The 120,205-nt window shown below is 35.5% G+C and overlaps 6 protein-coding genes and 1 pseudogene across 14 annotated transcripts; 3 read left to right on the forward strand and 4 right to left on the reverse strand.

Moving 5' to 3' along the window:
- The first annotated feature begins 1,842 nt into the window (after positions 1 to 1,842).
- LOC128206469 (protein flp-like) lies at positions 1,843 to 8,124 on the forward strand. Its single transcript, XM_052908897.1, has 6 exons — positions 1,843 to 2,182; positions 2,733 to 2,858; positions 4,155 to 4,325; positions 4,708 to 4,968; positions 5,204 to 5,463; positions 6,657 to 8,124. The coding sequence occupies exons 1-6, from the start codon at positions 1,992 to 1,994 to the stop codon at positions 7,307 to 7,309; spliced, it is 1,662 nt and encodes a 553-aa protein (XP_052764857.1). The 5' UTR covers positions 1,843 to 1,991; the 3' UTR covers positions 7,310 to 8,124.
- Positions 8,125 to 12,001: 3,877 nt separating this feature from the next.
- LOC128204518 (gigasin-6-like) lies at positions 12,002 to 21,875 on the forward strand (annotated as a pseudogene).
- Positions 21,876 to 25,237: 3,362 nt separating this feature from the next.
- LOC128206456 (protein usf-like) lies at positions 25,238 to 30,667 on the reverse strand. Of its 4 annotated transcripts, XM_052908886.1 has the most exons (6): positions 30,184 to 30,200; positions 29,571 to 29,660; positions 28,979 to 29,099; positions 28,318 to 28,399; positions 27,699 to 27,829; positions 25,238 to 27,096 (listed from the first exon to the last, which is right to left on the reverse strand). In XM_052908886.1, exons 3-6 carry the CDS (start codon positions 29,078 to 29,080, stop codon positions 26,731 to 26,733), a joined length of 681 nt encoding a protein of 226 aa, XP_052764846.1. In that variant the 5' UTR covers positions 29,081 to 29,099; positions 29,571 to 29,660; positions 30,184 to 30,200; the 3' UTR covers positions 25,238 to 26,730. The 4 variants fall into 4 exon arrangements, with proteins under 4 accessions (XP_052764846.1, XP_052764845.1, XP_052764843.1 ...); XM_052908885.1 differs by lacking the exons at positions 29,571 to 29,660; positions 30,184 to 30,200 and adding an exon at positions 30,603 to 30,667; XM_052908883.1 differs by lacking the exons at positions 29,571 to 29,660; positions 30,184 to 30,200 and adding an exon at positions 30,474 to 30,609.
- Positions 30,623 to 38,390, forward strand: LOC128206455 (uncharacterized). Its single transcript, XM_052908882.1, has 5 exons — positions 30,623 to 30,751; positions 32,212 to 32,339; positions 33,036 to 33,206; positions 34,315 to 34,439; positions 34,961 to 38,390. Exons 2-5 carry the CDS (start codon positions 32,220 to 32,222, stop codon positions 36,240 to 36,242), a joined length of 1,698 nt encoding a protein of 565 aa, XP_052764842.1. The 5' UTR covers positions 30,623 to 30,751; positions 32,212 to 32,219; the 3' UTR covers positions 36,243 to 38,390.
- A 6,500-nt stretch (positions 38,391 to 44,890) lies between these two features.
- LOC128205772 (phosphatidate phosphatase LPIN3-like) lies at positions 44,891 to 80,585 on the reverse strand. Of its 5 annotated transcripts, none has more exons than XM_052907707.1 (15): positions 80,448 to 80,585; positions 70,084 to 70,440; positions 68,373 to 68,471; positions 65,449 to 66,125; positions 64,943 to 65,130; positions 64,342 to 64,492; positions 63,394 to 63,772; positions 62,585 to 62,767; positions 55,648 to 55,748; positions 55,235 to 55,376; positions 53,706 to 53,854; positions 52,814 to 53,053; positions 52,202 to 52,316; positions 50,770 to 50,873; positions 44,891 to 49,505 (listed from the first exon to the last, which is right to left on the reverse strand). In XM_052907707.1, the coding sequence occupies exons 2-15, from the start codon at positions 70,270 to 70,272 to the stop codon at positions 49,307 to 49,309; spliced, it is 2,916 nt and encodes a 971-aa protein (XP_052763667.1). In that variant the 5' UTR covers positions 70,273 to 70,440; positions 80,448 to 80,585; the 3' UTR covers positions 44,891 to 49,306. The 5 variants fall into 5 exon arrangements, with proteins under 5 accessions (XP_052763667.1, XP_052763663.1, XP_052763666.1 ...); XM_052907703.1 differs by having other exon boundaries at positions 64,928 to 65,130; XM_052907706.1 differs by having other exon boundaries at positions 64,928 to 65,130; positions 80,444 to 80,571.
- Positions 80,586 to 83,753: 3,168 nt separating this feature from the next.
- Positions 83,754 to 90,971, reverse strand: LOC128206730 (uncharacterized). The gene is made up of 5 exons (XM_052909378.1): positions 90,761 to 90,971; positions 88,989 to 89,043; positions 87,201 to 88,239; positions 86,639 to 86,754; positions 83,754 to 84,765 (listed from the first exon to the last, which is right to left on the reverse strand). The coding sequence occupies exons 1-5, from the start codon at positions 90,831 to 90,833 to the stop codon at positions 84,090 to 84,092; spliced, it is 1,959 nt and encodes a 652-aa protein (XP_052765338.1). The 5' UTR covers positions 90,834 to 90,971; the 3' UTR covers positions 83,754 to 84,089.
- Positions 90,972 to 92,085: 1,114 nt separating this feature from the next.
- On the reverse strand, positions 92,086 to 118,133 carry LOC128205680 (uncharacterized). 2 transcript variants are annotated; one of them, XM_052907527.1, is made up of 14 exons: positions 118,030 to 118,133; positions 114,518 to 114,849; positions 113,767 to 113,946; positions 112,984 to 113,196; positions 107,504 to 107,676; positions 106,453 to 106,564; positions 103,733 to 103,840; positions 102,873 to 102,996; positions 102,033 to 102,125; positions 99,852 to 99,960; positions 99,088 to 99,276; positions 98,534 to 98,670; positions 96,255 to 96,392; positions 92,086 to 95,805 (listed from the first exon to the last, which is right to left on the reverse strand). In XM_052907527.1, the coding sequence occupies exons 2-14, from the start codon at positions 114,839 to 114,841 to the stop codon at positions 92,708 to 92,710; spliced, it is 4,998 nt and encodes a 1,665-aa protein (XP_052763487.1). In that variant the 5' UTR covers positions 114,842 to 114,849; positions 118,030 to 118,133; the 3' UTR covers positions 92,086 to 92,707. The 2 variants fall into 2 exon arrangements, with proteins under 2 accessions (XP_052763487.1, XP_052763488.1); XM_052907528.1 differs by lacking the exons at positions 112,984 to 113,196; positions 113,767 to 113,946; positions 114,518 to 114,849; positions 118,030 to 118,133 and adding an exon at positions 110,233 to 110,237.
- Positions 118,134 to 120,205: the final 2,072 nt, after the last annotated feature.

Consider the following 120,205-nt stretch of genomic DNA (forward strand, 5'->3'; position numbering starts at 1 on the left):
ACAGTGAAAATATCAATTTGATATTTTCACTGCAAAATAAGGAGTGAAAATATCAACTTTCAGAACTACTTTTAAATTCCTTTGTTGTAACATGTACTTGCCTTGATCAAAACAGAACACTGGACTTCAGTAAATTATGTCAACAAATGTTAAAAAAATAAAGAAATGTTTTATAAATTTAAATAAATATATAATTGGAAATTAGCAACTTACCGTTTATTACCGGTTATCCCGTTTATCAAACATTTTACTGATCTTTGAGACTGAATGTTCGAACATTTGCTTTCATACCAAACAAATTTCAGACAAAAACAACTGTTCGAACATAAATAAAATTTTATATCATCGTTCAAATGTATTTTGAACTGTTAACCGTTGTAGTACGTAAATGAGCTTCCTGGAGAATTCACACAACAATTTACAGATAGATCCGATATGTTTTACCCCACCCACACCTCAAAATGTGTCAACAAACTAGCGTGGCATTTACTCTTTATCTGGAAAACAAACATTTTAAAGCGAAACAGACTGGTCTCTGACAGTAAGATGACTGAATATTAACTTACTATAAAACACGCGTACATGCAGTCTTAAACTAAGAAGAATGGTTAAAATCCAATGAGTATCCACATTTGTTTTGCTAGCACATTTGACCTTCCAAATTTTCATTCTTTAAATAGCGGCGTAGTAATTTGGTTATGTATTCATGCCCATCTTAAAATAAAAAGTGTTTTCATTATTTTTTGGAACATATGTGCGCTAATAATACTTCATTGTTTACTGTTCATAAAGCTTTGCAATAAAAAAACGAGCGAATATTAAGCTATAAGAATGAATAGCAGAGAACTATTTCTCAGCAAACCGAAAGTAGAAAAGTTGACAGCTATAATTATGCCCCACGGGTAGCGGCGTAAAGCCCACCCTTTTCAAAAAAGTGGGTTATTCAGAAATAAATACAAAACAAATAAAACTCCGAAAAAAAGCATAAAAGAAACAGAACATTTGTTTATTTCTGTGTTAGATCGTATTTTATTTCACTCGTGATCATAAAAAAACTACATTTTCACGAGTGGCTTCGCCACTCGTGAAAATATGTTTTTCTATGACACTCGTGAAATAAAATACTATCTTACACTGAAATAAACAAATATCCTCTATGTATTTAACAGATATCCTATATTAATACCTAATAGGTACCCTATTCTCAAATATGCGAACTGTTGATATCTGGTGATTCAACATTTTGTTTTCATAATTGAAGGGCTTTATGTATAGAATGTACGAGTAGATCCTTTAATTAATACTTTTGGGGTATTATATACATTAAAAAATACCATAATAGTATCACAAATACACATTTTTGGGCCAATAAAGTAGTCAAAATAGGTCATTTTATATCCACTTTATGTTGTTAAATAAAAACAAAAAATAAAAACTGTGATGTAAATAATGATTCTATGATATGTTTTAGGTCATTCATTTTATACTTTTGGGAACAGGTTATGGATAAAAAAAACACCATTATTATTCATAAGATGCTGGTGCTAATCCTTCCACCATCGATGACTATATAATATGTTACTAGGGAAGCAGATAGAGCCTATCTTAGTAAGCCCCACTCTGAGATAAACATGCATATTTATTAAGCAATTTAAGAATGCCCGATAATTTCAACAAAATCTGGATCTATTGCATCATCAGTTGTGGGAATAAGCCCATTTTGAATGATGAACGGTAAAATAATAATGAAATGGTGCGCAAAGGCTAAGAATTTAAGAGTGAGAGAATAATGACGGGCATAGACTACCGTATAGTTTAGCAGTTAGGGAATGATGGCGCGTAGTGGCTACTGTAGAGTCTAGCAGTGGGGAAAATTCCTCGATATCACTGAACTTTGCGGTATGTCAGTGTTTCGGTCGGAGTAAACGATTCAAGCGAGCACATACATGTGGAGTTACTGATCGTGTGAGTGTTGATAAACTGCAAGAATAATGAATCGCCGTGGTTCGGATTTGCTGACAATTATTTGTTTAGTAATTAGTATTAGCTCTAATGCAGAATCCTTTGATGTAGATGAGTTCTCTCGACGGATTTCAGAGTTTGTTGAGTCTGGATTACGTTGTCATGACAATCCGGGTCTGGCAATATCTGTAGTAAGAAATGGGGAAACTATTTTTTCAAGGTAAATATATGTTTTAAGTTTTCAACACACATGACATATGTTATAGCTACATAGGTTTTAATTAGGTCGATACTTCTGTTTGTTGAAACATTTTGGTGAAATAATTTATTAAATTTATAAAGACGGCTGACATACGCAGATGAAAATACTACCTTTTAATGACTTGCTCATTAATAAGTGTTATAGCAAAACGTAATGTTTTTATAAAATTGTATATAAAAGATCAAATATTTTACATTTGTATTGAAGATATTCCTTAAATCACTGGACATAAACAGCTCAAGATGTGCATTAACACAAGAAATGTGAAACGAATCATGAATAACCAATTTATCACGTACATTTATCACGTACATGGGGGTCATAGTTTATATAAACAATTCAATATTTACAATCAATTAAATTATTTGCCTTAAAGACAAAAAAATCAATGACAAAGGTTTAACTTTGAATGACCAACATAAGAAAGCTATGCTTAATTTAAATATCTTTACAAACTTCTGTGTGACAATGCAACTAAAGTATGTATTTAAATATATTTTTCCCTCAGGGGTTTTGGAGTGAAAAGCTTGACCGATCCTGGAGCGGTCACGAACCAGACGCTGTTCGGTATTGCCTCTCTGTCAAAGGCCTTTGCTGCAACTCTGCTCCTGGCCCAGATACAAGAAGATGAAAAGTGAGTTATTTGAGTCTTTGCCTTGGTCAGTATTTTCGACCAATCTATCACCAAAATATGGTCCATTTTAGGACTAATAAATATGGACAGCTCTGTAGAACCTTTTTTAAATTAATAGACCTATCTTCTCTCAGCTAATCTTCTAAATAGCGCGGCATGTGGTCGTTGCAGTTGGGCCATACGTGCTTTTGTTTCATACATGTTACATTCCCGTCTAAAATATTGCCTGATTTTATTGTGGCATATGTAAACCAGATTTTTTTCCATATTACACAGCATGTTTTCTGATTCCGTATCACACAGCAGCCTAGTGCGCATGCGCACATCAACTTGCGCGATACTATTCGAAATAAAGCTGACATTTGCCATTGGATTTAAACGCTTTTGTAAAGAAAAATATTGCCAGCTTTATTTTAAACATATTTTATGGTATATAACAACAGGAAATACTATGTTTGTTGCTAGATCTGTCGGATTTTATCACTTTTCGTTGCTTGCGTCAAGACACATCGCCCTCGGTTTCGTGCGATATGGACTTTACGCAGGCAGTTCGAAGTTGTACAATCCCCGCGGATCAACCGACCAACATATTATTCCTTCTTTCGAAGTTATACATGTACAACCATTGTTACTAATGTTCTTATATATCGTAATATTTAACTAAATTCGCATCCGCTATGAAGAATTTTATTGATTGTAGACAATATTTACTAGACCTACGGAATACAATCTCCGTTTCAAAGGTGTATTGTTATATTCAAATGGTTTCCTCGGTGCTTTTGATCGGGGTTTGTGGAAAGAGCATAGCTCAAACAATAACTTAATAAAACAGTGGAAACTGCAGGACAAATTCAGTGCCTAGGTACCTAACGATAAGCCTATTTATAGGAACTTTATACATGTACTTGTTTATGTAATAGTCAGATGACATGAAGTAATATTTTCATGATTAAGAATTGGCGGACCTAGTGGACCGAACGAGCCTTCTTAATCATAAAAATATTACTTCCGGTCATCTAACTTAGAATACTAACTCATTGGCTGTCACATTGCCAACGCTAACAGCGACACAGGGAATGTGTATTGAATGTGCGGCAGTAGGTTGACCTATAAACACCCGCGAAAGTTAAAATTCTTAATGCTTAAGCACTTAATGATTGCCGTTCTGCATTTTCATTGGCTGAAGATGTAGGTTGTATTCTAAGTGCACTTAACCCCTTTGTATTGTATGCAGATTACAAAATACAATAATGACTTCATCCACAAAAAAACAACACTTTGTTCCACTTCAAACAGTCTAAGCCTGTCGACTCAAGTGAGGTCCGTTCTAAATGACACAGAGGTGTTTGCGGACTATCTGCGGTCCCACTATGCCACGTTGGAAGACTTATTGGCCCACAGAATTGGAGTTCCCTCAAACAACAACATTCGCTTTAATACCAACGTCACCAGGAAGAATCTGTACAAGTATGTTTCACCATTTATAGTTTACAAATAGTTTGACTGAACTTGTTCTAAAACATTTGATATATGGTACAAGTATGTTAACATTTTTAGTTTACAAATAAGTTGAATCAATTTTATAACATTCGACTAGTGTTGGCATTTCGTTTGCGAAAAAGTTCATGTGATCAAAAATCTGGAGGCGAACGTTTCATACAAAGTTTTGGTGTCCGCTTAATTTGCTCATATGTTCTTTTGTCCGATTCGTGTAGTAAATTGATTAAACCTTAAAATCAAGAAAATAATTTCGATACATTTCATTTATATTTGCACAGCATCGGTTTCAATACCATGTGGAAGTGATGCACTTAAGAGTATACATTTGAAACATACGATTAACTTTCAGACGCCTTAAGTACCTTTCACCAAAGAGCGGCTTTAGAACGTCCTTCACCTACAGCAACCTTATGTATGGTCTCGTGACCTACATATCAGAGGTCATTGGCGGAAAATCCTGGGAGGAACTCGTTACCGAGAAATTGCTCCGCCCGCTTGATATGACGTCAACAACTTTTATGACAACAGCTGATTTCGATGACCTCGACCTTGCGCAGGGATATGTGGACTACTTTGGAAAGCTGTATCCGGTGCCAGTTGACTTTACCAAGTAGGATGTGTTCTATACTTATTTTACATAAATCAACAGAGCCAAACGCGTTACCCAAACATTTAACGAACACCCTGTTTTAAGGCACACGTCTAAGGCCTAACAGTTATCATGCTCGGTGCATGATGAAACATGGAAATATGTATGTATAATTAATGTGATTTCAGAAATCTATCATAATTTCGGATGAAAAATGTCCTCGTCACTAACTTACATGTTATTTGCCAATTCACAGGCGCTGGGCGGAGCTTTGTGGCTCTGGGTGTATCATTAGCAACGCCAATGATATGGCAGAATGGATGAAATTTCACCTTCGTGGTGGAAGAAACGCCCAGAGCAAGCCCGTGATTGACACAGATATCCTGGAGCATGCGCACGAGCCACAAAACAGCATATCTTACTCGTCAACAGATAAATACTACAAGAAACCTATATTGCCTGTGACCCTGTCGACTCCGAATTATGGGTTTGGTTGGAAAGTCGGTCACTACAGAGGTAAGATAAGTTGTACATGAGGACTGTACACGACGCCTCTCTTCTGTTTGTTTCGTAAAGAGTCAATATTGCATATAAATTATTTTACTAGTTTTTTAATGATGATTAATTTATTAATGAAAAATTTCCTTCAGTGTGGTGTAAATTTCTTTCAGCTTAAAGTACATCATACATTAAAACTTTAGGCCCATTTGTGTGTGTGTTTTATGTCCGCTTTCAGAAGGTTAAAGTTCCAGTATGGTTAAGTTATGTAAACTTGTCGAAATGCATGTATATCCAAATGACTTCATTTTCCTTTCTGCGATGTTTTAAACCCCTGTATGATAAAAAAAATGCATTTATCGCGATAACACACATGCAACAAACCTGAGAGATTAAATCGGAGATTTTTCGCTAACTGCAGTGATAAAATTTTCATTTGAAAATGCTTGCGTCAAATTTATTTTCTATAAAGAAGCTTCATTCTCTTCATTTATTTCTCCAGTCTGAAACCTCAAAAATAGTCCGCAATTAAGCAACTGTCCAGTTCTACCCAACTGATCTACCGCATTAGCATTTAGAATACAACCATAATTTTTTAATAAATACAAATGCAAATAGGCAATCATTAAGTACCCGACTTAATCATTAAGAATGTCACCTTTCGCGGAAGTTAAAAGGTACACCGACTGCCACTCATCCATACACAGTCCCTGCGCCAAATTTTGCGTTATCAGTGTATCAGCCAATGAGGTTGTATCTTAAGTCAGTTAGATGACCTGATGTAATTTCTTAATGAATAAGAAAGGCTCGTTCGATACGCTCCCTTCGCCCATTCTTATTCATTAAGAATTTACTTCTTATCATCAACTATTACATGATGAGAGTATAGTCGAATTAGTGATTCCATTGGTATTTCCCATACACTTCTGTTTAATTAAGCATCGTGTGGACCTCGAGGTTTCATCAAACTTTATCTGAGACTCTGTCGTGGTTATACACGCACTTTTTTGCTTTCATGATTAAATCTAAAATATACTAGGCTTTCAATATGTAAGGTAAAAGGCTTACTGGAACTCGTTATGTGTGCCTTTAATCGTAAATATGATTATACACACTGGCCAAAATAGAGTCACTATTTTTGGCATTTTTGGCATCCAAAGCATTAAATTAATAAGGATATGCTTGGTAAGGATATGCTTGGTATATTTCAGGATGGAAAACCTCGTTGCATACGGGATCTACTTTTGGTTACCGATCAATGACGTCATTATTCCCAGATCAGGACTTTGGTGTGTTTACTGTATTCACTGGAGATGATCCGAGCTATCTATTCAGGACTAATCTGAATCTATACACCGCTGATTTATTGTTAGGGGTCGACCCCTGGCTAAATGCAAGCACCATTTGCACGTTTCCTGAGCCTTGGAAAAGTAGTTCCAAAAGTAGTTCTTCTCCACCGCGCAAGGATATAAAGCCTAACCGAGATTTGGACCTTTACTGTGGGGTTTACAGTAACGAGGCGTATGGAAATGTTGAGATCTACAAAAATGAGACTGAAAATGTTCTCATGGGTCGTTATGGATTCGCAGTTGTTGCCCTGTACCCGAAAAGTAGTGCGGACTACTTCTACGCCGAGGGACGAGAGCTCATAAAGCACGTTAAAGACTTCAGTACTTTCAAATTTCAATCAACATCGAGTAAAATTACTCAGCTCATTATTCCAAGCTTCGAGACTAAAGACCCACCTGTGTTTAAACTCGTTCCCAATTCAAGAAGGAAACGAAACAGTTTAACAAATAGCTCTATAAAAGTAACATTCAGCGGAGTGCTGTTCATTGTTTTACTTACTGCTGCTTTGTTGTAGAATGTGTATATATTAATCTGTTTTTACAAAAGTATTATCTAAAAATACCGATGGGTTTATGTAAAACTAAGTAAAAGTTCCAAAAAGAATTTATAAATGTCGAAAACAATTAATTTGAAAGAAATTTAGTTTAGTTTAACCATATTTTTTTACGATTGTGAAACAAGTTATTACAACATTATATTAATCACTCTCGTTGGCACGATTTTACGCGAGAGTGTGGTCTTGTGTTGTGGGGGAAACCGGAGAACCCGGAGAAAACCCACTTGTCCGGCTTGGTGACCACAAACCAAACATTTGAAAGAAATGAGCGAAAAACATGGTATTTCTACCATATGAGACTGTAGATATAGAAGAACACATTAAATATGTTAGCATTCACAAATCATTTAATATGTTTGTGATTTCTCATGTTCATGCTTTTAAATACAGGGTAACAATCTTGTTTGCAATAATTAACATTTCCATAAATGCATTGTTTAGTGAGTAGTTAAAGGTTTATCACTCAAAATTTATGTTTGTTATACATGTGTATGTATTGATTTAGAATAAGAGTGTCACATTATTAACAACGTTCAATAACTGGCTTTGGATATAAGTAAAAATCGTTGTTATGTATCATGTTCTAATCTTCTCATGAAGAAATATTCTTATTATTTGTTGGAGTGTATAAACGCTTAGCATAGAGTAACAGGGATACCAAGAGAGAAGATTTATTTTATTTGTTTTCCAAAACAATGACCCATGACCATGTATCCCACATTTAAGACCTGCTGTAGTGGCATGAAATGACCTTGAATTGTATTTATATTGAAGTTTGCATGTATCACCCTATATAGTTCAATCTATATAATACTATTAAGTGGTTAACTCTGTCTTATAGCTTTTTTTTCTAATGGTAATGACAATGATTCCACTTCGATATTAATTCAACATCATTCCGCAGAAATATCACAAGTTATTAAATGTTACCTCTGGGGCATTAACAAGTGTTTTTGAGTTGTAAAAGTGGTTTGCGAATAATGGCGCACAGAGGCTACCGTAGAAAACAGAAATGAGAGAATAATGGCGCGCAGAGGCTACCGTATAATCTAGAAGTCAGGGAGAAATGACGCACAGAGGATACCGTACATTCCAGTAGTGAGGGAATAATGGCACGCAGAGGTTACCATACAATCCAGTAGTGAAGGAATAATGGCACGCAGAGGCTACCGTACAATCTAGAAGTCAGGGAATAATGGCGCGTAGAGGCTACCGTACAATCTAGAAGTCAGAGAATAATGGCGCGCAGAGGCTACCGTACAATCTAGAAGTCAGGGGATAATTGCGCGCAGAGGCTACCGTACAATCTAGAAGTCAGGGGATAATTGCGCGCAGAGGCTACCGTACAATCTAGAAGTAAGGGGATTTTGGCACGCAGAGGATACCGTACAATCTAGAAGTCAGGGAATAATGGCGCGCAGAGGCTACCGTACAATCTAGAAGTCAGGGAATAATGGCGCGCAGAGGCTACCGTACAATCTAGAAGTCGGGGAATAATGGCGCGCAGAGACTACCGTTCAATCTAGAAGTCAGGGAATAATGGCGCGCAGAGGATACCGTACAATCTAGAAGTCAGGGAATAGTGGCGCGCAGAGGCTACCGTAGAATCCACTAGTTAAATATAATGGCGCACAGGGGCTATCGTACAATCCAGTAGTTAGATATAATGGCGCGCAGGGGCTTCCGTACAATCTAGTAGTGAGATATAATGATCCGCAGAGGCTACGGCACTACGCTGGCGGATCCATGGTCTAGTGGTTAACACTTTTGACTATCAATCCAGGGGTCGCAGGTTCGATTCCCCGTCGCATCACTAAAAATACTAATCGTCTTCCGGGAAGGACGTTCAATTGGGGTCCCGTGTGACATCGCTATACACTGGTGCACGTTAAAGAACCAGGTTAGCTCTAACAAGGATAACATTCTGTCTGTGCACTATGCTCCAAAAACCTAAAATGGCTAACAATCTCAACGGAGCACTCGCCGAATGGGCATGATCCGAGCTGGTGTATAAATAAGCTTACACAACCACCGTCCTATGTAGCTGTGGTTGAATAATGGTGCGCAGAGGCTACCGTACAATCCAGTAGCGAAATATAATGGCGCGCAGAGGCTACCGTACAATCCAGTCATGAGATATAATGGCGCGCAGAGGCTACCGTACAATCCAGTAGTGAGATATAATGGCGCGCAGAGGCTACCGTACAATCCAGTCATGAGATATAATGGCGCGCAGAGGCTACCGTACAATCCAGTCGTGAGATATAATGGCGCGCAGAGGCTACCGTACAATCCAGTAGTGAGATATAATGGCGCGCAGAGGCTACCGTACAATCCAGTCATGAGATATAATGGCGCGCAGAGGCCACCGTACAATCCAGTCATGAGATATAATGGCGCGCAGAGGCTACCGTACAATCCAGTAGTGAGATATAATGGCGCGCAGAGGCTACCGTACAATCCAGTCATGAGATATAATGGCGCGCAGAGGCTACCGTACAATCCAGTAATGAGATATAATGGCGCGCAGGGGCTACCGTGCAATCCAGTCGTGAGATATAATGGAGCCCAGGGGCTACTGTACAATCCAGTCGTGAGATATAATGGCGCGCAGGGGCTACCGTACAATCCAGTCGTGAGATATAATGGCGCGCAGGGGCTACCGTACAATCCAGTCGTGAGATATAATGGCGCGCAGAGGCTACCGTACAATCCAGTAGTGAGATATAATGGCGCGCAGGGGCTACCGTACAATCCAGTCATGAGATATAATGGCGCGCAGGGGCCACCGTACAATCCAGTCGTGAGATATAATGGCGCACAGAGGCCACCGTACAATCCAGTAGTGAGATATAATGGCGCGCAAGGGCCACCGTACAATCCAGTAGTGAGATATAATGGCGCGCAGGGACCACCGTACAATCCAGTAGTGATGGCGCAGGGGCCACCGTACAATCAAGTAGTGAGATATAATGGCGCGCAGAGGCTACCGTACAATCCAGTAGTGAGATATAATGGCGCGCAGAGGCTACCGTACAATCCAGTAGTGAGATATAATGGCGCGCAGAGGCTACCGTACAATCCAGTCATGAGATATAATGGCGCGCAGGGGCCACCGTACAATCCAGTAGTGAGATATAATGGCGCGCTGGGACCACCGTACAATCCAGTAGCGAGATATAATGGCGCGCAAGGGCCACCGTACAATCCAGTCATGAGATATAATGGCGCGCCGAGGTTACCGTACAATCCACTAGTGAGATATAATGGCGCGCAGAGGCCACCGTACAATCCAGTCATGAGATATAATGGCTCGCAGGGGCTACCGTACAATCCAGTAGTGAGATATAATGGCGCGCAGAGGCTACCGTACAATCCAGTCGTGAGATATAATGGCGCGTAGGGGCTACCGTACAATCCAGTAATGAGATAAAATGGCGCGCAGGGGCGACCGTACAATCCAGTAGTGAGATATAATGGCGCGCAGGGGCCACCGTACAATCCAGTCGTGAGATATAATGGCGCGCAGAACTACCGTACAATCCAGTAGTGAGATATAATGGCGCGCAGGGGCCACCGTACAATCCAGTCGTAAGATATAATGGCGCGCAGAACTACCGTACAATCCAGTCATGAGATATAATGGCGCGCAGGGGCCACCGTACAATCCAGTAGTGAGATATAATGGCGCGCAGAGGCTACCGTACAATCCAGTCGTGGGATATAATGGCGCGCAGAGGCTACCGTACAATCCAGTAGTGAGATATAATGGCGCGCAGAGGCTACCGTACAATCCAGTCATGAGATATAATGGCGCGCAGAACTACCGTACAATCCAGTAGTGAGATATAATGGCGCGCAGGGGCCACCGTACAATCCAGTAGTGAGATATAATGGCGCGCAGAGGCTACCGTACAATCCAGTAGTGAGATATAATGGCGCGCAGAGGCTACCGTACAATCCAGTAATGAGATATAATGGGGCACAGAGGCCACCGTACAATCCAGTCATGAGATATAATGGCGCGCAGGGGCCACCGTACAATCCAGTAGTGAGATATAATGGCGCGCAGAGGCTACCGTACAATCCAGTCGTGAGATTTAAATGGCGCACAGGGGCTACCGTACAATCCAGTCGTGAGATATAATGGCGTGCAGGGGCTACCGTACAATCCAGTCGTGAGATATAATGGCGCGCAGAGGCTACCGTACAATCCAGTCGTGAGATTTAAATGGCGCACAGGGGCTACCGTACAATCCAGTCGTGAGATATAATGGCGCGCAGAGGCTACCGTACAATCCAGAAGTGAGATATAATGGCGCGCAGAGGCTACCGTACAATCCAGTCACGATATATAATGGTGCGCAGAGGTTACCGTACTATCCGGTAGTGAGATATAATGGCGCGCAGAGGCTACCGTACAATCCAGAAGTGCGATATAATGGCGCGCAGGGGCTACCGTACAATCCAGTCATGAGATATAATGGCGCGCAGAGGCTACCGTACAAAGTAGTTATTAAGGAATAATGGCGCGCAGAGGCTACCGTAGATATTTCTAAGTTTCTCTGAACTGTAAGGTAAGTTTTCGAGCTACTTGTTTGTTTTATAACGTCTCAAGCGAATACGTAATAGATGTGTTTTGGGTGACTGTTGATAAACTACAAGAACTATGAATCTTAGTGGGTCAGTTTTGCTGATAATAGTGTGTTTAAGCTTTAATTCGGAATGCTTTGATGCAAATGATTTCTCTAGACGGATTTCAGAATTTGTTGAGACTGGATTACGTTGTCATGACAACCCGGGTCTGGCGAATCTGTTGTAAGGAATGGGAGAACTATATTTTCAAGGTAAAGTTAAGTTAAGCTAAGATAAATGATACATGCTATAGCTACGTAGGTACTAAATAGAAACTATCTTAATTGAATCATTTTGGTTTAATCATTTATTGAATGTACAACTGTTGAAGTCGTTTACCGATTATGTTTTTGTCTTGTTGAATATTGCTGTGGTAATCGCTCTGCATTTGTAGTGGGCAATAACCCGTTTAATGACTAAAATTGCCATTCGGAACTCCTCGGCCATTTTATCGAAAACAACCTCGGATGTATGCCGGTACATCTGTTGAAGAAGTTCGTAAAATTTTGAATTATATCATTAGTTAAATGCAGTGTTTTAGAGTTGTATTTATTGATCTAAGTTTAAATTTATTGTCATTGAATTGTATTATAGCAAACATAGTGAAGAATCCCAAGAGTTAAGTCACAAAGTTTAACTGCTAAATAAAATTACTACGCGATCTACTTGCAGCGGACTTAAACGTACCACTTTTTGAGTGTGTAAACCATCCATATACATCCGAGGTTGTTTTCGATAAAATGGCCGAGGAGCTCCGAATGTAAAATTGCTTTAAATATGTTATAATAACATGAAATATGTTTTGTTACGTAGATGTGTGTTTTTTTCTTATAAATGACAAGTTTATATAACATGCGAGTGCGAGAAGAGTTTATTGAAATGATGTTCTTATTCGTATAAATGTCATATAAATACAGTCGAATCCTGTTTGCTCGAAATCGCTTGGCTCGAATTCCTCGTTGGCTCGAACTGGATGTTAAGGACCGATTTTTTTATACTATATGTTAGCATTCCCACTTGGCTCGAATTTTCCGATGCTCGAGTTATTTTCGCCGATCCCTGGGAGTTCGAGCCAACGGGGTTCGACTTTAAATCAGTTTCAATTTGCCAAATACGAAACTTTCAACGTCAAATGTTTGACCTTGAATGTCAGATTTTTGTTTATATTTTTACAATTCTTCTGAAATGTGTCAACACAATTCAAGTATACATATACATGCATGCATTTTAATCCTCAGGGGTTTTGGAGTGAAAAGCTTGACCGATCCTGGAGCGGTCACGAACCAGACGCTGTTCGGTATTGCCTCTCTATCAAAGGCCTTTGCTGCAACACTGCTTCTGGCTCAGATACAAGAAGATAAAAAGTGAGTTTGCCAGCAGATAAAAGTTTTTTTACCTTCGAGTTGTTGCTTTGGCCAGTATTTTCGACCAATCTATCACTAAAATATGGTCCTTTTCAGGACTGATAAATACAGGCAACATTATCGAGCGTTCTTCAAATGATCTTCTTTCAGCTGATCCCCCACTCGTTCTTGTAATGGACCCATTAATATCCTATACATCACGTGTTGGCCCATCTAGTTGCATGGGGTCGTATCTTAAACAGCCAATCATTAGCTTGGCTTCTGGTATACTACTTTCTAAATAATACATATATGGAAATTATTTAATACTGATAACAAGATTGTAACCGTGTATTTGATAGCAGAAAGAGGAAAAATTGTTAGATGATTTGCTGTGGTCTACTATAGTCTCATACGGTAGACATACCATGTTTTATTCTCATTTCCATCAAATTAAACTCGGTATCCTTCATAAGAACCATTGTTTTCGATATTTGTTCATCCTTTTGGGCATATTAAAACAATTGTATTAAATGTGTTAAATCTTAGTTGGGAGTCATAGTGCGTCTTTAATCTTTATTAGGAAACGCTATACATACGGAATTAACAAAATTGGTTGGGGAAGTCAATCGTGTAAATATTAATAACAGCCTCAACATATTGTAACACAATAGTATGTTAATCTTAATCCAGATAGTATACACCAACACCACTGGATAGTTTACACTTTATTCAGACTTCACAATAAGTAGTCACGCAGATATATTTCACACTGATGTAGCTTAGCATGTTCATGACGTCACAATGACGTCACCTAATGTTGTTTCTAAAGGAAGAGTATTCTAACTTAAAACAGAGTTGTAGAACATGAAATTAACATAGTAAAGTTCAACGTAAGAATAATGTGTCTTTCATTTAATATAAAAATGTTATTATTAGTAATGGCTTTGAACAAATATTACATGAAAATATTGTTACTGCTCCGCAAACCTATTGTTTAAAACTCGTTCAATTCAAGAGTTGGCTGTTTTTTTGTAAATATTTCATAATATCCTCTTTATTTCTCTAAGCGACCGATGTTTTATCAGCTCGTGCGATCATACTCGTACGTTAATTTGTACCATTTACATAACTGTTGTTCAATTAGTGATTAATGGCATAAGACAATTACGCGTTTGTTTAATCAAAAATATTAGCAAAGCAAGTGCATTAAACCACAGTTACTTGGTATCTGAGCTGCATTTTTGGCCAGTCGAGCTACCTGATTCGAGCGATTGGTCCCTAGGGTGATCTCTTGGACTGAGAATCATAAAAAATGTGTTGTAGTACTTCATGGTACACATAATAAACAAATAATCCACGTTTATTCGTATATTTATAAATATTTTAAAATTTCGTACAATCTTTATCATTCACAAGTTATGAAGGTTAGCTGATTTCGGATTGAGACAGATGTATGGAAACAAGCTCAGATCTACAAGCTTGTTTTGATAAAACAACTGCATACTTGCATAAGTTAAAGTCACATTCTATGCAACATGTTATCAATTGAAAACAAAAATGCCATGTGCTATACATATGGGGCATTCACAATCAGTGCCGTAGCTACACTGAGGCACACCGAGGCACCTGCCTCGGTGTTTTTTGGGGCATATAACAATTTCTATAGCTCTTAAAATAACTTTTTTCGACTTACTTCATTTGCCTTAATGTACAAAAACCATCGAACAAGGATACTCCAGAATGCAGGAAATCGCTTCTTGCAAAATTCCGGGGTGGGGGCATGCATCCGGACCCCCATAGACCGTTCTGCCTCGGTGTTTGTTTTTTTGTAAGTCTGGCTACGGCACTGACAATATACAAGTTTCCAATCAGACGGCCCTGTACTTTGGATTGCATATTTTAGTATTGCAGCTCATAGGTGTATAAATACAATTGGCCAGTATACAGTTTGTGAATTCGGAAACGCTATACAGTTAGCCTATACTTAACCTTTATTCTTAAACTCTATATATATTTCCTGAATTGGTAAGGAACCTTTATTCTTAAACTCTATATATATTTCCTGAATTGGTAAGGAACCTTAATTCTTAAACTCTATATATATTTCCTGAATTGGTAAGGAACCTTTATTCTTAAACTCTATATATATTCCTGAATTGGTAAGGAACCTTTATTCTTAAACTCTATATATATTTCCTGAATTGGTAAGGAACCTTTATTCTTAAACTCTATATATATTTCCTGAATTGGTAAGGAACCTTAATTCTTAAACTCTATATATATTTCCTGAATTGGTAAGGAACCTTTATTCTTAAACTCTATATATATTTCCTGAATTGGTAAGGAACCTTTATTCTTAAACTCTATATATATTTCCTGAATTGGTAAGGAACCTTTACTTTAAACTCTATATATATTTCCTGAATTGGTAAGGAACCTTTATTCTTAAACTCTATATATATTTCCTGAATTAGTAAGGAACCTTAATTCTTAAACTCTATATATATTTCCTGAATTGGTAAGGAACCTTAATTCTTAAACTCTATATATATTTCCTGAATTAGTAAGGAACCTTAATTCTTAAACTCTATATATATTTCCTGAATTAGTAAGGAACCTTTATTCTTAAACTCTATATATATTTCCTGAATTGGTAAGGAAACTTTATTCTTAAACTCTATATATATTTCCTGATTTAGTAAGGAACCTTTATTCTTAAACTCTATATATATTTCCTGAATTGGTAATGAACCTTTATTCTTAAACTCTATATATATTTCCTGAATTGGTAAGGAAACTTTATTCTTAAACTCTATATATATTTCCTGAATTGGTAAGGAAACTTTATTCTTAAACTCTATATATATTTCCTGAATTGGTAAGGAAACTTTAAGTCAGACATGTAAATATCAACATCAGCCTCAACATATTGCTACAAACTTGTAAAGTTCGACTTAGGAATAATTTATCTTTCATGTAATAAAACAAATATTATTTTTAGTAATGGTTTTGAACAATTATTACACCAAGTAACTGTATGTAGCCTTCATTCTCTTGTCACATAAACCAGGCTAAATTTAAAAGTTAACTGCTGTTGTTTTTGTAAATATTTTATAAAATCCACTATCTCTAAACGACCGATCTGACATTAGCTCGTGCAGTTTAACGAAAACAAAATGATCTATAGTATAAACAGCGGCATGTGAGCCTGAGATAACTTATTTGAACGACGTCACATACCTTTTACGACAATATGCGTCGTTGTTGTGCCATCAGAAGTATTCTGAAGGTATTGCCTAAATTATGCACTAGCGGATTAAAAAGGGGTGGGGCTCACCCGGCGCGCAACCGTTCTAAAATCATCTAAGTTTACTTTTTATTTCAATATGAAAGAAAAAAGTAATAATATACACTTAAAGGCACCATTTCTGACTACAGATTGTTAAAAATTGCTTGAAGGAGTAACCCAAAACTCTCATGCAAACATTTAATGCCATATAGATTTGGTTCTGAGGGAGGGGCGCATGTCAAAAGGTTGCGTCCCTAAGTAACGCCCCCTCTAAAGTCAATTCCTAGACCGCCCCTGTTATGTACATCTTGAGTTTTAAAATCGTATACATAATATCCCTATATAGCGGGAAAATATTCCATATTTATTTAGAATATTATAATAATAATAATAATAATAATAATAATAATAATAATAATAATAATAATAATAATGTATTGTATGCAAGTCCACAAGAACTAAATAATCGGTTTTCAACTTTTTATACCCAAGCCTGTCAACTGATGATACTTTGTTCCTTTTAAAATAGCCTAAGTCTGTCAACTCAAGTGAGGACCGTTCTAAATGACACAGAGGTGTTCGCGGACTATCTGCGGTCCCACTATGCCACGTTGGAAGACCTGTTGGCCCACATAATTGGAGTTCCATCAAACAACAACATTCGCTTTAATACGAACGTCACCAGAAAGAACCTGTTCAAGTATGTTTCACCATTTATAGTTAAAAATAGTTTAACTGACACGGGTTTAAATCAGGATAATTTTAAATGGTGCTAAGTTTATGTGATCCAAATTCGCGTTTAAACATGAGTGTATGGTGGAAAAAATGGTATCAATAAGTTATTGTTTGCTAAGAAACTTGCTTACAGTCTAATTGGTTTCATACGTAGTGACATGTTTTGCTCCCTGCATTATATATAACAAATAGTAACGGTTACCCATAACGTAGGGACAGGCGAAGGAACTCCAGACTATCGCATATAAAAATCGTTTTGGTATTGTAGTTTTGTCAGCACAACCTTGATTTTACTAACATTGAGGAGAAATGTGGTTTACATTGTCTTATTTATGTTCTATATGAAATAGTTCACGTCATATTTTGTTTCGTATATAATGCCGTTGTCAAGTTATTGGAATTGGCCACCATTTCTGTACATCACATTTTACATGTTTTTAATCATGGTTTCAGGCATATGTACTGCCAATACTCACTAGCGAATCCAAGGTGTGGGTGGGCGCACCCGATGCCACCTCCCCCTAAAATCGCCCAAGTTAACTTTTATTTCAATATATAGGAGAAAAAAATGTAATAACATACGCCCAAAATGCACCATTTCGGACTAGACAATTGTTAAATATGTCGCGGGGGAGTACCATCTCCCAAGAATTTAAACCAACTAAATTTCGGTTCTGTGAGAAAGGGGCAATTTAAAAAGTTATTTACGCCCCTCTAACATCGAATCCTGGATATGCCCCTGAAACAGCTGCAAATTGAACTTGAAAGCTAGAAACTTTAATACCAACATTGGACACGTTAAATCAATTTTCAGACGCCTTAAGTACCTTTCACCAAAAAGCGGCTTTAGAACGTCCTTCACCTACAGCAACCTTATGTATGGTCTCGTGACCTACATATCAGAGGTCATTGGCGGTAAATCCTGGGAGAAACTCGTTACCGAGAAATTGCTCCGCCCACTCGACATGACGTCAACAACCTTTAGTACTACAGCTGATTTTGGTGACCTCGACCTTGCGCAGGGATATGTGGACTACTTTGGCAAGCTTTATCCGGTGCCAGTTGAGTTTAACAAGTGTGTTATATTGAGTACTTAAACTACGATTTACTAATATGTTGTGTTGCAAAAAAAAAATTGAAACATTTATAAGTAGTAAAAAAATATGTTTGTTTCCAGTTTCCCGACCTACCCTATGTTTTGCCCCGACCCATAATCTGTTTTATTGCCCTAAGATTATTTTTAAATTGTGCATATTTAAAAAAAAAAAAATCAATATTTTTTCACCTATTCGGTATTATAATTTTTAGTAAGGAATTATAAGATTTTTTTTTTATTTAAAAATAAAAATGATTAAGTTTGAAAATCCGGTGCCAGTGGTTTTCCAATATTCAACTGAAAACACAAATGTCAGCATGTATACCAAACAGCCTAGCATATGTCGCAATACGTCATAATTATCTGATATCATTACACCAGGTGGCGCTACGCTTACAATGTCAGTAATTTCCGTCCTAAAAAAGGTTTAAGCAATAGGTTTGTAACAACTCCGGCAAGCTTCGGGATAGATATTTGTCGTATAAAGGCCGAGGTGTTCTGTTTGTCGTATTATGTCGATAGTTTCCATCTATTTCCGTAAAACTTTCCGAACGTTTAAAAAACGGAGCTGTTTTGAGTGCTGCTTCTTGGCTTGATACATAGTGCTTGCTTAATTAATTCTACCTTTCGGAATGATTAATCGATTGAATTATTTTACGCGAATATAAACACACAAACTTAAGAATAAACTGAATTGAACAACGATACAATAAAGCGAGCTGTACATGAACGAAAGTCAGATGCACAATTCGGAATGCAAGATAAACAAATCAGAATGGAATATGTACAAGTCAGAAAGCATGATATAATTTTTGCATCAATGCCCTTCAATATTAAACAGTTATCTCCAATCGTATTAGGATCATAAGCGTATTCTTGAAACTTCCAGAACAAAACAGATTGAAAAGTTACCAATGATGACGTAAAATAACGTTTGTTACCTTGACAAAGTTCTGAACAATTGGCCCAATATCGCCATTTCAGAAACAAAAGCAAAATGACTAATCTATGCAACGATCACATAACATGTATATTTTTTTTAATTATTAAAAATAATCGAGAAAATTTCGAGCAATTTAATTGGTTATTCTGCAGACACTGGGGAGAACTTTGTGGAGCAGGGTGTATCCTTAGCAACGCCAACGATATGGCAGAATGGATGAAGTTCCATCTTCGTGGTGGGAGAAACGCTCAGGGCAAGCGCATTATTGTCACAGATATCTTGGAGCATGCGCACGAGCCACAACACAGCATGTTAAATTCGTCGTACTCGTCAACAGGTCCGCCCGGTTAGCTCAGTCGGTAGAGCGTTGGACTGTTAATCGGACAACCCGGGTTCGATAACCGGGCGGACCAGGTCACTTCTGTTGTGATTGGTTATGAAATCCTTTCTACGACCATTCGCACTGTACCACTGCCCCTGGCATGTACAGAAGTTGTCAGTTCCTTGCAGAAGTGAAGGCACCTAGTACTGGTTCACCGCCCAGGATAGGTGTGCGGTGGTTGAACTGTCACTCTGGGACCCTTCAATGTGCTCACGCCGGGATCCGGAGTATAAACTACTAACACCACCACTCGTCAACAGATGAATACTACAGAAAACCTATGCTGCCTGTGACCCTGTCGACACCAAATTATGGACTTGGTTGGAAAGTTGGCCACTATAGGGGTATCCATAATTGCTTATCAAAAGTCGCATCCCTTCTGTGCAGGTTTTGTTTTATAATCTCTATAGTATTCCTTCTATTACATCAGGACAGGCAATGCATTTACAACAGGTGGGGGCAAGATTCATAAGGGATGGGAGGAACCCATTCCTCAGTAAAGTCTTGGCTCTGTTGGTGGCTTCGTCCTATGGCGGGTTACAAAGAAACCATTCTCCCGTCCCAGTATGTTCCGGTGATGTCACTTTATATCAAAGCACACAGCTAATAGAGGGTCATCACATCCCGTTTATTCTTGCTGTTTATAATGGTTTAGATGCATATGTGTATATGGGCTAGAGGCCTTCATACAATAAATGTTAGAATTTGAAATTGTTAATGATAACTCAGAGCAAGACGACGGAAAATATATATGAACCAAGTTAATTACTTTGTGTTGAACAGAATTAGTATTACGTGTATGCGCATGCAGTGTGTTATACCAAGTGATAAATAACGTCATAAATGCTACTTCGGAAGGCAATATTTTGCTTCGAATGTTGACTTAAAACAGAGACAACTTTTCTTTTTCTTAACCAATTAAAATGGAACAAATGGCTGTCTATACCGCTTAAAGAGCCCCGCCTTCGTTTTATTACCGAAGTTTGATTAGGTGATTAGTTTCCTCAAACAATTCGACAAACCTGTTACCAAAATAATGTTTAAACGGTGCTCCATCAGTCACGCAGCAGTTTTGTAAAAGGTTAGTCGAAGTGTTTTAAGAAACTAGACCCGCAAACTATGTAAGCGGCGATGACTGCACTATATTTAATTTACAATAGTAAATCAATAGTCCGAGTGGCTATTATGACGAGGTGTCACGTGGTATAATCACACTTTTATGGCTTTAGTTGTTCTCTAGTTTATTGATGGAAGTGAAAGAAACGGTCGTAAATTAATTTCAGCTTAAAGCAAGACGTATATCTAACTAGAAATCCATTTTTTTTCACACCAAAAATATTGATTTGAATATGATTGGTATATTTCAGGATGGAAAACTTTATGGCATACGGGAACTACATATGGTTACCGAGCAATATTGTCACTATTCCCAGATCAGGACTTTGGTGTGTTTACTGCTTTCACTGGAGATGATCCAAGTTTTAAGTTTCGGACAAATTTGAATATATGTACACCGCCGATTTAATGCTAGGAGTCGACCCCTGGCTAAACGCTAAAACTATTTGCACGTTTCCTGAGCCTTGGACAAGTAGTGTCAAAAGTAGTTCTTCTCCACCGCGGAAGGATATCAAGCCAAACAGAGATATAGACCTTTACTGTGGAGTTTACAGTAACGAAGCGTATGGAAATATTGAGATCTACAAAAATAAGTCTGAAAATGTTCTTATGGGTCGCTATGGATTCGCACTTGTTGCCTTGTACCCGAAAAGTATTGCGGACTATTTCTACGCTGAAGGCAGAGAGTTTATAAAGCGTTCTAAAGACTTCAGTGTTTTCAAATTTGTATCCAAATCGGATGAAATAACTGAGCTTATTATTCCAAGCTTCGAAACAAAAGACCCACCTGTGTTTAAACGAAACAGTTTAACAAATAGCTGCATAACAGTAACAACAAACAAATTCTTTGAATTGATATCCCCCGCCTGATTGGGCTAAGTCAAGGAAAGGAAATCAATTGTTGATGAAATATAAATATATATATATGAGTTTGAGTTTGATTGCAACTGTTTGAAATAAAAAAAATATTGTATATATATAACATTTAGAATTGACCAAGAAACCTAGTTTATGACTCCATGCTACCCAGTTCCAAACTAATCTAAGATTTCATCAAGGCAAACATTCTGATCAAGTTTCATGAAGATTGGTCCAGATATATGCAAAAAACAGCCTCTATAGTGTCCAAAAGGTTTTTTTAAGATTTGACTCAGTGACCTCATTTTTGACCTCACATGACCTACTAGTTTCAAACTATTCCAAGATTTCATCGAGGCATTCTGATTAAGTTTCATGGAAAATAGAGCAGATGTATTGCCTCTAGAGTGTTCCAAAGATTTCTGTAAGATATGACCTAGTGACCTAGTTTTTGACCCATTAACCCACTTTTAAAACGCAGTCGAAATTCAACCTAAGAGAACATTCTGACAATGTTTGAACTTAATCAGACCAATCACCACCATAAAATAGTTTCGGACAAGATTTTTAAAAGATTTCACCTAGTGACCTAATTTCTAATCACATGTGACCCAGTTTAAAACATGTCCAAGAGTTCATCAAGGAAAACAGTCTGATCAAGTTTCATGAATATAAGACCTACATACTACGCCTGTGTTTCAAAGATTTTTCTAAAATTTGACCTAGTGACCTAATTTTTGACCCCATATGCCCCACTTTTACAAGCGGACCATATTTCATCAAGGGGTACATCATGACCAAGTTCGAACATAATCTGACCAATCATTTCCATTCCGGACAAAAAAATAAATAAGATTTGACCTTGTGACCTAATTTTCAATATATGTGACCCAGTTTTAAATAAGTCCAAGATTTCATCAAGGAAAACATTCTGATTAAGTTTAATAAATATTTGACCATGTGTATTGCCTCTAGTATGTTCCAAAGATTTTTCTAAGATTTGACCTAGTGACCTAGTTTTTGACCCCATGTGACCCACTTTTAAAATAGGTCGAGTTATGATCAAGGGAAACATTCTGACCAAGTTTGAACATTTTCTGATCAATGCCACCCAAGATATGGTACCGGACGGACGGACGGACGGACGGAAGGACGGACAACGCCAAAACAATATCCCCCTCCCGAAATCTTCGACTTGCTCAAGGTGGTGATATTCATATCACAGTTGACTCATTGTATAGTTTTTACACGTTCATAAATAAATATGAAAGCACATTAATCAAATTAAAGAGGTATTTAAAGCTACACTCTCACAAATTGAACGTTCTGACAACTTTTTTTATTTTTTGTCTTGGAACGAGCTAGTTTATTCGAAAAGGCATGTAAACCATTCATATAAGACTGCTCACAAAATATTAGTAACAGATATTTCTATTAAAAATTTATGCATTTTTCTTCAACCATTTGTAACGCTCTACGCCTTAAAAGATTACTTTTCGAACTGAAATATGTAAATCTGCGATCTAATATTTTTCAGCAAACTTTTATCACTGGTTTGCAGATATTTACCCAAAAATTTGCTCATTCCAAGACATTTAATAAAAAAAGTGTAAAAACGATAAATCTGTGAGAGTTCAGCTTTAAACAGTAACTAAACCAAGGACTGCATGCAAAACGAAGCTCATTAATTTATGCACAAAATACGGTGTAGCAAACCTGCTATAATTAAAAGGAAATAAAAGTGTAGCTAACACGTTATTAACGACTTTTCGAAGGAAACACTCTCATATTGTCTGCGCCTTTTATAAACGACGGAATTAAACAAGAGATGTTTGTCAAACATTATGCCCCCTGAGCGCCCTGTTGTCAGGAATATTTGAATAATTGAATGAAATATGCATGGACCGAAATAACAGCCGATTTGTCATTGCCATTGGATGCCTTTGAGGTAGTTTTAAGATTATGACCATTCATAGTTTGACGATAAACATGTATCCTCTTAGCAGCAGGGAATAAGTAAATATGACGTAAATTGACCAATATGAGTTGTGACCTTGACCTTTGACTCTTTGAACTCAAAAATCAGGGTCCATATACTGCCAACCCCCGAACCTAATTGTCAAGTTTGAGGGCCATGAGTGCAGGCATTGTCGAGATATCAGACAGACAAGCTTTTTGCGTTCAAGGTCACTGTGACCTTGACCTTTGACCCTAAAATCAAATAGGGGTTATCTACTGGTCAGGCCCAGCCTCCATGTCAATTTTGATCCCCATACATGTAGGTCGGACCTGGTCCAGGCATTCTTCAGTTATCACTCGGACAAGCTTTGACAACCGTTTTCGCGCTGTTGTTCACTGTGACCATACCAACATGTGCAAAGCAATATGAAGAAGAAGCGGGGGCGGGGGCCATAAGTATCACCTTGACCTCCACACGAGGGTCCACAGCCCATGTATTGCACAGTATTGTGTCACCTTGACATCAAAGATCCATGTAATGCATACACATAGCTGTATCAGTCACTCTGACCTCCACGACCATGCCATGCACAATTTTATTAAGCACCTCGACCATCATGACCAATGTCATGTACAGTTTTATCAAGCACCTCGACCATCATGGCCAATGTCATGTACAGTTTTATCAAGCACCTCGACCATTATGACCAATGTCATGTACAGTTTTATCAAGCACCTCGACCATCATGACCAATGTCATGTACAGTTTTATCAAGCACCTCGACCATCATGATAAATGTCATGTACAGTTTTACCAAGCACCTTGACCATCATTACCAATGCCATGTACAGTTTTATCAAGCACCTTGACCATCATGATAAATGTCATGTACAGTTTTACCAAGCACCTTGACCATCATTACCAATGCCATGTACAGTTTTATCAAGCACCGCGACCATCATGACCAATGCCATGTACAGTTTTATCAAGCACCGCGACCATCATGACCAATGCCATGTACAGTTTTATCAAGCACCTCGACCATCATGACCAATGTCATGTACAGTTTTATCAAGCACCGCGACCATCATGACCAATGTCATGTACAGTTTTATTAAGCACCTTGACCATCATGACCAATGCCATATACAGTTTTATCAAGCACCTCGACCATCATGACCAATGCCATGTACAGTTTTATCAAGCACCTCGACCATCATGACCAATGCCATGTACAGTTTTATCAAGCACCTCGACCAACATGACCAATGCCATGTACAGTTTTATCAAGCACCTCGACCAACATGACCAATATTAATTAAGTTATAATGGAGTATGGTCATAATTTCTGTAAATCACTATTTTTGTGTTTAACATACTTAATTGGTCAGCCCCTTTTTACCTTTAAGTCTATCCCTTGTCTTACCTTAGTACAAAGTGCACTTCTGGTGAACTAGGAGTGCACAAGAAGTGCACTTACTGTCTTAACAGTAGTGTTAATGACAACATGTTACAATCAGATAAGATCAGATCAGTTAAGATTTATTAAGCCCAAAAGGCAGGATACAATAAACAGGAGATCTAGTGACAGAAATATTCTAACTGACGAATTTCAACATAATACATAATAACAACAGGCCAAAATTTCCTCAAAATATGGAACATTTAAGTCTGCTTCAAGTATATCGCGTAGTAATTTTAATAAGAGGTTAAACTTTATGACTTAACTCTCGGAAATCTTAATTATGTTGGAAATAATACACTTCACTGGCAATCAGTTTAAACTTAGATCAATAAATACTACTCTAAAACACTACATTTAATTAATGATATAATTCAAATATTTACGAACAATTTCTTCAGATGTACTGGTAAACTTCCGAGGTTGTTTTCGATAAAAATGTCTGAGAAGCTCCGATTGCATTGGAAGATGCTATGGAGTATTTTCAACGCAGAACAAAATGTTGTGTTCCAATGATTGCCTTGGGTGGTGAAATATTGTCATATTAAAATACTAAAACGTGTTAAGACTTTAACAAAAAAAATTCTTCTATTTTGAAAAATCAAGTTTTGTTAGTAATTTACCTAACTGAAATAAGATAATTAATAGGCGTTTTAAGGCTTTAAAAGAAATCTACCTTCTATTCTGTAAAATCAAGTTTTGGTTATACTAATTTAGCTAACTGAAAAAAGATACTTATGCTTGTCAGCATAAGAAATTACGTCACATTTTAATGGTATCACATTGATTTTTTTTTTTCATTACTTACATTTTGTGCTCATTTTAAAAGCTGCACTCTCACAGATATACAGTTTTTACAACTTTTTTGTCTTGGAAAGAGCAATATTTTGCGTAAATATCTGCAAACCAATTAGTTTGCTGATAAAAGATCAGATTTCAGATTTCCCTGCCAAAATTAATGTTTTATGACATAAACCATACTAGCGGTTTAAGAAAAATAAAACATCAATTTTTGAACTTAAATATAAAAAAACTGTGATTTTGTTTTTTGGCAGCAGTCTTGTACAACTGGTTTCCATGGATTTTCGCAAAAACTGACTTGTTCCAAGACAAAAACTAAAAAAAGTTGTCAAAACGTTAAATCTGTGAGAGTGCAGCTTTAATACTAGTTCAAGTTCAATTCACTCAAATTTGTAGAAAAATTATGAAACAATGGCACTGAGACAATTTTTAAGGACTTAAATTGACTAGTAAGATCTTTATAGAAATGGCCATTAGATATATAACAGATACTCTAACTGTTAGTAAATGGTCTACAATAAAGAGTACTCAAAATTTGCATAATCATGAAAGTCAATCACTCTGAATGACTGACTAGTATTTCTAAACAGTGTAACAATCTATCAAAAATCAAAAGCATTGTCTGAGACATGCAGCACGTCAACTTAATTAACAGTTCAGTCCAAAAATCAAAAATGGCACACTTGTAAACACCAAGGAAGAAAAAGCTTGGCTTTCAGCAAAGTTTTAAAAGGGAGAGGGTGCTGCAGAAATGTCCTAAGCAAGATATTTGTTCATAAATTCCTGCATCCGTCCAAGCGCGATCTTACACTGCTCTTCATTATAGTTCCCCATGGGCCCCGTGGGATTGGTAAAAGCGTGGCCACAACCGGGATACATGAACAACTCAAATCTTTCATCTTTCATTCGCCCTTTCAGTGCCTCAGCATCAGCGGGGGATGAAAACCCTTCCAGGTCGTCTTTGTCACCGAAATGAGCCTGTACGGGAATGGTTATGGTACTGACGTCATACTTTGTACTGTCTGGGATTCCGTAAAAAGGGGCAGCTGCCGAGATTTCTGACACTTTGACCGCGGTTGCCAGACTTAGGGCTCCGCCCATACAGAACCCTGTCACGCCCACCTGGAAAATGATTGCTGTTCTATATAGTGGCATGTACAGTTGGTTTATACCACAGGTGGCAGTTACGTTGGCAGGACCAACCCTATTTGCCACCTCTACCCCCTCCTTAATATGGTCATTAATTACAAAAACCTTAATAACAACTAAAAATGCAACAAATTCCTTTCAACGTAACTGCCACCTGTGGTTTATCCTAGAAATATATCACCTCAATTGTTAAGACAGCTGAATGCTTGTACGGATCACACTAGATTCTATTTCCTGGGGGAAAAAAACAATTATTCTAGTGGAGTAGTGTCCATTTTGGAGGCCCAGAGGCTGGTCAAGCCAATCATCTTTTGGTTGAGAGGCGGACACACATATATATACCACTTAAACATTTATTAACTAATGTCATTAAACCTTAAAAAAATCTTAAATAGTTTTAAGTTATGGCCATGGTTTATGTTTTTACAAGTCAACCAAGATGACTTCATCAACGTCAAAGCTTTGGTTACATTAAGCAACCATTTTTGCCATTATGGTCAGAGGATGCATAGACTCTGCTCAGTTACATTTAATTTATATTATATATAATTATATATCAACAATCTGGGGATTACCTTCTTACATCCTTTGCTCATTAGAAACTTTGCAGCTCCAGCGATATCAGCCAGCGCACCGTCCCAATCCAGGTTATCCATCAGGTGACCTGCAGTCTCGGAGTCAGTCGCCACCTTACCTCGGTAAAGGTCTGATAAACATGTGAGGTCATTGTTATAGTATTACAACAATTATTTATTATAGTTCACTACACAGTCAGATCAATTATCTAAGACAGAAATAAGTTCAACTCATTGTTGTTGTTTTTAAATTCAGCCCCATTCCACTCCTGAACAAGTATGTATTTTTCCCCTACCTAGATAAAAAAAAATCCCCTTTAAAAGGAGGAGGACCATTCAACCCTCAACATTTAGAAAAATCCCCTTTAAAATATTTAAACAAATTTTGGAGAAACATTGAATTCAAAACATTTAGCAATTGGAGCAATAAAGTGCCATTTATGAATATGTCAATAGGTTTGACGAATGCAAGGTTTGAAAACAAGTTGAGCATTATATCAATATGCTTTTTCCCCCATATCAAAGGGCCCCGCCACCATTTCCTTGAAAGTGGAAAAACCCCACTGTAACTATGATTTTTTTCTCAGCAAAGTTTTCTAACATAGATAGACTTTGATACCTGGCACAATTGTTTTGAACTTTCCATTTTCACCGATCATTTTTGCCTCTGCAACGATTTGGTCATTCATTCCCCACCATTCCTATAATACAGGACAGAACATATTTTATTTTGTTTTAAACAGTTCACACATTATAAGTAAAAAAAATACATGATCATTATTAGATTGTTTCTTACAAATATATACATGGTGATTGGTCAAAGAGTATGGCTTATAAAAAGAAAATCAAATATAACTTAATGAATACCTGAAATAAAATGAAATAGCATTTCAAGTATGTATGTAATTTTCATCACACATTGAAGAACCAAGGTTTTTCTAAAATTTCTTTACTGTTTACTCAAAAATATTCTTGAAATTTGGACGGAATATGTATTTATGGACTTAATAATGTTTAAACATAAAAAAAATGAAATTTGGATTTTAAGGACAATTTTATTTTGTATACCCTAAAAGTTACAAGCCACATCTATTTTGACGAAATCTTCCTATTCATTTTTAATGTAACAACTGAGCCTGGCTTTTCAAAGGGAAAGACTCATTTAAAAGACTAGAGCAATTACTCAATTTTGATAACAATTGAACGAGTCCTGGCATTACTTTTGGAGACAAAGAGAAAGTCTCAATGACTCCTTCTTTTTACTACAGTATACAACTTACCTGCAGAACAATAAGGCCTTTTGTGGTGTCCAAACCCTCACCTTGGAGCACTCCAGGGCAAGGCCCTTTTGAATTGGCAGAATCAAATTCAACTTTAGACATATTGGCAGTTTTAAGGCTTCTGAAAGATGAAAAGGAAAAAAAATAATGACTTTAAATAGTATGCACCTTATTTATTTCCATATATGTCTTTTAATTGTTTAAAGTAAACCTGGGAGGAAAAGTGTGCAAGGAGTCGGGCTCAAACCCACTACCGCTGGAACACTAGCACCGCACTCTTACTGACTGAGCTTATCTGAGTAGCTGGTTTTTAGCCACACACACGCTACATTTTCCCCCCTAAATCACCCTTCAGACCGATCCATGCTCTCTTGCATTTTATATATGACACAAAAGTAAACCTGGGAGGAAAAGTGCACCGCGTACAGCCACACACAACCATACAGTGCCCTAACCAATATCTGAGCTAGCCCACCTAAATGTCTTCAGACGATGTTTTGACTACTGTATAGCAGTAGTACAGACATACGGTACCTAAGAAATGTCAAAATAATAAAATGAAGTATCTCTGATAGCTCATTATTGTACCTACCATCTGAGCTAACCCAGCGGCTGTTTCTTACCCACACAAACACACACTACACCGTTCGATAGCTAAGTTGTAGAGAATCCACAATAATTCCTGTTAAGGGAACAATTTTTACATTTGGACATTCATTATGTTCCCTAAATGATGCATAGAGTCACCAAAACTAAAAATGTCAAAGACTCTAAAGCTGCTGTTTGTATAGCCCATATAAACAGCCACTTCAGTCTTTGATGATTTTTGTTTTGGCGTCTCTGCACGTCCCACTTGTTGTTTTCCTAGCCTAAAATGACAGGTCGCAGAGCTAAGTATAATGAGCGTCAGTTTAATGAGCGTTAATGCACACCTGCTAGATATTTCCAAGATGGCAATGCTTTGTTGACAGAAGCCGATCATGAAACACTAGTGTAATAAGAGAAAGGTATTGGCTAAAAATAATTTATGTGTAACTTTTTTGTTTTTATTTAACATTGCATATGGAGGTCAGTTTCGTAGACTGTGATCATTCTATACTGCTCACAGTCGCAGAAACGCTTTTTAAACGATTTTCGAATATTTAGGCAAATCCAGAATTAGGCAACTGCCCAGTATGGTGTTACAGTCGAAGAATATATTTTACATTGGTATAAATCAGTCGACTTGTGGCATTAAGGGAACAAAATGAATATCCAAATGTTAAAAAAGTAAATTTGCATTATTGTGGCTGCTGTTTATATATCCCAAGTTGTAGAGGACCATCTTCTGAAGTGAGGTGTCTCAGGTTCATTCCAGTACTGGTTTATATCAAAGACATTATCTTTAACTTGATGTTAACAAATTCAACTAAGTGACTTTGAAGAAAAAAGCAAAACAGAATACTAATACTTAGTGACAGTGTTAACAAAATAATAAAAATTGGTGGAATGTAACCTGTTGTTTATTAATGGAAGTAAAACACTGCCTCGTGTTCCACATGACAGTAAAACACATTGTTTCAACTGGGTTAACAAACATGTCCTCATTCTTAGGAAATGGTTAAGAAACTCTATAAACAATTACTTTGAACCAAACCGCTAATCCAAAAATGTATTTTGCGACTTTCACAACGTGAAAAATATTGTGCCATGTAAACAACCGGGAATTTCAGTTGAAGGTTTTTACGTACCAGTAATTGTTTTATTTATATGAAGTTTGGCCGCGTTTTTCAGGTAAAGTTGATAGGCTTAGCTTTTTTTTTAAATACTTTCGACAATTAAAAGAATAAAACTCGTACTGTTACTGCAATACTGGTTCCAAATCTGTAAAGTAAACATAGGATTGGGATGAAAAAGTAGTTCAGTCTTCCCATTAATTTATTGAAGATATTATTTCTTTAATGCTTTTCACTTATAAGGTAATATATAAGATGTTCTTTGGCGAGAGGAACGTGTGCAAAATGTAGGGTTCAAACCCACAGCTGCCGGAAAATACTTGCAAGGGGCTGGTGGAATTATCGAAAACCCAGAAAGGTTTGAAACCAGGCCCCCCACTCCTCCCCTAAGGGGCTGGTGGAATTATCGAAACCCCAAAAACGTTTGAAACCAGGCCCCCCACTCCTCCCCTGGCACTCTAACCAACTTAGTTTACCAGGCGGGTGGTTCTTAGACACACACACTACACTCCTTCCCCATGAGCCTTTCACTGGAACAAACAGACCGATGCCTGGTTCTTACACACACACACCCACACTATAGTCTAAAATAATAGACATGTTATACAGGATTCTCCCGATCCCTAACGTCTAAATGGGTTTTTGACAAAATATTGAAATTTTAGACAAAGTATTTTATGTTTGAAATAGATAATACAGGTTTATATTCATATTTACCATGTAAGTGCAAAGATATTCTGATCAGAATAACTATACCCGCTTTTGAGACAAAACAATTTGTACGTGAAGGATTTGCCATATCAAAATTCGTAAAAAATCTGTCAACAGACAATTATTTGGACTAACCCACTACATGTACATCTGAGAAGTTGAAAGCCAATGTCAATTAAGCCAAAGAAAAAGCAATCAAAATTCAAGAGAAGTCGTAAAATATATAAATCATCATATTATTTATATAAGAACAAAAATAACACTTACTGTATCACAGTCATCGGAATTAGTCTTTTGGATAAACAAGCCTGGAATCGTATACTAATGCTTGGCATTAATACATTTTTGAACAAGCCTTGCTATATAAAATCCAGGAATGAACTTTTAGCATTTACCAGTTCAGAGCTTGTTCTACTTTCGACCACTGATATTAGAAACAAATGATATTGTTTCAAAATAAATGCATATCAAAAGTGTCATACATAGACAACAGTGAAAGGTTACATAATTTATTGTATTGAATGTATCTTAGGTGATAAGGGTAATTAAGTCATTTAGTGTTTTGTTAACTGTTTGTAGTGCATTCATATTATTCTTCAACTGTGCCTCCTACATTAGCTACAATAATGAGCGATCAGGGATACGTTTTTATTATTTTGACATTTCTTATGTAGTCTGCCATAATAAAAAAAAATTGTCAAAATATTTGTTGACGGCCATTCAGGTGGACTACCTCCTTCATGAGGTAAAGAAAACTGTGTCTAATTATCTTCCACAATGCATTTTTCATACCAATTTAACATTCAGCTTTCAGAATGCCACAAGAGTTTCAAGTTGTGCAGTGTTACAGTTGCAGTACTTTCCAAGTTCATCAGGTGAAGAAAGCCCTGAAATGGGCGTGCAAGATGTGCGGCGAGAAACAATCCATTAAAAAGGTTGGTAATGTCCCTTATTTGGACTTTACCCTGTTTTTAATACAGCATGATATTACAGATGTTAAATACTAGGAGAATGTGATGAACCGACATTGTACATATGGATACAAAGCCTTTTGACAGGAATAACTTTTGAACAAGAAATTAAATTTCTTGCTTATCTCAACAGATGTTCAGTTACGCCAGGTCATAAAATCAATATCTGTCAAAATTATATTTCCAAAGCCTACATTCATATTACATGTATCACCACATGATGGTAAACAAGCAACTTAGAGGATTTGGGGATTATAGTGAGGGAAACAGTTTTTCCCTCGGAGGAAAACTGCACACATTGGGTTTATCCCTCGGGAGTGAGCGAAGCAAGTGGGTCTGTACAAACAGACTTACTGACTTATAACACTGTTATGTTATCATCTGGGAGAAAAAGAATAGCATGACGATCACTGAACAGATTTAAATGTTCAGAGGTATTTTGCCGACGTACGGGAGCTGAATGTCGACAGCATGTGCAGAGGTTAAACACTCTGCACAGTAACTTAATCTTGAAAGCTACTACTAGTCTATACAGAGGTTAAATACTCAGAGTGGGGTACTGGACATAAACAAACGGACTCACTGAATCATAATAAGGTTAGATTATACTTCAAAATGAAACATTCATGTTACATGACCAACTTTTTTAAATGTTCACAGGTATTTGGCAGAGGCACGGGAGCTGAATGTCGACAGCATGTGCAGAAGTTAAACACTCGGAGAGGGGATCTGGACACCATAAAACAGACTGTTACACTAGCATCTGATGTAGATCTTTTAGATGATAATACAGCGGAGACAGCTACAGAGATGCAATATGTTCCAACTGAGGTTTGTTTTAATAGCACTTTCTCACATTTTGTAGGCTCAGACATTGAAAAAAATAATTTCTAATGCTTGTTTAAAAGGTAAATTGTCATCAGAAGCCATTGAATATTAAAGGGACTGTACTCCGTATGATGAAATAGCGAAAAAAAAAATGTCGAAAACTGACATTAACTTTGTATCGATGTGTACAATGCATTGAAACTTACAAACTGAAGTACCACATAGATTACAATTAATTTGTTTTTCGCAGTTTTTTCGTATTTTTTCATTAAATTTTTTTACTGGTTATGTCAACCTAGTAGAATTCATTCCTTATGCGTGATTGGCTAGTTGATGTAATCACGTGATATTACCAAGTTAGGTATATAGCTTAGATATCCCAGCTGTTTAGAGTAAGCCTTCGTAGCTCAGTGGATACAACATTGGACTGCAATTTTGGCGACACCGGTTCAAACCTGGTCTCCGACTCGATTTTTTTTTAACATTTTGGTATTTCTTTTTACAATTATGAAATCAAAGAGTAAAACATTTTATTAAATAAATGTCATGAGATTCGTTACAGAAAAAAACTTTTTTTGGTGCCAATCTGGTGTACAGTCCCTTTAAATGATTTGGGGAGTCAGTTTAAATGACTTTGTTCATAAGAGTATCTAGGGTTTGATACAAGTGTAAAAGAATTTCACACCTCCATCAGTATCTGTACATTGTATATCTTAACAAAATCAAAAGTTAGTCCTACCACTGTGGCATAAATATTTCTTGAGAATTTTGTTTGAAACCATAGAGATTTATCAGTGAAAACGTTTAGTCACTGTTTTGATCTTTTAGCCTGCTCTCACTTTCAAAAAACATGCCAGCGAACACAGAGCTCGAACACAGTTTCAACGACATCACTTTCAAAATGACGTTAGGTTCACATACAATTTGACGCGCTTTTTGAAGATACTAAAACTAACAGTGATTGTTTATACTATTTAGGGAAATAATAACGAAATAAGTGTGTGTATCAGTCTAAGACGGCAATATATTACACCCTTGAAATATAGCGAATGATTGAGCGCTCAATCTGTGAAACATATTTTTATATACCATATTTTCTTTATTTTGATAGATCGGAAAATGGTCCCAGTTTGTTGATGCGCAGCAAGATGGTGACAACAACAGCAGCAGTGATGATGATGATGAAGGTTTAACAACAAGTTCATTGGCCAATGCAAGAGGGCGAAAACGTAAAGGGTAGGCTGCTGGTCATTTTTAAGCTTTTCTGTGCAGAAACTATGCACAGGGCAAGAAATGTATATTGTGTTCAAATTTTGTCTTGAAGCAGGGGTTCTAAAGTTCTGGATAAATCCTGTAAATATGACTGAGAGCTGTTTTAACTTTAGGCAATTGTAGCAGCTGACAATGCTATGACACTTTGAGAACTATGAAGTGACAACACTGCTGGTACTCCAACTAAATATGAAACCTGTTTCCGAATCAGCACTGTTTATGGTTAACCAATATTAGTATTTTTCTTAAGAAAACAATGAAATGTTAAAATTACCAGAGTTTCAATGTATATTTAATGGATAGTGCTTATTGATGCATATTTTTATCGGCTTTTGAAGGTATTTAACTGTCAAATTAAAAGTAATGTCTTCAGCTTATTTTTGTACTAATTTCAGTATGAAACTAATTTCTTAGTTTCATTTTGCTCTGATATAATGTAGAAGTATTTTATATTAAATTGATTAAAGCATTTTTTTCTCTTTTAGATGGGCAAAAACAGAGGAAAGGCAGTTTACAAAATATGGTAAAAACGGAGCTGGCTCAAAGGAAAATGATTCTAAATATCCAATATTCTCCACCAATCAAGATGCTAGTAAGCCCCGTTCTGTTATCGGACAGCCAGCGTCAGACTGTGACAGTTCCCAGTTAGTCAGGGTTCCAGATTCTAAACCTTACTTCAGTAAACCAGGCTCATCTAATAGTTATAACTTGATGAAGGGTCAAAACTCGAAATGGTCTTCATTTTCTACAGGAAATACATGTACAAATGTGGAACACAAGAGAAACAACTGCACAACACCCGACTTGCCTTCTGAGGAATCAGAGTCTAGGAATGATTCACTCATTCAAATGAATGAATCTTCAAAAAGGAGGTCAATATGGCCTGTAAATGATGCAACATACGAATCTTCATCTCAGGAGAGCTCTTCAAGTTCTTCAAAAGGAGATAATAATTTCATAAATTCAAAGGGAAGTAACTTTATCAATCCAAATGCCCCATTCCCTGATCCAAGACCATATGTGTCATTTGATGATCTGGAACAGTGTGATAAGGATATTGAAACATGTGTTTCACTGGGTGACGCTGGGACTATATTTGATGAACCCAAGAAGCATTTAAGAGGAGCAACTAATGTCAGCAAATGGAACGCCTTTACCAGTACATCAATGGCTACTAGGAGTTACAATATGATCACAGAAAACAACATATCTGGTACTAATTCTAACAGTTCCCATTCAAATAAAAAGCTCGGTCATATAAGTGATAATGAAGAAAACGAGGAAAAAGTTGATTGTGGATTTGGTAGGACCACCTCCGATTCTGTGCCTTGTTCTTCAAAGTGGGGTGGGTTTATTGGAGGTAGGGGTAACACGTCTGGATTCAAAGCTATTGGTGATAAAGAAGATTCTGAAAGAAGCCTTCAGGACATGAACTCGAAACATACTAACAATAAGCACACAGTTTCCTCCAAATGCGTAGCATATTCAAACGAAAGTCGAGCACAAACGCTTCAAACATCAGTCAGCGAAAAGGAAGTATATGATGGACTAAACCGATGTATGAAACAGTCTGTCCATGGTGACGATAATGAATCAGGTACTTCTAATGGAGAATATCTTGTGAACAAACAAACAACTGAAAAGGGAGATGCCGACTCTAATATTGGTGATAAAAAAATGTCTGGAAAAAATCACTATAGAAGTCCTCCAAAAAGAACAAGTCTGTTTGATGCTGGGGAATTGAATGATGAAGACTTAAGTTTGTGACAAGTGCAATTTCAATGCAGATATTATTTTAACAATATTTGACGTAAATTGTTATATTTGATTTTAAAATTGTGTAGTGGATTGTGAATTGTTGACATTGTGATTACTGTAGACCGTAAAGCATCTCAAGTAGATGTACATGTATGTACATGCAGTGCCAGCTCGATTTGTTACATTGAAAGATTATTTTCAGTATTAAATAAGGGCTATTCCAGTTAAACATATGTCCCACCCCAGGACGGCAAAATAAAGAAATTCTGTAGGGGGTAGGTCTTTTTCTTAATTTGCTACTGTAGGGGGTGGTGATAAGTCCAATTTCGCTTCTATAGGGGGGCGTCATTTTCTTTTTTGCTTCTGACCGTATCTGCTCATTTATATTCACTGCCCGATGGTGAAATACCGGTTTTTTTTATCCATATATTTTACCGAACGTCGTGTACAGAATTGGTTTGGATACAAATTTTCGCGATATTACGAGTCGGTTCCGCGGTACCGGAAATCAGAAGAAGTTGCGTCCCTTGACAACAAGATGGCGGAGGCGCCAGAATTTATAAAGTCGTGGTCGAAGACCAACCTACAAAATTGGCTAGAAACCAATAGTTGCGCCGCATGTGTGGATACGTTTCGTGGTAAGTATACCAAATTGCAGTGTTCGACACTAACGGGGTCCCGGGATCCCGAGGACACCAGTTTTTCAGGAGGGACACCTGAACTTCGAAGTCCGGTATTCCGTCGGGACACTTAAATTTCTGACTGATAAACGCTAAATATCAATAAATAAGTAGCATTTAATTAATTTATTACCTAAATTCGGGCTCCCTAAATTTCTTGACAGCACATGTCAAAACAATATTATTAATTATCATTATCGGACTCATCAAAGCGAAAGTATAGCTGACTATTTGACTATAGTTACGTCATGAATCTATAAATAAACAGGTCATTTCACAGGCGCATGCAGGTTAACGCTTCCGTTTTGTTGTTTACATTTTAAACAAGGTCAGAGCTGACAGAGATTTATTATCGGTAAAATACTTATGTGGAATTGTTTTGCTTATGTGTCAGAACCGCCCAAAAAGATGCCAACTCTGATGATACCTTTTATATAATATGATGCGACCTTTGAGTATTTACAGTAACATTTACGACAGAAAAGAACTGCATCCTACATTCAGCATTCTTTGTTAATTGGCATTCAACTTATCAATATTCTTTGTTAATTTTAAAGACATATATTTTATGCCTTGATAAAAAATAATAGAAATAAAATTTGCAGGGTTTTATTCATTAATTCAATAAATTTATAAAATTTTATGACTTTTTGGCGCTAAAATTAACATGTATACACAATTTTTGGTCGTCTGCTCTTCCAGTATGCACTACGACTGTTGGGCAGTCTGATTGATTTATCAACAGCTCTACTAAATATTGATTGGAGTTTTCACAAGCCAGATGTAATATTCCTACAGTTTCTTAATGAAAAGCACCGACATTTGACAAGACCCTGAACCATGATGTATTTTATGCGTATTTTCCAAAAATCTAAAAATAGTAACAACATCAAGTTTTTGTTTACATTGTATCCATCTCTGTTTTTGACTGAAAACAAAAGGGACTTAGACATTCTCCCGCTTTTGAACCCAATCTACCAACTTAGAGACCAAAATATACCTCACTGCCATTCAGTGTTACTAACCTGTCATTACATGCTGCTGAAAACATGTATAATAATTATGGTGGTTTATACTTGCATTACAAATTGAAAAGTAAAAGGATGTTGAATTTAATATTAAAACAGGCTCAACAATGAAAAAATGTAAAAAGTGGAAGGGACTCCTAATTTCAGGAAGGGACACCTGATTTCAAATGTTGGTGTCCCTTCGGGATCCCTTGGAAAAATGGTTAGTGTCGACCCCTGAAATTGACAACAGTTGTCTAGAATTTTATTAGAAATCATAATTTGTACGTATTGCGTAAATGTTATAAATCCGAATGTTTCGTCCCCTTAACATTTCGACCACAAGTTATTTTTAGGTTGTATATAATTACATGGGTGAAAGTTTCAGCCTCATGTGGCTTAATATGCACTTATAGCAACATATGAAGAAACAAGAGAACCGTGGTGTGTAGGTTATAGTCCATATAATGGAAAATAACCAAATCTATTAATGGAAAATAACAAAATTTATTACAAGCAAAGCCCAGTATAAGTTTTGTTATTTTCCATTACATGAGCTGTAACCGACTTATAGTTCACCCTAGTTTCTAAGCCAATCATCGAACAAGGCCGTATACAGCGTGCCCATTGGCTGCTCGAAGTTCATTTGGCGCGCACCATGTCTGTTGACCTAGTTATAATAATTAACTTATTGGGTGCAGATGTGATCTTATATGAAACCTATTCGAGCAAAGATTTGAAAATCTCTGGGTGATGATTGGCTTAGAAACTAGGGTGAGCTATAAGGTCCTATATAGCTCACCTGATCAAAGAGTTACAAAAGAGTAATTGCAAATAATCTTTGCATATAGACGTATAAAAAAATAAACTTCTCAAGGGGGTACAAATTTGCTCAGAAAATATTCTAAAGGGGGTTCTTTTCTCATCAAATAAACTTCTGAAGGGGGATGGTCCATTTTGAAAGTGCCTTCCTGGGGTGGGACATATGTTTTACTGGAATAGCCCTAACAAACTTTATCATTGAATGATGTACATTTATTTCATTTGATCATCTGAATAAATCTACAAATAAGACAATGTCTTTTATGGAAACTTATCATGTAATAACGTGTAAATCTGATTTGGTTGTGATTGTGTTCTTGACTGTTCACATTGATATATATCCATGGCCTCACTTCTAAATGTCGAGGCTACAAATTCCATGTTTTCAGTTGTAAAGATTTTAGTATTTAATCTTTGTAATTTGATAACACATTTTTAGCTCTACTGGCCAAAGGCCAGAAGAGCTTATGCGATGGTAATGTGTACGTAGTATGTGCATCCGTGTGTCCGTGCGGTCGTGCATTCGTGCGTCTGTAAACAATTGCTTGTGAACACGATACAGTCTTCAGTTTTGATTGTATCTCGATGAAACTTGTACAGTATATAGATATCCATTAGAGCTCGCTTCCTTTCGAAAACCAGCCAGATCTGTCCATAAATGCCTAGATTATGGGCCATGAAAGTTTTAAAGAAATGCTTTCTATTTTTAGCCAGGTCTGCATGAGCGAATTCTATTTTTAGCCAAGTTTACATGTACATGTAAATTCAAGTCTAATTAAGGGAGACAATTTGCAAGTCTAGGATTTTGAGAGACAATTTGCCTTTTGCTTCTGCAGTTGATTTTGTGAATTACTCTGCCTTGTTCTTGTTGAAAGCCCAAAGGCCATTTTTTAGCTTTAAGTTCTGTTGTACATTCATCTTAACAAAATTGGTTGTGAATGTTTAAGTTATGCACCTGGTGTCATTACTGGCCACACCCAGGGTTCACAGGTTTGGTAAACATAAATCTGAAAAGGTTTGAAAATCTTTTTGTGTGTTCGTGCATCCATCTCAGCACAATGGATTGTGAATGTTTGTTCAAATTGATCAATGTTGTCCTAGGATGCCCTTGACTTTGACCTTTTGACCAACTTTTTTTAACTTTTAAAACTTCAGAAATTTTTACTATGAGTACAGTTTTGAAAGCATTTTATTTTTGTCAAATGACTTTTACTTGGCACATATTAAAATAGTTCATGCAACTAATCTGCTTACAATACTTTCTGGGCTCAGATGTTGAACGTGCTACGTTTTCAGGTAACCCAAACACAAAACATAAAGTATATGTCTGTTGCCTTTTACCCCATACATACATGCTCTGGATTGATATGACCACAAAAGCCATGCCAGTAGAGCATAGGCCCTTTTGGGCCTCTTGTTTTAAAATGCTGAAGTTACAATTTTTGTAGTTACAATTTCTGAAGGTATTGAATTTTTGCTTCTCTGTGAGATGTCCAATCATTGCTCGACTTTTGATCACATGCTACAACACCATTTTCTCATCAGACTATTTACTGGGCATTTTGCAGTTAAATGCAGCTCGCCTTTATGATTTAAGTATATGTAAAAATTTGAAAACATAAAAAACGCAGCTTCGGCATTTTGAAGCGAGGCCATTAATATTAGATGAAGTTTGGGTTATTCCATTTAAACATATAACGCATCCCAGGACTGTCCCCCTTAAGACATTTGTGAGAGCAAACAAGGAACAGAAATCTCCCCGTATTTTTTCCTTCTTTAGGTTGGGTGTAGTGGAAATGTAGCCTAACTAAGATGCAAGGAATACATTAAGCGGCCAGCTTATCAACGAACATGTTGTACAAACATATTTTTTCATCATTAAAATCAATATCTGACACTCATATTCAACTGAATTTCCTGTTCTTATGAAAATTATTTGAACATTTATTGGTAAAATTTCTCCTTTTTTGTACATCATTATTGAAATGCAATGCAGCAGTGCATAGAATTTTGGTTGTAATGTTGATATATTACAATTGAGAACTCGTCAAATAACACTACCAGGTAAATTCTGGAATAATTTATTACAAATCTCACAGATTGAACAAGTAAATTGAGAAACAACAAAAGCAATGAGTCACCTTATCAAACATGAACTTGATCGTATGGAGGTTGTTTAAGCTGAAATGTGTTGACTTTTGACATTTAAAGCCTTTATTGGCATTTTTAAACTTGTAAACAGTTGTTAATAAATTCCCGAGTCACCTTATCAAACATGAACTTGATCGTATGGAGGTTGTTTAAGCTGAAATGTGTTGACTTTTGACATTTAAAGCCTTTATTGGCATTTTTAAACTTGTAAACAGTTGTTAATAAATTCCCGAGTCACCTTATCAAACATGAACTTGATCGTATGGAGGTTGTTTAAGCTGAAATGTTTTGACTTTTGACATTTAAAGCCTGTATTGGCATTTTTAAACTTGTAAACAGTTGTTAATAAATTCCCGACAAAGTTTTCCAGAGAAAATATGTGCAATGACCTTGACCTACTAAACAAAAAACTAAAGGTTTCATTTACACAGAAAGGGCAACCTTCCTACAAAGTTCCATAAACTGTTGTACATGTAGCATTCTTTTGTTATTGATTCAGATCATTCTTTGGTTATTGGGTGGATAATTAAAAAAATATATATTTATGATCTTGACCCTTAGACACAAGAACTAATAGGGGTCATCCACTTGCCACCTACTTGAAGAGTTTCATGATTCAATGTTATTGTGAGGACAACTTTTTTACAAATAATATATTATGACAACTGAGACCTTGGCCTTTGACCTACAAATAATATATTATGACAGTTGAGACCTTGGCCTTTGACCTACAAATAATATATTATGACAACTGAGACCTTGGCCTTTGACCTACAAATAATATATTATGACAGTTGAGACCTTGGCCTTTGACCTACAAATAATATATTATGACAACTGAGACCTTGGCCTTTGACCTACAAATAATATATTATGACAACTGAGACCTTGGCCTTTGACCTACAAATAATATATTATGACAACTGAGACCTTGGCCTTTGACCTACAAATAATATATTATGACAACTGAGACCTTGGCCTTTGACCTACAAATAATATACTATGACAACTGAGACCTTGGCTTTTGACCTGCTAACACAAATATATCAGGCTCATTTGCTGTTAATGACGAACCAATGACATTTCAAGGAGTGTTGACCATGACATAGAACTACCTGAACACTTTGTGGTCATCTTCTGGTCAATGGCAAGTTGTTCGGTTAGCGCACTAGTTTCTTACCAATTGTCCAAAGCAACTCGGGTTCGATTCCTGGCCTGGACTCCTGAGTTTGGTTTGAGGTCAACGGTACTCCAGTTTCCCCCATAACACAAGACCACAAGAACATCGAGCCAACGAAAGTGATTAATAATGTTGTAATAACTTGTTTCACAGTCATTGTAAAAAGAATAAGTTTAAATTAAGGGCAATCTACCAGATATCAAAGTTTTATAGATCTCAGACGAATCATTCTGAATTTTTTGCGCATTTGATACATGTGCATGTTGCCAACCACTCGACAAACTAACATTCAAATATAATTTTCCGCCCCATTGCTACACATCTTTCCCAAACTATTTTTTTTTTTGTAATTTAAAGGGCAGGGCAATCACTGGCTTTGAACCGGTTTTATGAACTTATCATTAGGAACACCTCGGCCATTTTCCATAAAAAAACAACTTTGGATGTATATGGACGGTTTACAATGTCAGAAATCTTTACATTTAACTACATATGTATGCTGCATGTAGATCGCATAGTAATTTCAATTAAGCAGTTTAACTTAATGACTTAACTCACGGGAATCTTAATAATTTATGCAATAATACATTTCACTGGGAATCAATTTAAGTCTACAAATAATAAATACAATTATTCATACGAACTACTTCTTCTGATGTAAAAATGGCGGAGGTGTTTCAATGATGAATTTATTATAATTAAGATGTTGCATAACACTATATGTACTTGTACATGTAGCTAAATATACATGTAAAAGATGCAGTTAAGTATAAATCATTTGCAAAATTTTTGATTTTTACAATGCAGACATGCTGATATTCGCAAATCTCTAAACTTATACAAAGTTTATTTGTCCAAAAAAAACCTCAATCTTCAATTACATGATTTTCATGATTTGTTTTAATTTAACTGATTGCTTATGGTTGTTACTTTGTTTGTATTCACTCCAGGCTGCTTCAAATTTGAAGTAAGGAAAGCCCTCAAAAGCCATTCTAAAAACCAGTTTTGCTTTTGCGGTAAGGTGCTTGACCCCCTGAGGGGCCTAAAAGTTATGGCCCCCAAAACACATCTCCATAATAGTTTCAGCTCTTCAGCTGCCGGGTCAGTCACATCCCTGGGTGACAAAGAATTGATGGTCAACATAAAACATTTCCAAATAATTTAAATTTCCTATTAATATTTACAGACCACATTTTTTTAGCTTTCTGGCATTAGGTCATAAAATAGAACACAGTGAGTTATTTTTCAGTTTTATTCATTTTTTTCTCGCTGGAATTACAACTAATTCCTATATTAAATGAAACCCCGTAACAAATCTTCATTAATAGGCCAGCTGTAGGTTTACAATATAAATTCACAATGAAGATTTATGTACAATATGAATGAATGAATTATTATGAATGAATACCAAATAGTGTTTATTTTGCTTATGTGTAAAAGAAAAACAAATATCTGAACACTACTGATAAATAAAAGAAAATTCAACAAGAAATCATGAAAAAATAGCCTAAGTTTTAACATATTCAAGGGCTTAGCGCAGGGCTGCTGTAACACCCTCTATTTCTAAAATTAGTTACAACCCTTGTGCACTAAGCCAGCCATATGTACTGTTTAGACATCAACTTGTAACAACAGCTGAGCCCGGAATTATAAACATTCTGATTTGTCCCTGCTAATCCCCCGGTACAAACAAAATTATACCATTTAAATAGATATGTGTCACTTCAGAAAAAGTTGAAACATTGATCACTTATGTTTCAATAGCCTAAATTTAACTTTTTATTTGTGCGGTCCTGGGAAAGCTAGTTATGTGAATTCAAGGTTTCATGTCCTGACCTTAAAGGAATCAGACACCAGATGATACATTTGCAAGGAAAAAAGAGACTTGTCAAAAACTTTACATGGTTGACTTATTTAACGCATTGAATCTTTCTGAGTGATGTATCACATTGCTTAAGAAACGTGCATCTTTCAGAATTTTTGAACATTTTACCAATTTGAATTTAACTGGATTTGTCTTCCACGTAAATCCCAGTAAGTTTAGAAATAGTAGGTATATTTATATGCACTCATAAATAGGTATGATTTAAACTGGGAAACCATTAAGTGCTATTTTAAGCAGGGAAACACGGATGAGACAGCAACATGATTGTTGCATTTATTTTCGTTAACTTACAAAGTGATGTATTATCGGCCTCCTACTAGCTCACATTAACAATTCTAGGCTTGTTTTGAGGAAATCCTGCATTTGCGGATTGTGGGACCATCTGGTGTCTAGTCCCTTTAATGCAAATAACTTGATTTTTGCTTCTATTTCTATATGCAATTATTGCACTTGGGTGACGATGTATGGAAACAATGTTTAACGATGTGTTTTGCCATGATTGTTGACAATAAAAGATAAGTGTAGTAAAATACATAATTGGATTAACAAAACAAGCATTGATAAATTCCTTGACAAAATATTTCTATCACAATAACAAAGAATATAGTTTCTATTTTAACTCAGAAATCACAATGAACAATCCACACCATTTCTCATTAATCATATGAGAATAATCACATTAAAACTGTTTTTAAAGAAACATTTGAAACCTACAGACATTGGCCTTTTTCACAGAGAAGCTGCAGTTGCATTACAGAATAAGCAATGACCTTTTGGCTACGGGGAATGTTGTTATAAATGTTAAATTGAATTATAGGATTTAAGGATTTAAGAGAAAATATTTTCAAGTCTTAGTTTTTGTATACTGGCCAGTGGTTTATATATATAATTATGTATACAGAATGAATTTAAGAAAGAAGAGTAACTACCGGTAATATTTTACTATTAATTTAATAACAATATATTTTGTGACAATAGAAAAATATTTTAACTAAAGTCATGTCATAATTTTGCATTATTCTAACAGTATACCCTTTCTGTATGTCAATACTTAATGCACCAAATAAATGTAAACTTCTAAAACATACTAGTTTTTTTATTCAAGCAAATTCATGTAACTACTGATCAAGATACGGTCAAAACTGGTTGGCTCGATACTCCGAGCCTCGTGAATATCAAGCCAAGCAGGAATGCCTACAAAGAGTTAAAACGATTGGTCCTTTACATGAAGTTTAAGCCAATGAGGAAATCGAGCCAATCGATATCGAGCCAGCCGGTTTTGACTGTAACATGTTTGCTGACAAAGATAAAGCTTTGTTTAGCAATAGAGTAAAATGATGTTGAATCTTAATCAAGCACAAATTCATAAACATTGTACATGTACCTCAAAATCTAAATTTTACTAATACAGAATTCTAACATTGCGTCAATTCAGAGCTACAAGCGCTTATAAGCCTCTTATTTCATATGCTGATTGGCCGTAATATTTATAAATGGCCAATCTGTAAGTTTTAGCAAGCACCGAGACATGAATGCCTTTAGTATGTAAATAATATATGTAAGTGTTGCTTAAAACAACTGTAACAAAAAGTAACATGGCAGCTTCAGAAGTCAGCATCGTAAGCCGTAACAGGCAAAGTGAATCAAGGAATTTATGGATTTCTTTTCTTCAAAATGTACATTCTTTGGAATAAATTTAAATCTATTTTATAAAAACCTCTAAGTCTTCATGAATTGTAGTCTTTACACCATCAGAAATAAAAGCAAGCTAAGTATCTCATTCAGAACAATATTATATAAAATCAATGCCTAAATGTAAGTCAGTGTGATAAAATACAGTCAATGTGACTGGACACATTATCATTCACTGACAACCAAAGGTAATTTCTTTTTGGATGGGAAGTAGATACTAAAGTTCTGAAACCATTATACTAGAATACTATGCAAAGCTTCTGTGGTTGCAAGAGCGGAATTCAAAAACAGAGACAAAGAGTTGTTATACTTGATTCACTTTGTTTAAAGTATGTTGAAAATAGATCAACATACTACTTGAAAATCCTAAATAACAAAGAAATCATATAAAAGAATATATATTGCAAATTACAATTACGCAAGACTTAAACATTCATTTTCATAATAATTGAGTGCTGCATACAGAATATGTATTCATACTTTTTCTGAACAAACACTGTTGAGTGCCTCACATTTACATAATATTGAGATATAGACATTTTAATAATGACATTAATACAGCTACCATTAAAAAAAAGGTTAAACTCATTTACAATGAAATTGAACAATAACTGAAATAAAATAAGTTAAAGATAAATGGTTATTTTCAACAAAAAAAAGATTGATTATTAGCAAATGATTATACGGCATTAAGGAATTTTTTAAATGAAAATGAACACTATATATTTTGTTATCAATGTTTAGTATCAGAGATCAAATTTTGTTCATGTTTTATAAAACCCGTTTATAAAATGCTATTCTTAACACATCCATCCATGTATTAACAAAATGTCTATAATTATCAATAAAGTTATGAACACAAAATAAAAGGTTTGATTTTTTTCCAACAATTTTACTTAAATATCACACAGATATATGTCTGTGATATCACACATCATAAATTACAAAATTAAACTATTTAGACTACGTTATAGTTTTTAAAAAGTTACATTTCTTCTATAAATGTGAACAATATACCTATATATATCATTGTGAGACAGTTTAAAAAACAAGTATGCTTACACCTTGAACCATACACCGGTAATGGAATTGATTGATTTCTTGATGATTTTCAATTACATGAAATGTGTACCAATTTTTACATAAAGATGAAAGAATGATATTTACAAAGATTTGTATTCTGCTAAATACTTAAAATTGATCCAAAGTCAACCTGCAACGAAAATGAGCTAAATTTTCTACGATAAGGAAAAAAAACATGACACTAACATTAGTTGAAAACATATCATGAAAATGCATTTGAAAAAATAATCTAATATCAAATGAAAATTGAATACATGAATATAACACTTAATTAACATCATAAACATTTTTTTTAATATGTTTCTCACAAGATAACCAATGAATCTAGAATCATTATGGTTATAAATCTAAAGTCTTAAATCTAAGCTTATAACAAAACAAAAAGTAAATTATGAAAAAAATACAAAAAATGAAATGAAATGGACATTAATACATGATCATACAGCTCATTTTGCAAACAGAATAAAACAGAACCTGAGAAACGAAATTCTTTTTACTTAAACTTAAATACACTCAATATAGTGACACCTTAAACTTAAGTCTTAACTGTAAGAAAAATACACCCAATATAGTGAGACCTTAAACTTAAGTCTTAACTGTAAGAAAAATACACCCAATATAGTGAGACCTTAAACTTAAGTCTTAACTGTAAGAAAAATACACCCAATATAGTGTGACCTTAAACTTAAGTCTTAACTGTAAGAAAAATACACCCAATATAGTGTGACCTTAAACTTAAGTCTTAACTGTAAGAAAAATACACCCAATATAGTGAGACCTTAAACTTAAGTCTTAACTGTAAGAAAAATACACCCAATATAGTGAGACCTTAAACTTAAGTCTTAACTGTAAGAAAAATACACTCAATATAGTGAGACCTTAAACTTAAGTCTTAACTGTAAGAAAAATACACCCAATATAGTGAGACCTTAAACTTAAGTCTTAACTGTAAGAAAAATACACCCAATATAGTGTGACCCTAAATTTAAGTCTTTTAACTTTAAGTAAAATACAGAATAAAGTGTAACCATAGCAGTAAATACATTTCAGCCTTAAATAAAACGAGATACACATGTTGGCAACTGTAGATGTACACAGTCCAAAGCTTGATAAGCAGATAGAAATCATTCTTACAAAGGTTTCAGTACATATAGGCTAAGCTTTGGTCATAATTACCGTAAGAAAGGCTAACATTTAACATACCTTCATTGAGGGACTGACTTGAAACATCATAAAACAAATGTAAGCCAACTGTGTTTGTCACAGAACTTTCTACAACAGTGCTCAAAGCATTTTAAAACATATATGCTTTCCATACCGTCACAACAATACCCATAACATTTCTAATGCCTGTTCTTTACAATCATTCCTGACATTGTATGCCATCTAGTATCACAAAATTGTTAAAAGAAATAAAACTTAACAAAATCCGTATCTTAAAGCTTCAACAACTTAAAACATATCTAAGTCTCATCTGACAATATCTGATCTTAGGTAAAAACTTAACTATGTGTACATATGGTTTAGACAGTTAAGTTTCAATTTAAAAGTATAACCACTCAGTGATAATTTTTGGGTTAATTTTACTGCCAAATATCAGCCGTTTCCCCTGGCAAAAAATCGTCCATAAATTCTCCCAAATTTAAAAAAAATCTGGAAAATGCAAGGGAGGCAGGGTGTTAGAAAAATCCCATACAACAATCAGCTGAAGGGGAAAATAAAATCATTTATAAGTGAATAAACCACGCTCTTATTTTACCAAATGAGAAGGCACAGGCAGTAAAATCATTTTCAAAAAAAAATCACTGAGACTTAACTTTAATGTGGTCTTTTAAGAAGCTACGGTATTTTTCACATTTTAAGGTACCTATTCGGAAAGACCATAGGACTAGATTTTCATATGCCAAGCTAGAATCCCTTATTCACATTGGTGGCATCTTTCTCATGAACAATGAAATGTTGAAAGACAAAGTTCACAACATCTTGAAAGTAAAATTCGGTAAAATTTAAATAAATAGGTATATACTATTTAAAGGAAGTTATATTAAAGTTATCCAAGGGGTTATAAACGAAATTAATTTCAGCACAAATGTACAGCACTTTCAGAAAATAAAACAAATATTTGAGTTTTAAACATTACTTACATGTACTTTAAGAACTCAAAGGAAAATGCACCTGAATTATAAAAATACTGATTCTTGACCTTTTTTTTAACCCTCAATTGAAATTCAAACTTGAATATATCAAGCAAATAGATTATTAACTGAAAAAGGCATTAACCAGATAGACTTCTTTTTGGTTTTGTTTGTAGAAAGGTTCCCAGCCATACCCAAATCTTCAAAATCATCAGAAAATTCGCTATCAAAGTCATCGTAAACATCGATACTGTTTTCACTGGGTAGAAGATGACCAGCGAATTGATGATGTCTGTCTGACTTGGAATGTTTCGAAGTTGTTGCAGATGGCAACGAAGACATATTTTTGGAACTGCCGATATCAGCTGGGGTGCTGAAGTGTCGTACGCGAGATTTTTCCTTCAGGTTCTGCTGCCGTGTGATCATGGATGAAAACCGTCAACTATGAGTTGCCGCGGTTTCTGTTGTTGGCGTCCGAGTCTCGTCGCCGATGGTGACTATATCTGCCTCAATTGGCGATAATTCAGGAAGAGGTTCCCGCCAGTAGTTTACTTCGTTATATTCACTGGCTCTATTCCCCGGCAATTTGTGGATTGGTGGGAAGAAATGGTCAGCAACGTCTGTCAACTTTGTGTACCTGGCATAGAAAATAAATTATTACAGTTTTTTAAAGGTCTAACTTAAATTACAAGAATTAGTATTCACACAATTATACATAAGATTTCAAACATGGGCCTGATTGTTCAGAACTATGTTAAAGTTAACAACATGATTAACAACATCGTTGTAAACTTTTAAACATGAATTAATTTGATAGTGTGTTGGCTCATATATTCATATGTACGGTAATCAAGTACTGTAACAGCTAAAATAATTGTCTCAAATCTTGTTACAGTGATTCACAAGTATATCAAAATAACTTCCAAAGCAGTCAAGATTTGAAAGTGAAAAACAATTGCTTGATTGCCCAGAACTTTGTTAAAGTTAACAACATGATTAACGGCATCGTTGTTAACTTTCAAATTGTTACTACTCTGGAAGTTTAATGGATACACCTGTGATATGGCCTAAAAAAAATACATTTGGTTCGGGTTACCCGACCCTACCTACGGAATAGGCGCCGACCCTAACGTTTTTATAGTCAGTTTGAAAAAAAAATGAAAAACTAAAAAAAAAAAAAAAAAATTTTTTTTTCTTTTTTTTTTTGCTTTTAAATATGTAGTTTAAAACCTTAATTACTTATATAGAAGATAATTTTAACACCATTCTACAATGATGAAAATGACATTCTTATATAAAGCCTAATAAAAAAAAAAAAATAATAATAAAAAAAGCCTACCTACCCTACCTATTTTTGAAAAGGATGTAACCCTAACCAAACATTTTTTTTTTAGGCCTATGCAGTGTTCTTAACAACGTTTGAGATGACTGTTTTAGATGAACTTGTTTTATTTGAATAGATTAACACATCGTGAAATAGTTTGAGTTTAAACTTTAACAATGATGTCGTTAATAACGTTGTTTACTTTAACTAAGTCCTGAATTGTCAGCCCATTGTTAAGAAAAACATTTATACTATGAACCGGACCTCAACTGTGTTTGATAGACAGTGTCGCAGAGCAAACACCAATGCTCGTCAGGGAATATTTTGCAGCCAAAAAAAGGCATGACAACACTTATTCAAGTTGAATCATATACAGTCAAACCTCGTTTGCTCGAACTCCAACGGACCGGCAAAAATACATTGAGTCTTGGACAATTTGAGCCAAGCAGGAATGCTTACGTTCAGCATAAAGGAACCTGTCCTTAATATCACTTCGAGCAATCAAGAAATTTGAGCCAAGCGAGTTTGAGCCAACGGGTTTAGACTGTATATTTTTCATATGTTACGGATAACTTACGAGGTTTGGAAGGTGAGGGAGAGCTCATGTTTCAGCTCGCCAGAGGGATTGATGGTGAAGATTCGGAATATAGGAATCTTTATCTCCTTATATGCTATCACGTCCTGGAAGAAGAATGAAATAACATAATTGTGATAAAAACAAAACAGAACATTTATTTACCAGGAGGTCATAGACCCACGAGGCTGAATATCATACAAAGACGTGATGGAGCTCAAGTTGATCAGAATGAAAAAGAGTGAACACAAATGCTTGTCTGTGGATTTTCAGTCAAAAAGGGGCATAACTCAAAACAACTAAAGCCGGAGTAATGGGCTCTTCTGCTCACGTGCATGGTGTCTCTGACAACATGTGCACTAAGTTTCATTCAAATATATAACAAGTTTATGTCCAAGGTTAAGGCTTTTGCATGCCGCAGCGGCTGACAACAGAGCAAATACTACCACAATAACTATTAAGAACTAAATGGTTACTTACTTACTGTCAAACTTATTTTAATGTTTACCTACAACTACAGTGATAATGCCCACGTTAAAGCTTTTCAGAGTCTGGTGATGCGTAACCCTTAGCGAACTATTATTATTCAGTTCACTCAAATATGGAGCAAAATAAAAATAAATATGACTAAGATAATTTCAATTTATGACTAAAATCAACTTAAGACCTTTACTGAAACAAGCCTCTGAACTTCATCACCTCAAACATAGGCAAGTTATTCCACCTTGATCATTCTTGTTCAGATTGAATAGGCATCGCTGGCTCATAAGAATTGATCATCATGCCGAGATATTTTTTTTTTTATATCAACACTTTACTGCACTGGTATTAATAGAGTTCACCATGTTTCATAACACAATCCATGTCTTTCTGAAACAGCTGTTTTTCATGCAATGGTTTAATTACTACTACCACCTTCACAGCTATTATAGGTAACAGGTTTCTGTAACAGCCACTGTTTGTGTCACACATGAGTCACAAGGTTGAAAAACAGGCATCAAATCGGATTAATCATTATCTGCACAATATATTTTTGAAACTTATCCATTAAAAGCAGGAATTCTGAGGAGTTTTCAACTCTCAATTTTGAAACTTTATTCCAGGAATTCTGAGCAAATTCTTTTCCAACTCTCATTTTTGAAACTTAATTCATAAAATGCAGAAATTCTGAGCAATTTCTTCCCCAACTCTCAATTCTGAACTTAATTCATAAAAAATCAGGGATTCTATGTGTAAAATAGAAGCATTTGAATTCAATTCTTTTATCCACGCCATATAATGGAAGTCAGAGTTAATAAGACTTATTGTTTGCATTCATCATAACACATATGTCTCGTTAGTGGACTTGTTATGCCAACTGTCAGACTTATGACATAAAATAAAAAATCAATTTTTGGCCTAGAAATCCTAGAATGCCATAAATGATGATACTTACATTAACTTTATTGCCGAACCCTGCATAGAAGGGGCGTGTGTTAGCTGGGAACAGTGACCCAATGTCAGACAGGCAGCTGATCTTGAACTCTTCTGGCTTCCTCTCAATCACCTCTCTAGAAAAACAAGTACAAGTATTCGGTAAAGAAATGATTTAACATTACAGTCTATAGGTCAGTGCAGTATCATTGTTAAATTCTCTGCCACAGCCAGTGGTGGCATTGTTTCAATTTTTCATTCTAGCGTTTATTGCAAATACTGTTTCAAGCTCATAGAATATAAAAGATTACAATTTTCATTCACATTCTGATGTTTATCAACATACATAGCTGTTATATATACATAATAATCATTGTTTTCAATTTGATGAATAAATTCTTAGTTTAAGATAAATATTTTAGCTCCTTTCTGACAATAGTTACATCATGATACCTTGGTATGATTCACCTATGAGTTTATGTCATGGGTGGTGCCCTTGAGAAACCAATAGCATTTGCCCCTGGTGGGGATAGTATCCACCACCACAAGAGTGAATGAAAGGTGGATACCCATACCATTAGACCATCTCGCCCCCTCCCCCCAAAAAGATCGAATGATTGATCAATACACATACTTGTGAAAAGCACTTATTAGCGACGTTGGAGAGAGGAGCAAAGGTCCTGGGGGTAGAGTCATCTCCCCTTGCTTAATGTTCTGTAGGAGATCCTTGGTGAGTTTTGATTGGCCGATGGCACGCGCAGAGAGGTAGAGAAACTTGTAGCCGTTTCCCGCTATCCGGCTGTAAAGCTGGGCCACGCCTGATTGCGACCAGTCACGTCCAACTACTGGTAAGATCTGACCTAATACGTCTGACCTGAAAAGACAATGAAAGGGTTAAAGTTCGCAAAACTTGTCTGACCCTCTAGCCCATGGTCCTCATTATGGGGCAAATAAAAAGGGTCCTCCCCCCATCAAAAAAATAAAAATAATAATAAGTTTAGGTAAGGTCAAAAGTGACAATTATAAGCAATGTCTGGATTTATTAACCTTTTCTTATTCTATTCTTCACCGATTGTTTAGAATAAGTTGTTAACATCATCATTGTTAACACCATCATTGTTAACACCATCATTGTTAACTGCTCTGGATGTTGAAGGGATTCACTTATGATCTGCAGTATTTCTAACACAATTTGAAACCATTATTTCAGGGCTATTCCAGTAAAACATATACACAATGTAACACACGGGGGGAAGGCAATTATTTAAATAGAATAAGGTGAGGTGTCTTCTTTTGTTCATTTGGACCCCAAAAGGGTAAATTCACTTCTGTAGGGGGTGGTGTATTTTAAAATGCCTTCCCCCCGGGGGTTATATGTTTTAATGGAATAGTCTTCAGCTGTACCTGTTTTGTTTTTGTTTTTCTTAACAATCAGCCAAATGTCTTCAAACTTCCACAACATTAACTTCATTTTGGTAAAAAGTCTAAACTGTATTTTATTTAAACTATTTTAATTAAGCACTTACTTGGTGATGGTTCCATCAATGTCTGAAACAATGAGTTTATCATCCCATCTCCACAGGTAGATATTGGATGTACATCGCTTTGTCCCCTGGAACTGCGTCGTCACCGAGTACGTCACCTCATTCTGACCCGGCTTCAAATTCAACTGTCGCTGAAAAATGTTAAGGTCATTGTGTAAGATTTGTTAAATAGAGCTTTGCCTGTGGTGGTAAAAGACACCACCTCAAATTGCTAAGACAAATGAGTACCCATCGCCATTTTTACGATAATTTTTTTTTTTGTCACTGAGAACAAACATGGTGGCAGATGATTTCAACAGATTTTTAATGTGTCATATTAGAGGTTTTCAGTTTTATTTTTTTTATTTTTCTCACATTTTTATTAGCGTCCTACCTATGATAGCCTCTTATTTAGTATCTATTTTAGCATCCCATCTATGATAGCATCCTATACACAGTGATTTTTGGTACTTAACAAGTGTCCTAAAAGAGCAAGGACCTGGGGCCATAATTAAGAACTGTCTCAAGTCTGTGTTAAGACACAAGTTTCTCAAATTACATTGAAGAAGGCTTAAACTAGGCCTTTAAAAGAATAAAATCCCATAAAAGCAGGTATAAATCAAGTTTAATCGTTAAAAAGAACTATCACAGACAGTGGTGGTTAGTCTCAGAGACTATCAATTGGATACAACAGAGATTGTAATGAAACAATTTCCCCAAATCTACCATCGAGGCATTAAACAAACAATTCAGGGTTCGAATTTAACTTTGAGGAGCACTCGCAAAATTTTGCGAGTGCATTTTGAGGCAACTCGCAAAATGACAAATCAACTTGCAATTTTATTATTTGTCTATAAGTATTAAAAACAATAAAATAATAAATTTAAAATAAAAAAGCAACAGTAAATGTAGCGTGGATACTTTGGACCATGAAATATATCGATCAACGTAGTCTATTCATTTTGACAGTTGGGCGGAAATATATTCAAAGGATGATGGGGTTTACATATAGTGCGCAAAAGCGCTAAATTTAGCCAATGATTGGGCTAGGTGATTACGTCATTCGTATTTACTTTGTATTATGCACGCCTCGCACACCTCGGAGCATCCCGGAAAGATTCGAGATAAAACTCGGCCTTTTCCGTATTTGGTCTATTTTTGAAAACCTACTAGAGCGTGACTCCGTACTGTCTTCTTTATACCGGAAGTGTAAACATGCCACTTATAGGCTGTTTACACTCGACTACATAGCGGAATTAAGTTCATGTTTATTCTACTTTCCTTTTAACATTTTGTGGTCTAGAAAAAGCCACTCGTAGAATTTTGCGAGCTTGAATAAAAGTCACTCGCAATTTCCAAATGTCGCTCGCATTTTGCGAGTATGCGAGTCTAAATTCGAACCCTGCAATTATATATCAGAGATTTATCTGTGACCTTCTGTTATTGACAGCAAACAGCAATCATTGTTTAAATTACTGGCAATACTTTTGGCCAGGGTCATGAAATTGAAGTCCTTATAGAATAATACTTACAATCTGGTCTGATGACAGCCTTAGTGTTCTCCTGTAAATCTTTTTCCTGGTGAGTCGCTTGTTTTTCTTCGGTTCATTTGTCCGGTCAGACCCCTCCGTATCGCCCTCACTGGAGGAATGGTCACAGCCAATCACTGTCAACCTGCAATATCAAATAAAAGATAAACAACCAAATAAAATTAAGTGTATCATCCAATAACTGATATGTTCATACCCAATGCATACTATTATGCTCTGCTTCAGTGAGGACCATGGGACATTTCGCTAGGAAAATCTTGCAACCATGAGTAATTAATGAAGCAGTTTCATTGGTGCCAAATTGGACAATTTTTTGGACAACTGATGCAAAGAAAATAGCTGGTCCTCATAATCTTTTAACTGATAACTACCAATAATCTTTGTTTATAGTTTACCTGTCTATATCCTTCATTTTTTTCGGACTCTCCGTGACACTGGATTTTGGGCTCGATGTCAGTGTGTCTCCGACCAAACTGGCTGGCTCCCCCATTTGTGCCTGATGGATAAAATAATGGGTTACATTGACAGATTTATTTCAACACAAAATATAAAATTTACATGGTGTTTTAAAATGAAGACATACAGTTGTAAAACAATATGTATGAATTAATAAAGCTGTAAAACAATGATGGGCCGATTGTTCAGAACTTTGTTAAAATTAACAACGCTGTTAACCTCACCATTGTTAACTTTTCAAATCATTACTGCTCTGGAAGTCTAATGGATACACTTTTGCACTGATGTGTTTCTAATAACATTTGATTGAGATAACAAGTTCAGTCGTACTTCTTTATATTTAAGTATGTTTGCACATCATCATATAGTTTATGTTTAAGTGTTAACAACGATGAAGTTAATTATGTTGTAAACAAAGTTTTTTAACAAAAGGTCCAATGAATACATAACCTGACTTGTGCTTAAGGCCACCAAAGGCACCGACATACAATATTTCATGCCTAGTGGCCATCATAAAAGGGTTTGATGTGTCCAAAAAAAGATGAAGTTAAATTATTCCATAACAAATACATGCTTGACAAGTCTTGAAAGATAGCAAAATTTGTCACATCCGATTTCAGTTGTAATAGAGAACAACAAGAGCCGTTGTAAGACAGCGCGCTCGCCTACACCGCTTTGACTTAGAATACAATAATGATGTAATAATACTAATTTTGGTCTCTTTATGTCAAACCTAACTAAAATTATTCGATACATAGATTGACTTTGATGCTGCCCTTCCACCAGCCTGCCCAAACAATGACGCAAGTCATTCAGATAACTTGATTTCCCATTATGAAAATGTGGTTAAGAATATACAAATATGCCTTTCCAAGGAAATTAAAAAACAAAACAAAAATAAATTCAAGGGCCATTATTTGTATTTAGGCTTAAAACAGAGTTATGTTTCTTGTTGTAAGATGGTCATGAATAATTTTGAATTTTATTAAGTGCATTTAATGAACGGTATAGAAGTTTTTTTAAATTAAAATCCCAACTTGCCCTTAACTTTTACTTGCCTAAAACTTTAACCTAAGTCAATCAGGGGCCATAACTTGTATTAAGGATATGGAGTTATGTAGCATCATTGGGTGATGGTCCTGAACAATTGTGTGAAGTATTAAGTTAATTGAATGAAGGGTATAGAAGTTATTAAACAATATCCTAACCTGCCCTAAAACTTTAACCTAAGTTCCATAGTCAATCAGGGGCCATAATTTGTATAAAAGATAATATGGAGTTATCTAACCTCATTATGTGATGGCTCTGAACATCTGTGTTAAGAATTTAGTCAATTGAAAGAATGGTATTGGAGTTCTAAGTGAAAATCCCAACTTGCCCTAAAACTTTAACCTGCCCTAAAACTTTAACCTAGGTCAATCAGGGGCCATAACTTGTATTTAGGATAATATGGAGTTATGTAACCTCATTGTGTGATGGTCCTGAACAACTGTGTGAAGTATTAAGTCAATTGAACAAAGGATATAGAAGTTATTAATAAATATTCAAACTTGCCCTAAAACTTTAACCTAAGTTCCATAGTCAATCAGAGGCCATAATCTGTGTAAAGAATAATATGGAGTTATCTAACCTCATCATGTGATGGCCTTGAACAACTGCGTGAAATATTAAGTCAATTAAATGCAGGGTATTGGACTTATAAGTGAAAATCTCAACTTGCCCTAAAACTTTAACCGGACACCGACACCGACGCTGGGGCGAGTAGTATAGCCCACCTATTCTTCGAATAGTCCAGCTAAAACTAGAAATGTGTCCATAGGACACGGATGCCCCCACTTCGATTTTTTGTCACAGAAAATAAGCCATAATGATTATTCAGGATAATCTGCACAAGGGCAAATCCTTTTCAAAAACTAGAAATGTGTCCATAGGACACGGATGCCCCCACTTCGATTTTTTGTCACAGAAAATAAGCCATAATGATTATTCAGGATAATCTGCACATATAGGATAAGTTGAGTTGAGTTGGGTTTTACGGCATCGCAAGACTGTATAGGTTATATGGCGCCATTCAGGCAGGAAAAAACTTGTTGGATCCACATTGGACACATACTTTTCAAGAATTAGATTGGAAACATATATTTTTGAAGTATTTTTGGCAAAAAAGGGCCGTAACTCCTAAATGACTAAAGCGATTTCCATGACTATCGAACTTGATCAAGATATTATGGTCACAAACATGTGTTTAAAGTTTGGTGAGGATTGGACAAACAGTTTTCAAGAATTAGATTGGAAACATATATTTTTGAAGTATTTTTGGCAAAAAAGGGCCGTAACTCCTAATTGACTAAAGCGATTTCCATGACTATCGAACTTGATCAAGATATTATGGTCACAAACATGTGTTTAAAGTTTGGTGAGGATTGGACAAACGGTTTTCAAGAATTAGATCGGAAACAAATTTTTGAAGTATTTTTGGCAAAAAAGGGCCGTAACTCCTAAATGACTAAAGCGATTTCCATGACTATCGAACTTGATCAAGATATTATGGTCACAAACATGTGTTTAAAGTTTGGTGAGGATTGGACAAACGGTTTTCAAGAATTAGATCGGAAACAATCTTCGGGACGTACGTACGTACAGACAGACAGACAGACAGACAGACAGACAGACAGACAGACGTACGTACGGACAAGGGCAACCCTATATGCCGCCACTTTGTGGGGGCATAATTAGATCGGATAAGATATTTTTTAAGTATTGTTGGGAAATAAAGGGCCTTAACTCCTAAATGATTAAAGCGATTTCCATGGCTATCGAACTTGATCAAGGTATTATGGTCACAAACATGTGTTAAAAGTTTGGTGAGGATTGGACAAACAGTTTTCAAGAATTAGATCGGAAACAATCTTCGGGACGTATTTTTCAAGTCTTTTTTTGCAAATAAAGGGCCGTAACTCCTAAATGACAAAAGCGATTTCCATGGCTATCGAACTTGATCAAGATATTATGGTCAAAATCATGTATGTAAAGTTTGGTGAGGATTGGACACATACTTTTCAAGAATTAGATTGGAAACATATATTTTTGAAGTATTTTTGGCAAAAAAGGGCCGTAACTCCTAAATGACTAAAGCGATTTCCATGACTATCGAACTTGATCAAGATATTATGGTCACAAACATGTGTTTAAAGTTTGGTGAGGATTGGACAAACAGTTTTCAAGAATTAGATTGGAAACAAATTTTTGAAGTATTTTTGGCAAAAAAGGGCCGTAACTCCTAAATGACTAAAGCGATTTCCATGACTATCGAACTTGATCAAGATATTATGGTCACAAACATGTGTTTAAAGTTTGGTGAGGATTGGACAAACAGTTTTCAAGAATTAGATCGGAAACAATCTTCGGGACGTATTTTTCAAGTCTTTTTTTGCAAATAAAGGGCCGTAACTCCTAAATGACAAAAGCGATTTCCATGGCTATCGAACTTGAGCAAGATATTATGGTCAAAACCATGTATGTAAAGTTTGGTGAGGATTGGACACATACTTTTCAAGAATTAGATTGGAAACATATATTTTTGAAGTATTTTTGGCAAAAAAGGGCCGTAACTCCTAAATGACTAAAGCGATTTCCATGACTATCGAACTTGATCAAGATATTATGGTCACAAACATGTGTTTAAAGTTTGGTGAGGATTGGACAAACAGTTTTCAAGAATTAGATTGGAAACAAATTTTTGAAGTATTTTTGGCAAAAAAGGGCCGTAACTCCTAAATGACTAAAGCGATTTCCATGACTATCGAACTTGATCAAGATATTATGGTCACAAACATGTGTTTAAAGTTTGGTGAGGATTGGACAAACAGTTTTCAAGAATTAGATCGGAAACAATCTTCGGGACGTATTTTTCAAGTCTTTTTTTGCAAATAAAGGGCCGTAACTCCTAAATGACAAAAGCGATTTCCATGGCTATCGAACTTGATCAAGATATTATGGTCAAAATCATGTATGTAAAGTTTGGTGAGGATTGGACACATACTTTTCAAGAATTAGATTGGAAACATATATTTTTGAAGTATTTTTGGCAAAAAAGGGCCGTAACTCCTAAATGACTAAAGCGATTTCCATGACTATCGAACTTGATCAAGATATTATGGTCACAAACATGTGTTTAAAGTTTGGTGAGGATTGGACAAACAGTTTTCAAGAATTAGATCGGAAACAATCTTCGGGACGTATTTTTCAAGTCTTTTTTTGCAAATAAAGGGCCGTAACTCCTAAATGACAAAAGCGATTTCCATGGCTATCGAACTTGATCAAGATATTATGGTCAAAATCATGTATGTAAAGTTTGGTGAGGATTGGACACATACTTTTCAAGAATTAGATTGGAAACATATATTTTTGAAGTATTTTTGGCAAAAAAGGGCCGTAACTCCTAAATGACTAAAGCGATTTCCATGACTATCGAACTTGATCAAGATATTATGGTCACAAACATGTGTTTAAAGTTTGGTGAGGATTGGACAAACAGTTTTCAAGAATTAGATTGGAAACAAATTTTTGAAGTATTTTTGGCAAAAAAGGGCTGTAACTCCTAAATGACTAAAGCGATTTCCATGACTATCGAACTTGATCAAGATATTATGGTCACAAACATGTGTTTAAAGTTTGGTGAGGATTGGACAAACAGTTTTCAAGAATTAGATCGGAAACAATCTTCGGGACGTATTTTTCAAGTCTTTTTTTGCAAATAAAGGGCCGTAACTCCTAAATGACAAAAGCGATTTCCATGGCTATCGAACTTGATCAAGATATTATGGTCAAAATCATGTATGTAAAGTTTGGTGAGGATTGGACACATACTTTTCAAGAATTAGATTGGAAACATATATTTTTGAAGTATTTTTGGCAAAAAAGGGCCGTAACTCCTAAATGACTAAAGCGATTTCCATGACTATCGAACTTGATCAAGATATTATGGTCACAAACATGTGTTTAAAGTTTGGTGAGGATTGGACAAACAGTTTTCAAGAATTAGATTGGAAACATATATTTTTGAAGTATTTTTGGCAAAAAAGGGCCGTAACTCCTAAATGACTAAAGCGATTTCCATGACTATCGAACTTGATCAAGATATTATGGTCACAAACATGTGTTTAAAGTTTGGTGAGGATTGGACAAACGGTTTTCAAGAATTAGATCGGAAACAAATTTTTGAAGTATTTTTGGCAAAAAAGGGCCGTAACTCCTAAATGACTAAAGTGATTTCCATGACTATCGAACTTGATCAAGACATTATGGTCACAAACATGTGTTTAAAGTTTGGTGAGGATTGGACAAACGGTTTTCAAGAATTAGATCGGAAACAATCTTCGGGACGTACGTACGTACAGACAGACAGACAGACAGACAGACAGACAGACGTACGGACAAGGGCAACCCTATATGCCGCCACTTTGTGGGGGCATAATTAGATCGGATAAGATATTTTTTAAGTATTGTTGGGAAATAAAGGGCCTTAACTCCTAAATGATTAAAGCGATTTCCATGGCTATCGAACTTGATCAAGGTATTATGGTCACAAACATGTGTTAAAAGTTTGGTGAGGATTGGACAAACAGTTTTCAAGAATTAGATCGGAAACAATCTTCGGGACGTATTTTTCAAGTCTTTTTTTGCAAATAAAGGGCCGTAACTCCTAAATGACAAAAGCGATTTCCATGGCTATCGAACTTGATCAAGATATTATGGTCAAAATCATGTATGTAAAGTTTGGTGAGGATTGGACACATACTTTTCAAGAATTAGATTGGAAACATATATTTTTGAAGTATTTTTGGCAAAAAAGGGCCGTAACTCCTAAATGACTAAAGCGATTTCCATGACTATCGAACTTGATCAAGATATTATGGTCACAAACATGTGTTTAAAGTTTGGTGAGGATTGGACAAACGGTTTTCAAGAATTAGATCGGAAACAATCTTCGGGACGTACGTACGTACAGACAGACAGACGTACGTACGGACAAGGGCAACCCTATATGCCGCCACTTTGTGGGGGCATAAATATTAACTCCAATAGCTTTATTGATAGCATATTTTCAGCTTTATTGGTAGCATATTATCTGCTTTATTGATAGCATATTTTCAGTCATATTTTTGGCATACATAAGTAATTAGCAATCAAGACTAATACTTATCGCCATCACAAAGGGTTCAATAAAATAACATTCTTATTTGTAGATGCATCCTATTCATCTATGAAATATGATTTATATGAACATTTTAGCAGTTTTTTTTAACCATTTAGGATTTCCCTTAGCTCAAAACATTCATCACAATTCTCAGCTGAGACATGTTATAGCTATAATCCAGTCACATGGATTAAAGTAGCTTTTAAATGAAAAATACAAAAAAAAGGGGGACTAGTATATAACTGTAATCTATAATCATTGTTAATCTATTTTACAAAGGTAGTGGGACAAACTATAAGTCCATTAAATGAATCAATCTTGATAGTATCAGTCGAAATTAGGACAAGCCCGCAAGGCCTGCACCGGTAAATTGCATTCCTGGTGCACTCAAATTCTGGGTTTTATACAGCAGGGCTTGTTCAAAAATGTATATGAATAAGGGCTTGTTGATCTTAGACGACTAGAAGACTCATTCTGATGACTGTAGCATGGTTTTAAACTACCAACAGCAGGGCATAAAACACAACAAGAACAGCTTAATGACTAGCAACCTTACTCAATGTGCCCAGGCCAGAAACCTCAGACCCCTTTGTGAGAGGCATGTGTGGTAACCACATTTTCTTAACCGGACATTGTCAAAATTTGAACTTTCAAAAATAAATATTTAAACAAATTACCTGAGACATAATTGGTTTATGCTCCAACACGTCTGCCTCAATGGATGTCATGGTAATACTGCTGGATGAGTGGCTCGCTGAGGTAACGGGCTCTGTCTTTGGGCGACTCCAGGAAAACCAAGAGTAGCCCTTTTTTTCCTTCTTCTTTGGCATATGCTGGATGACTAGAGACTTCAATGGTGCCTGGAGCATTTGCGTGTAAAATAATAATTCATGTATTGTGCCCTTCAGGGCTTCTAAAAAACAAAAATTTGCCGGTCCGGACAGATTTCACCAAGTCGGACCCATTTCAGTAAAAGAAGTTCGATTTTTTTTTTATAAATAATTTTGGAGTCCACAGGATTTCATAATTTAGAAGCCCTTGTACATTTACGACAGCATTTAATGTATATATCAATAAAGGTGATTTTTTACTGTAAAATAATCAATCATGTAACTTGCATGTATATTTATGACAGCGATTTAAGAATGAAATGAGAATGGATTTTTAATGGTTTATTATATTTGGCTGAAAAAAATGTCTTAGACCAAATATTCCCCTAACAAATTTATTTGAAATAATAAACATTTTTTATGCATTTTGGAATTATGGATAACATGATTCAGGGTTAGCTTATCACAATCAAATAAATTCACCCAGGAAAGGTCACACACAACCATTTCACTCAATCTAGACAGTCCCACATTCATCAAGCAGAGTTATTTTACTAAATCTAAAATCTATCATTCTAATAATTGTTTAATTATTGTTATCATATATACCGAATTGATTTACATTATAAAGTAAAATGAAAATCACACTTTCTTACATCCGGCATATTTTTCTGGAAGACGATCTTTGCCATTATGAGCGGTGCAGCGGTTTGCCAGTTATAATATTGATCTTCGATCTTCACAACGAGATCTGGGTAACTCAACATAGCCGGATTATCGCACAGATCCTCGAACGTTACGATCTTTGACATGAACTTGGTCAGAGACATTGGCTCATGATCTGCGAGGCCCCCACAGAGGGACAGGGAATAGGGTCCGAGGGAGCGAATCTCGGAGGGTAAGATGTGGTTGCCTGCAGGGCCTCCGACTGCACCCTCTACAGAGTGGGGGGACTGTGGGAGAGAGGCTCCTCGACCCGACTCAACATCCTCGTCTTTCTCCTTTTCAATGGATTTGAAGTGGGAGTTAGAGAACCTGCAAAAAAGGCCAAGAATAATTGTAACATATATGTTTTCATCTAATTGCATTAATACATGTTAAATGCAAACACAACTTTTAAAGATACACTTAAATCTTTATTCGAAACATTCAACCATCATCCATGTCCAATTTATTTCGAAGGGGGAGAACTCCAGTAAGAACTTCTGAAACAAAATCAAAGGACTAAGGACTTACCAGTACATTTTTTTTTTAAATTTAACTCTTAAATACAGGTTTCCATAAACCTTTGCTTTGATTCTTAACCATTGAATGAAATTGAGAACTTTATAAAAGAACCTTCACCCTGTCTTTTTTAAAGAATTTTTCTCCAGACATTTAATTAAATAGGCTATCTAGTGGTATAGGTATCTAGTGGTATAGGTGTCCACCTCTCACCCAAGAGGTTGTGGGTTCAATACCTACCAGAGCTATTTTCTCATGGTCTCTTAAAATGGACACAAGTACTGCTTTCTTCCCAGGAAACTGGAGGCACTGGAGAGGGATTCTATGAGCTTTTGCCACAACTGAACTTAAACAAATTAGTCTAAATATAATAATCTTACCTCTTAGGAAAATACAGTTTAGCCGTCTCCTCATCCATATTGTTCAAGTTGAGATCGTCTAGGTAAATTCCCTCGGCCTCAGGTTTGTGACGGACATTTTTGGTCTTACGCATAAAGTGGAACAGGCCCCCTGACTGTTTGTTCTTATCATCTGTAAAGAATCAAATAGGAACAGATGTATGTAATTGTAATCTAAAATTAAATTATATAATGTAGTCTGACAAAAGTTCCAAAACACAGTATTGGAAAGGAAGGAAAATTGTAAAAAGAATAAAGAAATAACATAAAATATTACCATTTTTGCACAGATCTTAAAATGCATCAACTTTAATTTCTACGCTTTGTTACCAAAAACAAAAAAATCAGTTGAAAAGAGGAAGATTATCACGTCTGAGTAGACTATCTCCTATCAAAACGCATATCTTACACTTTTTTTCTTTAAAATGGAAATTCCACGCCAAAATTGACAGTCTTTTTAGTAACTCTTCAGAATCATTTATTAATTGTATAAATTGAACTTAAATTTTTAAATCTCTTTACCTATCATTTTAATATAATGCATGCATTTTTAATGTTTTGTCCATACTCTTAAGGCCCCTACCGGCCGTCCTGGGGGACAGTTCCGAATCCTCCTCATTGATCGTCGGTGAAGTTTTCCGCGGCATATCCCCCCACTCCCACAGTGTGTCATCTTCTGCTCCCACGATTAATCGATCTTGTTGTTCCAACGATTTTTGTCGATCAACCTCGGTATCTGACTTCGGTGTGTGGGGACGTGAATTTATGGGACTAAAATATTTGGAGAGAAAATCAGAAAAATAATTTATAAAGTTATAGAAAAACTTGGATTTGCGTTGTTTGTTGTTTGCATTCACTGTGTATTTTATGTACATCTACAAGCATAGTGAAGGTGGCAGTTTAATCACCTTACCATTACATACATCAGACAAGTACTGTTTACAACCTTTAAAGCGGCACAAATTGACAGTTACAATGTTACAAAAATGTTGTTTATAAAAATCTAAATTCACTTGGCTTTGTCAGTGAAAATGAATGTTGATTTTTAATATAGCAATGCAAGATTATTTATTTTTGCTAAATACTTACCTAGCTAAAGGAGACAAATCAGTGTCACTGAAGGGGTGATTGTTCAGATACTGGAAGCCCTCGTGAGCGCTCGCCCACTCATGCGTACGATCAAACTTGTTTTCCTCAACCACAGGCAGACTAATCGACTTGGACAAAGACCCGCTCGACATGTTCGAGGTCAGACGACTGAGCTCTTCATCAGTGGAGAATCCCTCCATATCGAATATTTCTTCATTCTCAAAGTCATCTTCAACATGAGGGGGTGCGTTGCTAGTGGAAGTTTCTTGTTTGTTGCTATTCAACTTATTTCTCCGTTTTCTTCGCCTTTTTCTTCTACCCTTCACCAGCTCGCCTTGTTCATTTTCAACCCTGATGTCAACATCAGCATCTCTGGAATGCTCACTCCTCACAGAATCTAAATGCTCTCTGCCTATCACCCCAACCCCTTTATTGGAATCGGAGCTAACTGTTACATTGATACCACTGTCGTTCCCAACAGCTTCAATATCAACCTGGATATTTACTTGATTCTCTGTGACCTTGACCTCTGTGAATGTCGTGACCTCCAAACCCTGACCTTCAACCCCAGTCTGTGTCTTTATCATGGCTGCTTGCTCTTTCAGCTGCCTGACCCCTTGCTCCATAAGGTCAGAGTCGGAGGGGAAAGGGGAGGTCGCAAGGTATTCTGGGAGTTCCTGGAACAGTCATAAAAAATAAATTTACATGTGTACTTATACTGGATTGGCCATTGACATTAAGGATCCTTGCATAATAACTACTTGAAAATGAAAAGCTCTTTACGCCTTGCTTTATTCAGTCAACCAGTTAACGTACGAAATTGTAACAAAAATTATTGACATTTTAATATTGTTTTACTTTGAAATTATTTGAAAAAGCAAACACATATTTGATGATACATTATGTTCATTGTACTTACATAAAATTATTCTACAAGTACACAAGTCTAAGTAGTACATACATGAAACATGATTATTATATATGTTTTAATACCAGCCGTTATATAGTTGTAATAAGGATTTGTTCGTAATAATTCTTCTTTCGATTAACATTTGCTACTATTTTTGTTACTGTAAAATATCTCAACTAGTTAAAAAACATATATACACCGCCAAGCAAGTGTTAAATAATGGAAATTATCATGGACTATCATAGTCTACTTCATTGATGTACATATGTGTGATGTTATGTGTGAAAATAAACTTGTGTTCTGTTCCGTATAAAGGGTTTCAAAGCAATGAGGTATCTTAAAAAATTACTTAAACAGTAATAAAATATGCCCAAAATGCACTATTTCGGACTAGATATTGTTAATTTTTTCTTAGAGGAGTACCGCAAAACACCCCTACCAAAACTATAAACCAAATAAATTTCCGTCAGTGGGAGGAAAGCAAATTAAAAGGTTATGCCCCTAAGTTATGCCTCTTACATTGAATCCTGGATCTGCCCCTAATTCAGGACAGACTACTGAAGTGAATTTATATCATTTTCACCCATCTTATCTCATCTGGACCTAAAATCTCCTGGAGCGTCCCATACAAATTACATACAAAATCTTAAACAAAATGTCAAACCTATCATATATTAGATCTGACATTAATTGAACCCAATAATCTTCCCAAATAACTCAGCCACAATGTTATGTATACAATCAGATTTTGCCTTTCCCCTATAGATCAACTAAGCCTTCAATAACTATTAGCCTATACACATTGAATGTACAGTAAACCTCATAACATTTTAAAGTATTGAATAAGGCATTGTTAACATTACAGACTACAAATATTTGGCCATTATCCAAATCAAATGTTTTGTCAAGTTGACATACTTTTAATTTCAGGTTTATTGCACACTTTGCCAATTTATTTCATTGTGTTTGTATTTTTGTTAATATAGTTGTCAAGTTGATATAGATAACCTATGTGTCAACTCAACAAATGCAGACATGACTTTTTACAATTTAATTTGTACACTGAAAAACACATTTTGTAATCACAGAAAAAGAGGTTATCTGTATAAATGTCTGTCCTAGAAAAGTTAAGGTCAGGCCAGTAACTTGAGTATCATATTAAGTTCACTTCGGACTCCACACACTTAACCCAGCCTAACTGCACTTAAACCCTACTGGGTTCATACCCTGATAATGACATCAATCTGACACGCAACTCATTCCTTTTACAAACAAGCAATTTGAAATTGTGCCCAAAACAAAACTGAGTATCATGTTACGTTCATGGGTATTTTGAATCAAACAACAATTTCAAGATTGTGACCAAAATCAAAACTACCAAAATACATGTACAAGTTTGATAAACATTGACTTACAAGTAATAGTTAGTTCATGTTTTGTCTTTTAAACAGTTAATTTCACAGGCCTGGCTCTGACAAAATATTTAAAAAGACCAAAAATATTTACTAATTTTGTCATCACAGAAAAAACAAGGTTATCTATAGCATGTCTGTCCTACATTAAGGTCAGGCCACCCCCTGAGTATCATTTTCAGTTCACTGGTATTATCAAACAATTCAAGATAACGCCTAGAAACTAAACAATCAAAATACATGTAGACAGACTAACTTTGATAAACATAAATTTATTTACACTAGCAATTATCTATAAAGGTAATGTAAGTGCGGACACCATGAACGTGTTTCACTATTCTGGACAACAAAATTTTCATATAGGTTAGAATTAATATTCAGTAATTTCTTCATGAATACCGGTAAGTACCATAACCTAAAAAAAATAACTCTACATGTATATATTGTCTATACATTTTTTTTTAAAAGAATAAGATGACTTTCAGACATTTTAACCGTCCAATGACAGTCCATTATGTTAAATGAAAACGTCCCCACACCGGTATTATGCTGGCTAATGCCTAGAAAATGCTGAAGGTCTCTACTTCCTGACAAGCTTTTACCTCAGTGTCATCCTCAAGCTCCTCAACGAAGAAGGCCTCCCCCGTATCCCCGAGTTTCATCTGAACATCGATAGTCTCCCCATTCACCTCAATGTCCACCTGGAATATGGCAATGCATACACATACAATAAGAGAACTTCATACATAGAGACGAAACCCGTTGACTCGATAACGCTTGGCTCGATTTCCTTGTTGGCTCAAACTGGATGAAAAGGACCAATATTTTTTAAATTGTGGAAGCATTTTTGCTTAGCTCGATATTCGCGAGGTATCTCGAGCCAACGAATTTTGACTGTATACCAACAGTGACACTCGTATGTTGTTGTTGTTCGATTCAAGCAAAGAGCTCATAATTCAACAATAATTATATCCAGAGCTATGACCCTTGCTACACTCTGGGAACAACAATGGAATTTTTTTAAAAGTTAGAACAATAATAAATTCAATGAAAATGAAGTACATGTATTTCAGTTTATAATATCAATTTACCAATAAGATACTTAATTAAGGAAAATGATTAAAGCTAGGAAATGACTTAAGATGATTTATGAGTACCAAACCAGGAATAGGATGATTGTTACTCAGAGTACTTGAAAATGAACTGTATTCAACCTGTACTTGTACAATAAATGATTCAGATATCTAGTGTCACGCAAATGTATACATGGCTATGGGCCAATTGTTAAGAACTTTGTCAAAGTGAGAAAAAAATATTAATGACTTTATTGTTAACTTATAAATGTGTAATATTTGATGATGTCCTCACATAAAAGTTATATATACAATACAGCTAAAACATTTGTCTCAAATTTTGTAAGAAATACTGCAGATCACAAGTTTAACCATTCAAATGCCAGGGCATTAACAATTTAAAAGTTAAAAACGATGACGATTAAGCTGCACTCCCACAGATAGACTGTTATGACAATTTTTTAATTTTTATCTTGAAATGAGCCATTTTTGCATAAATATCTGGAAACCATTGATATAAGATTGCTGACAGAAGATCAGATTGCAGTTTTTATATACTTTCATATAATGTGGGTTAAATTTAACAGCTCTGAACAAATCGGACGTGCTGATCATCACATACCAGATATACATTAGTTATGAATAGAAAGAATGATAATTTTATATCAATCAAAAGATTGTCAAGGTCAAGGAAGTTAAAGTAAAATGATGTCTGTCAATGTTAAAGTGATCCATTAAATGTCAATATATTGAAAATCACTTTCATTTATTTAATTTTGAGAACTAAGTTTGGAAATAAATGCTTTATTTGCAGCTTTTGACAGAAGCAAATGTGTAGATTTTTCCATTAACGTTGTTCAAGTGAAAATAACATGACCAGATAACATATTATATAATGCACCAGTCAATTGTAACCACAGCCCCACCAGGTCCAAGGGTATACTGGGGATAGCTGGGGAAAAGGGCTGTGTTTTTACTTTCCAGGTGCCCTCGCAGGGCCGGTTGACCGCGGTGGTTTTGTCATAGCGCCAAATTTAGCGGAGATTGGGCCTTATATAATCTCTGGGGTGCGGGGGCATTTGGTCGGGGTTTAACCATCAGTTCGTCCCCGCAGGGCGGGGATTTTACCCGGGGTTTGCTGGACCGAAAGTTAAAGTCCTGGCTATTCCCCGGACCTGGTGGGCATGGTTACAATTGACTGGTGCATAATGACATGATAAATGTGAGTGTAAAATCATACCACTTTCTCTCTGGAGCGGAGGACCCCCAACTTTCCGAATCGTACATGAAATGGTGACGACTTGTACGACCCATTTTCCTGTTCCACAATCAGCGTATCGATCGCGCCCGTAAGCGTTGCCGCATTAATCTCCTGGTAAAATCCCTTGACGTTTGAGAACAATTTACCGACATAGCTAAAATAGCTCATGTCCCTTCAAAACAGGCCTTAAAGATGAATCGGCAGGCTATAGGCTTTAAAGATGAGTCAAGCAGGGTTTAAAGATGAATGGGCAGGCTTTAGGCTTTAAAGATAAGTCCAGCAGGCTTTAAAGATGAATCGGCAGGCTTTCGTGGTCAAATCTGGTTTCATAAGAGCCTGCAAAACAAAGGAATGTTTTATTTATATTTTCTATGAATTTAATAGTAGAACTCGTGTCACATGTAGTGGGTGACTATGTGAAAGTCTTGAGAGCTATTTTCAATGAATAATTGTGATAAACAATGAATAATGGTCACAATACTTAATCTAATGCATATAATATTTCTAAAAGTGCATTCATCTAGTATCTACAAGTATAAAACTTCCAGTTTCATATAATGAAGGACATTTTCATTCAGAAAGATACAACATACAACAGACTTTCCTATTTACAAGTTTATCATAAGTAGGTTTCACTTGTGAATAAGAAACTACTGCCAGCAACAGAAGATCAAAGTCATGAGCCAATATATCCTGACATAATGATCTACACTTTGCGCTTTCCTGGGGCTGTAGTCTTAAAGCACGTACATCTCCTTACTTAAGTCAATTGCTTAAAACTTTCATAGTCAAATTAAAAGAAATGTATTTATAAATGTTTTAAACATTAAAGAATTTTCTTTTCAATTTAAAAGGTCGATGAAAATAATATATTTTGGAAATTCTTATAATTTTATTTCATATGACTTAAGACATACTAAAATTAGGAAAGTGACTTAAAAAGTTTTATGCATACTGCCCCTGGGCTGATAATTGTCAATCTTAAAATAAAGTGTGTGTGTGTGGGGGGGGGGGGGGGTTAGGAGTTTAAGGGATACATGTCCAAAGAAGGGTAAATTTTGAAATTGTTCCCCAAATCATTTTAATTCATTTCAAGTCTGATTTTTACTGGCTGATGCAAAGGTCCGAGAAAAAATCTATTTTTAATTAAACAACAGTACAATGGTCTGAAATTAAAACCTCTCAACCCTGAGTTCAGAAACTTTAGACCCCTGATTTTTATAGTGCTATTTAATTAAATCTCAAGAAGGCAATTAAATACAACTTAACTTTTTAGCATTTTTCAGATTTCTATTTAATACATTAGTTTGTCTGTTACAGTTTTGTTTTCACTTATTCCCCATAAGGAACATAATTATGAAGTAGATATACATTATGAGTAGTTACAATAAAAGAAATAAAAAAATGTTTTTCAATGTTTAAATGTACAATAATATTAAGTTTCAAGTTTATTAAATATTACTCATGTCACAATTCATGAAAAAAAGAGTTTCAATTTAAAACATATTGCACAATATTGAGAAGAGAACGGCAGTTTTTTATTAAATTAATTACATATATTATATCATAAATTGGGCACATTTATAAATGATCACATACCTTTAATCAGAATATAGTTTTGTCCAGTGTTTGAATTTACAATTTATAACTTATATAAGTTATAGGCCAAATTAACTTGCACTTACAACCGACAGATGCACTCCAAACAAAGAAACAGACTAGGAGTAAATATACACATTGAATCAACAGGTAAACAAATAATGGCTATAAATAGAACAATCAGCTGTTCGCTGTCAAAGTCATGTGACCCTAAGACCATCAACTGGTGATAACTTCACTCATGTACTTTTTCATACACAGAGTAGTGAATCATTAAAGATGATTGCGAGGGTTCTTTTCAATCAAAATAATTCTGTATAAATACTATGTATAAAAGTGGTAAACACTAGATCTATTTAATAATATTAAAATACAAATAAATATAACTATGCTCCCACTGCTTTCATTAAGGGGATTCCCTCATTTTTTGGTAAAATGCACTTTTTTGTATGACAAAATAAAGTATGGCAAAGTGTAATAAAGAGTGTTAAAACTAAGATGCTGACAGCTGGAACCCTTCAACAATTTATATATTGTCTTTGAAGACCATGATTTAATATTAACACCATTCAACAAAAGGCTTAGAGGTTAAGTTATCCTTAAGTATGTGTAGGCGTCCTGTTCGCACGATTTTTGTTGTCAGTTTTCTAATTTTTCATTGACTGTACCAGCGTCGGTTCAAACCCCACTAAAACCATAATATTTTTTAAAGATGCACTCTTACTCACAACTAAGATTTACCACAATTAATAAAATTGTTTTGATATTCCAAAAAGGACGAATAAATGTCGAAAATAATGGTTTTTATGAAGGAAACCGAGTTTAATTTGAAAGATAGGTGCAGAAAACATGATATTTCTACCTTATGAGACTGTTGTAGATCACAGTAAATCTTTTAGCATTCACCAATCATTTAATATTTTTGCGTTTTCAGCTATATTAAAAACAAGGTTACAATCTTGTTATCAGTAATTAATATTTTCCATAAATGTATTATTTAGTAAGTAGTTCAAGATGCATCACTCAAAATGTATGTTTGTTATACATGCGTATGTATTAATTTTGAGTAAGTCAGTGTCACTTTAAACTTTGAATGCATTTTTTTCCTAAATTTCCGTATTAAAGAGTAAAATACATATGTAGTTATAATATGTTCACAGATTCATTACCGGGAAAAATAGATTTGGTGCCCAAACATGTGTGAATCACTTTAATGATTTTTTTTGGCTTGTATAACCTGGTTTAAACCATGCAAAAACTGTAACTCAACTGACTTAAGATTGATATTATTTTTTTTTCAATTACTTTTTTTTCTAATTATAACACCACAGGAAATACTTCCAGGGAATAACTAGATGCCTGGAAATGCCAAACAGATGCCTGATTAATGATAACATCCAGTTATCCCATGTAGTTATTTAAGGATTGGCCAAAAACTCTGTGCTTTTAGAAAAAAGCAAAGAATGCAATTACATTTTAATTAGCTGGAAAAGTTCTTGGCAAATATTCACTATCAAAATGCTTTGTGTGAGTATCAATTTGTACTTAAACTTCTCTTACCAAGTTTTAAGGTTACAATCTATAATGATATCTCTTACGAATAACCTGTGCAGATTCCATAAAAACATCTCAAGTAATTTCCGAACTTGAAAAATTATCTCACTGGTCATGATATATTAAACAATGTAATAATATCTAAAAATACTTTATTTTTATCAATTGCATGTGATATTATTACTTCAATGTTAAAAACACCTGCTCTTTTTCGGAAAATTTGACTATGAAAATTTTAGAAAATTGACTAGTTCAGAAATGTTTTATGAATCATACCAGCCCATATTCTATAATAAGACACACATAAATATATAGGCAAAAATAGAAAATTTGTTATGAATAAGATGTTTTGAAACATTTAAGAATTGGTAGTTCCACACGAGTATGATTATACTTGGCCGCTTAAGTGAGTGAGAACCAGACTTGCAAATTGTAAACAGGTCTTTAAGCTTAACTTAGCTTGAGATTTATTCCTAATATAAACTTGGCAGAATAAAAAAAACATGCACAGTTTGTAATTCAGTAAATTTACAATATCACTGATAGAAAATAAAACATTTTTAACTTTAACCAATACATATTTATTAAACTGAAAAATATAATAGAAAACTTACTTAAACAACATAAGTCCTCAGAATACCTTTTTAAACTGAACCACTAACGATGATGAAACTATTGCAATTCAACACGAAACAAACTGCCGTAACCAACACCGTAAAAGGTTAATACAAGCTTACTAACGTGGTGTGTACATAATATTATATTAAGGTTATACGGCTGTTATTGTGACTGAATTTGGATCAGTTATGAAAAATAAACTGGGTTAAGATAAGTGGTTGACTTGTGCTTATAACATTAATGGGGGAATTCGGTGAGAGATATTCGTTATTGACAAGTACAAATACTTCAACTGACAAGGCCTCAAATGATGTACAAATTGTTAAACTCGGTCAACTCAAGTTTTGCCTTACTTAAAAAGATGTAAACAAATAAAATTTGTTTTTATAGGTAGAAATTGGGGCATAATACTCTGCTTTATTTACAAAGACTGCATAGTTGATGTGATGTTGTATATATATTAAACGAATGTTTTAGCCAGGTTTTAAATAGGGCAGCATGCTGTAGAAATGGGGACATTGTGCTAAGGATGATAAGAGCACATTGTATGGGCTGTGAAGAACTTAATTATGATGAATTTGACAAAAAAAATGATAGAAACTCAGTGTTAAATTCAAGTCAGCTTTAGATTTACCCACAGGTGTTCGTCACATAGCCTGGATACAGTAATACATTCTTTTTCTAAATATTTTTTTTTTTATTTTTAATTTTTTTTTTATTTATTTATTTCGGTCAAGATAGTGAATACATGTCATTTAAAAAATTATTCCACAATTTTTCATGAAAGAAAATTAGTATAATATATAAATAAATATTTATTTATATATAATACTAGTTTTCTTTAATTAAAATTAAAAAAAAAATTATTTTTTTTTATAAAAAACTGTATCCAGGCAATGTGACGAGCACCTTTGGATTTACCACTACCAGATACCTAAATGGCTTATGTTTATGATATATATATAAGAAATTTTTAAGCTTTTAAATGTAACAAAGGAAATAATTGATGAATTAAAGCATAGAATTCTTATAAGGCCGTTGGCAGAAACATGCTGGTCTCCATGCAGACAGATTAGGGTAGTTCCAAAAATCGGACAGGTGCAGCACACTCTTATAACTATAAGAAAAAACTCTTACCCAAAACAATTATATGTTTATATATGATGTTACTGATGGCATACACAAGATTGCATTGTTATAAATATCAATCTGCAGATACGGATCCAGGACTTGGCATAACCATGCTTCTTATTATTGACACTCTCTTAGTACCTTTATCATCATGATGCAATAATATGCAGCAATTAAATAGTGGTGATCATACTATTGTTTGCAAGTAAACATGCTCTTCCTTGCGTTATGCGGTATGAACACAATAGGACATGTGAACAAATTCCATGAAATTCCACTTTAATATAAATACATTTTTAAAGAATAATCATTACGATTAAAAATTAGCAATATCTTCCTCAATTGAGCATTTTCTCTGAAAGAAGTGTAACCGACAACATCCGGTTGTATAAAAGAATAGCTGATTTTTTTAAACGTAGTATATTTCTGTAAATCATTGGTTAAATGACGGCACCCTTAACCAATCAGAGCGCAATATTGAAATAAACAATGATACCGTAAATGACTGGGTATTAGACGCCCTTTTTTCCCTCAGATTTCGATGCAAAAAAATGCCTGCGTATAATACCCAGTAACAATTTTTTTAACTTTTTTTTCTGAGGTCGATTTCAAGCCAAGAGTTTTAGATTTATGTAGAAAGGGATGTTACTTGCGTCATATTGATCGAGTATATATGAGTTAAAACGGCAGTTGAAGATCGGGATACGGTATATCGTAAGACGTTTATGATTTAAACAAAAATATTTTTCGATTAAAGTTATTCAATATTATTTTGAATAATAAATTGAATTGAACAATAATTAAACTTGCATATAAAAAAGCAAAGTTGGGCAATGTCAACATATTTTTTGTCAGTTGTACGAGGTATGAAAAACTCGACTGCCTTTAACCTGTTTAACATACCAATACTACAAACTGTTGCGATAATGGTCTTGTTTTTTCGCACTTTGTCACATTCTTTTCTGTAGGTGTTGACATTTTGAGAACAAACCCGTACAATATAAGGTTTTCGCATAACTTAACTTTTCATTCTCGACAGTTTATCATTGTATGGTTTTAAAGATAACCGTCGCCATTTTCACGAAAAAGATTTTTTTTGTCACTGTCAACAAACATGGTGGCCGAAAATGCCAGACAATTTGACATCTTTTTTATGCTTCTTTTAACCAAAAACATAGACTAAAAGTTTTTTCTTGGACTTTTCACAGATTTTTTTCCCTGCGTCTAATACCCCCTATCGTCTTATACCCAGTCATTTACGGTATCATAACTCCTAATGCATGTTATACAATATGAATGTCAAGTTTTTTTTCTATAAAAAAGACTAGGCTAAGATGTAAATATTCAAAATTGTGATGACATTTTGCACAAAATAGAAAATCATCTTGTACTGCCCTAACTGCAGCTTCAAACAGTCAGTTTAAACCCTTCAAAGAGTTTTGCATGTGAGCCTTACCCTAATTGGTTGATAGAAGTGAACCCAAAATTGCAAAGTAATGTATGGACGCCTTGCAGCACTGTGAGTCCACCTCCTTATAGTTGGTTTTATGTCACATGTGCAAGTGTATTTACCAAATCCTAGATGGTGGTAGTCAGATTATAGTTATATCTATGTTGCACTTCATTTGAAAAGTATTTATGGGGGAAGTTAAAAGTCACGCCCATTTAAAGCTTTAAAAATTTAAATGCAACGTAACAGTAGTACAAGAGAGAGCAATCATAATAATTCAACCCGCTTATGCTGACTAGAGCATGTGAATATGCCCAAGGGGTCATAAACGGCACATCCAAGCAATTTGTAGGTAACACCTAATTATATATGTTAAAGCTGAAATATAGTCATCATCTGTCCATCAATGTCAAAAAATGACAGGGGCTGAACGACCTTGTTACATTAATTAAGTTATTAACAGTATAGTCATTAGTGTGTACAAGCATAACTAGAGCTGTCACAGGAGTGACGAATACCCCCAAATGCCGCCTGGACACAGGAATGGCAAACCATTCCTATGAAAAGAGGCCATAACTCCAAGGTTACTGCACATTGCATCTTCTTTCATCATGCATGTATTGTTTGTCCGGAAACCGTTTTTCTATTTTCGTAACAGTGCACAAAAACCTTTACTCCACTGGCCCCATTTTCAATCACAAGCGTTGTCTTCACAGAGGCTGCCTATACAGCAAGTTTCATCACAATATCTCATGCCCAATTAAAGTTATGAAGCAGAAACCATTTTTCTATTTTTAGTAACAGTGACCTTGACCTTGGCCCCACCAGCCCCAATATCAAACTTGGCCTGTATCTTCTGATGTTACACCTGTGTACCAAAAAATGTTCAAATCTGTCAAGCCTTTCATGAGTTATCGTCCGGAAACCATTTTTCTATTTTTAGTAACAGTGACCTTGACCCCACCAGCCCCAATATCGAACTTGATCTGTATCTTCTGATGTTACACCTGTGTACCAAAAATTGTTCAAATCCGTTTAGCCTTTCATGAGTTATGGTCCGGAAACCGTTTTTCTATTTTTAGTAACAGTGACCTTGACCTTGGCTCCACCAGCCCCAATATCGATCTTGACCTGTATCTTCTGATGTTACACCTGTGTACCAAAAAATTTTCAAATCTGTCAAGCCTTTTATGAGTTATCGTCTGGAAACCATTTTTCTATTTTTAGTAACAGTGACCTTGACCTTGGCCCCACCAGCCCCAATATCGAACTTGACCTGTATCTTCTGATGTTACACCTGTGTACCAAAATTTTTTCAAATCTGTCAAGCCTTTCATGAGTTATCGTCCGGAAACCGTTTTTCTATTTTTAGTAACAGTGACCTTGACCTTGGCCCCACCAGCCTCAATATCGAACTTAACCTGTATCTTCTGATGTTACACCTGTGTACCAAAAAATTTTCAAATCTGTCAAGCCTTTCATGAGTTATCGTCCGGAAACCGTTTTTCTATTTTTAGTAACAGTGACCATGACCTTGGCCCCACCAGCCCCAATATCGAACTTGACCTGTATCTTCTGATGTTACACCTGTGTACCAAAAAATTTTCAAATCTGTCAAGCCTTTCATGAGTTATCGTCCGGAAACCATGAAAACCAACCGACCGACCGACCGACCGACCGACCGACCGACAAGCTCACTCCTATATACCCCCTCAAACTTCGTTTGTGGGGGTATAATAAATCCAGTCTGCGTTGTTATCTTGAAGAACTAACAAGTAAATACTAATTATCTCTGATGACTATTCTTATTTTACAAAGCTAAATATAGACGACAAAAAAGGCATACTGAGACTAAACAAGCTATGCTCCTGCATGAATGATATTTTCTGACATTTCTGTATGTATGGTCCTGTCATTTTTTATTTTAATTAGTATTTGGCTAGCATTTTTAACATGCATTATTTTCTGTATTTGAAAGCCACTGGAATGGGTACAGGGCCAATATCGACCCAATATTATATCATAGCCAGCAAAATGAGGCGGTTTAATATGTTAAGACTGAAACTTCACTCATGACATGACAATGCCATTCAGTTTAGTCACTAGAAACGTGCTTTAGAGGAATTTAGAAGACTCAAACTGGCTGATTTTGGTGTGAGAATTGGAACTTAGGGTCGCGCAACAAATAGTTTCAAATAAGTAACTTATATTTAAACAGTAACCAAACCTAATATATTTCAGTTTCACTAGTTACCTTATTCTTGCATTCACCCCTTGGGCACACAGCTAGGGGTTTTGCCATGTTTTTAAAACGACAGGGTGCCACTATTGGCACTAAAAAAAGACATAGTGCTAAGGGAGAAAAGGGCACACTGTTTTGGGCCGTGAAGAACTTGAACATAATGAATTTGACAGAAAATGTTAGAATTGTGTTTAATTGAAGTATAATATAAATACATGTATCAAATTTCAACTATATATCAAAACAAATAATTGTTTGACAGTGTTACACATGTAATTATATAAAGGCAGTAGGGTGCCCATGGTGGTCTCCATGAAGGCATAGGGGTTCTACCAAACGAAAACAGTGTTAAGCACCCTTCCATAACTGTTTAGCTAAAACTCTTATTTAGCAATACAAAAAGTACAAACAAACTTGGACATGAGGCTCCTGCAAGGAATCATACATTGAAACATCCTTCCCCTTCCAACATGTCTAGATACAAGAAATGATGCTGCAGGTAGGGTATAATAATACATCATGTGTTTACTTCCAGAGTGAAAAATCTGACATGCTGGCATGTGTTAACGGTTGGATTTCTTTATTCAGACAGACACCAGATTCATATATGATTAAACTTTTAACTTTTGTGTAATATGGACATAGAAAACAATGTTTGCTTCATTCAACCACAAAGCGTGTGCAACACTGAGCACTTGCATTAAGAGCAACGATGAATGGATGATGTCCTAATAATTCTGAAGTCTATGGTACCTTTTGCTTGACAGTCGTCATGGATACAGATAGTCCATATAAACAGTAGTCCAAATAATTGTACATTGACGGATTTTTTTTACAATTTTTGATATGGCAAATCCTTCATGTACAATTTGTTATGTACCAAAAGTGGGTAGTTGTTCCGATCGGGATTCCGGGTTAAAGCATATTGCGTCCATAAAATATCATAAAAACAAGAAATATTACTAGATAATGTTATTTTATATTAGTTCCGTACACTAAAAATAAATATCCAATGAATAATTATAAGTTTGAAGGAATTTTCTTCATTTCATGGTGGCTGAGTTATTACGATTGGGTCGAGTTGTTCCGCTGGGCATAATTGTTGTCTGTGACAGTCAAGTTTGGTTTAATTGGAAAGGTAGATTATGTTGTTAATGCTTATTTTATGCAAAATAGCCATTTCAAACATAAAATACTTCACCTAATACAATTTCAATATTTTTCAAACCAAACCAGTTTTTGCACAAACCCGTTTAGACATTAGGGATTGGAAAAATCCTGTGTAACACGTCTATTATTTTAGACTAATATAAACAGCTGCTTCAAAGTCAGTGACCAATTATGTTTTTGTGACTCAACCCTATGTTAGGGGGAACAAAATGAATGTCCAAATGTCAAAAAGTTTCCTAAATGTGCATTATTGTTGCTAAGATACAGACTGCAAGATAATGCCTAATGGAAATGTACTGTCTACAGGTCATTTTGACATCTGACATTGTCATTTCTGCCTGCAAGTTGTTTTGGCACTGACAGTACTACTGTACCTAAACAACATTGCTAGCAACACTGACAGGCCCGATAGATTTGAAAACTGCAGTTCTGACGTTTAGACATCCAACTCAAATATAATTTAGTTCAGACATTATCTTATGACTTCACGACTCCAAGACTGGCAAGAGTCAATAAATTTCATTATGAAATTGAAAGGATACTGTACAAATTAAATAAACGAGAATTTTCTTTACCTACCTTTCCAAATGCTTTTTCCAGAACTAATCTACACACTTTACCCTTCTTTGCTTCTTGGTACTCTTGTTTAAACGTAATATAACTCATATATTTACAAAAATATTCCTTAGCACATACACACGAAAACATATGATTGTGACCCCGACTCAGCCGATGTCATGACGTCAGAGGTCACCGTACGAGTTTGGAATGCTTTCATTGGTAGTTAGTTGGTCGGCAGGTTTATCTGCATAATTTATTTACCGGTGTCAGGTGACTTCTTTTTCTCACGAGTAAATAGAATCAATAATAATTAATTCTGTATAGTGTCAGTAGATGTTTACAAAATAACCACTAACAGCTGGGACCAGTTATCGTACTCCCAGATAACATGAACTCTTTACGAATGTCCCTGCAAATGTTATAAATATCAAATAAATATCAAGGGTTCAAAAGAGGGGTCGAACTAAATTTTGTAAACCGGCTAAGTAAGCAACCTAGTTTTACGTTACAGGTTTGTTTCCAGTACACTTTCTATTTCTGTTCTACAAGCCGGGACATCACCCAGGTTGTGACCTTCACCAGTCTGAAATGTGTGTCTGTGTGTCCCGTTTTCAGCCAATCAAAAAGGAGGTGTGTTAGCATAGATTGCGCTGACACGGTATGTATATATCTAACTAATTGTTATACAATATAAAGTACCAACGCACCTGTAATAGATTTACAGACTAATGATGTCTAGTGAATGCTGTTGTTTTTACAAGTTTATATAGGTGAATGGAAACGCATGCGTGCACTACTTCTAAATAAACAAACGCTTAAAACCGTTGTTTATCATGTTATTCAAAGTGTCACATCATGGGCTGACTGTGAGACTAAATGGGTGGATAAAGAGCCTTTAAGTTTTGTCGCATTTCTTTAGATGGTGGGCCATATCACAGACATTACATTGATAAATATTTATTTATTGTCGGGTACTAAAAAATAAGGTGAGAAACCCCCTATACCCACCCCAACATCACCCATCCTCCCTTTGACTCGGAACTTAATAAATAGGCACTTTTTTATCAAATGTTTATTGAAAACGTTTATAAAAAATGTAGATCGCTTTATATACATGTACAAAGAGTTTAAATGTGCATACAAAGTTTCAAGTTATATTCATGATGCACCAGTTTGTAATCACGGCCCCACCAGGTCCGGGGTTATACTGGGGATAACCGCGGGAAATGGGCCGTGTTTTTACCTTCCAGGTGGCCCACTGGCACCGGATTTTCAAACTCAAACATTTTAAAAAAAAAAAAAAAAAAAAAAAAATCACTAAAAATTATAATATATTATACAGTACAAAGTGCATATTTAAAAAAATATATATATTTTAATATTTTTTTTACATATTCGGTATTATAATTTTTAGTGAGGAATTATTACATTTTTTTTTTATTTTTTAAAAAAATGTTTGAGTTTGAAAATCCGGTGCCAGTGAGGTGGCCACGCAGTGCCGGGTGATTGCGGTTGGTTTTTCTCCGCGCCAAAATTCGCGCGGAATGAACCTTAGCTAGGGTCCCTGGGGTTCGGGGATATTTGACGGGGATTTGACTAGCAGTTCGACCCCGTTGAACACATTCGGAACTCCTCGGCCATTTTTTCAAAAACAACCTCGGATGTATGCCGGTACATCTGTTGAAGTAGTCCGTATTTTTTTTTAATAAAAGCATTAATTAAATGTAGTGTTTAAGAGTTGTATTCATTGCTCTCAGTTTAAATTGATTGCCAGTGAAGTGTATTATTGCAAACATAATTACGATTCCCAAGAGTTAAGTCATAAATTTTAACTACTAAATAAGATTACTACGCGATCTATTTGCAGCGGACTTAAACGTACCACTTTTTAAGTATGTAAACCGTCCATATACATCCGAGGTTGTTTTTGAAAAAATGGCCGAGGAGTTCCGAATGCGTTGATTAGGGATTTTACCCGGACGTGACTGTCAAAGTCCCCGCTATTCCCCGGACCTGGGCGGGCCGTGATTACAATTAACTGGTGCATAAATCAGATAATATCAATTATACAGACAAACACTTGCTAAATTGCGACTTTCCTCCCATAGACAATGACGTTGGTGGACATTCTAGATACAAATAGATATAGTCACGGATACATATATTAACACTTAATCGTTTCTGAACAAATTACCCACTATTGTACAAGGTTTGATAAGTTCGTTTGATCCTGTTTGTTGTTAATGCACCCGTCAATTGTAACCACGGCACCCAGGTCCGGGGAATAGCGGGGACTTTGAATTTCGGTCCAGCCAAACCCGGGTAAAATTCCCGCCCTGCGGGGACGAACTGATGATAAAATCCCGGCCAAATGCCCCCGCACCCCAGGGACCATAGGTAAGGAACTTTCCCCGCTTTTTTGCCGCAAAGACAAAACCACCGCATTCACCCGGCTCTGCGAGGCCACATGGAAGGTAAAAACACGGCCAATTTCCCCGGCTATCTCCGGTATACCCCGGACCTGTGGGGGCCGTGGTTACAATTGACTGGTGCATGAGCGTTTAATTGTCTTTATAAATAAACATATATAACTTCATGTGTGCGTGTGTGCGTGCGTGACGATGAGCAACCGACAAGGGAAATTACTGCGTAGGAGATTCAGAAACATATAGGAAATTGTTATAGAACCGTGTAACCTTCATCAATTCGGGGGAAAATTTTCTATTTAAAATCTGGGAGTAGGATTTGGTATTGGTCCGTGCGGTTAAAATCGATATTTTCAAAAAACAATATTCAGGTTCTTTCAATTAAAGTATACATTTTTAACACACACGATCGTGTAACGTGTAAATATCAAAAACATTTTTCAGCAATTTTTGAGCTGGTCAAATGATGCTGCATTTTTGACACTATCATCCTTATCTGGTACTTAGCTTACTCCGCACAACAAGAGTATGAAGTGGTTAGGGCAGAAAACCCAAGCTACTATCAACCACATCAGGAACTCCTCGGTCATTTTTTTTTCGAAAACAACCTCGGTGGTATGCCGGTACATCAGTTGAAGTAGTTCGTATATTGTACAGTCATTATACTATACAATATTATTGTTTAGCACATACATTTTTTATTCCAATGAGCACGGAGGTCGTGTTTTGTCCGTTTTCAACATGAATAGAACACACATTTTAAAAATTAAACATTTTAATATGATTTTTCAATAATGAACGAAACCTGAAAAAATAGTGTTAATAAAGCATTTTATGAAGTCAAAAACAACAACGAACTTTTTCAAATGTCTTCTATAAGTAGTACTGTTTTCTTTCTTTGTCTCGAAGAAGAGGCGCCAAAATCAATTACAAACAAATATGTTGTTAATACAAAACAAAAATGCACCTAAAGACTATATACATATTTTGTATTTTATTGTGAAGATCAACGTATACCGATGGAAAATGTGTTCCAATGAACTCAAAAACTATGTTTCCATACCTCCACCCCCGCTGTTATTACATGTGTATTTTTAAACGTGAAATCAAATTTAATATAAATACCACTGGTATTTATTGCGTGTGTTTAGTTTTCGACTTCAATGTTTTCCCGTGTTTCCCATACTGAGACTTTTGCATTTTTTATCCTATGATACGATCATAATGGTAAACATCATGGTCCAAGAATTTCGTCCGCAGATTCTCCACTGCCGTCTGTTTCCACATTATCTGACGTAGTCAAATTGTTTCTAAGATGATTGTCTTTACTCCATGTACTAGACGTATCTGTTTTATTATGGTTAAAAAGTACGTTTGTCGCCTCTTCAAACATTTCTATGTCCATATACGTCTCATCATATGGAATTTGGTTTTTGTAATTTATATCATCTAATGCTTGTTCAAGCTGCTCAATATTTAAATGCTCACTGTCATGGTCAGTCAAATTATTTGCAATACTAGTGTAGCTATTGCTTGCAGTAATTGCCGTTTCGATAAATGTCTCATTACCTGGTATTTGGTTTTTGTATTTTTTATCATCTAATGCTTGTTCAACCTGATCAATTTTGAAATCCTCACTGTCATCATGTTTTGTCGATTTAACTGCATTACTTGTGTAGCTATTGTTCGCATTAATCGCCGTTTCGTTAACTGTATCGCTATTTGGCGGTTCTGATTTTGGATTAAAATGCTCACTTAGTTCTCCGTGGTCTGATTTATCCATATCTTCATCGCTGTTGCTTACAGTCTGTACTATTTCGTCTCCTTGTGTTACAACATCGGCATAGTGTGTGCAAGAACGATCTGGTTTACAGCGTGGACCACAGAAGCTTTTACCAACGTCACAGCACCTGGAATAAAGCTAATCCACATTTTTCTTTATCGGAAATGTTTACTTGTATCATGGAAATATCATCTGGAAAAACAGTTAATGGCATATGGGTTTTGTTGCATTACGTATCAGGCCATTCTCCTAAAAAATGAAAATTGAGCCTGCTTTGAACATTTCATTATATAGCGTATGCACATAGCGTTTCCTCTTAGACAAAATGAACCAAGCCGTATATTACTAGTATTCTTAAGCAAATGCGAATTACTGATAATTTCTTTGCAAAAAGAATCTTTATAACATTATTTACAGTTATAACTGACCCTACAAGGATACTGGTATAGATAACGTGATATCAAGTGTGCGTCTTCATCGGGCTATGTACACCAGTAAAGGGATTACTTCGTGGCCTTACCACTGGCTAGCAAAATACGTTCTGAGACCTTCGGTCCAATCAGTACACTACTTTTCCTTAGACATGCCTCAATTATTCCATTCAGTGTATTGTTCAAAGTATGATTTTATAGTCAAATGAGGTATATTGGTTACCAACCCATGTTCATGGCAACATTTATCATATGACCACAAGAAAATGACAGAGCAGGGAATGACAAATATACTGGAAGCTGTTTTATCAAAAACAATAAGTCATACGTATTCCTTAGAATAGAACCTATATGTTCAGCCAATGAACTAACAGATAGGCAATCATTATGTAATAGGCTAAATCATTAAGAACTTCAACTTTCGCTATTTAAAGGTCCTCCTACTGCCATTTATCCGGTACACACTCCCTGCGTCTGATTTTGCGTTGGCAATGTGTCAACCAATGAGGTAGTATTCTGAGTTGGATGACACAAAGTAATATTTTATTACGCTCACTCCGCCCATTCTTAATCATTTAAATGTTACTTAATGTCATGTAACTATTACTTGGAGGTGTTCAACAGCGCACCCAATTGCCTAGATTGCTTCTAGGATTCATAATGTTACCGGCCCATTGACATTCAATACATATAAGACAGCAAGGCACTCGTCCATCAAATACCAGAAACAATTAACAAACATTCAGTTTTTAATATACAACACACAGGCACTTGATACTAATCCACATAAATACCACGATCGCTTCTTTTCAAGGCAAGAGTAGTAAATGTGTTGTAAAATGCAGAAACCATTAACAAACATTCACTTTTTAATAGACAACACACAGGCATTTGATACTTATCCACATAAATACCGCGATCGCTTCTTTTCAAGGCAAAAAAGTAACTTCAACTTTCGCGGGTGTTTAAAGGTACGCCTATTGCAATTTATCCGGTACACACTCCCTTCATCTGAATTTGCGTTGGCAATGTGTCAACAAATGAGGTAGTATTCTAAGTTGGATGACCCAAAGTAATATTTAATACGCTCACGCCGCCCATTCTTAATCATTAAAATGTTACGTACATGTAATTTCATGTCACTATTACTTGGAGATGTTCAACAGCGCACCCAACTGCCTAGATATAACATTGCTTCTAGGATTCATGATGTAACCGGCCCATTGACATTCAATACAGATAAGACAGCAATTAAGGCACTCGTCCATCAAATAGCAGAAACAATTAACAAACATTCAGTTTTTAATAGACAACACACAGGCATTTGATACTAATCCACATAAATACCGCGATCGCTTCTTTTCAAGGTAGGAATAGAAAATTTGTTGTAAAATACAGATACAATTAACAAACATTCAGTTTTTAATAGACAACACACAGGCATTTGATACTAATCCACATAATACCGCGATCGCTTCTTTTCAAGGCAAACAAGTAAATTTGTTTTTGAAATAGTATTTTTTACAACGTTTGTGAACTAAATCAGCATAAACTAACTAGCTAACGAACCTGCAAAGTGCATCATGGATGTAGCAAATAAAAGAAGCGTATGTACAGCAGCCCTCGTAGTTTCCACAGCAACCCCAGTCAGTTCCTAGAAGATTCCAGCCCCGTTCGTCTAAACACTACATAAAGTAGAAGCAAGATACCAGTTTCTTTAATTTTGTAGATGATCAAACTGTCTTTAAATACTTATATGTTTCTTTTCAAAACATAATGCATTTTGCTTTCAAAACATAATGGCGTTTGCTTTCAAAACATAATATAGCGTTTGCATAAATAAATACATGCCTTGAACAGCAATATTTTCTCTCGAAGCATAAACTTAACATCCTAAGGATGGAAACAGTATTTCTGGTTCGAGTTGCAACACTGTCAGTGCGCTTCTTAACCTATGTTTACCATCTTTAAATCCGCAAATATAGAGCCAGTAAGAGGGATTTTCCTTTCTGTTCTATTCTTTACACATATAATTCTGATTATACCCATGAATGAAAATGACCTAAACTATTAGTATTTCCTTTGATTCGGAATATACCTTGTACGGACGAACTATTAAATACCAATTTACCTTTGACGTTGTTGATGGCCCGGCTGAGCTTGTTATGTGTGTAGTTAAAGTTGACGTTGGTGGAAGATGTTTTTGTGTACTTATTGTTGTTATAACGACTTCGATATCGGCTGTTGTAGTAGTACATGTATCTTGGTTGCTGGCAAGCCGTAATGACTGAGATGTTGTTTTAATGTCTTCGATATCGGCAGCTGTAGTAGTATCTTGGTTGCTGACAAGCCGTAATGACTGAGATGTTGTTTTAATGTCTTGGATATCGGCAGTTGTAGTAGTATCTAGGTTGCTGGCAAGCCGTAATGATTCAGATGATGTTTTAATGTCTTCGATATCGGTAGTTGTAGTAGTATCTAGGTTGCTGGCAAGCCGTAATGATTCAGATGATGTTTTAATGTCTTCGATATCGGCAGTTGTAGTAGTATCTTGGTTGATGGCAAGCCGTAATGACTGAGATGATGTTTTAATGTCTTCGATATCGGCAGTTGTAGTAGTAGCTTGGTTGATGGCAAGCCGTAATGACTGAGATGATGTTTTACTGTCGTCGATATCGGCAGCTGTAGTAGTATCTTGGTTGGCTGTAACCCGTATTGACCGAGATGTTGTTTTACTGTCTTCGATATCGGCAGATGTAGTAGTAACTGGGTTGGTGGCAAGCCGTAATGTCTGAGATGTTGTTTTACTGTCGTCGATATCGGCAGCTGTAGTAGTATCTTGGTTGGCTGTAACCCGTATTGACCGAGATGTTGTTTTACTGTCGTCGATATCGGCAGCTGTAGTAGTATCTTGGTTGGCTGTAACCCGTACTGACCGAGATGTTGTTTTACTGTCTTCGATATCGGCAGATGTAGTAGTAACTGGGTTGGTGGCAAGCCGTAATGACTGAGGTGTTGTTTTACCGTCTTCGATAGTTGCAGAAGTCGCAACCGGAAGAATATGCGACGTTGTATGTCCCACCATTGAAGAGCCAGTCGTAGATGTTTGATATAAAGTACTGGAACTGGTCGGGAAGAGATTTGTCGTAGTCGAAAGATGGGACGTCGCCCTGGGAAACAGAGGTGAATATACATATATATGCGTATTGTAACGTGCGTCGTCAACACAGCCAACAGTTCCCTTCAGAGAAAAGAATGCTCAACCTTGAAAGGGTCCACTGGACTGTTTATACAGTAAATTTTATTTCCACACAGAGCCTGGGCTTTGTTAATTTACATATTACCAATCAAGTAGACATACGTACTATGAACGTACTTCCGTCGTTAACGGAATGTTATACTATGAAGTTATGAACGCACGCCAGCCTACAGCAGACCGTTACAGTTTGTTCTATATTCAGCTACATAAGTCTATGACCTTCTGCTGCATAAATATATATTATGTTCTTCAAATGACATCCATTCGATTAATAATATTTCCGCTCATGATTTAGTATTTCCTTATACAATTAAGTAGTTCTACTTCGACTACATGGGTATATGACTTTCTGCATGGTTAAATAATGTTTTTTTCTGTCCTGTTCTGTTATGTTCTATAAAAGACGTCATAATTCTTTTTTTGCACAACATTTTCCATTGGTAATAAGATTACGATTTAATCTTCATTTATATAATTTGTTTTTAGACTTAATTCCTTACAGTCCGAACCAAACTTTTTTCAGCCATTTCTATAAGTCTCTTAAGTCTCTATAAGACACATACGTGTACATGAAGTTATATAAAACATTAACAAAGTGTGTGTGTGTGTGTGTGTGTGTGGGGGGGGGGGGGGTTATAATGAAATTCAAATAAGACTTACTGATTGATATCGTGCATGCTCTTGGGACCATGTTCACCATTTCCTGATCCGTCCTCTATTGGAATAAAATAAATGATTTGCATTATACATATATTTATGTAGCATATATGTATAAATCAAATGTACATGTTATTTATATTATATGTAGACAGTTATAAAGTTTTAAAATGAAGTCTATGGAAGCGTCCAGGTGCCAAAGTATAAAGTGTTTTGCAGTATACTTTTTCCTAATTAAGACATTCTCCTAATTACGACTTACTTTTTTTTATTGTGAGATACCAACTCATATTTATGACTTACTAACACGTTTCCATAAAATAATTTGCAGCATAGCTACCGTCGTTTTATTAACGTTGTCACGGGCGCAGCTACATATAGGCCTTGCAGGCCTGGGCCTACATTTTTTTTGAAAAATGACAATTTCAGATAACCAAAAAATGCAATAAAAACTAATAGCTACTCAAACACTTCGAACAACTAAAAAATGTTTCATTTTAACCAAAGTAAAATCGGTGTTTATTTTAACTACGTGCAGTGTAAATGGCTTGATTAGGGTGTGTAATGTGCATATAAGAGTCCCCAAAGTCACTGGCATAGAATCGGGCCTACAAGTTTTTTTTTCACAGAGACTTGAATGTATGATGCAGATTGTCAATTATATAACCCTCGTGGATTTTTTGATTTTATAGAAAGTTGAAATATCGTCGACCAATCATGACTAATAGTTGTAATGTGTTAAATGACGTGATGAGCAGCCCATAAAATGTTGTATTTTTTTCATTTTCAGGATCAAGACTGATTTTACCCAGCTGAGGCCACATGCAACTATTTAAAGTAAGCCAGGGGCAGCTGTTGGGATTTGCTTCATACTTTCAAGTCTCTGTATTTTAGGTCTTAGCCACGCCCCTGGTCGTATGCTTTGGAATGGTGAACAAAATCAATTTTTTGATGCGTGTGTGTTATGTGTGTGGTGTTTTTATTTATGTTACGTGTATATCAGTGTGTGTGTGTGTATACCACGTGATTAATTGCGTCATAAATGCCACATCGGAAGGCAATATTTTGATTTAAAAAAAAAAAAGACCACGGGTCACAACCGATGTAAACAAACACGTAAGTAACGTTAATTTCTAAGTAACGTTTTTGACAGAAAAGATATGAAAATATTTCTCAGCCTATAAAAGACTATGATGTTATTTTCTGCTTCTACAAGTGTTAAATATTTACGATATTTTAATGATGCAATTCTAGGCCAAAATTTCAACTTGTCGGAAATTTGTAGAACAACGCACACTGAAATGGCATATCATTGCATCATTTCTATTGTACGGTTGTAACGATTGTTGTTGTTTTTTGCTCGGATATTTGCATAAAAACAGTACAAATTACATTAAAATGAATATAAATGACATTGGAAACACTTTCAACAATGGAATTTTACGACTTCTGATACGGCAAATCCAAAGTTGTACGTTGACGTTTTTTTACGATTTTTTTTATCATGGCATATCCTTCATGTAGTTATAGGAGTTAGCAGTATCCCGCAATGAACGCCTGTTATTTTATTAGGGATTAGCAAAATCCCGTAATGAACGTTAATTATTTTAGACTGCCCCTTAATCCTGATTCGGGCACGAATCCCCCATACTCAAACACACACCCAGCTAGCTTTTTTCAGGATTGGCACTTATCAGCTGTTAGAACCCCCGTCTACAAAAACATCCATTTAGTATTGCCAAAAATTCAAAATGTTCACACTGAACGATTCCTACCTGTATTAGAAGAATGTACAGTCCAGTTAAACACTAATGAAATACTAAACATCAAGAAACAGTTGGACAACATTTGAGCACATTAACTCACTAACAATTTCATCTAATTGATAAGCAAACTACACTATTACATAAAGAATATTCCTATTATAACACAGATCAGGGCTGAGTTTTAAAATAGCTCCAATTAACAACAACATTGTTGCTTCTGGATTTTGAAAATGGAACATGGTCACGGTAAATTTAGTGTAATCATGACTGCGTCTGTTTGTGCAAGATTGTAGAAGCAAGTATATCTATCAGACATTTCACCACCTGCTATTCTGACTATTATATGTGGTCCGCATTTAGACCCACCAGGATATATACTAGTCGGCAGGTATTTTGGCAGGACCTACCCTATGGCCACGCCCCTCCCCCTCTAAGAAAACAGTACCAAAAAAAAATCAAGGCCAAACATTAATGGAGCAATGTTTTCCCCAATATTAGATACTTTAAATATTATTAATAGTATTTTAGGCTTTTTTCGTGGAATTGTTGGTTGATATTTAGGTTTTTATGATTAATGATAATATTCCAATCTTTTTTGTTCTTAGTTTTTTTAACGTTTTTTTTGTTTGAAGGGTATGGGCGTGGTTATTGGGTGGGTAAAGGCAACGTCACTGCCGCCTATGGCATATATTTGGTAACAAAGTCGGAAATGGTAAATCCGGTTAACGAACAGCCTACCCTTTTGTTATCACCGTGTTGCTATTTATAGAATAAGCTAGACAGTAGGCTTTTTTAATGGTATTTTATTGTGAACGCGAAAAATGGTTAAGAATTTAGGTGTGGTCGTGTTAATAACACTTCACACAGCGGTTACGTACAATAATACTGCCATCACGCCACCGCAATATGATGATTAATCACGTGACGTCATTGAAAAATTAATGTTTTTTGTTTTTTTTTATTGCACGTTATTTATTGGAACTTTTTAAACCTATTGGGTAAAAACGAATATTTTCATATCCCCCCTCCCCCGATATATAGCTACTTTAATTGAAACTTCTTTTAGTATACTAGGAGTACAGCGGGTTTCGGTCGGATTCCTAAACAATCAGGAGGTATTTCGACCTTTGGAGCAATTACCTGCCCAGTGTCACTAATATGCTCCTCCTTTTCCTTCTCTCGCTCTACCACTCCCCTCTTTTCTCTAATGAAGGACAAGTGCTGGTCAAGAGCTAGTTTCTTCTGGTCAAGAGCTAGTTGCTTCTACTCAAGACACAATAACTGAGGGTGTTTTAAGTTAAAACTAAAAGGATAGTTAACAAGCCTGATTCGGTAATAAAATAGTTTATTCAGTTTTCATTTCTTTAAAAATATTCTTTAAATCAGGTATAAAGCAGTAAAAAAAACAGAATAAGAAACACAAAGTATAAACAGGCACCAATAGTAAACTATAGCAAATGAGATTCTTTATGACATAAAACTACTGCCATTTTACACAACACAGAAATACAATTTGTACATAAACTAACTACCTACATGCATTATATTCATCTATAAACAAGAATAATACATTCGATTGCAGCAACAACAATGAAGAGGATGATGAAGCAGATGATGATATTGATGAAGATGTTGTTGTTGATGATGATGAAGAAGATGATGATGATGATGATGATGATGATGATGATGATGATGATGATGATGATAATAATGATAATTGGTGAAGTCATGGTGATGGTGATTAGAGCAACAGTAATGGTGACGCTGAATGAGTTAATGATGTTGATCACAATAATATCAATGATGACCACATACAATAATAAATGCAAAGAAATAATCAAGTATATCTGATTAAAATCATATCTTCAAAAACACTAATTCTACCTAGTCAAAATGCCTCTTTAAATGCACTTTAAGAAAATCATAAGCTTCAACACTCAAATGAGGTGATATGTCTTAACAAGGCAGAGAGGAAACTTCAGTCAAATCATCATCTGTGTAGGTATATGTATCAGTCAAATTATCAGTCGAAACATCATCGTATTCCGAATCAAAATCATCACACTCTAGAAAATCAAACATTCCAACAGATTTATCGGAAGGCACTTTATTCTTTGAACTACTTCTATCCTTTGGTGGTTTATAATTCTCGTTAATAAAGCCTAAACTTATATTTCCAGAACTCGGTAAACAATTGTCCAAATTTTCATTATGACTGGTGTCAGAGTTTCGACTAGTACCTGATGACCTAGTTATTGCACTAGTAGACCTAGAACTAGTTGAGCCTGACCCTTGAGAACCAAACCTTTTTCTCGGAGGCAAAGCACTTTTTCTTGAATCACTCTCCACACTGTTACTATTGACTGCATTGAGTTTAGGACCTATTGGTAGACCAGGCTTCGACTCCACTTTCATATTTGCTCTGACAGTTTTATTGCCTAGTACTTGTGTTTTCATTGGTATATTTTCTACCACTTTACTTGTATTATGTATAATTTTGACATCAGGCTCCTTATCTTTCTTAGCTAAAACAATGGCACCAGTGGTTTTAATGGGGTCTTTAATGGCATAATTTGTCAGGGGTTGTTTTCCTTTAAGACCCCTTCCATCGAAAGCACTAACTTTTCCTTGATCTTTAAATTTACCTTCTTTGAGAACAATTTCTTTGGCAATATTAATTGGGTTTCTTTCAGTTTCTATAGCTAGTGTTTTGATCTCTCTTGGTGATGCAATGATGTTTTCTTCAGTAGCCTTTCCCTTGCCTTTGTTTTTATTTATATCTTTGTTATCTTGTTCTTTTTCTAGAATATCCGTTCCCTGTTCACCAATATAACTCTCCATGACAACAGGATTTGCTCTATGTCCCTTCTCATTCTTCATCTTTGGCATTTTTGTTTTAGTTTTAACAACTCCAACTGATTTCACTTCTTTACCACGATTCTTTCCATTTGTATTGTCATTCACAACTAATTCTGACCCAATTATAGAAAGGTCATCATTTCTACATTCAGTTTCAGACACTTTCATCACATTTTTAAGCTTTTCATGGTCACTTTGTTCGGCTTCAACATTTAACACATCAACATTTATCACTGGCCTTTTCTTAGTTCCCATATCAACATCAACATCTTTAACTACCTGAGCATAATCCCCACTTCGGTACATCTGTTCAGCAGCAATATCTAACACATTTACTGTTCCAGCAGCGTGTTTATGCGCACCACAATGGTGACAATGTTCAGCTTCCACATTCAGAATGTTAGCAGTCTCCTCTGAAGAACCAGCTTCTTTATGAACTTCAACTGATACATTCATCTGTCCTGGTTTACCTAAACAGTCACCATTTAATTCACAACCTTCTTCAAAATCATCATCATCATTATCTGCGTCTCTATGTCTTCTGTAGGGGTTTGTATAAGGTCTTTTAAGTAATACTGATTCAATTTGCTCCTGTTCAATGTTAAGAACATTCACATTTGGTTGAGCATTACATTTATCTGATGTTCCAATGACCGTGTTCTCAACACTTACATTAACTGGTGAATCAGCAACATCAGGAGGATCACCAAGAACATCACCTTCAGTTGGGTCACGATTTTTTCTAAATGGATTGGTGTAAGGTCTTGGAGAATAGCTTATATTTTTACCTCCAAATTCATCTGTGTTCTCATTACCTACTACAAATCCTGTACTATGAGTATCACCTGTTTGATTTTCCACTGGCTGAAAATGGCTTTTATCCATTAGCTGCAGTTGACCAGGGTTTAGACGATAGTTCTGACCTTGGTAACCAAGATGACCTCTTTCATAGATTAAAGGATTACTAAATATGTTACCAGCATCTTGACCACTAGGACCAGTTCGGTTATCACCTTGAATTGGATCAAACAACTGACCCGCAGTATAGCCCTTTGTTTGCAAAAATCGAGACCAACTTTGTCCATCAGTGAAGTCTAACTTACCATTATGGCCAATCTGACGCTTATGACCATCTGTTGCAGAGGAAACTCGACTATTTGGCTGAGATTGAGATTTTCTTGTTGATTCATCTCTCTTGGCACTGTTTCTTTGAGATGTTAAAATATAATCACCAGAAAAGGGTCTTTTTCTTGCTGTCTTGTCCCCCTCATTTCTAGGGACCTCAGGCGGTAGATTGACCTTTGTATTTGCGTATTTAAAATCTCTTGTTTTAGACTGGCTCCCTCTACTTCCCCTACTGCCTCTACTTGAGGCAGATCCCAGTCTACTGCTTCCCATTGGGTCTCTTTGCCCTTGCGTGGAACTTCTCCCATTCCCCGAACTTGCCCTTGCTTGCTCAAATATTTCATTCACTAAGGGACCTAATTCTTTCAAGTTTCCTTTGACCTCCCCTGTTTCGTGACAGTTTTCTTCACAATTTATCACCTGGTTTCCTCCCATCTCAATATTCTCGTCATCTTCCTGATAGAAGCTTGTTTCAGTCATTTCCAGCTTAACTTCTCTTCTTCTTCCTCTTCGAAAACTTCCACTTGGTGAGGGATTAGCTCCCTTTAAAGTTGAGTTGCCATTTGTATTCGAGTTATCTCCCTTTTCACCAGTTTTAGTAGGCAGTAAAGCAGCTTTTGCAGTAAATATTGAGAAATCTGGCAGTACTGGTTTTGTTTGAGGTAGATCTATTTCTGATATACTATCAGTATTCTTAGTCAAAATCGAGTCGGAAATATTATTTGACGAGCCAACTGACTGCATTGGAAAATGTTTTCTGTTGTTTACATTCACACAAACACCATTAGCAGATGCCTTACTTATATCAGATGAATCACTTTTATGCCTCTGCCGATGAATTAAATTCTTCATTTTATAAGAGTTCAAAGAATTCATATCACTTAATAAAGGTCCAAAGATTGGTTGTATGCGGTTTTGTCGGTGCTTTCTTTTTTTCTTTCGGCGTTTTCTTCGTTCCTCTTCCCTAATTTCCCGCTCAATGTCGCTCAGTTTTTGGCTCATACTTGACTCGTATGACCTTCGATGTGATGACCTTGATGACCCCTTTCTTGACCCCTGAGACAGTGCATCTGGAGAGGAAAATAAAACAGAAGAATTAGTTTCATAAGACATACTGTGATACATTCCTTTAACGTTGCTCTCTCACAAATTGACAGTTTTGAACTTTTTTTTGTCTCAGAATCAGCTGCTTTTGGCATTAATGACATCAATTCAATCATATAAATTAGCTTATAATAGAACAGAACTCAATTGTTTGGAAAACAGCCAAAATTTTAATCTTTCTTAAAGCATTAGTAAATCTGCTCTTCTGACACCAGTCTTAAAGCACTGGTTTCCAGATATTTACGCAAAATACAGCTCATTCTAAAACAAAAAATAAAAAAAAGTTTTCAATAATCAATCTGTGAAAGTGCAGCTTTAAATGATATATCTTTTGACCAAAAGGACTTTAGTTTGACTATTGCACATATTAATTTGTTTAAATATGATAATAATTCATAAAAGATTTCAATCAAACCTGAGTCAGCATGTCTGCGCCGCCCATGCCTGAAATGTGGATTTAGCATACTCCTGCGGCCCCGATGTTTGGGCATAGAGACAGCAAATCCTGAGGACAGAGAATGGGAACTCGCACTGTTACGTTCAAACCTCATACCTGAAATGGAAGAAAACATCCAGTATAATATGTCATAATTTGACAATAGATAAGCAAGTTGTTAGGGATAGTCTTTTATGTTTTAATATTATTTTTACTGGATGCAGAGCAGATAACCACCATTAACCTGATTTAAGTTTTTAGGAGCATCTATCAATGAGGAAGACGCCATGTTACAAGGCTAGTATGAATGTTACAAGGCTAGTATGAATGAAAGTATTTGAAACTCTATTAATAATTGGATGCCAGATTAACTACTAACCAACAGCACATTGCATAATAAAAGTAGACATGTTTAGAATGCGGATACAACAGGGGCAGTGATTACGAACAGTCTCAAGTCTGAGTTCAGACTCGAGACTCATTATTGCAAAATTTCATTTCATTGTAATATTCTTTTTATCAGAGCATTCATGGTAAAACGTGCTGAAACATATTGCTATTTGATAATTTTACTAATATATACCTACATTTTGTAAAAGAAATGAAATAAATATGATTTTTTTCTTCCTTTATGAAAATGCTTTTCTGAGTCTGAGTCTAGACTTGGACTTGAGACTGTTCGTAATCACGGCCCCAGGTCATTTGGCTGCATGCATGTTTGATATGCGGAAAGAATCGAATTTTGATCTGTCTGTATGGATTCGAATCCGCGAGTTTAAAACTGGTTTTTCGATGCATTGGAGTAACTGGTTGCATTGCTAGTATTTACCCACAGTTAACATTATCTCCCTTTGCATTGCTAGTATTTACCCACAGTTAACATTATCTCCCTTTGCATTGCTAGTATTTACCCACAGTTAACATTATCTCCCTTTGCATTGCTAGTATTTACCCACAGTTAACATTATCTCCCTTTGCATTGCTAGTATTTACCCACAGTTAACATTATCTCCCTTTAAGATTATTTTTCATAGCATAAGAAAATGTTTCTTCGAACAAGAGTGAAATTTTCAAAAACTTGTTAACCTCATACCTGAAACGGAAGAAGACATCAAGTATTATGTCGTAATTTGAAAATAGAGGAGGAATTTGTCAATAATTGTCTCTTATGTTTTAATTATTTCTACTGGCTGAGAAGCAGATAACAATCATGAGCATTTGCCCACAGTTCATATTATCTCCCTTAAAGATTATTTTATAGCATAAGAAAATGTTTCTTCCAAAGAATGAAATGTTTCAAAAACTTGTTCAGCATATTCTGTATTGAATGATTGTTAGTGTTGCAAAATTGGACCCCAAGCTGTATCTACAATCAAATCAAATCAGAAGGAATATTTTGATTTACTTTTGGAGAATAATCAAAACATTAAATATTCCTTTCATTATGTCCAACAACAAATGTAATTTATAGACAATAATTGTGTTACAGTGTAAGATTGTAATATATTTCACCAAGTGAGCACCAAATACTATATTCACTTTTGATTTTCACGAGGTGTGATATACTTGAATGTTACACTGTTACAAATATTTTTTTTATATGTCATGTTTGGAATTCTCTACCAGCCCTGTACACTCTGAGATATGAAAGTTGAAAGTGAGAGCATTTAAAGTTTACCAGAAGCATGGCATTGTGACAAAACCAAGTTTTTCATATGGGGGCTTAGAAATCATAGCAAGTTAATCTCTCATGAGTACAGTTAGAAAAAGCAGCAGCCTTTCTCTTAGTAATGGGGTGATTAATCAGACTGTCAGGTAATCATTGACGATATCTGAAAAATTATTCGTTGACGAAAAATTCAATTCGTCAAATCATTGTACCACAGTGACTTCCCCTTACTTACTTACAACTATTAGTTGCGATCTATCTGATTGGACAACAGCATTCATTCTATAATGAAAATAATTAAAATAAAAATAAACAAATCTAGCTAAGTGTCTTGTGTGCTTAGTTTGGCTGCAACATTCATAATAAGCTTTATGACCTTGACCCTACCCCCTTAAAAGCAATCCAAAGCTAGCATTTCACATAAGCTACCTACACACCAAGTTTCATCACTATTCATCACTCATAACTTATGTTATTGGGCGGAAACCAATGTTTGACACCCACCAGTCTGCCAACCCATAAATGACATTCTCATTCTAATAACATGGTTTCATTGAAAACCTGGATAAAAATGTAAGTTAGATCCTACCAACAGGATCATCGTGATCGGTCCCATAGCTGATTGAGAGTCTCTCGTTGCTGCGTTGTTTCTGCCTCTTCATCCTGCGCGCCACCAGTCGATGCTTGTGGAGCCTCTGAGGCTCATTGACGGGCTTGTTACATATCCTGGAAATATGAACTCAAACTTATTAACTCTTTAACAAAACCAGGGCTGTGATGACCTTGTAGCAGAAGGACTGAAACCATTTTATCAATGTGTTGAGGGGACGCTTTCAGCCCTAAATGGGGGACAATTAGAGTACCCGGTGGCAACTCACTTGTCCAGCCCAACCAAACTGAAGCCAAATCAGCAGCGTGTTCTCTTGACCCTAAAAAGGACACCAGTACTGATGTCTAGAAGAGAATCAGGCAGAGGAGTGGATTATCCCTGCTTATAGCTGTCCGCTCCATCAAACCAAGATAGTTTAAACTAAATAAATTAGGCCAAATTTTTTTTATGTTCAGCATCAAATTCCATTTTCAAAACTTATCTATCAGGCAGGATAAAACAAACTTCTGTCAATTGAACTAGTTGGGCCTGACCTTCTAAATGTCCTCCTCCACACGTTTATGGAAGCTTTGTTCCAGGACCATGAACTGAAGACGAGGCTTGCAGCGAAAAACGTGATGATATGGACCGCCACCGCAACCACACTCGGCCTGCTCTCTATCTCACAGGAGGTAGACACGGTTCCTTCAATAATCTGGCTCACTGAGATGTTTGAACGGCAACTGTGAAAAGTAAGGTAAACTTTATATTGTAAATCTTATTATTTCTGTAAAAAATCATAACCGTACCTTTAATAATGACAAGATCATCAAGTTTTAATGTTAATCTTATTCTTTGATGAGGATTTTTTCTAGAGTTAGAATTCTGATATAAGAAATACCTGGTCACCTTTCTTTAGTTTATCTTTTTAATACTGTAAAAACAATAATTATTGTATCTTAATGACAAGTTTATTGATTTTAAATCATATTCTTTGGAAAAGATTTTTACAAAAGTTAAAAATTCTGATCCCTAAGGGGTCATATTCAATATAACTTTGATCATGAGTCACGGCTGAATGATTCCTTTCATGTATTGGCCAATTAATTTTATATTAAATTAAGTTAAATCAAAGTTGTGAATTGAATATAGCCCCTGAGCCAGTAATCCTTCGACATGCCTCAGTGATTCCATACAGCCTATTGGTCAGCTTAATATACAGGCCAATCAAAACACTTCTAATCCTTAAATTTAAGTTCAATCTTAAGTTGTTTATTGAATACAGCCCCAGGTCCCTATTATATCATTAAGCACATACTAGGTGTAGGTGAGAAGATTGTTCTCCCATGTCGACGTGTTGATAAACGTATAAAGGTGAACACACACGGTAATCAGTACCAGCACAAACGTTAGCAGTATGAACACACCTGAAATGGATGAAATTTGTATAAAAAATCTATTAAACATGTAGATATGGACGTATATAAGTTTATAGTATGTTCCAGGAGTCATGTCTTGTATGGCATTGTAATGGCATAAAAGATTATCGTGCAGGCCGCATGGGCGCCACTTACGTCGATTTAAGAAAATATTTTGAAAATTAATCGTTGTTGCAATAAATTCGCCAAATTTGAACAAGAGGCACATCAGTGCCTGTGCTCCACTGGCCAAAAGGTTCAAGCAAAGACCACCTAACGAACATTTTCATCAAGTTTCATAGAAATACAATCATCAATTTTTGAGGAGAATTTATTTAAAAAATTTTTTTACTTTAATAGCTCTGGCTGCCATGTTGTGCAGTTGACCGAAATGATTTGGGCAATTTGAGTAAAGGAGCACCAAACAAACATTTCTGTCAAGTTTTATCGAAAAAAGGTCATCGGTTTCGACGACAAGTCGTATAAAGTTTTTTTTATTTTTTAGCTCTGGCAGCCATGGTGTGCAGTGGACTGGAACCATTAAACAAATTTTGGTTAATGACCATCCAAGGAACATTTCTTTTAAGTTTCATCAAAATCTGATCATCGGTTTCTGAGAAGATGTTCTTTAAAGGTTTTTCTATTTTTTTGCCCTGGCAGCCATGTTGTGCAGCGGACCGGAACCATTTGAGCAATTTTGGTTAAGGACCACCCAAGGAACAATTCTGTCAAGTTTCATCAAAATCTGCCTATCCGTTTCAGAGGAGATGTCGTTTAAAGATTTTGCTATTTTTAGCTGTGGCGGCCATATTGTGCAATGGACCGGAACCATTTGAGCAATTTTAATAAAGGACCACCCAAGGAACATTACTGTCAAGTTTCATCAAAATCTGCCGAACCGTTTCAGAGGAGATGTCGTTTAAAGATTTTGCTATTTTTAGCTCTGGCGGCCATATTGTGCAATGGACCGGAACCATTTGAGCAATTATGGTAAAGGACCATCCAAGGAACATTTCTGTTAAGTTTCATCAAAATCTGATCATCGGTTTCTGAGAAGATGTTCTTTAAAGGTTTTCTATTTTTTTGCCCTGGCAGCCATGTTGTGCAGCGGACCGGAACCATTTGAGCAATTTTGGTTAAGGACCACCCAAGGAACAATTCTGTCAAGTTTCATCAAAATCTGCCTATCCGTTTCAGAGGAGATGTCGTTTAAAGATTTTGCTATTTTTAGCTGTGGCGGCCATATTGTGCAATGGACCGGAACCATTTGAGCAATTTTAATAAAGGACCACCCAAGGAACATTACTGTCAAGTTTCATCAAAATCTGCCGAACCGTTTCAGAGGAGATGTCGTTTAAAGATTTTGCTATTTTTAGCTCTGGCGGCCATATTGTGCAATGGACCGGAACCATTTGAGCAATTTTGGTAAAGGACCACCAAAGGAACATTCCTGTGAAGTTTTGTCAAAATCCACTTATCAGTTTCAGAGGAGATGTCGTTTAAACTAAAAGTTTACGCACGCACGCACGCACGCACGCACTCACGACGGACAATCTGTGACGACATAAGCTCCATGGCCTTCGGCCAGTGGAGCTAAAAATTGTAGATTTTATCGCAAATGGCAACAATGGCAAATGCCAGCGGAAAGCTGGGGCATTGTTTTATTTATTATGTACACGTTAACAAAAATTTGTAAACTAAATAGCCTTAATGAACACACATGAAAAGTTTGTTGGAAGATAGAATTGCACAATACGAGCGCATATCATAAAATGTTACCGTACAATACATGAACATATATATGCATTGTAAAAAATATGGACACACTGGAACTATTAGTAGTAAAAACACACTTAACATGTTAGCAAAGGTCGAATAATGGTGCTTACACTACAAAATGTAAATTCAACTTCTGAGTTATCACAGACATTTAAGCTTCTTCACAATGCTATTTCCATCACTTCGTCACAATGTTATCATAACACCTCAACTTTTCATCATCAGAATTCTTACATGCAGATGAGCTTTACTTTACTCCTACTCGTTTAAGAATCTAAAAAACTTAATACTACAAAACCCACCTAGTCGGATGATTGTATCATGTATTTTGGATGTAGCCTTCGCTCCAATAAACGGTGGCGAGTCCTTCCTTACTTTGATTAATGTTTTCAAACCTAGGATGAAACAATACACATTATTTGAAAGACATACAAACCACAACCAGACAAGTTGAGAATAATTGTAAGAAAAAATTATGCTATGATTTATCTTTTGCAACTTTGAAGTTTACTTTAAGTTATCTTTTGTAACTGTGAATTTATATATGTTTATTTTACAGAGATTTGTATATAATTGGTTACAGATACATATCAAAATTGTATGAGATACAGAAAGCTTGATGGCACGATGTTATATGAACATGTGAGTTTTGTTTCCGCAACAAGTTAAAAGCTGTACTTTGATCAAGATGTTCAAATAACAAAAATGAGCGCTACAGAAAGCTAAGAGCACTACTCATCTACATGAGTACTAGGTTTCATGCAAACACCTTTATGTTTGTGCTTCCAAGATATTGCCAAATAGAACCATAAACTTGCTGCCTTAGCTTAGCCAAACCTTGACATCAAAACTAAAACATTTTTTTTTTAGCTTCAAAAACCCGACCAGCCTGCACACCAAAACAGTGACAATCAAGGAGTATAACCCAACATTCACTAAGGCCAGAGTTGTGGGCTTGCTACACATGTTTATTCATTGGTACTACATTTCATGTAAATATCTCAAAGCTCTTTGAGTAATGTCTGACATAAAAAAGTTTAGCATGACAAACAGGATGAGAATGACTGCCTGTCACAAAACCAAGATTATGACAATATTCTGAATGCTTTTCTTTGAAAATAAGGTGAGGTAAAAAAATATACCTCTAAATGAGAACACAGCCCCAATGGTGAGAGAGATACAGATAGGGGCCAGGACGTACCCCACCCGCACCCAGAGTTTGGTAAAACCAGGGAAACAAATCCCGCTGATGGAGTCGGCATCAATCTGAAACAGAAGGTTGTGAATATATTTTAAAATTATTTTTTGATGTTAAGTTGTTTATAAATTCAAGTTTTCATCTATTCATATCATTCCTTCATTTTGGAACAATCACGAATGGCCCGTTTATTAGTAAAGATATATGTATTGCTCACCAAAAGTTATGATGGTCACGATAACAAATCTGAGTACATTTAAGACAATAATCATTTCATCATTCAATTTGTAACGAAACTTTCTTTCTTTTATTTGTGTTTGTTTTATCTTTAAATGGGTACCTTTTAAAAGCACAACATACTGTTGTTTATTTCAATTTTTTTTTTTCATACTGTTGTTTATTTCGTTGTTTTTTTTAAGATATATAACAATTCAATATGTTGTTGAAAGAAATTTACAAAGAACATATATTTAAATGATAAATTGTAATGACAACCACGCTTTACACAGATTTTTTTATGAAAAATAGATGAGCTTAAAATGTTCCAATACTCTTGCACGATTGGCCCATGATATATATTTGCATACTGTCTTTAATGATTATTTAAATTCTGGCAAAGGTTAAGGTTTTTGCACAATGACGTATTCAACAACAACAACACCAAAAACACGACAGTACCATTACTTTGTTTTTGAAAATCAGAGGATGTAAAAATGTTACAAGCCAGGCAAATTTTTTTTATTTTTTTTTTTGAGCATGTCCAGTTATCATTTTATCAGGGTTTTGCTATTTTCAACAACTCACGACAGATGTAGACAGACAGATGATGGTGAGAACGAGCGGCAGACACCAGCTGATGATGTGGAAATAAGCCGTCTTCTTTGACAGGTCGTCTCGCACTGTACCTAGAGCCTGCATGGTAGTGATTTGAACAGTATATATAAGTCTATACACTTCAAATGGTAGAAATCTATACATTCAAATGGTAGAAGTCTATACACTTCAAACGGTAAAAGTCTATACATTCAAATGTTAGAAGTCTATATACCCTACAAATGGAAAGAGTATAAACACTTCAAATAGAAAGTCTAAACACTTCAAATAGAAAGTCTATTCACTTCTAATGGTAGGTCAATACACTTTAAATGGTTCAAGTCAATATACTTCAAATGGTAAAAGTCTACACACATAAAATAGTAAAAGTCTGTACCGGTAAAATGTTAAAAGTCTATACACATAAAATGGTAGAAGTCTATACATTTCAAATGGAAAAAGTCTATACATTCAAATGTTAGAAGTCTATACCCTTCAAATAGAAAAAGTCTAAACACTCCAAAGTAGGTCAATACACTTCAAATGGTAAAAGTATATATACTTCAAATGGTAAAAGTCTATACACTTTAAATAGTAAAAGTCTATACACTTCAAATGGTAAAAGTCTATACACATCAAATGGTAAAAGTCTATACACTTCAAATGGTAAAAGTCTATACACTTCAAATGGTAAAAGTCTATACACTTCAAATGATAACATACATATATTAACATTTTAATATATTTTTATACATAAATTTGTCCCTTCTTTTTATATTTAAAGATGATTCATCCGTATATCACTGTATTTTGATAATATTCCAAGATTTATGACCTCGTTATAATATATAATACAAATAGAAACTGACCATAATCATTATAGGATTATTTTTAGAACTACTTTCCATCACCATTACACAACTAGGACAAACCTATACCCACCCACCCATAGGCATCTGAATCATTGTTTGTCACTAAAATGTTGATTAAAACCATTTTGGATACATAAAATGAGACAAACGACACATCTGAAGATATTTAGTGACTTTGATATACAAAAAAGAAACAAGGTGTGTAACTCAAACTTACTGGATTTCACAGTAGAGTCCAGGTTTATTCAAATTTTTCAACCAACATATAAACAATTTTTAAATAGGTGACATAAAAAGGGGAGTCAATTACCTTTAAAATGGTATGCGATATGTTTGTATAACTATATTGTCTTTAGACAAACACGCATTATTCAATGTCCCATTCTCGTCTTTTTCTTTAGTCGGAAACTGTATAGCAAATTCCAAACATCAATGTCTTCCTGTGTAAACAGCACTATACACAGAAATATTAAAGTGATTTTATGCTTCTGTGTATAGATAATTTAAATCCATCATGAAATGACTAACATCACAATATTAAAAACAACTGTATCAGTCTTCAAATTAATCCTCTTTAACATTTCGTTTTAATTCATGTCACCTATCTAAAAATGGATTATATATACCGTATTTTCTCGACTATAAGGCGATTCGCTTATAAGACGGCCCCCTAACTTTGCCCATGAAATCTGGTGCTTTTTGTTTCGACTCGCTTATAAGACGGGGTCAATTTTTAGGCAAATCTAAAATTCTTCCTAATGTGTAACAATGTTCAAGCTCAACGGACAATTATCGACTTTCGCGGTAACTGTTTTTGTTTTACTCAAAGAAAATGGCGGTCAACTGTGAGCTCTCTATTTGGAGGTAGGTTAAAAATGAGTACATAAGTTTGCAGGACAGGTCGTTACTTATCGGAATTGTTATAATTAATCAATAACAACATATGTTTGTTTTGGTTTTTTTTATTGAAGACACCAATGAAGTTCTTCGGTAAAATAAATGGCTTCAATAACATAACTGCGAAAAGCCGAGGCATAAATAGGTGTTTGTTTAGCAATAATGCTTTAGGCAATATTGTCCCTTGATTGGCGACGAACATAAAGGATTCATATTCGCATTGTCATTTGTTTGCTTAATCAAATTGACAGCTAGGTACCTACATCATATTAAGATTCCAATTTATTGATTTGAGATATCTGTCAAACTAATTATACTGACACGCGCCATGAGAAAAAATGCAGATATAACGGTACACTGTGTGACGTCAGAGCACGCGCGGTGAAGAGATTTCGTGTTGTTGTTTACTTAATTGCCCCATACATGTATCAGCAGACGATATACTGGATAGACGAATACCCTATGTAAAATTTTACTGATTTTGACTTGAATCTTTTTTTAATATTTTATCGACTCGCTTATAAGACGGGTCCCCTACTTTGGGGGTAAAAATCGGGACCCAATTTCCGCGTCTTATAGTCGAGAAAATACGGTATGTTGGTTGAGAAATTTGAAAAAAAACTGGACTCTACCGTGAATCCTGTATTAATCAACATTTTAGTTACAAACAATGATTCAGACGCCTGTGCACCCACCCACATCAAACAGCTGATCAGAAAACCCTTTCACATAGATGTCATTTTACTTCTATTATCATCAAAACTGAGGTGGTATTCAATATTCAACTTAAGTTTATCTCAGGGCATACATCATTGACTTCATTCACTCTACTGGTCTGTGATAAATAACAAGTAATCCGATTAGCTACATCGTACTTAGATCCAAGACCAATATATTGAATACCTGCCATGTATTCAGTTTGGAATAGGTTAGTCCCGTTACCTTGAAGTGGATGTCCCATGAGTAAGCCAGCATGACGTACCACACCACTCCTGCCATTGTGAAGTAGTACACCAGAATGAACACAATTGTACATGTTGCACTCTCCCCTGACCTATAACATAGAATCAAATATAGTCAAAAGAAGCATACCCGGTATGTGCGTACATGTAAAACCTGAATTTTTAAGTCGAATAATAAAAATAATAATTTGCATTGTACTGTATGCAAGAGTTATCTTACTTGATTTAAGTAATAGTTGGGATCACATGTTTAAGTTTCGATGCAATACATGATGTATTTGCTGATACACGGACTTAAATGTGGCAACATGCAAAACTAACCAGAATATCTATGTTGATTAATAAAGGGCCACAATTTGCATTTTATGCAAAATAGAGTTATCTCACTCCCATGCATTGTAATTAAATTTTTGAGGTCATACTTTTAACAGAAAAAGGTACACTTAGACAAATTTTAAAATGAACACATTTAAATGAGCAGCACTTTTCCTACAACACATAAACACAATGTATCACTGAGGGTAAAGAATACCCCCATTCATAGACAAACTATACACTTAAGGATATTTTTAGGTTTTAAAAGGGACAGGTGATTCAGAAAAGGGACAGGGTGAAAGGGCACATTTTATCGGGCTGTAAAGACTTTCATTGTGGAAAATGATAGGGATGTATTGAATTGAAGTAATATTAGGTTTCAACTGCCAAATATGTAGTTTGCAGGTATTTATTTATGTAAATATAAAATCATATTAAAAGTTTTTATAGAAAAAATAAATATTTACTGGTCGATTTGTGGGCAGAAGGGTGCTTAAAAAACACACAAGGGTATAGCACCATTCAATAACTCTTCTAAAGCTAAAACCCTTATATTGTGAAGTACATGTGTAAGACCTAAATAAACAACACTATACCTGGGACAATAATTTTTTTTTTTATTGATGAAGAAAACTCATCACTTGTAAGCACAAAGTACATCCAAATCATGAACATAACAGACTCCTGTTTTCAGAAAATAGATCAGCAATACTTACCCAATAAGAGGTTCATTTTTCCGAATAGTTCCATCTTTTCTGCATGTCACACCCTCCCCTGCCATTAGCTGTACCATCCAACCGAGAGTCGCAACCAAAAAACAGCCGTTTATATAGAACAGGATCACCGCGGGGTATTTACGGCCAACTTTCCAGTCTAGCACAAATGTGATCTGAAAATTGAGATTAAACCAAAGTTTTTTTCAAACAAATGCGTTTTTCAATCTTATTTAGAATGCAACCAGGGTCCTTTAATGCTGCACTCTCACAGATTAATTTTTTTGACAACTTTTTTATTCTTCGAATGAGCCAATTTTTGCCTAAATATCTTCAAACCAGTGATATAAGACTGCTGACAAAAGATCAGATCGCAATTTTCATATTTACGTTCGAAAATTAATATTTTATAGCTAAAAGCATTACATAACAAATGCTTTAAAAAAAAATGCATAAAACATCAATTTTTGAACATAAATATGAAATCATGCGATCTGATTTTTTGTCAGCAGTGTTACATTACTGGTTACCATGCATTTTTGTAAAAATTGGCTCGTTCCAAGACAAAAAAAAGAAAAAAGTTATCAAATGTTCAATCTGTGAGAGTGCAGATTTTTAATTGTGGAAAAGAGATACTACATTGCTAAAAGCCGGCAGCCAATTAAATGAAACTTGGATAAGTTGTCCACAGGTTATCTCTTGGCTTGCTGTCTCATTAAAAAGATTTGACTGGTTAGAATTTTTTTATTGGATAAAAATTGACCAATCAATAAACATTTTGGATAACTTTAACCAAACCAAAATCTTAACCAGTTTTAAACAACTGGCTGCAGATGATTATTCAAACATCACTAAAAATGGGATTAAATAAGGCATTGCATTATATAACTCAGACTTAAAAATATAATACACACCTATTTTTTAAATACAAAATCTGATATATTATAATACTGTCTGAGAATAAAAATTGGCAACTTCAACTTCATTTTGCCATTCATTGGTTAAACTATGAGAGTATTTTAGAAGCTTGCTCATGTCCACTGGCTAGTATAGAGGCATTGCACTCAACACTAAGAAAGCTAGCATTTATTCTTGAATCTTGATCGTCTAAACATTAAACACTCACTACAAGTTCTTGTCAAGTTTCAAATGTAATAAGCCCAGTAACAATTAATTCATAAAATACTAGCTGAAAGCTGTAAAGAATTGAAAGGTGAAGTACTACTAGCTGAAAGCTGTAAAGAATTGAAAGGTGAAGTACTACTAGCTGAAAGCTGTAAAGAATTGAAAGGTGAAGTACTAGAAAAGAAGGAACCAAGGATTTAGAGGAAAATAAAAGGTACAGTCGAACCCTGTTGGGTCGAACTCACTTGGCTTGATATTCTCATTGGCTTATTTTCCTCGTTTGCTCGAAATGGAGGTAAAGCAACAATTACTTTCTACTGAATGTAAGCATTTCTGGGAGTTCAAGCCAACATGTTTGACTGTATATTGCGATTAAGATGCAAATTTGTCCAGGTATAACTAGAAGAAATGACTACTCCTAAGTGCTGCCTTGACACAGGATGTCATTGCCGGACTAATTAATCATAATTATGTAAAAAGATGACATTTTAATATGTAGGAAATTAATTAAGACAGACGGATGTTATTCCTATTTAGCCCCAAATTTACCAAGTGAATGTCCATAAGGGTAAAAATATTGTCATATTTTCATAACACCGGAATATTTATCTTCTTGATTTTCATTGATATGGAACTTTTTTAATTTTACTAATATTACAAGTAATACATTGTAAGAGCCTATGGTCACTTATATCAGAAAGACGGAGAATGATCAGAAACATGTGCAAAGAATATTGCAGAAAAGACAGTCAGGATTTTTCCAGGCATTTAATTCAAGTAACCATTTACAAAATAAAAGCAGTATGCCTCTGTAAAATTTCTGACTAAATTTAAATGGCAAATTCCACCAGTTTAAATGCCCCTCCAAAATGATTGGACATGTAATCTTAAACAAGTTCGCATGACTTTATAGTGACAGGCATAAAATCTTACACCTCAATAAAGTTCCATCAAGATAAACACTGTTAAATATATGAATACAAAATTTCCCAGATGACCCATATTCATTTTAGTCCTAAAAATCATGCTGAATAAATGTTGTGACTGAGATCTTTGAAGATTTTATATACAGTGGTAAATAACTGGGAAAGAAATAAGAAACTTTCACACATAATTTTGTGAATATATACTTAAAGCTGCACTCTCACAGATTTACCGTTTTTACAACTTTTTTTATTTTTTGTCTTGGAATGAGCAAATTTAAGCAATATAAGCTAACAAAGTTTCATGAAGATCAGATAAACACTGTAGTATTTATTACACACCAAAATAAACACAAAATTTTAGTAAATTTCGCATTGGCAAAAAATGCGTAAAAAGTGCGTAAGATGCATGTGTCATATATAAGCCATGTAATACATCAGTATTTAAAGTAAGATTCAATGTGTTGTACCCAACGATGTCAATTTTATGTAAATTTTTGACAATTTTCTTTTTTTTTCTTGCAATTGTATCATCTGGTGTCTAGTGCCTTTAAAATTATCTACAAGTAAAAACACCCAGAAAAATCCCTGACCAGAGAAAACTTCAAACACAAAACATTCAAACAGGGTTAGAAAGGACAAACCAAGGTTACAAAACACAAAGGGTGAATATAGGTTACTTACCCCACCCACTTCTGCTGGGAGTAATAAAGCAAGCAAGACTGGTTAGTTTGCATCAACACAATCTAGACAAGCATTAATAACCAGTCACAGGAAAACTAAACACAAAACTAAAGTTTCATACAAGAACGGTTGAATCCTCCCTTTTTTAAGAAAATTGTGGAAAGCAATGATATAAATGAAATTTAATATAAAGGTAAATAATAACAAGAGCTGTCACAGAGACAGCACGCTCGACTATTCTGCCGCTTTTCAGTGTAAGGATTGAAAAGTTTTGGGGAAACATGCATGGATCACTGTTAGATTAGATTTCAATGCAATACATGATGTGCAGAGATATTAACATAAATGTGGTTACATGCAAAATTTTAACCAGAACTTTTAAGTGTAATAATAAAGGGCCATTATTTGCAAAACACAGTTATCTAACTTGATTATTCAATTAGGTTGGGTGGTTGAATACCATTGTATAAAGTCTCAATGCAATACATCAAGAAGTTGCTTAGATATTATCCTATGTGTGCTAACATGCAAGACCTTAACCAGAATTTCTAAGTCAAATAATAAAGACCTATTATTGGCATTATATGCAAACTAGAGTTATCTAACTTGGTTAATTGAGTAGGTTGGATGGTTGAGTACCATTGTATCAAGTCTCAATGCAATGTAACCTCAAGTAGTTGCTGAGATATTAACCTAGGTGTGCTTGCACGCAAAACCTTAACCAGAGTTTCTAAGTCAAATAATAAAGGCCTATTATTGGCATTAAATGCAAAGTAGAGTTATCAAACTTGGTTAATTAAGTAGGTTGGATGGTTGAGTACCATTGTATAAAGTCTCAATGCAAAACCTCAAGTAGTTGCTGAGATATTAACCTATGTGTGCTTGCACGCAAAACCTTAACCAAGGGGTGACGCCGACGCCGACGCTTGGGTGAGTAGTATAGCTCTCCTTATTCTTCGAATAGTCGAGCTGAAAATGTAGCAATCACTTCTATAAAAATTTAAATGTTTTACCATTAAATGGATTTTTTTGTTTTATTGCAAACATTAATCAGCACAAGCCCGCAAGTCACACTGATTTAATGGTTTCCAGGCTTGCTCAAATTCTGTATTTTATACAGCAGGGCTTTTAGAAAGCTTGGAGTTCAATTATCATTTTCATAACAGACTATACAAAAATAATGATTTGGTTCCAGAAACATGCTGCTAAAAACAGGCTAGGTTGGTAGGGCAAACATTTTATTGGGGGACACTTTTTTACTGTGTTTTTATTACATTTTGTAATCGCCCAATCAAATTTTTTTTTGAATTGTTAAGACTGTGACTTTTAAATCTGGTTGTTTGGTTAACTGGAACCACAAGATCAATTTTGTTACGCCTCATTTCTGAAGAACTATAATGTTAACATGTCAATGCTTTATCTATTAACATTGTATAAAGGTTCTAAGCATGCATGTTAGTCATTGATTATTGGCCATACATGATTTTTAGTAAAGCTTTTGTTATTCATCTACAAAGTGGTCGATATTAGCACAAGCCCACAAGCCCTGCACTGGTAAAATGTCTTCTGGGCTTGCTCAAATTCTGAATTTTTTATAGCAGGGCTTGTTCAAAACTTTTATGCCAAGCAATAGTATAAGAATTCGGGCTGGTTCATCGAAAAGTCTAATTTCGATGACTGTCTACATCCATAAATTTATATACTCAAAATGAAAAAAGCTTGATTAGTCTTTTTGTATTACTGTAGAAAAGAAATAAATAGTCACCATAACACATGAATAAAATTAGTGTTTCTTTAAGAACTAACACTGGGCATGGTATTATTCACTGTTAACTGTTTCCAAAAGGGGCACCTGGAACATCGGCAGGGCTGTGATTGACCTGGCAACTGACGGGCTGAAACCATTTCGTTTATGTGTTTTGGCGGCGCTTTAGGCCCCGTATGGAGGTCAAGTGGGAAGTTAAAGAGGGAAGATCATGCTTCCGTAGAAGCAAAAATGGTATTTTTAGAAGCCCTTGGGAGGCCTGTCCTTACTTCATATTTGAAGCAAATTGGAGTGCCAATACTGTTAACATTAAACAAATCAAGTAACAATCAAAAGCAGCCTTTTTTTAATCAGTTTAAATATACAAATACTTTTTTTAGTCCCTTGAGCCATAATGGGCATTTGATCCACGGAAATCATGATTATACGCAGACAAATCATATCCCTCATCTGACTAGTCATCTTCTACATTTTACCCTACAATCTGTTAGTAATGCAAAGGATTTCTTTTTCATGTACAAAAAAAATGCTGTCATAAAAGCATCATTCGGTTTTATCCAGTACCTGTTACTGTTAATAAATAGAAACAAAGTCATACAGGCAAAATCATATATTAAAACTATGATGCAATAATTTCTGGAAACATGAGTTTTATACATATTTACATTCGCCTAGGTCATTGTATAGATATTTATTCATATTTTATATGTAGGACTTACGATGTTATTGTTTATTTTAATATTGATCTGTGATTGGATAAGGGGGATGTCATTTAACCAATGGTACTTGACGTTACAAATATCAGCCATTCTTTTATACAAATGCATGTTGTCGGTAGTAGTGTGCTTCATTGAATTTGCTCCTGTGCCCTACTGCATTCATTCAGCAAAAACGCAAGATAAATCCTTAGATGTACATGCCCCTTTTTATATGCAAGTTTCAAATACCAAAATTCTTATAAGTAAAAATTAACCCTATACACTCACGATGGTAAACAGTAGACTGGTCACACAAAGCGACGCCACGACAGCAACCAGGATAAACACGCCCTTGTGTTCATTTGGGGTGTACAGCGGATCCTCACACTGCATCCCGCATCCCTGCATCCCCCCGTACCAGTTCTCTTCCACACCTGTGCTGATCAGTGGGGCTACACACTCCCCATCGGTCGTAAACTTTGAGGTCTCGTAGAACGTTGGCTACAAAAACAGGAAGTGTTACACAGAATTGATGAGCTTAAAATCCATAAATAAAAATCAGATGCCAACACTTGTCTGTTGTTTCCAGTCTACCAATGTCATAATTAACTCATTTGTCTTTAGTGATTAAAACAAAAAAGTACAATTTGTGTAAAGATAAAAAAATATGGTGATATTTTGGCACTTTTTTAACATAGGAATCTGTTGGCTTGTAGCTACCGGTATATAGCTTTATGTTCAAACTTTTGGCTACTGAGCTTGTTTGTGTAGTATATATAAATATTGTAGTAATAAATTGAAAAACCCCATTTTTAAAGGCTAATTTTTCCCTCCCATTTCACAAAGCATACACTTTTTTGTTAAGATAATTTAAGTAAAATGAGTTAAACATATTAATGCATTTAAATTAGACAACATTTTGTTTGCATTAACCTATAATGTTCTGTTAAAGTTGAAAGTTAAGCATACTGAGGATGCTACTGACATTTACATCAAGGCTATAACAATATCAACCACTTTTGCTTCAAGTAATCTTACAACTGAAAACAACACCAGTAAATGCTAACATACCCCGCAATTTTCAGCGTAGAAGTCCTGCTCACAATCCAGAAATGATGGCCATTGTCCTCCAGCTGTAATGATCACTTGACAAGGGGAGCGAACTCGTTCACAGAGCTCACGGTTTGGTCGTTCTACCCCAGTACCCTCCCCTTGATCACACCTAGGTAGGTAGACTGAACACAGGAATGGCTGGAAATAAATTAATTTTAAAGTCAAATTTAAAAAGAGCAATAATGGTAAAAATTACTGTATCTTTGTATGTAAAGTAACTTTGTTTACTGGTATATATACACACACACACACACACACACACATCTTATGCACCAGTCAATTGTAACCCCCACCCCCCCCCCCCCCCCCGGTCTGGAGGTATACCAGGGAGAGCCGGGGAAATGAGCTGTGATTTTACCTTCCAGGTGGCCCCGCAGTGCCGGGTGAATGCTGTGGTTTTGACTTCGCGCCGAAAAAAGCGGGGAATGGGCCATTTTTAGAGTCCTTGGGGTACGGGGGCATTTGGCAGGGATTTTACCAGTTCATCCTCACAGGACAGAGATTTTACCCGGGCTTGGCTGGACCAAAAGTCAAGGTCCCCACTATTCCCTGGACCTGGGGGGCCATGGTTATAATTGACTGGTGAATTATGCCATAAAAAGCAATATATATAACTTAAGATACATACATTAATTAAATAGCATTTAAGAAAATACTTTCCTGAACCGCAATATCAAATTGATACATGTAGTATATTTTGGTCCATTACCTGTATGATGCTCCAGCATTCTGGTACAGCCTTGAGGTGTGACCAGGCATCCAGCTGGGTCTGTATCTCCACCTGCGACAGGCTGCCATTGGTGTAAACCAGGGAGGTATAGTTGAATGTAACCTCCCCTGTCAAGCATTCTGTAACCTCAACAGGGACACATGAGCTGGTGTCATTCTTGTAGCATGGAACACTTGCAGTAAGTATGATTCCATGAGGTGACATGATGACAGCCACGATGAAGACTACAGTGAGTTTTTGAGTGTTGGGGAGCCCATGACCTTTCACCCTATATGAGGACATGGTCTTGTATTGTCCCCACATCGCTTATACTGAAAAAAGAGAGTTTTTGTAATAAGACCTGGGGCCTAAAACAAAAATACATTTTGTTCGGGTTACCCCACCCTACCTACGGAATAGGCGCCGACCCTACCGTTTTTATAGTCAGTTTGAAAAAAAATTGAAAAAAAAATAAAAAAAAATTGCATTTCAATATGTAGTTTAAACCTTAAATGCTTATACAGAAGATAACTTTAACACCATTCTCCAATGATGAAAATGATATTCTTATATAAAGCCTAATAAAAAATAAAAAAAAGCCTACCTACCCTACCTATTTTTTAAAAGGATGTAACCCTAACCAATCAATTTATTTTTTTAGGCCTTACTTAAAAGTTATGTTTCTGATTACCAGTCTGCAACAAATGTTTTGCAACCATTTCAGTGCTCCAGCTAGCCCGTTTTTCAATGGCGCAGCGCCCGTGCCCCTTTTCTTACCGCCCTGCCCCTTTTTTGAGTAGTGTCCTTTTCACAAATGCTCTATTAGCGCTAATTATCCCGTTAGTGCCCTTTTTACTATTGAAATCATTATTAAAGATCGGCAGCCGCTGTCATAATTGAGACAAATTACGTAATATTTATGATAATAGTGTTCCCGCTAGGTGTCACCATGCTGCCCCATTGCCGACTGCTTAAAATATGCCGTATTGCCCTTTCATCTTCCCATGTGCCTTGTCCAAGTCATATGACAGCTAATTGTGTATTTGTGTAGAGAGCAGACGACATGTGTTTTCATAACCGGTCATCTTTTAATCCGATGATTAGGAAAAGCCAAATAGGGAACATCGGCAGGAGGCGGAGCTATTGAATACCAGCCAATCAGAATATACATTGAGAACTCGTTTATTCAATGATGAAAGTTCGTAAAATGCGATAGAAAATGTAAGGGGATGGTGAAAAATGTTGTCAAGCACAATTAAATATTTTTAAATAATTGTTTATTGTATTGTACAGACGTGACTCGCCATTTTAAACAGTGTTGATTTGAAGCAGACGGTCACTGCCGATTTATAAACACAGGAAAAGTGGCGCTAACACAATCAAATACATCACTTATTCAGTAAATGTTTTGAAAGTTTATTTGTAAAATATTGATGATGAAAATTTCTTTGTAACCCACAAAAATATGTTGATGCTTTATCTAGTGTTTACCTATCATGTCCACGATCTTGTCAAAATTCGCCGAAACCGACATTTTGTCAGACCGAATTTAGGAGTTATTTTATCAATGTTTTATGTTTTATAAGTGACATTTTAAGAAAGGGCAGTGATTTTTATTGTCATTTTATTCTAAAACATGAGCATATTCAACATTATTTTACCAAAGACAATTAAATAACAGCCAGGCTGAATGTAACATTCGTACCCAATCCTGAACGTACCAAATTAAGATTCGTCCCTTACATATTTGTTCTTTGTGTATTTATTTATTTGATTGCTTCAAATGTTTAACTGTCTTTGTTTTTTTCTTCATTTTACATGATTTTTAGGAGAAATATGTGACATTGCACTAAAGAAGACTCCAGTCAAGTACAATCACACTATACCACAGACAATAAGACAAATTTTAATTTTGATATTAAAACACACCCTCCTAAATTTTGAGAAAGGCCCCATTTTGTTCAAGTCTGAAAATCATGGAAAATGATTTAAAATGAGTATGAAAACAAAACAAATTCTAGGGTGAGACCTCCCCCCCCCAGAAAAAACCCACTTGTGACAGGGGTGGACCCCTCCCACAACCACCCCCAATCGCCCCTTCCCGACTCATGTAGCTTGCCCTTTTCAAAACTCCACCCTGCCCTTTTCAAATCCTGGCTGGAGCACTGCATTTATTGTCTTTATTACCAATTTCGAAATTTGTATGACTGTGTCGTATTCATATGTGTTGTATTTATATTATAAATATATATTCAAAAGCTTTATGGAAGATGCCTGAAGTATATAGTTGCAGCTTCAATGAATCTGTTAGTGCCGGTTTATAACGTATTGAATTTCGGCAGGCTATACAGATGGTTTACTGTGATATAAAATCCTGGGGGATTTGGAGTACTTTAGTCTAAAATAATAGACATGTTATACGGGATTCTTCTTATCTCTAAACGTCTAAATGGGTTTGTGCAAAAACAGGGTTTTTTGGAAAAAAATAATAATTGTATTTAGAGAAGTATTTTATGTTTGAAATAGATAATTGGTTTATATACATATTTTACCCTGTAAGTGCAAGGATATTTTGCACAAAACAAGCTTTTAATGCATTAAAACACAGGATTAACCTTTCCCATAAAATGAAACTTGACTGACACAGACAACAATTATGCCAATCGTAACAACTCAGCCACCTCCAGCATGCTTCGAAATAGACCTCGTAAATACAATCGCAACAACTCAGCCATCTCCGAGGTGTTCTGATTGTTGTAAAACTGAGCCGCAGCCTTGCAGGTGCCTTTCATGTATATATCATTATGTTTTGACAGTATGAAATGAAAAAAACACATCAAACTCATTGGACATTTATTTTTTGTGTAAGGAACTAATATAAAATAACATCACTGGTAATATTTCTTGTTTTTATGATATTTTATTGACACAATATGCTTTAACCCAGAATCCCAATCAGAATAACTTCCTACTTTTGGAACAATATAATTTGTAGGTGAAGGATTTGCCATACAAAAAATCGTAAAAATATCAGTCAACATACATGCAATTATTTGGTCTAGGAGCACTTAGGCTTCGCAGCTTAGATATGGTTTAAATCCAGGGAAGATGCCTCCCGTATCAGTACCGGATATCCTTGTGTCTCACTATGTGCCTTCAGCTCTACTACTATTACAATATCTAAATGTGTCACTTCAATGATGTCTCGACTCATGTCGCTTAAAATAAACACTGATAGATATATGGCATTTAAACTCACTAAGTTGTGATGACTGGTGTTGTCGAATGATGCAATTGCGGGTTCAAGTCATAATTCAGCCACTGGGTATTGCCATACCTTAATAAACTCTCAGAATACAAAGGGTTAATCACGACTTACATCTTGCTAAACTTTTAGATAATATCGTGGTACGATTCTGCATGAGTACGAACGAATAAGAATTTTTTATTTTAAGTGGCATATTTTATAGTATTTGAGACCATTCATTAAAAAACATCTTGTTTATCGTTACCTTTTCTACATTTTCTGAATCAATGCTGTTGTAAGCATAGGGTTTTGAGTGCGTAAAACTATTTACTTTTTGTAACACACAATGGTAGGTCACGTGATATTTTGGTAGAACTAGTAACATGTAAATAGCAGAAGTCAATGCTTTCTTTTATTGAGAGCCACCTCACGGTTACTTCCCCTATCACACATGACACAGTGACATGGTATTTTTAAAGGCGCACACTATAGGTTGATATGTGGAATTGGTGCAAACTTAACTACAGTTTTAATTAAAAATAAACGTTATGAAGCCTAATATTTATATCCGTACCTTAATCATATGCAATTTTTTGTTTTGATCACAAAATTCCAATGAGATAAACTTGATAATTCAAATATTATTTTGCATCACATATACTGTTCACCTTTAAACAAAAAAAATCTAATAGAAAATAAATGTATTTCAAACACACAAAAAAAAAATTGATCTTCTAGTGCATCACTGCAATTAAGAACCATTTATTATAATGCATTGAAATTAGGTCCAAAAAATAATGTACGTATGTGGTACTAAAAAAAGTTCTTTAAATTTATTAAAATTAAAAACCGCTTTAACTACATTGTTTCAACAAGATTTTGAAGATTTTTTAATAACTCATGGCTCATAGGAGCATGAGAATTGTAATAAATCTAAAAAAACATGGAACAAACTACAAAATAATTATACAGTACTAATTAATGTATATCTAATCATAATATCTAGGTAATTATAATAACAAAACATTAAGATTATTATAATTTCTTAAAATATAGACTAATCTATCACAATCTATTTACATAAGCAAAAATACAATAGGTTACTATGAACCACAATCAAAACCAATGGTAAAACAATTTGTATACAAATTAAGGCCTCATCACGTACCTATAAAAACGAGTACGTGGTCTTATTTCCGAACCAGCCAAAAATACGTTGTTTACACCATTTAAAGCTGCACTCTCACAAAATGAACGTTTTGACAACCTTTTTTATTGTTTGTCTTGGAACGAGCCAATTTATGCGAAAATGCATGTAAACCAGTCAGATAAGACTGCCGACAAAAATTAGATCGCAGATTTTTATATTGAATTTCGAAAAATGATGTTTTATGCATTTGTCAATTTCCATTTTTAAGCCATAAAAAATAATTTTGGAACGGAAATATGAAAATCTGCGATCTGATGTTTTGTCAGGAATCTTAAATCACTGGTTTGCAGATATTTACGCAAAAATTGGCTCATTCCAAGACAAAAATAAAAAAAATGTTGTGAAAACGGTAAAACTGTGAGAGTGCAGCTTTAAACACTGAAATAAAAAATATAACCTTGCAAAACTGAGTGAATGGGCAAACAGGTTAAATAATGATAACAAGTAATACCGCAACACGATTTCCAGCCATTTTGAATATCTCATGTGTAATGACGACATGACGTCGCAGTAGCGGTAGCACTTGGTAGTATTACCCCTGTCATGGCACTATATTGTCGTAGACTGTCGTTGTATGATTTTTCTTATAGTAGTAGTACTGATCGTTTATGAAATCAGTGTCGCAGTAGTAGAAGTGATAGTGCTAATCGCTGTCACAGTAGTAGACGTGATAGTGTTGATCGCTGTCACAGTAGAAGACGTGATAGTGCTAATCGCTGTCACAGTAGTAGACGTGATAGTGCTGATCGCTGTCACAGTAGTAGACGTGATAGTGCTGATCGCTGCCACAGTAGTAAAAGTGATAGTGCTGATCGCTGTCACCAGTAGTAGACGTGATAGTGTTGATCGCTGTCACAGTAGAAGACGTGATAGTGCTAATCGCTGTCACAGTAGTGCAAGTGTTAGTGCCGATTGTTGTCACAGTAGTAGACGTGATAGTATTGATCGCTGTCACAGAAGTAGACGTGATAGTGCTGATCGCTGTCACAGTAGTAGACGTGATAGTGCTGATCGCTGTCACAGTAGTAGACGTGATAGTGCTGATCGCTGTCATAGTAGTAGACGTGATAGTGCTGATCGCTGTCACAGTAGTAGACGTGATAGTGCCGATCGCTGTCATAGTAGTAGACGTGATAGTGCCGATCGTTGTCATAGCAGTAGAAGTGATAGTGCCGATCGCTGTCATAGTAGTAGACGTGATGGTGCTGATCGCTGTCACAGTATTAGACGT

The sequence above is a fragment of the Mya arenaria genome, chromosome 10 (genome assembly GCF_026914265.1).
Source record: "Mya arenaria isolate MELC-2E11 chromosome 10, ASM2691426v1".
Classification (NCBI taxonomy): domain Eukaryota; kingdom Metazoa; phylum Mollusca; class Bivalvia; order Myida; family Myidae; genus Mya; species Mya arenaria.

Bases quoted from the DNA above. Each gene is read 5' to 3' on its own strand.
- LOC128206469 (XM_052908897.1), top strand. From the start codon at position 1,992: ATGAATCGCCGTGGTTCGGATTTGCTGACAATTATTTGTTTAGTAATT. The intron at 2,183-2,732 runs GTAAATATATGT...TTTTTCCCTCAG, and splicing joins GGGGAAACTATTTTTTCAAG to GGGTTTTGGAGTGAAAAGCT. The intron at 4,969-5,203 runs GTAGGATGTGTT...GCCAATTCACAG, and splicing joins GTGCCAGTTGACTTTACCAA to GCGCTGGGCGGAGCTTTGTG.
- LOC128206456 (XM_052908883.1), bottom strand. From the start codon at position 30,565: ATGAGGACATGTTTGTTAACCCAGTTGAAACAATGTGTTTTACTGTCA. The intron at 27,830-28,317 runs GTATCAAAGTCT...CATGTTTATCAG, and splicing joins GTTCAAAACAATTGTGCCAG to ACCTTTACCGAGGTAAGGTG. The intron at 27,097-27,698 runs GTAATCCCCAGA...ATCATTTTCCAG, and splicing joins TGAGCAAAGGATGTAAGAAG to GTGGGCGTGACAGGGTTCTG.
- LOC128206455 (XM_052908882.1), top strand. From the start codon at position 32,220: ATGCCACAAGAGTTTCAAGTTGTGCAGTGTTACAGTTGCAGTACTTTC. The intron at 32,340-33,035 runs GTTGGTAATGTC...AAATGTTCACAG, and splicing joins AGAAACAATCCATTAAAAAG to GTATTTGGCAGAGGCACGGG. The intron at 33,207-34,314 runs GTTTGTTTTAAT...TTATTTTGATAG, and splicing joins TGCAATATGTTCCAACTGAG to ATCGGAAAATGGTCCCAGTT.
- LOC128205772 (XM_052907703.1), bottom strand. From the start codon at position 70,272: ATGAGCTATTTTAGCTATGTCGGTAAATTGTTCTCAAACGTCAAGGGA. The intron at 66,126-68,372 runs GTAAAAGCTTGT...TGACTGTTCCAG, and splicing joins AGCTTGAGGATGACACTGAG to GAACTCCCAGAATACCTTGC. The intron at 52,317-52,813 runs GTATGTGTATTG...TTGTTTTTCTAG, and splicing joins CTAATAAGTGCTTTTCACAA to AGAGGTGATTGAGAGGAAGC.
- LOC128206730 (XM_052909378.1), bottom strand. From the start codon at position 90,833: ATGTTGTCCAACTGTTTCTTGATGTTTAGTATTTCATTAGTGTTTAAC. The intron at 89,044-90,760 runs GTAGGAATCGTT...TTATTCCAATAG, and splicing joins TGTACATTCTTCTAATACAG to AGGACGGATCAGGAAATGGT. The intron at 84,766-86,638 runs GTTCGTTAGCTA...GCTTTATTCCAG, and splicing joins ATCCATGATGCACTTTGCAG to GTGCTGTGACGTTGGTAAAA.
- LOC128205680 (XM_052907527.1), bottom strand. From the start codon at position 114,841: ATGTGGGGACAATACAAGACCATGTCCTCATATAGGGTGAAAGGTCAT. The intron at 99,277-99,851 runs GTATGTGCTTAA...TACTTTTCACAG, and splicing joins AATCTTCTCACCTACACCTA to TTGCCGTTCAAACATCTCAG. The intron at 98,671-99,087 runs GTCAGGCCCAAC...TCATATTTCCAG, and splicing joins TGGAGGAGGACATTTAGAAG to GATATGTAACAAGCCCGTCA.